At 41.0% G+C, this 144,179-nt stretch overlaps 2 protein-coding genes across 5 annotated transcripts in view; one reads left to right on the forward strand and one right to left on the reverse strand.

Annotated features, from left to right (window-relative positions):
- LRBA (LPS responsive beige-like anchor protein) overlaps positions 1–18,841 on the forward strand; it is a gene marked incomplete at its 5' end in the record, with an annotated part of 423,662 nt that extends 404,821 nt beyond the window's left edge. For all 3 annotated transcript variants that reach the window (XM_084266649.1, XM_084266650.1, XM_084266651.1), the window contains 4 exons: positions 5,814–5,915; positions 7,107–7,321; positions 15,978–16,129; positions 18,417–18,841. In XM_084266649.1, the coding sequence (XP_084122775.1) occupies positions 5,814–5,915; positions 7,107–7,321; positions 15,978–16,129; positions 18,417–18,507 (560 nt within the window). In that variant the 3' untranslated portion in view covers positions 18,508–18,841. The remainder of the gene's footprint in view (positions 1–5,813; positions 5,916–7,106; positions 7,322–15,977; positions 16,130–18,416) is intronic.
- A 6,974-nt stretch (positions 18,842–25,815) lies between these two features.
- On the reverse strand, positions 25,816–115,951 carry DCLK2 (doublecortin like kinase 2). 2 transcript variants are annotated; one of them, XM_084266958.1, is made up of 17 exons: positions 115,106–115,951; positions 102,419–102,753; positions 69,047–69,149; positions 66,448–66,549; positions 65,109–65,159; positions 63,179–63,273; positions 54,754–54,820; positions 53,687–53,795; positions 48,093–48,150; positions 43,724–43,843; positions 41,851–41,997; positions 38,885–39,018; positions 37,528–37,605; positions 34,938–35,034; positions 33,314–33,394; positions 32,065–32,181; positions 25,816–27,314 (listed from the first exon to the last, which is right to left on the reverse strand). In XM_084266958.1, exons 1-17 carry the CDS (start codon positions 115,521–115,523, stop codon positions 27,093–27,095), a joined length of 2,334 nt encoding a protein of 777 aa, XP_084123084.1. In that variant the 5' UTR covers positions 115,524–115,951; the 3' UTR covers positions 25,816–27,092. The 2 variants fall into 2 exon arrangements, with proteins under 2 accessions (XP_084123084.1, XP_084123085.1); XM_084266959.1 differs by lacking the exon at positions 65,109–65,159.
- Positions 115,952–144,179: the final 28,228 nt, after the last annotated feature.

Below are 144,179 nucleotides of genomic sequence, written 5' to 3' on the forward strand. Positions count from 1 at the left end.
CCGATATTTAAGTAGCAGTTTATGAACTTGGGATGGTGCAAATATTAAACTATTAGTGAACACTGACCCTGAATATTCACCTGCAGATACTTTTCCAGGGGCTTCAAAAAGTTCTGTATTCAGTGGGAGGAGTCCTGCTGAATGACTTCCAGGACTTCCAGCAGATGAATCCCCAGGAAGGGCGAACTCGTTCCAGAAAGCTTTGCATTGCACATAGCGTAGGAATTAAAGAGGCTGGGGTTTATTAACTTTTTGAAATCTGAATTGTAATATCCAAATCATGAAAGCCTGTTCAATCTTTTCTCTTCGGTGTGCTTATTTTGGAAGCGTAGTGAACCTGTTCGCTCGACACGGTGTGTAAGAAAAATCTCATATTAGTTCTGAATAAATTTTAGTCACTTGTTGCTGAGTGTGATTGTAGGACAGAGTGTTTGGAGCCTTTCCTGTGTTATATTTGCTGAACTGAATTCTGCAAGGTAAATCTAGAGTGTTTATTTCTTTATAAAAGTAACAGTGCTATAGCATCTTCTGTGTGTTAGCTTTATAGATTTTGCTTCAGGCTTGAAGGATGTGCTGATCAAAGATGTTCCCTTCTCAGAAAATACACACTCAGCGTGTTTTTTGACAAAACAAAACTTGCATCTAGGCATAAGGTTGGACTTTTAGCTGTAAGAAAAAAAAAGTCTGAACAGATGAGAAGTAGTTTGAAGGAATTAGAGGAAATGCTGGTGGAGCGTCACGTGAAGAACTGGACAACAATGAAGTTCCTACATAATATGAAAAGATTACATTGTTACATAAAAATGCATATTTACAAAGGCAAGATTATTCAAAGTGAAGTTTTAGGAGTACTTCAGTGATGCTGTGTGGTAGCGCTTCGGGACGATCCAGCGTCCTTTCTGCACCAGAGGAATGAGTTTGTAACCAGCTGCCTGCTACTTAAACATTCCTTCCGAGTGATCTATAACTAACATTAATACACCGAGTATATATATATAATATGTGACAGTCATCACTTTGATGTAATTAAACTCTGAAACTTGCTAGATAATCAACATAAAAACCTGGAGCAGTTTTCTCGATTTACATACCTTTTGCTGACAGCACTTTTGTCCCAATGTCACATGTTCTGTATGTCCATTTCTACTTCTCAAATTGATTTCATACCTTTTATTGTTTTATTTTTATCATATGAAACAACTTCCAAAATGGTGAAATTTGTAAAATTATTTTTATATTAAAGACTTTCCTTGCATACATAATTCACTTTGGTTGACATATCCTTCTGGGAAAGTACTCCATCACTTATTTTTGCAAGAAGTAGGTGAAAAGATAGTTAGATTAACTGATGCTTCATTTAATTTGGATTTTATCTTGACATAAAATCACATAATTAATTTGCCACTTAAAAGTGCCCTACAGCCTCTACAATCATAGAATAATAATTTAGAAATGACTGTTTGGCAGTCTGTGACTCATCATATTTAACTGTCTTCTCAGCGTAAAACATAAAGAGGAACATGCTCAAATACCTAATATTTTAATGTGTTGCATAATATTATCTTAGCCAGAAATAATAGGATTTCATCCAAATCATATATTTCATCTTGAGATAAGTTTTTTTCAGTCAATCTCAAGTTTGATTTCTTTTTTAAGGATGTATTTTTTCTGTAAGTGAGTTCCTGTGTTGGACTCAGGTCTTACAGCTTAGTACTGAGAATATTGAAAGCATTTGTTGTAGGAATTTACTGATGGATTTAAAATGTCACAATCCTGTTTTGTTTTGTAACATCACCTAAGCTGAAAAAATAGCAGAGAAACACACAGCAATGCAAACCAATTTCTTATTATCCAGTAAGGCATAGCTTCTTCTGGATGTCATTAAGCTAGAAGAAAGTTTTGACTTTGCTGTAATCCCGCTGTTCCTTTTTAAACGTAGTTTCCAAGCGCCTCACATTTTTTCACTGAAATACCGCCTTAAGCTGACATGATATTATGTGCTCTTCTTTTATCTTCTGAAGCTTTAATTTTATTATTTAAAATGTACTTTAGTCACTCAAGGATGAGGGGTATTTTATGCTGTTTTGTGTAGGAAGGCAGCTTTGCAGAAATTCTTTCTTGGAATGCAGGAAAGGTCTTTTGAAACAATTAGGATGGTTACTGAAAAGGTAAAGCATTCTGTCCATTACTGGAAAATAACTTTACATGTGCCTCCTGTGACTTAAATCATTGACCACATTTGTTGCAATGTGTGTGGAGCGTTAAGATTCTTACGGCGTTCAAGTAGCAATCCAGCAATGCGATGAACTAAGGATATTATTATATACCAGGCTGAGAAAAGCACATCTGTAAAACTGTTGTGTCGTGGTTATTAGTGCTAGGATTTGAACTATCTTTAATCTCATTTGACTTGTTCATCTTCCTTAAGGATCTCCATAAAGATGCACTGAATATTCTTTTCAGCCCTTAGTTAGGGTTTGCATCAGTGGTCGTAAACCTGCTTAGCGGACAAAGACTCTTTTCCCTTTGAAGTCACTTCCCCAGCTTTTCAAAAGGTCTGCAAGCTGGTTCCCCTAAAACAATTTAGAAAAGTTTGAAGTGGTGCCCCTTAAACCAGCAACAAAATAAAATTTTCTCTTTGCATTATTGAAAACCATGACAATCTTCTGAAGCAATAACAGTTTAAAAGCTTTTAAAGAAATCTGTTCTGCTCTACGACCAGCTTTTAAGTTGACCCCATTATTTGGAAAATCAGAGGCTTGGAAACCCCTAAATACTTGACATTCTTATAAAAGGAGTCAGCCTGACTTTTCACAGGACTTCTCTTTTACAGTATTTGTTCAAGTCCTAATTTCTTTAAAGATGCTCTTTGGATTTCTTCTGGTTTTCCTTTTTTTTTTTTTTTTTTTTCATTAAAATGTTTCTTTAGAAGGAATGTAATTTAGCCAGCAGCAAAATTTATGAAACACTCCTCCTGCCACCTGTAGATTTATACTCTTACTATATTTGAAGTCAGGTCTAAATTCTAAAAAAGATTCTGAATGCTCCTTATAAGTAATCTGACTTTTTTGTGGACCGTGATAAATACGCATGCCCAGTTTTTCTACTTCTTGTATTAAGAATCTTTTCTCCTACATTTTATGTGTGTAGTTACTGGCAGCCTGTTGTAGGTACAGCCTGCAGTAACGGAGGTGCTGTAAGCACTAAGTTTACTGTAAGGATTTTGTTGATCTGCACCTCCTAATAATTCATTCAGACATTGCTTCTTGTAAGTCTTTCTGACTCCAAACATCTTACATTGATTACCTCCACTGCGGCATTTTACTTTTAAAACTTCTCTGATTTCCAGAGTTTCATTAACATATGTTGTATGAAATTAGATTAATTCCTCGGTGATCTATGCAAGTATGTGTTAAAGGCAATTTCTGAAACCAGAAGAAAGCAATAAACCCCCAAATTTTGCTAACGTAGGCAGTTTATTCAAAAGAAAACAGACTAACAAGAGCTTTTAAATGCACAGAGCTGCCTCCTCTTTTATGGCTTGGGGACAACAGGGAGAAAGAATCAGGTCAGCAAAATTAAAATGGATAATAAGACTGCTATGGTTGCCTCTATGTTTTCCCCTACACCTCAAAATCTGTGGCTTGCCTATGTAGTGTTCATTTATGAATCTTCTAAGCAGCCTGCCCCAAGTTTAAGTGAGGAAAGTTCAACAGAGCAAACTTTCTCTAGGAAAGGTTTGTGAGCGTTGGTAGGATCAGCCACCTGAGAAGTACCTAGAGGTCATTACGTCTGCCCTTATGCTTCTAATTTGGTGGGAGTTTTTCTGGACTGTCTGCCCTATTTCCTGGGTTTGAGTGTGTTTTGCCAAACATTATAGGGAACAAACGCAATAGCTTTTAATGATTAGTTATTAAGAGATTAGGGACAATCCCACACGTTGCTCCAAAGCATTTTTAGATTTAAAATGCCAATAACATATGTGAAGTCTGTGTGTGCGTGTGCACATAGATATTTAGTGCATATGTATATATCTAAGAAGAAACTGATTTGTTTACCTTTCAGGACTTTGTATTGTGGATATAAATTATGGCTTATAACAGTAACTGCAGAATAAATCTGATTTTGAAAGGTCAAATCCTGGATTTGATATTTTTCTCATAGATTATGACTTTTTCTAAAAAGCCATTTGAATGTGGCGGCTACCTGAACACTCTGGGAGGTGTTACAAATGATGGGAGTATAAATGCAATACATGGAGAATAAGCTACCCTTTTTTTTATGCAAGATCTACACTTCTCTTCCACAGACATACATGGGCAGGGTCTGAGATGATATATTTCTATGATCTCCAGGACCAATATTGCTAGTACTGTTGAGTCTCTATGAACAAACTACTGACATTATCCTGGTTTTATCTTTTGCAAAGTAACAACCCCAAGTGTGATTTGAACATTGCTGCCTCAGTAACCAATGGAGTCGATTGGCCCTGGTATTTACTCCATCTCTTTGCAAAACCATCTCCTGGTTTCAAAGTAAAAACCACTTGATTTTTACCACAGCTTAACTGCCTTGTTGGTATCTCACATATCATCATTTACTGTGAAGCAAAATTTTTCCCTGCTGCTTAAAAACTTCCCTAATCCTTTTTGGAACCCCATGATAACAGTGCTCAAGGTACATTCTTTACACTTGAACAGCTTTGTAAAATAGTGTGAATGAATGAACTAATTACATGGTAATACAGAAGTCATATTGTGATTTCCATGAAATGCGAGCACTCTTGAAGAGGGTGATCCAGCACGTGGACTGTGCATGAAGTGACAAAGCTTTAGAGCATTTATTTACCCTTTCTGTGTCTTGACCTGGAGAATAATGTTTGTTTTCCCTTTAAGTGTGCCAGTTGTATAATTTATTTTCTTAACAGTATCCATACATGTTTGATTACAAAGAGAATCTAAAAAAATACACAGTTTGTTCTTGTTGCAGGGAAATGCCTACGGGAAGCAGTGGTAGTTAATGTTGGGTTTGGGTGTTTTGATTTTACAGACTCATCTGAAATTTGTACTGATTATTGTCCACATAATTATATTCCACATCTTGCAAGGAACTAGATGTTGGTCTGAGGTCTCAACACTGTTACTGGATTAAAATAAAATCACTCAATGGATGAAACTTTTGGGCAGCCTGGGCTAGTGGAGGGTGCCCCTTCTCATGGCAGGGGGTTGGAGCTGGCTGATCTTTGGGGTCCTTTCCAACCCAAACCAGTCTGTGATCCTGTGTCTTTGGGCACTTGTAGGTGCCTCCTCTCAGTACATCACAGTGACCCTTACACTTACTTCTGCCTGTTAGAGGAACAGCTAATAATTGTCTTAGACCTTTTCCTCCAGGCAAAAAAAATAGAGATGGAGGGAAGGGAAAATACAAATCCCTGTGCTTCCAACTTCTCCTTGGTTTTACTACACACCTGACTTTTACATTAGAGAATCACAAGCTTGGAAAAGACCGTTAAGATCATCGAGTCCAACCGTTCCTGTCCTGTGCTAAACCATATCCTTAAGTGCCTCATCTACACTTTTTTTTAACCACAGAACACACTAGTGTGTGTTCATAAACGTGCAGGCTGAATTTTTGCTGCTGTACCATACAGCTATGGGCACACAACAACCATATGCAAACAGCAGCATAGAAGTGACTTGTAAGGAACATGAACTCAAAAGGGCAAGGAAACTGAAGATGCTTCAGTGTTGGAAAGCAGTGGTTTTAGGAATAGATTTTAACCAGGGATTGCTTTCGTTGTTTTTCCATTGCAGGTGATTTTGCAACTCCTCGAGCTATTTTGACGGGACATGACTATGAGATCACCTGCGCTACCATTTGTGCTGAACTTGGCCTGGTAATAAGTGGTTCAAAAGGTAAGGTAGCTTTTGTCATTTCTTTCTGTTCCTGAAGCTATGATCTTAGTGCAAAAGGCAGTACAGTCTGAGGTGACAGAATTCATTAACTTTATGGTGCTTTTATTTCTAACCCTTTTTTTTTTAGTTGCTATGGAATTGGAAACCTTTTTTATAAATGTTAAAAGTGAGGATTATTCAGACATTTATGGGAAGAGGCAACCACGTCAGTTTTCCCTGTGAGAGCCTACTGATTACTATTCTTTTTGTTTGTTTATCCAGTGTGTAATTGCATATAGCATACAGTTGTATACTTCTCTTGACTGCCAGGATGGCAGAGAATGTTCATTGTGGACAATGTCTCAGAAACTGAGGCAAAATTAGTTTCAGGAGAGAGAGAATGTGCTTTATTACTTGTTTGATGAAGAGTATATATGAACTAGAAAGTGAAGTTTGTAGTGATTGTGTTCAGGCTCTTTGTGCTTGTCTACAAAGCCTGTAACGTGCCATGCTTGTATTCTCAAAGACCTGCTTTTGGCAGGCAAATGGTAAATGGGGTCAATCCCATGGATATTATTTAGCATTTCCTGTCCACAATTATTTTTAAACTTGTACTTTCTCAGAATTAGGATTTTTCTGCTATAGTGTTTCCAAAGTACATACTCTGAGAAACCTTTTCAAAGCTGAATGTACTCACCACATCTACCTGTGTTCCTTTCTGGTTTATGCATGTGAATGCTTCTGGCATACATGCAGATCAGGTATTTTCCCAAATATTTCCCAAAGCAAATATTTAGTGGATCATGTATGGGTTAATATCTTAATATGAGAATATAAACTTTATGAGTACCTACCTATTCATTACCCTTAGCTCCACATCTTTGTATTTTGTAAGTCTCACTAAGATTCAGTAAGGGTTTTTTTGTGCTCTTAAAATTAACTTACACCAGTTTTGAAAGAAAATCTCCTAGGTCTCGGTGTTTTGCAGGTGCTCTAAAATACCTTAATTCAAAGCCTTTAAGGGATAAGCTGAACATTTTACTCTCTGGCACTCTTAAAGTCCTAGAGTATTTGCTTAAACAGGGTAAAAATCATTATAATCTATTATAATAGTGATTACCTAAGGGGAGGTCGTTATTTATTATTTTTATGTATAATACCTTTAAATAAGGGTGTGAATTGCTAACTAGAAATACTGTTTTGTCTCTTTAGAAGGACCATGTCTCATACATTCTATGAATGGAGATCTACTGAGGACATTAGAAGGTCCGGAAACATTAGAAGGTCCCGAAAACTGTCTGAGACCAAAACTTATTCAAGCTTCAAGAGAAGGCCACTGTGTCATATATTATGAAAATGGCCTCTTCTGTGTTTTCAGTGTGAATGGGAGACTTCAAGCCACCATGGAAACAGATGACAAGATAAAGGTGAGTGTACTCCAATGTCTGCTAAGGACTGTCAGTCCCAGCATCATTAAAAGCTCCTAATGTTGGAGTTGAGTGGAGACTCCTTCTATAGCCAGGTCATAAAAATGTTTGGGGTTTTGGTTTTCCTTTTTTCTTGGTGTGTCTGTCCACATTTCTTCATCTTAGCTTGAGACAGCATGTGTTGTGCTGAGCTTCAGGAAGTTTATAGGCGTATGTCTGTATTTCAGCTCTTTAGCCCCTCGGCATTTGCTGAGCAGGCAGCTAGGTTCTCATCTTTAGCTACAAGACACATGGAGCAGGTCCAAAACTATGCAGGAGGCATTTTAAGCTTAAGTTTTTGTGGAAATTATTTTATGATACAAAATGCAGGTCTTTTGACAGTTCCTATGAAATAGTACCTATGAAGCAGAGCAGAACCTGCCAACTATATTGCAATGAAGCAGAAATGTCAAAAGAATGCTTGCCTTGAATTAAAAGTATTCCCACTTTTTCATGGGAAAGGAAAGGGAAAGAGAAGGGAAAAAATGAACTAGCATTACCATATCTGCTAAAAAGTTACAGAATGCAGCAGAGGTATGAAGCAATGTCACGTTGCTGGGTAAGCTTTCAAGCTATCTGAATTACCTAAAATTGTGGTCTCTATGCTGGGAATCATGGTTTGAGAGGCACAGAATCACAGAATCAGGAAGAGACCTCTGATGATCATCAGGTCCAGCACCCCTGCTCAAGCAGGGCCATGTAAAGCCAGTGGCCCAGCAAGAAGTCCAGATGGCTTTTGAGTGTCTCCAAGGATAGAGATTTTACAGTCCCCTTTGCTAACCTTTGTCAATGCTCAGTCATCCTCACAGTAGTGTTTCCTATATAAAAACTGTTTATTTAACATCAGCAAGATGAGACTGTTGTAAGCATAGAGCAGTATTACAGCAACATATAGCAGATTTTCATACTCTGATGGAAAAGCTCCAGCAACCCAGCTGCTGGGATTTCCAACGTTCTCTTGAATTGAAAACTCTCAAAAATTCAGGTGCTTTGCAAAGTTGTGAGCATTTTTAAATTTCTACCCGTTCTCATCTTGTCTCTATTCATATTGATTCTTAAGATGGAAGGATGGGTCAATATATTTGAAAGAATTTTGGTCTTAGAGTCATAGGATTATCGAGTGGATTGGATTTTTGATTCTTTTGATTGGAAAAGACCTTTCCAGTCATCAAGTCCAACCATTAGCCTACCGCTGTCATGTCCACCACTAAACCATTTCTCACCTGAGTGATCTGTCCTAGGGAGCCTGCTTTGGTAGAGGGGTTGGACCCGATGATCTCTCGAGGTCCCTCCCAACCCCTACAATTCTATGATTCTATGATTATTTACATTATTTTCATTATTTCCATTTTATAATTTACACAGAACAGTGAAGTCTCCTGTGTAGTTCAATGTATTCCACTTAAAACCTTCTAAACTCTGCGGTGTATTATACTCTGTTCCAGCATCTCTATGTTTTCAAACCATCAGATAGTTTTGTGGTGGAATATGCAGAAATAACTCTGCATACGTCTCTCTTCCACAGTGAGAGTGCTGCCTGCAAGGGTGAGAAGGCATTCGATCTTTGGATGCTGTGGCAGCCACAAGTGCAGATTTGAGGCTGGGGAAACGAAGCAGGAATGTGTATATTTCTGTCCTGAGCCATTTTTTTTCCCCAAATTAAAGTAGATTCTTGCTTCAGTTTTCATCTTTCTGCAGTTCTCTGAAATTGCACCTTTGGCTGTCCTTGTACAAACGCTTTTGAGATTTTTTAGCCTACCCTTCATCCCAGTTCCTTCTATAAAGCGAGTATATATCACAGTGTTTTCTCTTTGTACAATAATAATGTTGATGATCTGTCACTTTGGGTTGTGATTATGTTGTCAGCCAGGCCAGCAAATCTGTAAAATATCTAGAAATCCCTTGCTGGCTAAAACAATTTCTGTAGTGTTTCAGTCAGTACCCACAGCTTTAGGAACGTTGCTGGAGGCGATGGAAGTTCTGCTCTCGGAGGGCCAGAATTACAGATGTACAGGGGTTTGGGCTTTAGTTTGTTTTTGGTTTGTTTTCTTTCTCTCCCAGTGGTCCCAGTTGGGCTTTACGCTTAAACAACCAACAGCGTCTCTCCTAGTGCTTCTGCACTATATCATGTTAGAATGCAAGTGGCAACGGCGTGATTAAAGGGGGGGCATTTAAAATGAGCAGTGCCTACCCATGGGCTGTGCTGACAAATGCTTGGTGTTGGGTATTGCTCAAGGAGGATAGGAAGGGGAAGGGAGAGGTCATAAGAATCCCAGACATAGATACAGACTGGGAGAAGAGCTCCTTGAGAGCAGTCCTGCTGAGAAGGACCTGGGTGTCTTGGTGGATGTGAAACTTCACATGAGGCAGCAGTGGCTCCTGCAGCTCGCAAGACTAATGGTATCCTGGGCTCCATCAGAAGAGGGGTGGCAGCAGGGACAGGGAGGGGATTGTCCCTCTCTGCTCTGCCCTCGTGAGGCCCCATCTGCAGTCCTGTGTCCAGAGCTGGGGCCCCCAGCGCAAGAAAAATGTAGAACTGTTGGAGAGGGTTCAGAGGAGCCACAAGGATGATTAGAGGGCTGGAGCACCTCCCCTGTGGAGAGAGGCTGAGGGAGCTGGACTTGTTCAGCCTGGAGAAGAGAAGGCTGTGGGGGGACTTCATTGCAGCCTTCCAGTACCTGAATGGAGCAGAGAAACAGGAGGAGAATCAGCTTTTTTAAAGGGTAGATAATGGCAGGACAAGGGGGATGGATTAAAGCTCAATGAAGGAAAGTTTAGATTGGATATTAGGGGGAAGTTCTTTACAGAGAGAGTGGTGAGGTGCTGGAATGGGCTGCCCAAAGAGGTGGGGGATGCCCCATCCCTGGAGGTGTTGAAGGCCAGGTTGGATGGGGCTCTGGGCAGCCTTGTGTAACTCCAGGCCTTGGTGTCCCTGCCTGTGGCAGGGGGGTTGGACCCCTGTGATCCTTAGGGTCCCTGACAACCCAGACCATTCCATGATTCTATGATTTCATGATAAGCATTGAATCTACAATGAAACATTTCTCTTTCTCATCATAGATTGAATTTTCTATTTTCCTATGTCATTACGGACTGGTATTTCAGAACATTATTGACAAAGCTAGCTGTTTCCAATAGCAGTGTTTGGAACAACATCCTGGTTTTCTTTCCTGAATTCTTATGCTAGAAAACTGCTGGAAAAATTTCAGATGCTCTGGGGAAATTCAGAGTGTAATCAATGCCTTCCACCTGTTTTTGTTTTAAATACTGTATTGCTCAGTGGAGCTTAGGCATATCGCAGTACATCTACCATATAATGTTTAGATATCTTAATGAATAACTTAACTCTAAATAGTCTGCTTGTTCTGAGAAGTAAAGTTATTTTACCCTGAACAAAGACTGTATGCTGTTTCACCCAGAGGAACCAATTTATTTTCCTTTCCTGAGTCTGTTTTGAAATGTGGAAGTGCCCACAAGACTCCTGCTGCTGTAAGCTGGGGCTGTCACAGTGTCAGCTCTGCCTTGTTATAAAGCACTGCCTTTCAAAACAGAAAAAACCCTGAGATGTTAAAAGGGATTTGTGCAAAGTTTTGAGACTTTCCAAGAAAACACAAGTTAGAAAACGCAGCTTTTAGAACATGGCTGAAATTGTGTGCTTTGGGGATTATTTGGGAGCCTAAAGCTCATGTAGTGAGAAAGATTGCTTGCAGAGTTGTTTCGGTTTCTTACCTGGCAGAATCGTAGATAAACTAACACTGGGGAAAAGCAGACCAGTAAAATTGATTCATGTTGTCTTCCATACCAGTTGGAGTAGTTGGGAGTAAAAGCATCCTTTCCTTTGTTAAATCTTGAAGGGCATGTCATGAAACTGAAACGTTGACAGGGTGACCTTTTCCTTCCATTCATTCCTTCGTGTGTGTGTGTGTATATATATTTAGGCAAATGGCAGAGAAATCTATTAATAAAGAATAAAAATAAATAAATCAACATCCTCACGACAAGCCAATGACTTAGTAAAATTGCATAGGTATTAGTAAGGGCTCAAACCCTACCCTTTATTTAATCAAAAGATCACAAAACCCACAGCATTTTAGGTAGTGGAAGAGTTAAAGATTAATGGCTTTAATTTGCCTTTTAATATAGCATTTCTTCAGTAAAAGCCTCAAGTATAAAATTCAAGTGAACCATGACCATAAGGTTAATGGATTTTCATCAGCTGAATTTTATAAGTGTAGCAAATAATTATTTGTCACGGTCTTCATTGCAATTTGAAAATACCCTTAGGAGACAGAGAAGAAAACCACCCCATATTGATTTTTGCTTCTAATGAATAATCTTTTTAATAATTGTATGTGGTACGTTAGATCTCATGACCATCTACTCGGTGCGTGCAAGTTCTGGCTCATTTTCAGTCTTCTCACAGTTTGTTTTCCACCCCATTCTTACTGTGTTTTCTAAGAGCATCTCTAACTGAGTTTTCAAGCTCCTATGGGCTGTGCTTTGGCAGGTGCTTAGCATATTTCTGTAGGCTGGTGGAAACAATTACATAAGCAAGTTGTGATTGGAACCTTTGGGATTTTTGGGGGGGGGAGGGCTGAAGAAGCTTCAGCTCAGAATACTCATCTCTAACCTTATAGTATTCAATTTTCTGGACTTATATATGATTCATTCTGGTCAGTTGGGAGTTGTTGCAGTAAACACAGAATTTATAATATAGAGGCTCTATCTTAATGTAAGTGTTGCACATCATACAGTCCTTAAAGGATATGTTTGGTGTCATACTACAGAGCACAGTGATACGAACCATACAGATGTGCAGTGTGTCTGACTTCAATTATTGCTGTTCATGGAACAGTGTCTTATGTAGACTGTATATTTTGGTTCCTGGGCTTGTCAGCAGTCAGTATAAACACTGTAACGTTGCATGAGTGTAACATTTTGGTGTTTTCCTTTCTCTCATTTTTTGTGGGGTGTGTGTGTGTGTGATGAATTCTGTAAATTAAAACCCAACAACTTCCCTTTTTCCCGAGGAATTTAAAATCACACTGTGTTACAAGTTTCACTTACTGAAAAACTGTAGCAGCAGAGATTGCAAGTGCCAGAAGAATCACAGAATTACACAGTTATAGGGGCTGGAAGGGACCTCCAGAGATCATCAGGTCCAACCCCCTGCCAAAGCAGGGTCCCTAGGACAGGTCACACAGGGCGGTGTCCAGACGGGGCTGGAATCTCTCCAGACAAGGAGACTCCACACCCCTGGGCAGCCTGTCCCAGGGCTCCCTCACTGGGAAGAAGTTCTTCCCCAGATTGGGGTGGAACTTCCCCTGCTCCAACTTGAGGCCATTGGCCCTTGTCCTGTCCCCAAAGACACTGAGAAGTGGCTGCCCATGTCCCCCTGTGTGCCACCCTTCAGCTATTGATCCCCATTGATCAGATCCCCTCTCAGGCTGCTTCTCTCCAGGCTCAACAGGCCCAGCTCACTCAGCCTTTCCCTGCAGGGGAGATGCTCCAGGCCCTTCATCCCCTTCGCAGCCTCTGCTGGACTCTCTCCAGGAGATCCCTGGCTTTTCTGTTCTGGGAGCCCTGAACTGGATACAGTATTCCAGATGGGGCCTGACCAGGGCAGAGTAGAGACTCGCAGACTGTAGCAGGGAGAATGTTTGCAAGATCCTGCCTTCAGTTCTTTCTACCCTTTCTTAAATTTAAATGTTTTATGTGGATTTTTGCTTGTAGACTACCACCTTGAGGCAATTTCCTGGCCTTCCAGCAACACTGCTTTAGTTAAAGTGGATCAATCTTCTTGTAGAGCACGTGTGTTTGGAATTTGGGTCAGGGAGCTGAGATTTATCACTAACCAGTCCTAGTGTGAAGGAACTGTATTTTCTTAAAAAGCTGCCCAAATTTAGCTGTTTCATGAACAGCTAAAGGCATGCAGTAGATGATGCTTAGCATCAGCATTTTAAGCTGAACATCTCTTGCCCAGGGGTGCAGAGTTTTCCCTGCAATCAATCATCCCCTACAGCGAGGTGCACAAAAATGCCAAGAAATGGGATGAAGTGGTCCTGGGTGAGGAAGAGGAAAGACTGATGGGGAAGCAAAGGAGAAAAAAAGAGCAGAAATTAGATTAGAGCCAAGGACAGAATGAAAGAGATGTTTGCAAGAGTGACAGGAACAGAGAAGTAGAGATGGGAATGTAGAAACTGGGAGGAGACAAGAAAAGGTAGAAAGGAGTGAAGGATTAATAGGAATTGGAAGTAGGAGCAATGGACTGAAGGATCAGGTAGGATCAGGAGTTTAATACTGAATAATAGTGCTTCTTGGTATCAAGATTCCTTATTTTTGTTTTTGGCAAGAACAAATCATCCAGCAAACAACTAGCAAAGCTGTTTCTCACCCTTCCACATGCTTAAAGGAAGAGGATGATAGGTTGTTGCTGTGCCAAGTATAGTATATGAAAATGAAAGTAGAGAGAAGAGCAGGGATAAACCAGAAGTCAAGCTGGGGAGAAAATGTCAGAAGAGAGCTGAGAAGAGGCATCTGGAAACAAAATGAAAGTGAGAGTGTAGGAAAAGGTTTGGGCTTACAGGAGTTAATAATAGCCCAAACTGCAGTTTTAAGGATCTTGATCTTGCTGGCAGCTCATGCTGGTGTGATTCTGAATGGCAGAATTCCTTCAACTTTTTAATTTTGGGTTGGTTTTTGTTTTGTTTGGTTTGGTTTTTGGGGTGGTTTTTTTAAACCCTACAAAACTCTTCAGTTTCCCCAGACAGCTGGAGGATGAAGCTATGAAATCTGGGCGTGGTATCCTCTCCTGTTTAAGTTTCTGTTCTGCAAGGCAGCAGGAAAGGGTCTTCCTTTCAGATTGATTTTTGTAGTCTTCAGGAATCCTGTAGTGTAGCAATTGCTAAAATCTAGAGTGAAAAGACACGTGAGATCAAAGTATTGCTGTGAGAGAAGTCAGTGATGTAGTCTTCCAGGGGTTGGTGTTGGGAACTAGTGTTGCTGCGTGTTACCTGAAGGTCTACAGAGTAATGAGGGTGATGGATGAGATCACTGCAGAACTGTTATTCAGGAAACCCCATAATATGAGACCTGTGGGATACTCACTGTAACTAGTAGGATCACTTAAAACAGATAAACCAGAACAGATGAGGAGATTCATGGGCAGCATGTCATAAATAGATACTAAAGGCAGTGGACAGAGTTGATAATTTCTGATATTCCTGATCCAGTCATTGTGAATTCTGGGGAGCAAAGGAGAAGAGAGTCCAGCCTCACAGCTTCTCCTGCTGCCACTCCCAGTGATACAACACTGGCCTAGATGGGTCATGGTCTGTCTGACCTCACAGACTATCACTTGTTTTAGCAGAAGTTCAGTTCCCTTAAACCACGTTTTGGTTTATTTAAACTGGCAAAATCCCTCTTTTAAGAACCATTTTAAGAACTATTTCTCATACTTTGAGTCATCTTAGTATCTGATAATATCATCTTGTAGATTCATGAGGTAACTGAGGAAAGTTGCTGTTCTTCCAGGTACTCAGTCTGTATCATGATTTTCCCAAGAGAACACAAGAAGCATAACAATGGATTGCAGATTCCTATTTCAAGTAGTCTTCACTGTGAAAACCAACGATATCCCATCTTTCCCTGTGATCTGGATCCCAAATAAAGATTTGGGAGTTGGTCTTGATGATCTCTTGAGGTCTTCTCCAACCCCTACAATTCTGTGGTTCTGTGATTTCAAATGTAGATTTGCATAGATTTTTCCATCAATCCCAGTGATGAAATTAAGGTATAAGCCAACGAATCTGTCGTCATGATAGATGCTGAAAGGAATCATAGAACTGTTTCCGTTGGAAAACACCTTTATCAAGTCTTATTAAGAGAGGTGGAACATTATCCACATTAAGAGTGATAAGGAATGGGCTGCCCAGAGTGGATGACCCGTCCCTGGGGGTGTTGAAGGCCAGGTTGGATGGGTCCCTGGGCAACCTTGGTGTAGCTCCAGGCCTAGAGGTTGGTGGCCCTGCCTGTGGCAGGGGGGTTGGAACTCTATGATCCTTGGAGTCCCTTCCAACCCAGACCATTCTATGATTATCTTATTAATCCAGAGCAGGAATCTAAAACCACTGGTCTAAATTCCAGTAATTTGTGTAATGTTTCAGTTCCCTCCATCATCCAGCCTTTTGCCAGAGAGAAAAGAAGGAATAGCTTCTTCTAGACCTGTACTAAAGACTCTTGGGGGAATGTCAGGTACTCTATTTTAATGCCAGTACTGCTGGATCTTGTAAATCTAGCTAATTAGAAGAGTACATTTCTTCAGTTGACCTCAGATCTCTGGAATAAATCACAGGTGAGGTAAAACTTTACTAGTGACGTCTAATGTTTAAAAGAGATTTGTGGTTAATAACATCAATTCTGTTGCTGGGCAGAATAAGGTAATGATAATGTTGCTTCCCAAAAGCTTGTGTTAATACTGAGTCTCCCTAGACATTCAGCTGTCAATACGAAGTGTTTCTGTGAAACTAAAAGAGGGGGAGGATAAAAGGGATAAAGAGGGGAGAAGGGGGATAGAACACGTATTAATCTGACAAACATCCATGTGATTTCTCTTCAGGCAATCCAGCTGAGTCGAGATGGACAGTATCTGCTGACAGGTGGAGACAACGGAGTTGTCATGGTGTGGCAGATGTGGGACCTCAAGCGGCTTTTCGCTTACCCGGGGTGTGATGCTGGAATCCGATCCATGGCCCTGTCATATGACCAAAGGTTAGAGCAAAGTCTTGTCTAGAGACCAGAATTTCAGAGAACTTATAATTTAAATTGCATTTTTGATTTTCTTCTGATTTTAATTTTCCATGGATCACGTATCCTGGTGATTATACTGTGAAGTCTGTGCTTGCCCAAGTTTCTTTCTAACATGTCATATTTAGGGCAGATAATCTCTTTCAGGATTTCAGCTCTTTGGGGAATGAAGAGGGATTCAGGAAATCTTACTTTGGCATGCTTTCAAGATAGGTTGAGTTATTGGCCTGTACCAATGAGCAGTGTGGGTCACGTGGAGGTGGAAGGTTGCACATGTGCTTTTCATGTTGCTGCTTTCCCTTATGATGCAAATCACATGCCTAATTCCAGACCTCTTGTGTTAAAAATGAACCAGTTAAAGTAGTTGCACAATAAGATTCCTTCCACACTCTGCAAATATTAATTTTAATTGCTAGAGAAGTTATTTTACCCACATAAAGAACAACCCTCCTTGATTTGGTCTGCTGAAGGCAATCAGTTAATATTGTTACTGCATTTTTACATCACACTTTCCAACACAGCTGTATTTAAAAGTCCTTCAATGTTGTTTGTTTAGAAGATGGATGTTTAGCATTTCATTTGTACCATTTAGCTTGTGGGCTAGAATTTTGTTTGCTTGGGTGTATTTGCTCAGTGGAGTTCCTGTGTACTTTTCAAGCAGATTTGGCTCCTAAATCCCTTAGGAATGTCTACATTATACATATTGCTGAGGCTCTTAACCTTCCACTTACTGGAGTCATAGAATCACAGTATCATAGAATGTGTAAGGTTGGAAGAGACCCTTAGAGGTCACCTAGTCCAACCCCCCTGCAGTGAGCAGGGCACATCTTCACTAGAGCCCCATCAAGCCTGACCTTGAATGTCTCCAGGGATGGGGCCTCCACCAGCTCTCTGGGCAACCTGTTCCAGTGTCTCACCACCCTTGAATTGAAGAACTTTTTCCTGATATACAATGTAAATCTCCCCTTTGCTAGTTTACAACCATCCAGCCTTGTCCTGTCACTCCATGCCCCCGGGAACAGTTCTTCCACAGCTTTCCTGTAGGCACCTTTCAGGGACTGGAAGGCTGCTCTAAGGTCCTCCTGGAGCCGTCTCTTCTCCAGGCTGAACCAGCCCAACTCTCCCAGCCTGGCTTCACAGCAGAGCTGCTCCAGCCCTTGGGTCGTTTTTGTGGCCTCCTCTGGACCTGCTCCAACAGGTCCATGTCCTTCTTGTGCTGAGGGCTTCAGAGCTGGACCCAGCACTGCAGGTGAGATCTCCCCAAAGCAGAGGGGCAGAATCCCCTCTCTTGATCTGCTGGCCAGACTTTTGATGCAGCCCAGGATGTGATTGGCCTTCTGGGCTGCAGATATGGATTGGTGGCTCAAGTCCATACTGCATGGTTTTACCAGGACTACATTTCTAAAACTTATATTAAATAAACTTGAAAAGATCCAAGTCAGAAAATTCTGTGGACTTCAATCAAACATTCAACTTGCATTTTGCAAAACCAATCAAAATGGTGCCTTTGAAATGAAATCATGTGATACTATCAAAAAGTAACATTTTTTACGATCTCATATTTAGTCTTTGTTTTGAAGGGGAAATTACAGCTTTTTAGTCTGAATTTTTTGTTGGTTAAATTCTGAGGCTTTTTCCCTAAAATGATGGAATTTTATGTGTTCTGATACTTCTAATTGTCATAAAACTTTAGCATGAGACAATAGAAAAGATGATGCAGAAACTCTTGTAATTGTGCACCATGTCAAGGTCACAGCTTCTCAAACAGATCTAAATGATCTCTAGTCATAGGGCAATATCCCACTCCAATATCCTACTCCAACACCCCACTCCAATATCCCTCCAAGAACCCACCAAGCCAAGAAATAATCACAGGAAATCTGAAGCAGCCTTGCCAGACAACGATGCTGGTAAACAATTCTCTTGTCTAACTCACACTTGTAGCTTCAGGCCGACCCATACCAAGGTGTTGCATGGTGTTACGTGTCCCTTGTGATCCATACATCTGTCAGAGGTAGTGCAGATGGCAGTTTTATTTAAATCCAGCTTGCTGGGGGCCTTGGAAGCCCAAGATGGAAGTACCCAAAGCCCAACTTTTCTGGTATGTGGAGCACTTCTAGCTGTCTTCGGTGGAAATTGGTTGTTACCACAGGTTCTCATGCCTATAATTGATGTAACTCTTCGGTGTGTTGGCTCAGATCTGAATGTGTGAGGTGGTTCCCTAACAAATGTGGTCTTATTCTTTCCATAGGTGTATAATGACTGGCATGGCATCTGGAAGCATAGTGGTGTTCTACAACGATTTCAATCGTTGGCACCACGAGTATCAAACCAGATACTGATCTTCACCGAGACCAAGATGAGCACTGACGTAGGCAGCTGTTGTCAGAAGGAAGCTGGACACAGCACACCTCCACAACATTGTTCCTTATAAATAGCTCTATTACATCTGAATGTAACTTAAATTTGCTGGAAGAAGCAACCTATTTTTTAAAGTTAATTGCTATTTTTGTAGACTTTGCTTGACTTTTTTTGGGGAAGGGCAAAGAAGCAGAAAAATGGCTGCTGGGTTCTGTAGTTAAAAAAAAAATCTATATTTTTAGTCATAATGAGAAGTCTATTTTGATCCCTATATGTAAAAGAAACCTAAAGTAAAACCAGTTACAACCCATATTCTAGCTACATTATGAAGAAATGGATTTTTCCATCTGAAGCTTCACCTATAACCTTGAGGAATATATGATTTTTAGCATAATGGAAATGAGTGATGGTGTTTGGGGAACTTTAATCTGCGCTATCTGTACCACACTTTTGTCTTGTACTTTTCCAAATGATTGTACTACATCAGCACTGAAGTTTCTGGGAATCAATGGTAATATTTAAATTATGGTTAATGTAATTTTAAACTTTGCAAATCGTTTCCATCCATGTTTGCTATTCAAGCATGTTTCTAGGCTTAGACAATTAGTTCTTTTGTTTGTTTTGGGTTTTTTTAGTTGTATGTTTTGTGCAGTTAGGAGGGAGGAATTGGGAATGGAGTTTGTGTTACATCAAGTGTGAATCCTTCTAGTTTCTACCTGGCATCTCCTTTGAAGCACACCAAAATGTGGATTGTTCCTCAGAATCAGAAAGCCTGTTTTTGAAGACTTTAAACTCAAATTAGAAGAGGCAGGTTTGGTTTTTCTTTTTTAAGTAGATCCATGTACCAAAGCATACTGCTGCTGCTTGACTGTGAAAGCACCAACATGGGTGTTTGCTGGTGCGCAGCCCCTCTACAGCAGCAGAAGCACTAGACTTGCAGGTGACTCTCTTTTCCTTCCCAGAACTAGCCCCTGCAGTGCTGTAGCACATGCCATATTCCTTTTTCCTATGTATAGCAACAATATCTTTTATATCTTGATATCACCAAACCCGGTCAGATCCTGCCCAGTCATTTTAAATGACCTCCTTTCTTTTAGGAACCTCAAAATAATTTATACTAAGGAACAACAGGTTATTTTGGTGTTGCCCAGATCTACTTTTCTACAAGATTGCTGTGCAGAACTCTGTGAAAATACTTGTGAAAAGAACTGTTCCTGTTTTGTAAGTCTGTGTCGCATTGAAACCCTTCTTTGTATGTTGTGATCTATATGAGTTCCAATTTACATTCCACATCTGTATGGATACATACATTTCTCTAGCTGCCTACTAGAGCAGTTCCTGGTTTTTCTAAGCGTTTACCTACCCTCTCTTTCAGTAAAGATTTTGGAATGAGAAAAATTCAGTTTGAGTGAAGAAATGAAATAAAATTGCATTTGTTAATTGAGAGCTTCAGTGGAGTACTTGCTTCTTGTGATTCCACATGCACACACTGGAGAGGAAAGAGATCTGAAAGGAGGGTGCAGAGAGGTGGGCGATGGTCTCTTCAGCCAGGGGACAGGAGATGGGACGAGGGGGAATGGCCTCAAGCTGTGCCAGGGTAGGGTCAGCTCAGATGGGAGGGAAAAGTTCTTCCCTGGCAGAGTTGTGGGGCTGTGGCACAGGCTGCCCAGGGAGGGGGCTGAGTCCCCACCCCTGGGTGTGTTTAACAGATGGGGAGATGAGGTGCTCAGGGATATGGTTTAGCATGGGACAGGGAACGGTTGGACTCGATGATCTGAAAGGTCTGTTCCAACCTTGTGATTCTGTGAAAGAGAGGCTGTGGCTCAATTTATGGAGTGAATACTAAGTTTTCTGTGCTTTCTAGGGTTTTATACTGATGTTATGGTGGCATTGTCACAGTTTGTGTAGCAGAAGGCTGATGGGATTAAGTGGAAGCTAGAGTTGTCGTGTCTGTGATAAGTGCCCATTTCATACCAAAACTTGTACCTGACACTTCCTTAAGTTCAGCAACATTCAGAGCCTTCTATCAGAGGATTTTTTTGGGGAAAGGGGTAAGCTCTTGAGATGCAGTTTGCTGTTGTCTCCAGCCAGGGGCGGGTTTCCTAGGCCAGGTGGGGGAGGTGAAAAACCCAAAACCAGATGTATTTTGCCAGATGGAAATCCTGGAAGTCTCCTCTTTATAATCTCCTGCTGACTTGGGAAACTGTGATTGTTCAACCAATAGTTTCTGATCTTTGAGCCAACATGTTTCATGAGGAGTTGATTTGGTAGATTGCTTCTTCTAGAAAAGGCACTACTGATTGTGACATGCTTTCCCAAACTGAAAGCATGACCGTATCTGAGTTGTGTCCAGCCGGTGCGTGCCGATGGGCAGCTGCATGATGGTATCAAGCACTCCTCAGGGAAGCAGCAGCAGTACAGCACAGCGTTTTGCACACTGCAAGCACTGCATCCTATCTGTGGAAAAGGACATCATCCCCTTCTGTGGAAAAGGACATCTTCACCTTCTGCTCCGTGAGCAAGTCTTCTCTATTCCGGACTGCTTTCCTGGTGGCTTTGGTGAGTAGGCCATATGCAACCCTCCACCTGGCAGGCCAGGCTTGCACCTACAATCTCAGCTTTTAAGGGAGTATTTATGAACAGCATTTTTTAAACTTGGCAATCCAGGCTGTCTTCTGTTCTGGTAAGGTCAGATGGACATGGTGTTTATGGCAGGTACTCTAGAAAGCAGAGCTGTATGCTTGGGAGAGCCAGGCTGGTCAGCTGCAGTACTGCAGGTTTGGTTTGTAGGAAATACTTGATCCAAGTAGCTTGAAATCCCTTCTGTTCTGTGAAGATTGCTGATGCAAATGCTCTAGGATCTGGCAAGAGATGATGGTGTGATCAGAGTGGTAGTTTCTCTGAAGAAAGTTCACACAGTGAGGTTACTGCAAGCAAAGGTAAATGAAGTGGTGACTCAACCACTTCCCTGGGCAGCCTGTTCCAATGCTCAATAACCCTTACAGTGAAGAAATTTTTTTCATAATACCCAGAAAAAACCTTCATTGGCACAAGTTGAGTCCAGTACTTATTCTATCGCTCTTTACTTGGGAGAAGAGGGAGACACCCACCTGGTTACAATCTCCCTTCAGGTAGTTGTAGAGAGAGATAAGATCTCCCCTCAGCCTCCTCTTCGCCAGGCTAGAGTCCCAGTTCCCTCTGCTGCTCATCAAAAGACTGGCTCTCTAGACCCTCCTCCAGCTTCATTGCCCTTCTCTGGACACACTCCAGGGCCTTGATGTCTTTCCTGCAGTGAAGGGCGCAAAACTGAACCCAGCACTTGAGGTGCAGCCTCACCAATGCCCAACACAAGGGACTGATCACTGCCCTGGTCCTGCTGGCAACACCTCCAGGTCCTTTTCCATTGGGCAGCTCTCAGTCACTCATCCCCAGTCCTGTAGCCCTGTGCGGGGTTGCTGTGACCCAAGGGCAGGACCCAGCACTGAGCCCTGTTGAACCTCACACAGTTGGGCCGTGGCCCATCAATCCAGCTTTTCCAGATCCCTCTGTAGGGTCTTCCTGCCCTCAATCAGATCAACACTCCCACCCAACTTGGTGTCATCTGTGAATTTACTGAGGGTGCACTCGATCCCCTCATCCACATTGGTGATAAAGATGTTAAAAAGAGTATTAATGTCCCAGTACTGAGGAAGAGATCAGGTTAGTCAAGCAGGACCTGCCTTTCATAAACCTGGGCCAGATCACCTGCTTGTCCTGCACGTGCTGTTTGATGACACTCAAGATAATCTGCTCCGTGACCTTCCCCAGAACCGAGGTCACACTGACAGGGCAGGAGTTCCCCCAATCCTCCTTCTGGCTGTTCTGGCAGATACCTGTAGATGTTAATACTACTGTGGGAGAGTGTTGACTGTTTTTTACAACTACTGCCAGAAGTTGGCACAATTTTGGGATTCTCACTGTAATTTTAAAATATCCAAGTGGAATTTCTATTTAGAAACATTGCAGAGAACCTTTGCTGTTGTGGTGCTTTTAATATGTAAGATCAGGCTGCAGAGTTTTAAGGAGCAGTGGAGTTTCTCCAGGTATTTCACATACCCGAACATCAGCAATACAAAAACCTTGACCCATGGTTTTCTTACTGAGCTTGTGTCCTGAAACAAAAAAAAAATTGCTTTAATTTCTTTTAGTAGCAAATTAGAAAGTGGGACTTCTGTGGGAAATGAATTTTATTGCAAACTTAGTCAGGATGAGGTTCACCTTTACTCTGAGGGTGGTGAGGCCCTGGCACAGGGTGCTCAGGGAGGTGATGGCTGCCCCCTCCCCCTCCCTGGAGGTGTTCAAGGCCGGGTTGGATGAGGCCTTGAGCAGCCTGGGGTGGTGAGAGGTGTCCCTGCCCATGGCAGGGGGTTGGAACTTGATGATCTCTGATGTCCCTTCCAACCCAAACCACTGATTCTATGATTCCAACTGCAGTTAGATATATTGAGTAGGAATGGCCTAGGTAACATGAATAGATGGTAACTCTGCCTTTTTATGCACTAAGTTACATGTTCACAGTGCTTTAAGTGTGCTTGTGTTACAGCATCTCTGTTTTGCTTTTTCTTTCTCTTATCCATAATCTGAAGGGACTAAAACCTGATTATACTATTCTTGAGAAACTAGCTTTAAATAAAACCAGAGATGGGCCATGCTGTGGGTGCTGCTTGCAAGCAGTGAGACCTTTCCCATATAGGGTTAGGATGTTTGTGTCACGCTTGGGATGAGTCACTCACTTGGACTGCCCACGCGATACAACATTACATGAAATCCCAAATAGTTTACTTTGATGCAGAACCAACCTAGAATCTTCAGTAAACTAATACAGTTGATGATGCATGTCAGGGTTTATGCTTCATAATTTAAAGCTGCTCTTTAAAATCCCTGGATCAAAAACTGTAGGAAATTTTGTTTAGGTTTGCTGACATTCAACTACATTTAACATAAAGCCCTGAAATTCCAATACAGTCACTCTCAGGAGGAAAAAAAAAAAAAGGTTTAAAACATATGAAATGGGGCCCTGGGCAACTTTGTGTAGATCAAGGTTGGTAGCCTTGTGTGTTGGACCTGTATGATTTTTGGGGTTCCTTCCAACCCATACCATTCTATGGTTCTATGAAACAAAGATTGAAAGAATAAATTCTAACCTTTATTTGTGAAGTGTGGGTTTTTTGGGTTGAGCCTTCGTATTATAAAGAGGCATATTGGTGTAAAGATAAGATTGCGCTCACATTTTACAAGCGTTAAACTTGAGTCTGCCCTTTCTTTAGTCATTTCTTCCCCTTTTTAGCAGGTAGTGTAGTTATTTTTTACTGTTTCCTTTCTATTTTTGCCTTCCTCTAGGAAGTGATGGTTCTACAAATACAGAAGGACCAGATGTTAGTGACTGAACCACGTGTAATACTTACAGGTCTTCATTTGGGGCCCGGAACAGGCTGCTCAGGGAGGTGGTTGAGTCACCACCCCTGGATGTGTTTAAAAAAAAAGGGTAGATGAGGTACTTCTTAGGGATATGGTTTAGCATAGGATGGGAATGGTTGGACTTGATGATCTTAAAGGTCTTTTCCAACCTTGTGATTCTGTGATTATTAAGTGCATTAGTGTTGACCAACATGCCTTTATTTGTATGTTAAACTGTGATCCTTGAGCAGCACAAACATACCACCTCTGCAACCATGGATTTAACATCTGTGGAACTAAATTAAGGCACAGAGTAGTGTTACAGCTTTCCTAAGGTCATACACGGAGTTAGGAACTTGCCAAGCTATCCCACATTTTTATCTGATTATGTTGGCCACAAGATCATCTTTTCCAGCTGTCACTGCTATTTTTAAATAGGTGTTTTGGCACAGTCTGTCGACTGCTCTGGGAATCAAAATACTTGTCAAAGAATGTTTAGATGTTGAGCAGTTGAGTTTAGCTGTTGAGAAGTTGGGGACATGAATTCAGGGTATGTATGTCTTCTTTATTCTCCTCTTCCATGAGACCAATTCTTGAGAACTGGGAGCTGTTGACCAGGCAAATTAGCATCCCCTCTTTTATATATGCATGAGGTCTTGTGGACCGCAATTTGTTAACGATCTCTGCTAATCTATAGCAGGTTTTGGGTCTTTTTTTCCTCTTCAAAAAGTAACTCTCTAGGCCTTGCATAGCTGCATATCCTCCCTCTCAGAAAAACACCCAGAACTCCAGAGTGTTCATCACTATGTTGCTGCTCCCTCTTTATCAATCCCCCAGTGCAGCAGCCTGTCACCGTGTTCTTTGCTGCAGGCTGCCTTTCCTTGCTGGGGGTGGCTGGTTAGCTTCCCCCTCTGACATTACACATCCTTTAGCTTAGGCTAAGGCTTGTTACAGCATTTAGTAGCTGCGTACATAGCTAGCCCTGGCTTCTGTTCTAAAGCCAGTGTTACCATTGTATTTTTGCACTGTACCAAAATATAAATGAACATGATTTTTATACCCTCCAAATATCTTGAACTGACTCCAGTTAAATAGACGACAAAGTTAATTCACACTGACTGGTTATAGCCCAACCTTTTCATCATAGTTGAAGACATATGTTTTCATAGTTTGACTGTGGGGTTTTTTTGGCCAAGATGCTGTATGTCTTTCGACTGTACCATGCCCTTCAGTTACCAGTTTTATGATCTTTAATTGCTTCTTGAAAAAGTAAAACACTCATGTTCAGTCATCTACTATCTATGTCTTCCATAGGAGTCAACAACCTCTAAAAGGAACCGCAGTACGAGTTGGAAGTGACGTCTGGCGACCATCTAGTCCAATCCCCCGATAAAGCAGCATCACCTTGAGAAGGTTGCGCAGGATCATGTCCAGGTGGGTTTTGAACACCTCCAGAGAAGGAGACTCCACAGCCTCTCTGGGCAGCCTGTCCAAGGGCTCTGTCACCCCACACAATGAAGAAGTTTTTCCTTATATTCAGGTGGAAGTCCCTGTGATCCAGTTTGTGTCCCTTGTCCTGTCACTGGGCACTAACAAAAAGATCCTTGAGACACCCACCATTTAGATATTTATAAGCACTGATGAGATCCCCTCTCAGTCTTCTCTTCTCCAGGGTAATAAGCCCCAACTCTCTCAGCCTTTCCTCACAAGAGAGATGTTCCAGTCCTCTCACCATCTCTATAGCTCTGTGCTTGACTCTCTCCAGTAGTCTTTCTTGAACTGGGGAGCCCAGTACTGGACACACTACTTCAGTATGCCACAGAAGCCCTCAGATTAACGTCATGAAATCTTTTTTATTCCTTTTTTTTTGGATTTTTAAACCTGTTCAATCTCTCCAGAGAGAATGAGGAAAAACGAGTTCTTAGAGAAACGAATGACCCTTTTTTTTTAATGAAGAAAGTTTATTGCAGGTTTTTCTTTTACAATTCTAGTAGAAAGTATAGCTAAGAAAGAAAATGACCTATGACCAATTCGTAAGAACGAGCAAAGGAAAAGAATAAGCTGAATACTTACTATATTGAACTAAGCGTTATGGTAAAGGTAAAACCTCATCTATCCGTGACTGCAGATTAAGGATAGCTGCTCCCCAATCCTTGTTTCCAGTGCCTGCACCAGGTGAGTAGGGGGATATAGCACTGACAAACCTGTGATAGTGATTGATGGTAGCTATTTGTAGTGGCTCCTCTATCAGCTTACCCTAGAACTAGGAACTGCTCCACTCATCCTAGTGTAGACACCATGCAGCAGGCTTGCCGTTTGCAGGTCCAAAGTCATTTTATTTTATCTAGTAAGTAGTCTGACCCAGGAGAAAAGTGCAGATGGGACACTTGTGGTTAGGATAGAAAATGGCTGGAAGAAGAAGGCTTCCTCAACTCCAGTCTTCATTACAAGTCAATGTCCAGCACTCGGGTCAACGTCCCAAGCCACTTTTTATTTAAATTCATATTATTCAAACACTACCCTGCAGCCTGCAAGTCAAGTCATGAACTTGATGCAAAAAAAACCCCCTCATCCTTCCCTCTATCATCTCCCATGGTTCCTCCCATCATATTTTACAGTTAGTCCACTAAAAATTGTTTTTGTGAAAATCTGCCTCTTCAAGTTTAGTAGAAACTTGGCTAAAAATAGAAGCATTGGAAGAGAAGGTGAGTATCAGGTTTCTTCCCTTGTCTTCCTCTCCCATGTTTCTGAGACTCACCAGAAGAACAGAACGGGGCCTGCTTAGAGAGGTGAGGCCAGGTAACTGTTCATCATCTCACCCGCCAGCTGCACCGTAAGTTATTCTATTTAGAGCCCAAGGCTGTGCGAAATGCAGTGAATTAAACTTACATGGGTAACTTAAAAATCACCTAAGGTTGCCAGGATCTTTCCCCTACTGCTGTTCTCAAGATGAGAGCACTCGAAGGGCACATCCACTCGCCCATGATTAGAAGATGGGTGTCCCATGCCAGCCTCTGGCTCCCCGTGAGAGGGTGCATGTCAACTGCAAATGAACTGTCACGTGAAACGAAGAGACGCTGTGGTGAGAGCACGGGGTGGGGAGCTTCAGTTGGGTTTGGTTTCATCAGTCCTATGCACCAGGCTGGTCCCCAGAGAACTCGGGAGACCCCGAGGCAGGGACCGTGGGGGATCTGAGTGGCTCAGAAGCAGCAGGGAAGAGGGTCTCAGACCCAGCCACACGAGGATCATCAGCTGCAGCAACGATTGCAGAAATTTTCTCCGTTCCAGCTCTATCAGAGTCCTGACAGCGCTTGCTGCAGAAAATCTGACTCTCTTTATCTAGAGCTGTGTTCTAAAAACAAAACAGAAATAAAACCAAAGGCAAAGATATGAGAAGACTGGTTAAGAGTTAAGCCAATCCACACGACATCAAAGTGCATGCATTAGAACCCAGGGGGGAAGAAAAAAGGAGAAGTAACATCAGAAATCTCATGCAGAATTAATTTTAGAGTTTTGTGGTGCTGACTTTGGAAAAAAACCTTAACTTCCAGGCATGTGTTTGCCATGCTACAAAGTTTAAAGTATTATCTTGCAAGTCTGATGTGGAAAATTAAAGAAAAAAAACAAACCAAAAAAGGATGCAAGGGATCACATGGGACTTTTAGTGAGAAGTCATTGGCAAGGCATTGGCTGTAACACACCACCTGGTATGGCAGTGTGGCTGTTTGTGAAGGTGACGGATGAAACCCAACCATTTTTTCTGTTGGAAAGGGTCTACTTTTCTGCTTCTTGTTGAGGGGAGGCAAATGACCTCACACAAAGCTGAAGGTGGCAAAAATGCATCATTTCTGACCACTGCACTTAAAAATAAGCTTACTGGAGATGGGAGTAGCAGGGTAGGATGAAAACTCAGAACTCGCAGTATCTGGAGTGTGTGGTGTGTCTGCTGAAGCCAACAACCTTGATACCCTCTGAAGGATGCTGTGAGTACTAACCTGTGAGTTTAGTACCGTGTAATAAACCACAATGTCATGTTTAATTGCTAGTGGAGTGTCTGAAGTAACCTGGAGGGAAATGTAGTGGTTCCTGTGCCAAAACCCTATGTTAAAATTGCTGTCTGAGACTTAGAGGGGCAGTGTAATTGGTCTTGTTTCACACTTTGAAGGCTGATGCTGATCATTATCAACCCATATACATCACTATTTACTTTGCAGAAGATCTTCAAGTACCAGTGGCAATGTAGCTTTGAGTTGCTCCAGAGTATTTATGTTCTTGGTAGTAGAACTTACTTACTCTGGTCATGTACAGCTTGGGCTTTCCACAGAAGTGTGACACCTGAGCTGAGGAACAGAGCACAGACACAGATGCCCCCCATTTGTGGCACCCTCATCCATATGTGTAAGCATTATACAACAAAGACTGATATGGGGAATTTCCTATTTTGAGCTAGGATGTGTTAATTGTAGAGTAAGACCAGGTGCTCTGCCTTTTCTTTTAGCAACTTCTTCTTGTGACTGGTTGCTCAGGAGGACTTGCTTTGCTGATGTGACAACTTCTATGTATTCTTCATTCTCTCACTATTCACTAACATACATAGTTTGAGGTACTGAAATAATTTACTGGTAGAGTTGAATGTAGCATGTTTTGCTGTTTGGGGTTTTTTCAGCTGTGGTTTATTGCATCAAAGTCATCAAGGACAGCAACTGACCGAAGCCCCCCATCTCCCAGTCCCTGCCCCCCTGTGCTGTGAGCAGGGGGAGGAAGGGAGTGAAAGGGACAGCAACTGATCCTATAGCTTGGCAGTGAAAACATTTCATTATAGGGTGCCTGAATTCAAAGAGCTGGACTAGTAGCCTTGATTTCTAAAATTGAGGACTTCCCATTCAAGTGACAGGTGATAGGACAAGGGGAAATGGCCTCAAGCTGCACCAGAGCAGGATCAGATCAGATGTTAGGAAAAAAAAAGTGTTCACTGAAAGAGTTGGGCTATGGCACAGGCTGCCCAGGGAGGGGGTTGAGTCACCATCCCTGTGTGTGTTTTACAGATGGGGAGATGAGGTGCTCAGGGATATGGTTTAGTAGAAGACAGGAATGGTTGGACTTCATTATTTTAAAGGTTTTTCCAACCTTGTGATGCTGTGACTTCTAGAATGCTATAGATACAGAATTATATAGCTATATAGATGATGGGTTATTGTGGAGTGTTATTGTTGTAGAATACTGTGGCTGTGCCCTGGGGCAGGGAAGGTAGCACGCAGCCTCATGATCGCCCTCCTCCCTCCCAATCCCTCCCAGGCCAGGCTTCTGCAGACCAAAGTACTGAGTGTAAAAGTTCCCAAAAGAAAAGGTGAAGTATTTTGAATTTAGGGTGGGGTTTTTGTGGTTGGTTGGGGGTTTTTAATCCTGTTATAACGTTAGTCTCCATGCATACACGTAGAAGGAGAAAATTCAATAGCACCCAATTGAATTTGCTGCTGCTAACAACTGACCTCCTGCCAATGGAGCACGCAAGGAAATGACAAACTGAGCTGGCTTTTGAGATTAGCTGTGAGGTGCAGTAGCTCCATCATTACTGAACTAGCTGCTGTGCTGGCAGGGTTGCATTTCCTCTTCTGCTTGCCGGAAAAAGGAGTCGTGAACAAACAGGTTGCTGCTATTTCGGTGGCAGGATAAGGTACTTAAAGGGGAAAGGAAATGCTTTCTGTTCATGCTGACAGTCGTTTCTCTCCTGTTCTGTCCTCACAGCAGCCTCTGAGAGCTGTCAGTCACGCCTTGCACACAGCAATGCCTACCTATGAAATGCAACTTAGGATTCTTTTTTAAGGATTGAAGAGGATTCTTAATTTTACAGTTGCTAAGTATGGATGTTTTATATTAATTAAGGACTGATTACCTTCTGAGTGATTCTGTGATGCCATAAAGGCTAAAGTGACAATTGAAATTACGAGTTTTAAATGGAAAGAATGCTTATTTCAGTGATTTTAGTGGGTTTTTATTTGGGGGTGGGGGGGCTATCTTCACAGGTTTTCCATCTTTATTCTAATTGCTTTTGGATCTTGTAAGGTACCACACATGCAGAAAATTAATCTCAGGGGAATAGACCAAGATAAGTCTGAGGAAGTAAAAAAATAGCTAGTTCTATCCATGTTTGCTCAGAGTATTTCCAATATGCATCACTTAATACAGAAAAGTGTTTAAGCAATTTTCCTGGGTTTTTTTTGTTGCTGTAAAGCTCTTTCCACTTCAGACTGGCTGAGTTATTTCTCCTTTCTTCTTCTTCTTACAAAATGAAGAACATGTATTTTTGTGCAGCAGAAACAAAGCATCGCTTTGGTTAGTACGTACCATTGCCTTGGACCTACTCAGAGGAAAGCAATGCAGGCATTGGGAAAGGAGGAGAAAAGGAAGGAAGCAAGGGACAGAAACTAGACTTACTTTAAGCAGAACTAACACAATTGCAAAAAAAAAAAATTAGATTTACAGAACATTTTTTTAAATTGACAACAACAGCAAAAAAATAAATCAGTAATGAATTAAGAGCAACATGCTTTTAAGGGGGCAGAAAGAGCCTCCAGTGCAAGACCACTGCAGGAGGTATGTGCAGTTCTACTTATCTGCCACATGATGGTATTATCTGCATTGGCCAGATGACAATATTTGAATGAAGTGATGCTAAAAGGGATTCCATTAAATATGCAGGTGGACTGATATAGCAATGCACTGCAACACATGAGAATTACAATACTGTGCTTTTCTGAACCTGAATGTTTTGAAGCAATGAGAGCAAGGGAAGAACTTAACACGGAGATAATGACATTTCAATGCTCTAGATAAATGTGGGCAAGAATAATAAATTGGGGGCTCAACCTTCGTCAGATTACAGGGTTTGAACAAGAAGTTACTTTTCCCTTCAGCAATATTCAGAAATAAATAATTATGCATTTACACCCTTCCATACCTGTTAGGAGGAAATAAGGCAGGAAAAGGGGAAAATTAAGTTTTAACCAGGTGCACTTTCCTGGCTGAAGGAATGTCAGTAGCTAACAGAACCAGAAAAAAACCCCACACCAATAAGAAGCCAGAAGCTGTGTCAGAGCTCTGAGACAGGCTGAAGTGGCATGCAAGTTGGAGAGGGGCTGAGAGTTAGAATTAAAATTGCTCTTATTACATGTAGCGCATTTTATACCAGTTTTCAGCTTCAGGCTTATCCATAGTCTCAACAGTATAAAGAATGAAGCTCTGAAGTCCCTCTCAAACTGTCAAGTCAAACTGTCAAATGAAATGCAGACAACAGCATGAACCTGAAATCCATTTTCTGACTCCTCTCATTTTCATGTTACCACTTTTCCTACACTGAAATCTTTGGCCTATTTAATTCACATAAATGTATTTGGCAAAGCATATAGCATTATTTACATTTACCTCCTCTCAGCTGATTAAAACAAGTCTCTGCTTACTTAAGTGGGCTGGACTTTGAGAATAACTGATACTAATTGGGATGGGTAGGGGTGGAAATCACTGTTATGTTACTCCATTTCTTCTACCATGACTCAGACATCTGCCTCCTGGAAATGCTGTTTATGTAAGTTTAACAGGGTTTCTTTGTATGCTTTGAAGAGTGTTCCCAATTAGGGAACAGAAACAAAACATAGCAGGGGTTAGATAAAGCCAATCTGGTGAGCATTCGATACTATGAAGAATAATGTCTGATATGGAGTCTGGTTTCCCAGCAAGTGCAGCACTGAACAACATTATGCACAAGTACTTGGTTGGGTAGAGGGGCAGAGTCAGCTAACTAGGTGATCAGGCTGCTAAAAAAAAAATAGTTTGAAACATTTTGAATCAGTAATAAACTTTTTTTCTCAACACACAAGTGCTTAGTGTTTGCAGGTCTCTGGAAGCTTGTTTTTACAGCTCAGCTAGCGCACTGCGATGGACTCGGTTGCTCTGAAGCCATGAGGAGACAAATCACACTAGACAAAAATGACTAGAATTAGGGACTACTCTAGCTCTGCTTTTGCTATTCTTGCACCACACATGCTCACTGTTAGGAAAATAGGCAGAATATATTATCAGTGTATAAAAATGTCCATTTCTCTTACCATGATGACAGAAACCCCAGCAGACGTGTTATTTTGCTTGGGTAGGGTGTTATTAAAGTGCTGCTTCAGTTTACCTGTTACTTCAGCTTGCATATTATTCTCCTGGGAAGCATCATCCTGTATAAGAAGAAACACAATATTCAAGTTAGGTATAAGACAAAAGAATGTTTGAATGTAACTGAGTAAGAGAAATTTTCTTCTTCAGGTACTTCCAGGTTTTTAGCTTCAACTAAATGCTTGAAATAATGTTAAAAATAAAAAGCCATGTGACTTTCTTTTTAAAAAAAACCCCAGCTGTTTAAATGGTCCATCATGTCCTAAGTGTGGAAACATTAGACAGTACCATAACTACATCTGAGGAGAGCTGTTATACATAAACACTGCCTTCTCATGTGTGAGGGAACTTCATAGATCATATACAGCCCTTCTTTCAAAATGTGTGGGGAAATAAATGCTGACTGCCTACATATAAGCCTAGTATTTACTAATAATTAACTGATTAGGAGTGGAACACCTTCCACTGAGAGGCTGAGGGAGCTGGGCCTCTTTAGCTTGGAGGAGACTGAGCGGTGACTTTATTAGTTGGGAGTCTTCTTCTCTGGAGACATTCAAACCCACCTGGATGTGTCCCTGTAGGATTTAGTCTGGGTGATCCTGCTCTGGCAGGGGGGTTGGACTGGATGAGCTTTCCAGGTTCCTTCCAACTCCTAACGGTCTGTGATTCTGTGATTCCTAATCAATAAACAATGCTCCCCATTGCCTAGTGCCTATGTTAAACCAGGGATTTCATATGTTAATTTCATTTCTCTTAGGAAGCTTGAAGTGCTTCAAGAAACAGATCATTTTTGAAGTAGAGTTTCAGCAAGGACATGCTGAACAGTGTTTCCACATACACATTTTTGAGATGACTGTTCCCTAGGTTGAATACGACGTAACAAAGATACCCAAGTCACATAGCTGTCCATCCTGTTATGTTTAAGCAGGGTTAGAGCAGCCCTCAGCACCTTCTCATCACAGTTAGCAAGCAATGGCCTCACTCTACTCTTTCAGAGCACAGAAGCTCACAGTGATGTCAGGGCTGAAGGTAACTTCACACTCTTGCTGTCCTCTTTTATGTGGAAACAGGACTGTGGTTCAACAGACAGAAATGGGCATAGAAGTGTAATGCTGCTTCTCAAAACTGCACTTTAATGGTGACATTTGCTTATCTAACATCTAATTAGAGACGAATACAATGTAATTTACTCACTGACACCCAGGGATGGCTTAGGATCTGTGCTGCTGTGTATCGGGCTTCAGCATTCACATGTAACATCAGGCTAATTAACTCCTTGATTTAAAAAAAGGAAGGAAAAACAAAGAAAAAAAAGAGTTTGAAGGATATTACAATGGAAAATATTGTTGCACCAAGTTTTTCTTAGTGAAATTTTCTTTCTACCTGGGTAAAAACACCGCAAGTTACACTAGTACCAGAAACAGTGGAACAAAATATTTGCTCTTTAGTTTTAAGAGTATGCTGCACAGTATATTTGCTACCCACTTCCTTATTGCGTTCATGTTTCACTGAGTCTTTTGAAACCAGATCAAGAGGAAACATTAAAAACATCAGCTATAATGTGATAGCTTCTTCATACCAGTGACCAGAATGAAAGCAAACCTGCGATGGGTGCGATTCTCTCTGGGCAATGTACATGCACATAGTAACAGTCCATAAGGAGCACAAATCAGAGTCAAGAAACTGCATCTAAAATTCAAGAAACTGATGACATTTTCTAAAAACTATGTTCTCTTCTGTGTTGCTCCAACATTTATTATTTAAAATGAGATTTAGCTAATTTAATCATCTAAGGATCACCTAGTATAGGAAAAAGGACACAGAGAAAAATGCTTAATTCTACTAATGATATGGTTCATCCCAAAAGATCTGGTATTTTAGAGGCAGTAGAGAATATGTCTTTAGCTTTATCAAATGCTTTCAAGGGCCTTCTGTTAAGAGTGCCTAGAGACATGATTACCCTGAAGCGGTCATTGATACAAAGCAGTTACTAAAAATCCAAACAATCTTTCTTCGGTTGTTTATTTGCTCAAGTTTCTTCTTCTGCAACTAACAGCTAGTTTACTGATGTAGGTCCTGGTTCTATAAGCCCATTAAGACAAATATGTCCCCCTCCCAAATTAACAACTTCACATACTTGGAGCCAAATCACTCCTTGGAAAAACCTTTTATAGCCTCCAAATTGTCAGTCTTTGTATTCTTATCAAGAGTATTTCAGGGAGACTGTTCATCACTTCAGTTTTGGGAAATGACTTCCTCAAACATCATACCTAATTGAGAGATTTCCCAACTAGCCCGTGTAAGTCAGAAGTGATAGGTCACCTTTAGTACCAAGATGGAGGGTCTTCTTGTTCAGAATGCATGCCTGGAAGAGTGTGAGATGACTGGAGCTTGGGTAATGTTGGCAAAAGCATAAACAGCCACCAGGAAATGCATAAAAACCCCACAACTTCTCCTTGGCTGGTTAACAGATAATCTCCACTTGTTAATTAGAGTCCTCAGATATCATTCAGAGCCTGTTACTGAATTAGCTTGAGAAGCAGGACTTAAAACTGATCAGCATGCGATGTTCACTGATGCAACTGGCATTTTGCTACACTTTTACTCACTCAACAACATAGTGGCCTGCAAAACCCTGAGCTTCCATCAAGTACTGCCAACTAACTAACTAAAAAAGGCTCAGCGGTGGGAAAAGTGGGGAAGAACCGTTCTGAATTCTATGGGTCTATGAATCCGCTCTTCTGCCTTTCCCACAGAGCACAGTCTCTTCAGTGCCTTGGCAGAAACACTGTTTCAAGTTGGAAAACATTATCAGTACCTTTGCTGAATCAGTGATGTTATCCCAGTAGGGAGAAGGAAATTCCAGCTTCCCAATAAGTATCTGATCAAAGAGGTCTTCTTGAAGGTTGTTTTCACTGTAGAAGGAAAAAGAGCATGAGAAAGAAGTCAATTTGTCATGCTAATTTTGAACATGATTTTTTGGGGATGAAACAGAAATGCTGTTCATTCAACTGCTATAAATAATTATTTGGAAGCTCACATGGTGGCACCACTTCTGAGGTGTTTGCCATAGTTACACCATCAGGAGTGATCAGGAAGGAAAAAAACCCTAATGTATTGAGGTGAAAAGTGTATCTTGAGGTGAAATGCCTTCCACTGGAAGAGAGACTCCGATGCCTTCCACTGGAAGCTAACATTCAGACACAGGAAAAGTGCTTGTAAAACCAAGTCACTTGCCAGCCTGGTTCTTGAGGACCTGCTACAGAAAGCAAGTGAGAGGGGATGCGGTGTAGGGAAATGAGCCTCATCTGTTAAACCATCACAACAGGATGACTTTCAAAAGCCAAAGAGGAGATAAAGAAAACACAGGGTACATTCAGTTACAGAGCAATGACAGGCTACTGATAATGACAGGTAAGGCCTTTTGTATTAAAAACGTGGTATCATGAACAATTAGTGATCAATGCAGGGTTTTTTTGGTGTGTTTTTTAAACTTTGTTCATAGCCACTATGAACATCCACCACACCAACTATACTTCTGTAATTTACCTCTTGGGTTGGTTTTGCAATAAATATTTATTAACCTTGTTTAAGACCTGATTCTAATAGCACAGGGCTGGAGAGCTGGGCTGGGAGAAACCAGATGAGGTTCAACAAGAGCAAGTGTAAAGTCTTGCACCTGGGGAGGAACAACCGACTGTATCAGTACAGGCTGGGGGATGACCTGCTGGAAAGGAGCTCTGTGGAGAAGGACCTGGGGGTCCTGGTTGATGACAGGTTGGCTATGAGCCAGCAGTGCGCACTGGTGGCGAAGAGAGCCAATGGGGTCCTGGGATGCATGTCCAGTATGTCCAGCAGGTCGAAGGAAGTGATCCTCCCCCTCTACTCTGCGTTGGTCAGGCCCCACCTGGAGTACTGTGTCCAGTTCTGGGCTCCATGGTATAAAAAAGACAGGGATCTCCTGGAGAGAGTCCAGAGAAGGGCCACGAAGATGATTAGGGGCCTGGAACATCTCCCATATGAGGAAAGGCTGAGTAAGCTGGGTCTGTTCAGCCTGGAGAAAAGAAGGCTTAGGGGAGACCTAATTAGTGTTTATAAATATCTTAGACTTGGGACGCAGGGGGATTTGGCCAGCCCCTTTTCAGTGGTCTGTGGGGACAGGACTAGGGGCAATGGCTGCAAGCTGGAGCATAGGAAGTTCCGCACCAACGTGCGGAAGAACTTTTTCACAGTGAGGGTGACGGAGCAGTGGAATAGGCTGCCCAGGGAGGTGGTTGAGTCTCCTTCTCTGGAGATATTCAAGTCTTGTCTGGATGCCTATCTGTGTAATATGAGATAGGGAGCCTGCTTTGGCAGGGGGGTTGGACCCGATGATCTCTTGAGGTCCCTTCCAACCCCTAAGATTCTGAGATTCTGTGATTCTGTGATTCTGTGATTCTGTGATTCTAATAGCACAGGTATGGGTATCTGTCCTAGAGAACCTGCTTTGGCAGAGAATTTGGACTCAATGATCTCTTGAGGTCCCTTCCAACCCCTACAATTCTGTGAACCTGTGATTCTCCACATCTAACCCCCAAACTCTACTCAAAGCAATTGCCAATGGTTCATATATCTTTCAAAACATGTTCTCAGTTTTAAACATCAACTAATCACATGCAGAAACCAAATACCTAAACTAAATGGTATTTTTTCCATTGACCATTGTTGATACTGTATTCTTTGCAAAATATTCTTATCCAGTCTGGTGCTTTTAAGTTAAAAACTAACTATTTTGCTGTCAAAATGGAGAGGCAGACTGTGCATAAATGACTTATAAGTTAAGGGCATAGTTCTCCTCATTCCTTGGCAAAAGAAAACACATTTCTGAAGCACAAAGCATATCCATTTGATATTTAGAGCTCCGACACAGCGTGATGCTGAGCAGCAAGATCTGCATTTGCAAACTCCACCGCTCGTATGACATCTTATCACAAAGATTAACAAGGTAAAAATGTAAGATAAGCCAATTCTTTCCCCTCAGCTGTGTTTATCTACCTTTAACCTTCACCCTTCCCATTACAAACCAGTAAGCTGCTGTGTCCAAACAGGAACACTAGAGGGCAAAGCATACACGTTCTTGGATTGGAATGGACACCTCAGACAAAAGGAAAGGAAGCTGCCCTCACACCAACACGTCCCTGCACACAGCAGGGCATTGGTTGCTCCCTTTGAAAAATAAGCGAATAAAACTGATCCCAAAACCTGACCAGTGGGACAAGGGGAAAAAATTAAAATTAAAGAATAAAAGATAATAACAAGAATAAAGAACAAAATATATAGAAAATGTGTGATGCCATCTTCAGGGAGGTAAGACTTGCTCAGAAAGAACTTCTTGGCTGTTTTTCCCTTTGCCATACAGGGACACTCACCTGCGAAAAGGTGGGAACCCACAGAGCAGTATGTATGTGATCACACCTGCTGCCCAGATATCCACCTTTAAGCCGTACCTGAGAAAACAAGACTGGGTTACTTGTGCTGGATTAAAGTAATTCCACTCCAACAATCTATTCCATTAATGTGAATATTTATTGTGAAGCTAAATTACTTACAGATGATGTGACAATGTGTTTTGTATCTAAGCCTTATTTTGCTTAGCATCCTTCCAAGTCTTTAATAAACCGTGACGATATAATTTTTAATTGAATCTCCCCCCCCCCCCCACCAAGCCCCAGGGCTCTCCAGGGTACTCTGAATATACTCAGATTCAATTCAGTATCAAGGTTTCCCAACCCAGAACCGCTAATGATGAAAGACAAGGATGTGCTTTTTCAGTTCCCTGTATTGGAGTGACTATCTCTAAGGTTATCATGTGTTGCTAAGCAACAAGAGAGATACCAATTCGCCAGTCTCTTGCTTGAGTAACACAGGGAAAAAGAACCACACCTTTCTTTTAAAGCACAGAAATTAAAACATTGGAGGTCAAAAAGAGGTCTGTTCCCTATCCAATAGATGCAGTTTGCCAAAGACTACAAGGTGCAGATGAAGTGCCCTTTGACGTTTGAGCTTGCTGCACCTTCAAGATATTTCTCCACCTGACAAACACACTGAACAATGCTTGAAACAATACAACAAACCTCCCTCCTTCAGGCAGACCAAGCTCAGAATGGTCACGGCTATGGCAAGAGTCTGCTAGGATGGAATGAAGGTCTAACAGGTCTAAAAGGAAAGGTGACTTGGGAAATTCTACTGGTTTACAGAATTATTTTGTATTTATGCAACCACCTGTAAAACACAGAAATATGGGGGTGTTTAATTAAACCAACAGCTATCAAATAGCACACGCCACCCCAACAAGGTCACTTGAATGAACATAGACCTGCCCTGCAAACAGGGTTAGACTAGGTGACCTCTGGAATCTCTGCCAATATAAATAACTCATTTTGAAGATGAGTGCTGTGTTTTGCTGGGCTGGTTATCCCAGGCAGCTGCCATGACTGGTACAACGGGCTCTGAACAGTGAGGTGAGGCAAGGAACACCAACCAATAAACTCCAGTACACCAGTGTTGGTCCCAAGGAGATTGTAAGGAGGCAAAGGTGAATTCTGGGAGCAGAGCAAGTGAAGAAACTGGCTTCTTTGAGGAACTGAATGCCTGTTCTCTCAAAGGCAGTTTGGGCACAAAAGGATGGAGGCCCATTGATTGCAGAATTCTAGTTCTTACAAGAGTTAAGAGCTACCTGCCAAAACCAACTGGTTACAAGACCTATGTCATAGTCATCATCCTCACCCTGTCTCTGCAATGATTTCTGGAGCCACGTATGTGGGTGTACCACAGACAGTATATAAGGGTCCTTCAACCACAGTCGCCAGACCAAAGTCTCCCAGCTTCAAAGACTTGGTTCCATCTGAATATTCACATACCTGGAATCAGCAAAATAAAACCAGAATGAGGAGAACAGCTACATTTTAAAAATCCTTTAATTTGTTTAGAAAATATTAATCACCACACTGAGAAGGTAGGAAAAAGAGGAAACAGTCACAGCCCTGTAGGGAAAGAACAGAGAAATGGCATGACCATTGATTGGCACAGTGCAGCTGGAGCTAGTGTTCAGTGGAGCTGTCTGCCAGCTATGTAGGTCAGATCACAATATAGCCTCAGGCAACTAGAGGTGGGAAAAGAAAACCCAATCCCAGAATACTGAGAAGTTTTAAATGTATTTTTTTAAAAAAATGTAATGCTGCCATTTGATCAGGACCTTGAGTTTGGAATGGGATTGGCATCCATAATGAGATTTGTTTAACAGTTCTCACTAACTTAGCATAAATCTAAGTTCAGAGGCAAATGTCTCTGCTAAGCTTAGACTAGGCAAGTTCAGCACAGGAGTGAGAAAGCTGACTGCAAGGTGCTTGGTTTCTGTGCAGACCCATATGCACCTTACCAAAAGTTCCAAAAGGAACCTGGCACATCTTGTTCTGAGTCCTTTTTTTGATGAAAAAAAAATGCTTAATTATGGTAGAAAATTGTTAGACAACAGTGATAGCAAGAGCAAATCAAACCAGACCAGCAGCAAAGGAAACAACCCTGGGTAAGAATAAAACCAGGATTAGTTTAAGTAAAATGCTGATGTTAATAGAATCTAGTTTCTAGAATGCAGGACTCAGAAACACCAGAAAGGCTGAATTTATTTGGTTTCCTCAAACAACTGAATACTGCTAAGGCAGCAACACCTTCCTTCATTCCCCTGTGTAATTCATCTCTGTAATGGAAACACGTGTTCTCCTTGATAGAACAGTTTCGTATCTGCTATTACTTTTAGAGTTTACATTATAAAATGCATGACTAATGAAAAGAATGTAGTTCAGACAGATGGATCACCCCGTGCAAAAGAACTAACTACTTTCAATTATAGGTAGCAATTCATGGGAATTATTTGCATTTACATTCAATACCAGTATGTCCTCTTAACATTCATCCACTGTCAATCAGAGTGAATAAGATTTGCATCTGTGGACTAATCTCTTTAGGCTTTCTAGGCAGAAAGGACAATTGGGGCTATTTATAACTGATTCAATCTCTAATGAGAGCTTAAAAGTCCGTTGGAGTGGTTGGGTTTGAAGATGCACTGATAATAAGTGAGAATTCCACCTTTATTTTCTGTCTCTCAAGTGCCATGCTGCTGCAGCTATGTTTTCCTCATAAAGCCTCCCCTTCCTTCCTTTTGCTAAACAATGACATTTATTTTAGGGCTTATTTAAATTGCTAAACACTATCAGTGGAATTAGTGGAGAAAGAGTTGACTATTAATTGGAAAGTGTTTTCAATGTAAAGCCCTTATCCTTGTAATGGTTCAAAATCCAGCCTGGGGTAAGCCCTGGCTCCTACTCTAGATGCAACCTGATCAAACAGGATTGATGAACACCATGGGAGGCTTTCAGAAATGCCTAGCAAGTGTTGACAAAAGCCTCCAGCATTCCTGGTGTAATAATGTAACCAGCAGGAGTAGGGAAGTGAGAGTTCCCTTGTACTCAGCTCTGGTGAAGCCACACCTCGAGTGCTGTGTCCAGTTTTGGGCCTCTCACTACAGGAAGGATGTTGAGATGCTGGAGCGCGTCCAGAGAAGGGCAGCAAAGCTGGTGAAAGGTCTGGAGCACAAGTCCTACACGGAACAGCTGAGGGAACTGGAGCTTTTTAGTCTTGAGAAAAGGAGGCCGAGGGGAGACCTCATCGCTCTCTACAACTCCCTGCAAGGCAGTTGCAGAGATGTTGGGGTCGGTCTCCTCTCTCAGGTGACAAGTGACAGGAGAGGGAATGGCTTGAAATTGCACCAGGGGAGATTTAGGTGGGATATCAGGAAGAATTTCTTTACTGAAAGGGTTGTCAGGCATTGGAATGAGCTGCCCAGGGAGGTGAAGGAGTCACCATCCCTGGAGGGCTTTAAAAGGCATAAAGATGTCCTTAAGGACATGATCTAGAGGTGGACTAGGTAGGGTTAGGTTGTGGTTGGACTCGATCTAAAGCGTCTCTTCCAACCTACAGACCTATGATTCTATGATTCTATGGTGAGAATGGCTCAAGCAGAGGAGACCAAGGCCCCGTTGGTTCAATGCATGACATGTAATATCTAACACCCAATATTCACAAGGTAAGTATAACCTCTGTGTATAAGCAAGCTAGCATGCTGTTCCCATTCTGTGAGCTGTAAGCAGGTCCCAAAAACAGACTTCATGGTAATTGCTTGTCAACACAGTGATTTTATGTCTTGGCTGAAAACAAAAGTAGTCAGTCCCCTAGGACAAAATAGATGTATGTACAGAGTTAATTCATGGCTAGAAACGTGGTAAGTCATCAGAAAGATGTTCCTACTATGACAGTGAAAGAAAAAAAGATTGTTTGCCACAACCATATGACCATTTGAAGAGATGGCACTCAGCCCACCTTCTCCCTCACTTGCAAGCTAAAATAAATAATTCATCGACCTGGCTTTAAAATGCATTGTTTTGTGAGACAATATTCCTGCTTATCTAAGTGGCACCCAATCAAAATGTAAATAAAGATAGGTCTAAGGACAGGTTTGAGCACAGCTTATTTAGGTTATGGTGATTGCTATCTCATGGCAGAAGATTTATTTCATACACACTTATTCTAAATTAATATTCCTGCTGTTCTCTGCTCAGCTCCTTGACATTTATACAAGCATTTGCATTAATGAGCACAAAATAAGAGAAAATATTAGGAAAACAAATGGGACCTACCAGGAGGTTTTCTGGCTTGATGTCTCTGTGCACGATGTTGAGACTGTGAAGGTATTTGAGTGCACTGGCTAGGTTGTAGACCATTGCACTCCCATCTCGCTCTGTATATTTTGTAGAAGAAGTGATAGCATCAAACAGATCACCTCCCTAAATAATGAAAGATAATAGATCACCCTGTGCAAAGTAACTATATTGGCATTTCATTAAAAAAGAAGCTCTGTAAAATCTTTCTTTACAAAAGGCATGCTCAAATGCTTGTTAAAAATCTTTTGGGGAAAGATGCTCTTGTCACCAAGGTACCAGATTGGAATTTTGGCCATTTACATTAAAGTCTCAACTTTACTCCAGGCTTTTGTTGGCTGAGTGTGGGCAAATCACAGCTCTCCTCTGCCTTGATTTCATTTGATCCATCTGCTCACCTTTGATCACTCATTGATATAACATACAGGTAGAGGCATACAGTTTCCCTTTTCTTCATCTTACATGCCAAAAAGCAGCCCTGGTTTTGAGTGAAGCCTTAAGTATTATATATAGTGTGATAATAAAAAGCTTTACATAACAAATATTCAGCAATTGCAATGAACTGCAACTTGGAATTTCTCTAGATATTGCAGAAATATGAAATTAATATAGTTGAAATGGAGAAACTACACAAGCGTGACCTTTTCCAACCTAAATGAGCCTATGATACAGCAAAGCACAGGACCTACAGGTGATTTCCAAATGTCCAGCCTCTGATTACGGATGCCCTATTTCTCATGGAATACATAACAACATGTAAACGAGGTACTGATGTGGCATTTCCAGTTACTGCAACCAATTTTACGTGGGTTTGTCTGTGATGGTTACCCTGGATACATCTGTAGGAGTGGTGTGTCTGAGCTGTGGGTGGCATTCCAAGCATTTCATTACCCATGGAAGAGAAGCAGTGATTCAGGAAACACAGGACAAGATGATGGTGTATTAAAGTATTTTTAAAAAATACAGTTTTAAACCCCAAAAGAGCTTCTACTATATAAAAATAATTTCTAGAAGGGAAGCAATATGGGCAGGCTACAGAAATTATGAATTCAACAACTACAGATTTTCTATAGAGGTTTTGCTGACTGGCAACCATTTTTGAGGGGTCTCTTGAATCTAAAAGTGTTTCAGATAGGAATAAAAAGTGATTATGATACTGATATGTATCTGACACACCAGTCAAACTGATGTGCAGCCTTGTTGTAATGTACAGAACACAGATGAGAGAGTGCATGACTACAGCTTGAAGGAACTCATGTATTTGGAGACAGCAAAATAAACATTTTTTTCTTTCCTCTGTACATGTATGAAAATAGCATCTATTTTCTGGTGAATTGGAAATAAGCTGAGTGAATTTTTAGTATAAGCAAAGCAGGGGAGATTTTTTTTCAGTTTCAATTTTGCTGAACCACTTGAGTTTAAAATATTCATTGTATCTGGAGTCTACTATGAAAAATTAATGAAAGAGAGTTTGTTCCTTTAAAGAAAATTAATAAATAAATAGATTAGTGAAATAAAAGCAGGTGTTCTGTCTGTAAATGTATATTATTATTACCCCTGCATACTGAAAACATGATATAAAAACCACCACCCACTTCTCCCTAGACTGTGCACATAGAAAAATTACCTCAAATCTGCGTAATCATCTAATTGCAACTGAAGAGGCATAAATTCCTTTAATATAACTGATTGACAAGAGTATTTGCATGATTAAAAATGCAGGTTGCCACTGGAATTTCATCTGATTATGTCTTCTAAGACCTTAATGTTCCTAGATACTTCACAGGTTTCACACCAACATAGAGATTTTAAGGGAAAAAAAACAAAACCAAAACACATCCATAGTCTTAACCTTGACCAGCTCCATCACCAGGTAGAGTTCTGCTGGGGTGTCCATTTCCTCTATAAGCATAATGATATTTGGGTGCTTCACTCGGCGCAGAATCGACACTTCATTTTCAATCAAGTGTTCCTGTTCAGGGAAGAGGACAGAAGTCTGTCTGAATATATGTGAAATCCCCAAAGTACTTCCCCTTTGATCCACTGGCCACTGATCACTTGATCAGAGAGCACCCTTTTTGCTGCTTAATTTATATAGTAGAGGATTAGTGGCAGATGCTGGTTTTTAACTTGCATTTTAGCCCAAATGTACTTCACCATCAACCAAATTCAATTTTAAACCTCAGCTTTAAGGCACATAACCAATGGGATAACTCTGAAAAAAAACCCAACCTGGAACACGACAGCGACTCAGCAAGTGCAGATTATACTCTTATGTGGGTATTACAAGGTGAAATTAAGTTCAGAACCCCTTGCCCCCAAGCTAGATCATTGTAACCTGCCACCCCCATCAATAGTTAACATGTTCTTGATCCTCTTCAGCCATCAGCTCTCATTTAGCATAGGTTACTCAAGGACAGATTACCTAGGATTTATTTTCAGGGACTTCATCTCTTTAAAAAGTTGTGGATTATGTGGAAAAATATCATAGCTTCCTTGGTTATAAATTTCAGTTCATTTTATATCTATGTTCAGATTTACAATCTGCAGAGAACTTAGTTGTTGCGAATCCAACAGCTTAACAGCACACAGATTGAGTTTACTTTCCCCTTCCCTATACTTCACAGGCAGTAATGGGTTTCAAGAACAAATTAGTTTCAGCATGTTCTGTTTGCTAGAACATCTTTGCACTCAGTTAACGCTGGAGACCTGTGAAAATTAACATGCCCTTTCATGTGTAGAATGATTTGCATTTTTCTTTATAAACACTGGAATACAGATACTGTATTTAGGTTCACTGCAAAGGAAGTAATGACGCTCCCTTAAAACACTAGTTTCCCTACAGATAACAAATCAGATCACTGGACTTGGAAGGAATTCATGTTCAATGCGCTGATTAGTAGCATGCACTTCATGCATTTGTGAGCAGAGCAGTAGTAGAAGATGTGAACCACTGTGCATAGGCAGTGATTGAAGACCTTACACTACTTCACTTTCTATCTTCAGGGTTATTTACAGATGCACTGTGTTTTTGCCAAAGCTTTAATGTGGCTACATAACTCAGAAACCACATGCCATGTGCACATCTCCTTTCGTGAGAGTACAGTGCGGCACATAGGGGTTAAACAGTCACACCTTTGAAATTCAGTTTGAAAGAGCATCAATTGTCATTCTGAACAAATACATGTCTGCTCCAAGCAAAGTGCTCTGGAGAAAAAAACAAACAAACAAACATGAAGCAATTTTGTTAAATAAAATGCTGAATCTCATCAACAGACAAAAGTGAACAGCCACAGCATACGAAGCCTTATGGATGGAAGCCTGTAAATTCAAAACTTGCATTAAGGGTCCAAGCAACAACTATATTAATATTATTATTATTATTATTATTATTATTATTATTATTATTATTATTATTATTATTATTATTATTATTATTATTATTATAGCTATTTCTACCTAAAGAAAAGATAACATTGAATTTATTACATCCATTAATTACGACTAAGGCACAATAGCGTTACCCATGCTTTCTTCATTTAGCTTGACCAGGTATATGTAATGTTTATTTAAAATAAATTACTAATTTTTTTAAAGTTTCCAAAAAGTTGTTGTGCTACCCCATTTTAATATATGCCCTCAAAATGCTGACTAAACCACAGCTAGTTATTTTCAACCACCACACTGGTTTTGCTAGATTTTGCCATGTAAAAAACCAATAACGCTCAAACTTCTTAGAACATTCTCTTGGATAGTGCAATAGAGATTTCAGGCTACATTTATATGATTTATTTACAGAGAAATTATTGTACAATTAACACTTAAGCCACGTGTGGAAATTACATTAACTCAACTGGATTCATGTCTTAGGACATCCAAGATAAAGTGCAGCGAGCAGCATACACCTCACACACAGTTGGCCAAATGGGTGTTTTTAAGGCAGGGCTTATTTTGGCATGTGAAAGCGAGTGAGGAAGAAGTAATTTGTAGCAAAATTGAGTTGTTTTCCTTGTTGGAATTCATCCTGGACATTTCTGGCACTGACTTAACAGGTATAAACATCTTCCTAACAAGAGTCCTCTGCCTGACATCCACATACATCTGTATGCAGCCATACAAAGGTCCTTTCAAAACAGACAAGCATGCATCTGTGGGGTTGGCTTTTTATTTTACTTGTTTGTGGAAAAGCAGTGAGAACAATAAATAGGGAATATGTCTAAACTCTGCCACATAAAATGGATTGACCATCTCCAGACTATTCCAATTTACGATACCTAAGCAGCTGACCCAAAACCACCATTTAAAGTTGAAAGGTGCACACCCCACAGTGAAACACACTGGGTCACCCTTCCCACTGCCAAGAAATGGCAACATTTTAATACCCAAATGGCAGTTGTAGCACTTTTTTCCTTGTAGTTATATATTTTTAAGATTCCTTTCTTCATCTTCCTTTAAATAATCCTGGAGAATTTGAGATGAAGTGATGGGGAGGTGGGAACACTCATCTCCTAGTACCTAATGCCCAATTTAAAATCTGTGTAGATAAAACCTTTCTAAGGACCTCTACACACAGCAAGTCATCATAGCAGGTAATGTACAGCTCCTTATCATGTAAAGACTCTCATACAGACTTGCTACATCTTTCTTCAAAGTCACACGCAGCATTTGGGCGATCAGAATTACACTCCAGAGCAGTTACTTTATGTAGCTGGCAAAAAGGGTACCTTTGAATTCAAAGCCTGGTTTGGTTGTAAATATACCTCCAGAATCAGTTCAGTGCAATCATTCACATTAAAAAAAAAAAGGTGTTTGCATCACAAAGTCTATCTTTGAAAGAATCACATACTGTTAGGAGTTGGAAGATCAGCTAGTCCAGCCCCCCTGCCAGAGCAGGATCACCCAGACTAAATCCCACAGGAACACATCCAGGTGGGTTTGAATGTCCCCAGAGAAGGAGACTCCCCAGCCTCTCTGGACAGCCTGTCCCAGGGCTCCCTCACCCTCACAGGGAAAAGGTTCCTCCTTATGTTCCCATGGAACCTCCTCTGCTCCAGCTGCACCCACTGCCCCTTGTCCTGTCACTGCCACCCCTGAGCAGAGCCTGGCTCCAGCCTCCTGACTCTCACCCTTTACATATTGATAGACATTGATGAGGTCACCCCTCAGTGTCCTCTTCTCCAAGCTAAAGAGGTCCAGCTCCCTCAGCCTCTCCTCATAAGGAAGGGGTTCCACTCCCTCCACCATCTTGGTGGCCCTGCACTGGGCACTTTCAAGGACTTATATGTCCTTTTTGAGCTGAGAGGCCCAGAACTGGACACAATATTCCAGATTTGGTCTCACCAGGGTAGAGTAAAGGGGGAAATGATGTGTTTCTTACTCTTAGAGAGACTTCAATCCAGAGTTTGATTACTAATTAATACTGTACCCCCAGTGTTCTTTTAGCCAACGCTAAACCTTGGATCCATTTGATCCAGAAGTTCCTCAAGAGTCCTTTTCAAGGTATAGCAAAGCAGTGAAAAGAGAAATATTTTACCTATTGCAACACTTTGTTTACACTCTTGGCTGTAGGTTAGGCTATTTTCCTTCCTTTCTCAAAATCTCCATACTAGGGAGGAAGGTGAAGAAGAGGCCTGACACTCTCAGCTATTTGCTTCCATTATGTGACACGCTGTCCTGCTGAAGAGACAATTTTGGATTTGTGGGTTTTGAAGGGTTTTTTTGAGCTTGGATTGGAAAGTAAGTTCAGGGGACTCTTTTGTTAAGAGATCTTTGTTAAACAAGATGGTGAAACTATGCAAACAGAAAGAAGTGGCTGGGAAAATTTCTTTCCAAATCTACGTTCTGTGTAGAAAAGAAGCATGTCCAGCTATGAAAGGATAAAAATAAGAGGCAGAGAAGGATGGGAATGATATAAATACACACAGGGATGTCAATTCCCTCTCTCATAATTTGCAGATCAAAATCTTTCTAATATATTTTTGGAGACATATTAGCACTTTGTTAGTCCAGTAACACAGACAACAATTTGTTTGTTTTTCACTCTATTATCTAGTAGACTAACACTAGTTTATTATTTGCTTCTTGGATACATTATCATCCTGTTAAACAAATAGTCTGAAAATAATCAGAAAACCCAAACACACCCACCATTTATGACTAATGAGCAGCTGCTAGCACTGGTTCTGCTATTTTGCTTAGACATGCAAACTGTTGTACGCTACCTTTCCACAGCATTTAGCCTTGTCGATGATCTTCAGCGCAAACTCCTTTCCTGTGGATCTGGCAAGGAAGAAATAGGAGAATTAGAAACTGGTCAACAAATTGTGGCATTATCTGCAATAATGCAGATTGCTACAGAATGCCTTGGCCTATGGAGGTTGCTGACAGAAAATTCACAGAACAAGACTTGATTTTGCTGTTTTCTGAGGTACCATGACATTTAAGAGGACAGTTATATAGAAAATAAAAAAGATTACTGTTTTCAGTAGTCAGTCCCACAGAAAGGAGCTCTTGTTTGCCTTTTGTCCCTTTAAGTGATAAAAATCGTTTCCATTTCTCCAGAAGGGGAGAAAATGATAGCAAGTAACAAAAATGAATTATCTTTTTTTTTTCATTAAATGAAGACGACATTACTACTTACATTAAAATTAATTATTAATTAAAAATCACAGGAAAATGCCATGAGACCCTGTTGCTAACACTTTGTGTTGTGTCAGTACCTACAGGCTCCACAATGCATCAGAACACCACTAGCACATATAAGTGATAAACACCAGAGGCAGTTATAAAAGCTGCAGTCAGGAATGTTTTTAAGCTTCCAGGTGAATTTTGACTATACTTTCAGCATTAGGTACAACTAGTCAAAATTTGTACCTCTACAAAAGAAAAAGGAACTGAAAGAGTGTCTCAATTTATCCGTTACAGAAAAAAAATTGCAGCAGAGATTCTCTGCTCTGAAGTGCAGCTGTAGCTGTGAGGTTGTCATAGTTACAACCTGATCTGGTCCTCAGATAGAAGCGTTGTCTAAATGGTGTCTGTGAAATGCCATCCCCTTCTATTACAGGCCCGATGTGAAATACACTATGGCTACAGCGTGATTCAGAATCACAATTTACATGTTACAGAATCACAGAATCACTGGGGTTGGAAGGGACCTCGAGAGCCCATCGGGTTCAACCCCCTGCCAAAGCAGCTCCCCAGCTCATATTGCACAGGTCAGCGTCCAGACGGGGCTGGAATCTCTCCAGAGAAGGAGACTCCACACCCTCTGGGCAGCCTGTCCCAGGGCTCCCTCACCCTCACTGGGTAAAAGTTCTTCCCCAGATTGGGGAGGAACTTCCCCTGCTCCAACTTGCAGCCATTGCCCCTTGTCCTGTCCCCACAGAGCACTGAAAAGGGGCTGGCCATTTCCCCCTGCATCCCATACTTAAGATATTTATAAGCATTAATAAGGTCCCCCCCTTAGTCTTACACCACATTGAGTGCATTATCTGGAAGCCTGCAAACACCTGATCAGGAAAACCTGCTCAGTAAACCTTTGGCACTTACACTAGTGTAGCAAGAGGAGTTAGCGGTCACACAGCCGATTCATCAATCAGCTTCAAATCCCTCTTGCAAATGTCTTTTACTCTAGCACCTAAGGAAACACCCTGGATGTCATGCACATAATCTGTGTGCTGATAGCACCGCCGATCATACAGCAGTATTGTCTGACGGGTTTCTGGTACTCTTCTGTCTAGCTGTCAGCGTCCATCTGTCGACTCACGTATTTAGATACAGACATATAGGCACCCTTTGCAAATGAGGCCATCTTATTCATTTTATAGGACAGCTGGTACAGTAGGATGCTGGCTCCACCGCTAAGGCTTCTAAGCACACCACTATTAGAAATGAAGTATAATGATGAATACGAATGCAAAGACAAGCATTTGGAGTTGGAATTTCCTCTCTTACTATTAGCAACCATTGTTGGGTCTTGAATCTCTCCAGAGAAAGAGACTCCACACCCCCTGGGCATCCTTTCCCAGGGCTCTGTCACCCTCACTTTATAAAAGTTCTTCCACATGTTGGTTCGGAGATTCCTGTGCTCTAACTTGCAGCCATTGCCCCTTGTCCTGTTTAATAACGTTTCAGTAAATAGAAACTAGGTTTTTAAGTTTAGTTTCACCCTTTTTAAAAAATATAATTGGAAGGTTGTTTTTCTGGTCTGGTCCTCTCATTCAAAAATGCACAGGTGACGTTTTGAAACCTAAGTCACTTGGCAACACTCGTTCCATATTCAGTGGAACTTAAAGTGATTTCCAAAATGCACAGTTGATATTCCTGAAACTAATAATTTAGGTTGTCTTATGCTTTTATCCTCTTATCTTTCATGAATGTTGTTGACTCTATAGATAACAAAAGATGTGTGGCCAGTTTCAGGGTACATGGGAAAACACTGTGAAGCATCATTCATTTGGTGCCTGTGCCAAAACTTTGAAAAACCGGGTGGGATTTACCTGTCCCAGTGGGGAAAACACACACTTGGGCATAAGCTGGCAGGGCTGACTGACAGAACTTTAAACTAGAATCATCAGGGGAAGGGGATACCAACAGGATTGCAGTAGGTAAGGCAAGGGTTGGCAAGGCATCGTCTGAGGGTGGCAATGTTAGTAACTTTTACACTTCTGGGAGCACAGGGGGCTCATGAGCATCTCTGAAATGCTTGTACACTAACTCACATAGTCTGAGAAACAAACAGGATGAACTGGAAGCATTGGGCAGCTCCTAGAGCTATGATATCATTGATATTAGTCAGACTTGAGGGAATGAGTCTCATGACTGGAGTGCTGGGATGCAGGGCTACAGGCTGTTCAGCAAGGACAGACAGGGCAGGCAAGGTGGAGATGTTGCACTACATTTAAGGGAGGACTTTGAGTGCACAGCCATTACCGCCAGCAGTGATGTGGTTGACAGACTCTGGGTGAGGATTAGGGGGATGGGTGTCTCCTATTGATGACCCTGTTCGTAGGAAAGAACTTCTTGTCATAGGTACTCAGTGAACCAACTAGGAAAGATGCCCTCCTAGACTTTGGGAATAGAGAAGGACTCGTGGGGGATTTTATGGTGGATGTCATTTGGTGTAATGAGAAAGAACAGCAGCATTGCTATGCTGCACTTAAAGAAAGCAACCTTTAAGCTATTCAGGGAGCTATCACAAGAAGTGTGGCCAGCAGATCGAGAGGGGATTCTGCTCCTCTGCTCTGCTCTGCTGAGACCTCCCAGCAGTGCTGCATCCAGCTCTGGAGCCCTCAACACAAGAAAGACATGGACCTCTTTGAGCAGGTCCAGAGGAGGTCACAAGGATGATCCAAGGGCTGGGGCACTTCTCCTACAGATACACGCTGAGTTGGGCTAGTTCAGCTTGGAGAAGAGAAGGCTCAGGAAAGACCTTATAGCAGCCTTCCAGTACCTGAAGGGGACCCACAAGAAAACTGGGGAGAGGCTGTTTGCAAGAGCATGGAGCGATAGGACAAGGGGCAATGGTTTTAAACGAGAGCAGGGGAGGTTTAGGTTAGAAATTAGGAAGAAGTTCTTTACTATGAGGGTGGTGAGACACCAGAACAAGTTGCTCAGATAGGTGGTGGTGGCCCCATCCTTGGAGATATTCAAGGTCAGGCTTGATGAAGCTCTGAGCAATCTGATCTAGTTAAAGGTGTGTCCTTGCTTCTATGATTCTGTGATTCCACGGTTCTATTTAGCAGTGTACCCCAGGAATCTGATTTTGAGGGTTGAAGAGTCCATGGCTGCTGGTCAGTCTTTGAAGAACCATCTTTTAGAAGCACAGGAACTTCCCACTGTGTCCTAAGTCAAGCAAGCAGGGCAGACCACCAGCTTGGGTGAATGGGGAACTCCTCATGGAGCTAGAGAAAGAAATTGATCTCTGGAAGCAAGGTCAGGCTTCACAGGAAGATTACAGAGCTGTGGTTTGTATACACAGGGAACTGGACATGAAAGGACAAAGCTCAATTAGAGTTGAAACTGCCCAGTGTAGTTTCAGATAACAAAGGCATTTTTAAGTATGCTAATAGCAATAGAAGATGTAAAGCAAACATTGGACCAGTACTTGCTGAAGATAGTCATCTCAGTAACAAAGGAAAAACAGAGGGATTTCATATGGTTTTTTGCTTCAGTTGATAGACCTTGGACTGCCCAGTCCCCAGAGTGACAGGACTACAAGTGTGGGAAGAGTGACTTTCTATTTCTGGACACTGAAATTGTAAGGGACCAGCTGTACCCTCTGAATGTTCACAAGCCTGTGGGGGTCTGCCAATATTATTCTCAGTAATGGAGAAAAACAATCCAGATGCAGTATGAGGAAACAACTCCCTTGAGAAAAAGCAATAATGGCTGCAGAAAGCAGTGAATTGAGATGTTTCCATTCAAAATGATCTTTCTTTTCATTTAAATAAAATCAGCAACTAAGGATCAAATAGCAGAAATGGTTTCTGTAACTTTTATGGGTTTTTACAGATATTTTTTTATTGTGTCCAGCTCTGGTCCCCTCAGCTCAAAAAGGACATAGAACTCCTTGAAAGAGCCCAGCACAGGGACACCAGGATAATGAAGGGAGTGGAACCCCTTCCTTATGAGGAGACGCTGAGGGAGCTGGGCCTCTTTAGCTTGGAGAAGAGGAGACTGAGGGGTGACCTTATTAATGTTGATAAATATCTAAAGGGTGAGAGTCAGGAGGACAGAGCCAGGCTCTGCTCAGGGATGGCAGCGACAGGACAAGGGGCAGCGGGTGCAGCTGGAGCAGAGGAGGTTCCATGGGAACATAAGGAGGAACTTTTTCCCTGTGAGGGTGAGGGAGCCCTGGGACAGGCTGCCCAGAGAGGCTGGGGAGTCTCCTTCTCTGGAGACATTCAAACCCCACCTGGATGTGTTCCTGTGTGATTTAGTCTGGGTGATCCTGCTCTGGAAGGGGTGTTGGACAAGGTGAATTTTCGAGGTCCCTTCCAACTCCCAATGTTCTGTGATTCTGTGACTTTCGCTGAATTTACTCAATATTTGGGTACAAGTTGGAGGTTCCTCATAATATTTAGGAAGCTGACATAACTCTCATATAGATGAAGATAGCAGAAGGTGGATATAAAAAACACAGTGAGAAAGTGACAGTCAAATCATCTGTTATGTTTGCACTAGGAGGAAAGTGTGACACAAAGCTTGTGGAGGAAGAGCAGTCACACAACGCAGGTCTGTAAAGGTATCCTCTCTGCCCCATGGGAAATTGGGCACAAGAACATTTCAGGCTGGAATATGGAAGGGTTGGTTTCAAAAATCTCTGCCTACTCCCCGCACTACCTCACAGAACCAGCAAGCACTAGGGAGTTGGTAGCACAGGTTAATAGCTACCAACTGCACGTCCTTAAGGACATTTTGCCCACAGTACGCTGAAAACTGTGAAAAAACATCTAAGCAGCAGAACTGTTGAGGTGGAGAGGTGGGAGGTGTGTCTCAAAGACTTCAGATGCCACATACAATTTCCTGCCATCCACAACAGTCTGCTGTGTGATGGGTTTCTTGAAGATCTGTGAGGTTTCCTTAAGGGCCTCTGTTAGAAGATGATACCTCCTTTAGTCTTTGGGATAAAAAGCCACGTTCCTCTGCTGCACTCATACACCTTTGCTGGAATAACATGTAGGAAGCCCCATGTGATTTGCTATGCTGAGTTCTCCCAATGTATTTTCTTTGCTTTCATCTCATCACATTTTCTATGAAATCATTCTAATGCACAGCAAAATAAACAGCAGTACCAAAGAGTTTCTTCACTCACCGTTCTACACACTCCTTCACAACAGCAAAATTGCCATCACCAATCACCTTCCCCACTTTGTACTTCTCAAGAATAGTAGATGACCCTGAGCACTTGTTTCCATTCACACCTGCAAAAAAAGCAAGGTCAATAATGCAAGCTGAAGCGTCAGCAGGATGCAATATATCCCCAACGGGTTCCACAGACACCAAAACAGTCACAAGTACCATATAAAATTTCAAAGTAAGCTGTTTTCTTCACAGCTTATTCCCTTGCTTTTATCTCAAATGTAAGGAAGAGCAAGATAAGGCTAATCAGAGGTGTTTGATCTTTTAACATACAAATCAAACATCACTATGTTTTTGCATGGACACATTCTGAAAGTAAAGAATGCGGTTAGAAGTACTCAGTCTAAACATTTTTGGAACTCAAAATACTTTTTCTCAAGTATCTTTTTACATACTTAAGGCAAAAATGCAAATCAGATTCATTTACAATGCATGTAAAAGAACCCGAAGTTTTAGCTGCTGAATTCCTTCAAGTTCCCTTAGCTGCTGCTGAAACATCGAAAATGCAAATAAGGTTGATAGCTGCTTATTTCAGTATTTTTAAATTAAAAAAACCCCTCTAAAATAAATTTTAGAAATAATTATAAAATAACATTGCTTTAAAGAGATAAAGAATGAAAGGTTAAGTTTAGCTAAGTTCAGTTAATGGGCCAGGAGTTCTACCTGAAGCACAACGTGCTATTTTGAGAAAGGCTCCACTTCCAATCCACCCACAAACACATCTGTGGTGGTACGTTGCAGGTCATGCTCAAAATCACCCAAACTCATAGGAGTGATTACCAAAGAGCAGAGTCCACTAGTATACTGCCACTTGACAAATAAAGAACACAATTTATTCCCTAGCTTTCCACTGATGTAGAAAATGCGACGATTTTCCCAAGCTCAGGTTGTCAAGAAGGTATCAAAAATCTCAGAATAAAACATGAATCAGAGTAATCAGAAACCATCTGAAAGTGCTGAACCGACTGTCACCTACAACAAAATTTTTGCAAGGACATTCAGCAATTATTGACATCCTACCTTCGGGACTCTGGAGCGGCTCTGGTACACCGTTCACATTGGAAGAAGATCCACCATGTGGAGGTAACTATGGAAATACATAAGAACCTCTTATTTATTACCAAATCACAAGAAGGAGCCAGACAAAAAAAAGAAAGTGATAAAAATCCCCCAACAAATGAACACCAGTTTACTTTTCTACTCCATCTTATTTTTAATCTTGTTTTCCCACAGTTTGTCACCATTCTAATCCACCACTTTCACTTGCGCCGACTTAAGATTCACCCCGATATTCCTATTGAGATAATTGAACAGATTTCTGTAAAGAGCGAAGAAAATTCCCTCCAGATGCACCCAGTTCACCTCTGAACATTACAGAGGGGATGTTTCCTCCTCAATCCACCCCATACGATCACAAGAATTGAATCCACACGCGTTTTTGTGTAAGCCAGACACAGAATCACAGAATCCCAAGGTTGGAAAAGACCATTAAGATCATCAAGTCCAACCGTCCCTGTCCTGTGCTAAACCATATCCCTGAGCACCTCATCTACCCTTTTTTAAACACACCCAGGGGTGGGGACTCAGCCCCCTCCCTGGGCAGCCTGTGCCACAGCCCCACAAATCTTTCAGGGAAGAACTTTTCCCTCCCATCTGAGCTGACCCTGCCCTGGCACAGCTTGAGGCCATTCCCCCTCGTCCCATCTCCTGTCCCCTGGCTGAATAGACTATCACCCACCTCTCTACAACCTCCCTTCAGGTAGTTGTAAGCAGTCATAAGGTCTCCCCTCAGCCTCCTCTTCTCCGGACTAAACATCCCCAGCTCCCTCAGCCGCTCTGCATGTGATTTGCCCTCCACAGCCATCTCCAGAGAACTTTTCGGTGGCCAGAGCAGCAAGTACGTGCTCTCATCAAACACACCTCTCTGTAACTGGCAGCATCCAAGGTTCCCTAACTGAACTCCATCATTACATGCTCTCTTTAGATTGGCACTGAAGCACGCCTGGAAGATAATGTATGGATGCTTCCACAGCCCTACTAGTTTTCATTGAAAGAGAATTTTGGCACAGGTGGCCGGGTACATCTACAAAAGTCAGATTTGCTTGGTAATCTTGCGGTCTATATTTTGGGTTATGATGGATGTGAAGACTTATGACTTCTACAGGCATTCTGAGTTTCTGAAATGCATCCAGACATAGATCCAGTTTTAGTAACTGTACCACAAATATCTAAATTATTCTGAAGGATGAAGGCTGAAGATGACTATTTTTGCTGCACTACTTAAATTCATCCTGTCACACTGCCCAGGGATACACTCGAGAAACAATTCTTATTTTAGAAAGGGGTGGAGGCATAGTAATGAATGCCATGAATGGGAAAACACACCACTGTTTGATAAGCTACCCATTACAGTTAGGTTAGGCATAGGGATGCTCTGTGAAATTCAAATATATTTTAGATCATTCCCCATCCTCTGTATGACATTCCTTGCTGTTCCATGAAGTTCTACATCTTGTTTTCTTCATGGGCTACTATAGTAGTTCTCACCACTCACCACATAAAGGATTAAAATGCTTCTCTGCCTTAAGCTGGGTGTCTGTTGAAATGGCTTTGCATGACACCAGGAATGCAAATGTGGCATTTTCCGTTTTAGCTGACATTGTCTGGTTACACTGCTGAATATTTTAAATCATTAACACTATTGTCAATGAAAGAACTGAACTGACAGATAGGGATATTGTTTAAAGGCTCATGAAATGCTAATGAATGCTTAAGTTTCTAGTGGCAGCTGAGCTGCCAAATCAGCTAAAGGTACAGTAGCTAGAAGCTGTACAACCTAATTTTGCAGAGCCTCTAAAACAATGATGTTTGCTAGCATTTGGCATAGAAGCAGCATAAAGCAGCAAACCAGTCAGCTACTACTCTGCCCCTTAAAAAAAACCCCAGGTTTTGTTAATGCTGCTATCTTTCTGAGTTATCTGTTTATTTAACAAGGATGAGGAAACAAGGACGAGGAAACAAGGACATTTGGGTTAAATGACACTTGTGCCAAATCATGAGTCAGTCTCTTAACCAGTGGGTCACATTTTCTTCAAGCATGAAGCGGAGATACCAGAACAGATCACTGAAAATTATTAATCATCAGCCAAAAATAATAATCTATTCTGGGTTTTCATTGAGTGACAATACATGGGAATATCCAGTTCACATTCCCAACTTCCTTCATCCTTGTAATCAGCTCGGAACATGACTGGGCACATTCCTTCTTACCACAGTATTTACAGGAAGGAAGCAAACAGGAAAGTAAAGCTAAAGGAAATGTGGAAAGGAAAAAAACCCTAACGCTGCTGTAGTGGCTGAGGTGCTAGAGCAGGTTTAACCTTAGCTCTGCCACTTATTTCCCTTATGGCACTAGACCTGGGGCTGAACCCACTCTACAACAGAGATTGCCTGTGATTTGGGTACTGTAGGTCTCTGTCTCAGCTCCTCAGCAGCAAAATCCGTCATATCTTTTCACTACTATGTCAAAGCCCAGTAGAAATAAACTCTTGAGATGTCTGCAAGGTGCTTGACTAGCCAGAACAGACAGAGAGGAGGTGGGAATAAGCAACATAAAGTGATTTTTATTATTAAAGTAATTTTCAACTCATTTAACTATCCAGTGATGTGTAATATTTAGAGTATCTCGTACTATTGGAATCACAACAGCTGTAGGTATTTTGAAGGCAAAGTAAAGATTTTGGATGATCAGGTAGACTTGACTGGTTCATTCAGGCATTCCTGCAGTAGCAAGAAGAGAAAAGGAGGCATGTTGCACTACACAATGTTACGTTATTTTTTTTACTATCTGAATTATCCAATGTGCCAGACAGGTGCATCCTGCTAGACGATGTGTGTATCAGGATTTTTACTTTGAAGTTGACGATAAGAAATTGAAAGCACACACACAAAAAAAACCCAACCCCAAACACAACCCATAAAAGCCTTTAAACCATCACAGCATCCAAGAGTATGAACTGAAACAGGTATGCAAATGTAAGGTGATGTACAAGTAGCAGGCAGAGGCTGGTTCAAGATTCCCTTAAAATCTAGATCAGAGCATAAGTCAGTGGTTTGGGAATGAAAAGCAGCAGCTTAATAGCCATTTTAATCAAGCTACATCTCCTGATCCAGCAGCAAAGACTTTGAATAAATCCTTTGAGTCAAAAAGCTGCCATATACATCAAAAAATGTAAACATAGCACTTGTATTTAGAATAGAAATGTGGAGGAAGTTATCCCAGATAACCACATATCTGGTAGGATTTCATTTTTTGTCTCTTGAGAGTGTGATGAAGGATCCACAGATATAAATCCACATCCTCCTGAGGTGGACTGCTATCTTAACTGACAAAAGTTTGCACTTGGGATTAGATTAATTGCCCATGACACAAATGTTTGTGGAAACATTTTTGGGTTTTTTTCATACTGTTATGAAATTCCTGAATTCATGGCAGATAAAAAGGATGGTGCCTTCTAGACCACCCACCTAAAGGTTTCCTGTCTGTCCTTCTTGCCTGTCTGGAACGATGGACATTCATCATCAGGTTGCAAGGCACATATGCAGGTCCTGTATAGGTTATCCTGTATGTGCAAGTACCTCTTTGACCCCAGTCAGACCTCCTATGGCTGCTCATCACCTTCACAGTATGTGTAAGATGCACTAAATGTGCTGCCCTTGTCCTCCAGCACAGTGATAGCAAAGCACTGCTAGTAACTCAACCGTACCAAGGACCTACTTGTAATAATACAGTAGCCAATTAGAATGCACTGATTTAGCTAACATTAATTTGAGCCCACATGGTTCAGCACATGAAGTCATGCATTTTCTTGCACTGCTCTGGAAACACCAAAGAACCACATAAAGTTTCACCCTTTTTCTAAGGAGATTTTGAATTGCATCACATTACTTACAGTTTTTAGCCAACCCACGACAGCGGTGAATGGACTTAACACTAAATGCAATACATCAGTTTCCCTACCAGTACAAATTAATCAACTTTTTAATCTATTATATGAATAAGAAAGATTAAAAGCCTGGAGCATCTCCCCTATGGGGAAAGGCTGAGTGAGCTAGGGCTGTTCAGCCTGGAGAGAAGCAGCCTGAGAGGGGATCTGATAGCTGAAGGGTGGGACACAGGGGGACATGGGCAGCCACTTCTCAGTGTCTTTGGGGACAGGACAAGGGCCAATGGCCTCAAGTTGGAGCAGGGGAAGTTCCACCCCTATCTGGGGAAGAACTTCTTCCCGGTGAGGGTGAGGGAGCCCTGGGACAGGCTGCCCAGGGGGTGTGGAGTCTCCTTCTCTGGAGAGATTCCAGCCCCGTCTGGACGCCGACCTGTGCGCCCTGTCCTAGGGACCCTGCTTTGGCAGGGGGTTGGACCCCATGGGCTCTGGAGGTCCCTTCCAACCCCTGCAATTCTGTCATTCTGTGATGCTGAATTGCAAACCCAACAGAGGCAGCAGTTAAACAATTCCTCTACAAACTGCTATTGCACCTGTGTCAGTAGGTTGGATAATTGCATGTAAATATCCTTAACTGCTAACAGAAGCACATGTGTACAAAACTGGAGATTAAAACCTTAATGAATAAAGGCACTAAGCTTTCAAATCACTTAAGCACATGTTTAACTTTAAGTACATTAACATCCTCATTGAAGTAAAAGAGACTATTCAATAGCTTAAAGTTAAGCAAGTATTTAAGTTATTTGTTGGATCAGGTTTTAATGCCCTTTCACTTTGGTCATTTAGTCAATCAATCGAAAAAGTAATATTGGGACAAATTAAAACATAATGCTATTTAGGATAATTGGGATTTTAAGAATGGCCTCAACTGTAACGCATCTTTATTTGTACAGTTTTATTCTCAAATTAAAAAGATGACAAGACTTTGTGGTATTTAATTTCAAAAGTGGACAATAAAACATGTCCAAGTAAGCACAGGGGAGTTATGACACTACTTTTCAAAAATCTCATATATAATCCAGTCTTGGGATGGTTTTATGATAGAAAATGTGGTGAGTAAAAAATGTGCTAATTTTTAAATTGTTATTTTAGTTCTTCTCCAAAGTAAAAAATGTGTGTGTCTGTCTGTCTGTCTATCTATCTATCTATCTATCTATCTATCTATCTATCTATCTACCTACCTATCTACCTATCTATCTAACTATCTATCATTGTTTGGGTTGGAAGGAACCTCAAAGCCCATCTAGAGCCAAACCCCTGTCATGAGCAGGGACACCCTCCACTAGTCCAGGATGCCCAAAGCCCCATCCAACCCATCCTTGAACCCTGCCAGGGATTCAGGGACAGCCACAGCTTCTCTGAGCATCCTGTGCCAGGGCTTCACCACCCAAAAGATGTACTGGAAGAGCTAAGAGTCAGAGCACCCCTAAGAGCATTGCATATCTGGGTATCTATACATAAAATAGAACTTACAGTGCATGCAATTGTGCGCACAGTATACAAATTTGTCACTTTCTAGAATAAAGCCATTTATCAGAGGTTATGGGAAAATTTTGTAGTGTTTATTATCCTTAAGCCCCAGCATGAATTGCTTAATTCAATATAATCTCAGACTGCAGTACGTTTTTTTTAAACACTTCTGAAAGACTTGGATGTTGGACAGCACACTGGCTTACCGCATGTACCGAACAATTAATAGCACAAGGGCACTCCAGTTGGAGGAGCTAAAAAGGACAGAAGAAAAGCCTTCCTCTTAAAAGACAAGCTGTTCACAGGGAGTCTTTCATGCATGGAAATCTCTGTGCCTGACTGCCGTACCGTTTCTCCTTATAAAGTGTCGCAGAAGGAATCTTTGAGGACTGAGAGGAAAAGTGGCATTGGGAGAAGATGATGTAAGACTCGATGCCTGAGACTGAGGAACAATTTGGTGTTGCAACCAGCACCTTTTGAAAGCTGACTGCCTTCATGATGAGTATTATCACTTAAGATCTATGTTGCTCACCAAACTTCAGAAAGGTTGGATGGGTTCTAACCTATAGTTAAATATTTAATCTCACTCTGGATTTCCAAACACCACAGTTATTCAAAGGTAGTTCATGTGCAGCTGCTCCCATGATCTGCTTTTTACAGAAGCAATACATAATTTTTACAGGAAACAGAAAAATCATCCCTAATTTGTTCCTTTTTCCTGCTGTTCCAAGTTTATACAAAACTACTCTTAAAGTGTTGATGTTTCATGCTCTATCAAAAAACCATATATGACTTCTGTACAACAAATAAGTCAAAAATACAGAATTTCCAAAGCCAGAAAACGCAGAAATATACTTTATTCTTTCACTGCCTGCCATGGTATTTATATTTAGACTTTCATGCAACTGTAGTCATGGGACCTTCTTTAGAATCACAGAGCCATTAAGGTTGGAAAAGCCCCCCAAGATCTAGTCCAACCATTCCCCTACCTCCTATAGTACTTACTGCCCTAAGCCAGAGAACTTTTCTGCACAGCGATGCAGTCCTAGCACCAAGGAATTATTGAATAGAGAAAAGCAGTAATCTCAAAATAATAAACTAGTCCCTGCTTTCCCTGTTTTCCTCATTGGACTGGCCAAGTTCAATCCTACAAAAATAACAATAGGTTTCTTAAAACCATGCAGTTTTGCATAAAACCATGCCTCCCCTTTACTGGTTTTAAGTTAATACTTCACCAAAAGAGCCATTACTACTAGAACTTAATCAAGAAACAAGGTTCGCTGTGCAGTGCACTTGATCCATTTGGAATTTATCCTGCAATTCACCAGATAACTTTCCCTGTTTTTAGTCTCAGGAACACAGCTGGGATCCTCCCACTGAACAGTTGCATCCTAGTGGGATAAAACAAGAGGCACTCGCTACTTTTCTAACACATTAGCTCTGAGATGATAAATTTGTTTTTGCCATTTACTTTGGTCATATAGGGATGAATTATTTGACATTAGAGCCCATTAGTATCCAGCATCAATTAAATTCCAAAACACAAAAGGTACAACAGCCTACTTCAGTGAAACAGAGAGTGAAGGGGAGAAAGGACATGTCCACTTTACTGAAAATTGCTTGTTACTTATCAGAATTATCTCTATCTTAACAGAGCTTTAATTGGCTAAAAGCAGACAGGGCAGTGTGGGGGGAAAAAAATGAATCAAATTATCTAGTTTCTAAACTTGTAATTTCATTAAAGAAAGACAAAAGCGCATTTGTTAAATATAGTGCAGAGCAACTGACAGCCTCAAGCCTGATGATTCTGGTGTCCTCTACTGTAAGTTCTATAGCAGAGCTGTCCAGACAAAATTTGAAGACATGCAGTTCTAATTTTCAATGTCAGAACTATTACTGCTCTTGAAAATGCTTTGCTGGGGAAAGGCAAATCTACGTTGCTTTGGACAAAGAGAAGCTATGGGATGGTACAGCTCAGCAACATAAAGGCAGAGATCAACACTAAATTGCTTCAATGAGCTAAATAACTAAAAATATATAGGAATTAAACAAATAAATCAAAATCCTTCCTTAGAATTATCACAGAACCCTGGCAGAAATCAGTGCCATCCACCTCACAAACCAGACAAAGACTTTGTAACAATTAGCGTGTCAACCCCCAAATTGAAATACTATTCAAATCACGTCCTTTAGCCAGTCTTTTAATTGAGAAACCAGTTTTCCACACAATTATGCAGCCTCTTCAATAACTGCTGCGTTCACCAATGGGAACCCTTCCTTGATCAGAATAATCACTGTGAACCATCCAGCATGCTTCCAGAAAGGCTGCAGTTGATGATTTCATAAGGAAATTCTCCTTGAAAGGACAGCTGCACAAATGAGGCTGTAAGATGATGAAATGTGCTCCAGACTGCTCCTTTTATTTTGCTAAGTAAAAGGCACAAGAGCAGCCCCTAAGAACTGTAAATGCTGCCCACTTTTAAGTGGAGAGGAAGAGAATTCTCTTGGTGCAACACAGCTAAAAATCAGGCTGCTCCAGAAGGAACTGCTCACCCGTTTTCAGGCAGGAGATTGCATTAGTGCCATGGATTACAAAGGGTGATTCAGATGACATAGATGAAATTTTGGGCAATGCTACAAGACTGTGAGGTTTTCAAAAGAGGATGCTACATTTGTATAGGCTGAGGGAATATAAATTACTTGGGGGGGTTTCTGCAGTCCACAAAACAGTGAAAAATTTGGGGGGCATCACACTCCACCTTTCCTAAACCAAGTTATATCCTGCCAAACAAAGACAAAATAACACAATCTTACTTCAGATATCTTCTCCAACCCAAAAATCATACCAGCAAGGCTGCCCTGTAGAATTATAACTCTTTTATTCCCCGTTTAGTTTTTCTTCTTCACAATCATCGTAACATATCATTCAACAAATAGCAGAATTTAGGGTTTTTAGTGTTTCTCAGACTTACCTTGAGTCCACGAAAGCTTCCTGGGCTTGTCGGTGAAGAACTGGAGGACTTTGTAGATTTTGGGGTGGATAACTGACTGCTTGGGGTTCCATTAACTGGCCAAAGCAATAAAAGCAAACAAATGAAAGAAAAGATTAATAAATTAAAAATCCATAGCTTGCTTTTGAACATAACATACATCTTTGACAAGTTATCACTCAAGACTGCATACAGAGACCAAAACAGACTCCTCAGCATTCTGGAATAAACTATATGCTTGCAGATCACACAACTGTGCCCTCCCCAAAACTCATGTGGCTGGATATGGGATCAAGATGACATATAAACATTTCATTGTCATTCTAGAGATTAAAAAAGCCTATTCTGTCCTTTGCCAGTGCAAGAGCTCTGGGCAAATTAATACCCACAGTGATTTAAAATGTCACCCTTTACTGTGACATTCTCCTCTGTTAGCTCCTACTTAAAAGAGTTGTCTGTAGATACAGCTTTGCCAACGTCTTCTGAGATCCACTGCATGTGAACTGCTGCACAACTGCAACAACAGTAAAAACTACATCTATAGGGAGTAAAAAAATTTGCATTTAAAGGGAGTCAGCTAAAAGCTATTTCCATCAGCATTACTTTTCTTTTTCTAACTCAAAAAACACACGACCAATCTCTACTCATTGTTGGCACAAACTTGTGCACTGCTTTTGATTTGCTGATTATTTCATGTACCTGCAAAACTTACCTTTCTGATCTATTTTCTAAGGGTTAAGTTCATTTGAGGTTTCTTTCGACAATTATAGCAGCCTGAATATGCAGAAAAAGAACTCTCCTCTGTCCTTCTTTAAGTAGTACATACTAGACTATGGACCTTTAGGATATTAGAATGTTGAAAAATAAAATAAACCCTATGAATACCTTTTAAATTGTTAACATCTAGTATGGTCCAAAGTCTCAACTTATTTGCTAATCAAAATGCGTGTTACTTGTTTTGGAGACACTTTCATTTTGAACTGAAGGTTCAGAGCATCATATATTTACATATTCAGCGGTTTGAACTGGAGGTCTAAAGAGGTTTCTCTGTGGTTTAGAACTTAGGCTGAAATAACACAACAAAACAAAAGGAAGGCAAGAAACTGGGCTGGTTTATCCTAGAGAAGAGAAGGCTGCAGGAGGACCTCATTGCAGCCTTCCCGTCCCTGAAGGGAGCAGAGAATCAGGAGGGGAATCAGCTTGTTCAAGGGCAGAGACTGGCAGGACAAGGGGGATGGAGTGAAGCTGAAGGAGAGAAGGGTTAGATGAGATCTTAGGGGGAAGTTCTTTACAGAGAGAGTGGTGAGGGGCTGGAACGGGCTGCCCAGAGAGGGTGTGGGTGTCTCATCCCTGGAGGTGTTGAAGGCCAGATTGGATGGGGCCCTGAGCAACCTTGTGTAGCTCCAGCCCTGGAGGTTTGTGGCCCTGCCTGTGGCAAAGGGGCTGGACCCCTGTGATCCCTGGGGTCCCTTCCAACCCAGACCAGTCTATGATTCTATGAAACTGCAAATAAAATGAAAGGCTATGATATGTTGCTTTGCACTGCTTTTTTTTTCAGCAATCCATACCCCCACCTTTTTGCACTGGCTGAAATTTTATAATATGCTTTAGAATCCATATAGAAATGCATTGCTCCTCAGAATCCTCCTCTGCTTACAGTCAAATAGTACCTTTACAAATTGAACTTTGACACCATTAGCGGATACCCAACAACTACAAAGCATCAGTTATATTATTTCACTCGAACGATCTACTTCAACAAAAAGCCTACATCCATCGTGTCTCTGGCTCACCAAAAGCAAAACGTGTGTTTCAAGCTTCAAAATACTCACAAATACAGCAAAAAGAATACAGGTAAATGGAGAGGGAGAAGACACACTAGTGATACACAGCCATAATTATAATGGCTCACCTGGGGATTTTGCTGAAGAGTAAGCACTGGAGTAGTGGCCACCCCTCTTTACTGTACTCATATATTTGACACAAAGGAAAAAGACATTAAGGAAAGAAGTTATTAAACAACTCTGAACATGCATGAAAGGAAGAAGGACAAATAAAGGTAAGTACAGACTACATGACAGAAAATGGCAAGTAAATAGAGGGATAAATACCAGACACTTCGGATAAATGTTTCAAATTAATCTAACCAAAGGGGGTGTCCAAGTAGAAATAAGTTAGGAAAAGACAGTGCTGATTTCTAAGTACTTTGTATAAAATTCACTGTTGATAGATATCCCATGTGATCTCACTGGAGTTAACAGGATTGCATGGAATGTAGATCAATTGCAAAACTTGCCCTTCATGCTACATTTTTCTTTGTTCTTACTGTGATCCTTCTTTGAAGCTTTTCAGATAAATATTCAACCTTTATAGACAGATGATAAATATTCCATTTTGAAAGAACCCAAAGACATAAAATTACTTTAACCAGCATCAATTAAACAAAGAAAATACTGATAAGGAAATGAGAATATGGAAAACACTGCAGCTTTCAATACACGTATTTACATATTCAATGGCTTAATTTCAGGATTACTTTTCCAGGTCTGAAGGAAAAAATAATGAAATGTTGTTGTATTTAGAAATTAAATGTGGAGGTAAAAAAAGAAAAAAAAATGCTCCCTTTTATTTATTTGCATAAAAGATTCAATGTTTGGAGCATATGGTGTTCTGCCAGACTGCTGGCAAAACACTATGCGAACCTCTCTTTGAAATTACAGGAAGCACAAGAAGGAAAAAAAATTCTCTGTTAATGGGCAATAACATTCCAGAACATCTCCTAAAATTAGTTGAGACAGCAAAACCCAGTATTTCCAAAAATATTTGGCTACTATAGGAGAAACTTTTCAAATCCAAAGCACTTAAGTGTATAGTCTGGTTCAATGAACGTGAATTTAACCACAGAACCATCCTGTAGTTAATAGTCTTCAAGAAAACCAAGTGCCATGCTGAAAACATATCCCAGGTGTACAACTAGCACAAGTTATTCCAAAGTTTATAAACTGAAACCTTTTGTGGCTGTTAATTAAAAAATTAGAAACCACATTTCTTTTCAGGATTCAAAAATAAACACAAGTTTTATTATAAATTATTATTAAATCTATGAGACAAACTGAAAAAAAACCCCATTTCTTCCCACAGGAAACAAAGCATGGCACTTGTTATCCAGACAGAGCTAACAGGTTTTTTTAATCACATTAATTCTAACTTTCATGTATTTTACACGTTCAGCTCTTTCCTAGAAGTAGTACCTGAGGCAGGTGATTTGCTTCGTCGTGAAGGTCCTGGACTTTTAGACCCAGTATGCCTCATGCCAGATGATCGGGAATAAGAGGACTTCATAACACGGCATTCTACAAAGCAAGCACATGGAACATCGACAACACTTCAGTGTCCACCATTCCTCCCAACACCACTAATGCTATTTATTATCTGGAAAATGAATGTCAGCATTTTCTATACATGTTTGCCCAGCTGAATAAAAGAAATTTGTAAAGCATCTCAGAACTTTAACCTACATACCATAAGCAGACATATTTGAGGTACTGAAATGCTGTAGGGAGGTTGTAGAGAGGTGGGCGATGGTCTCTTCAGCCAGGGGACAGGAGATAGGACAAGGGGAAATGGCCTCAAGCTGCATCAGGGCAGGGTCAGAGCAGATGTTAGGAAAAAATTTTCACTGAAAGAGTTGTTGGGATGTGGAACAGGCTGCCCAGGGATGGGGTTGAGTCACCATCCCTGGATGTGTTTAAAAAAAGGGTAGATGAGGTACTTAGGGATATGGTTTAGCAGAGGGCAGGTACAGTTGGACCTGGTGATCTTAAAGGTATTTTCCAACCTTGGGATTCTGCAATTCTGTATTACATACTGCATGCAATGTTTCTTCATGCCTTGAAGATGGATTATTGCTATAATTCAAGTCTGTCCTTACACACAGCTGAGATAGTAAAGAAGTCAGCTGATGGCAAGGTGGTTTCGGCTAATTCAGTACATCCTGCATGCTGTGCTGGCAGCTCCACACATGGCAACTGCACAGCACACCCCATTTCCCTTCTTTTGCAAGAAACCAATGTTGGGACTAGTTTTTAAAGAGGTGAAGAAAGAAAAAGGCTGAGACAATAGATTACAACCATTTACCTTTAAACAAAGGACAACCTAGATGGGAAAGCAATCGATAGGCATACATGCATTGACATTTTGGAAATGTTTTAATTCCTACAGTTAGCATTCACTGCAAATCACTCCCAATGGAATCACATAAATTTCCCCCCTAATTTTATCCCTGCTATTCATCACTAAGATGTCAATGCCATCAGTGGGATACCACGTCACCGTTAAATATAGAAAGTAGAGCTGCAGGTCCTGCCAATCAGGTCATGTTCCACTCTGTACCTAACCTGCTTTTCTACATTAAGACCTCCAGAGTCGTTAGAGGAAGCAGGGACCACCAAAGCTGAAGAGACAAAGAGGGAAAAAAACCCTCCATCACTGGGTTCTCAGAAAGGAAATGAACCTGATTAGTCTGTGCATGGAGTAATGGGAAAAGCAAACTTGCAGCCTTAAAACCTGCAAGGGAAATTATGAGTGGGATTTGCAGTGTGAGTTAATACAACCATGCTCTTCCATTCCTGCATAAGAGTAGATTCATATCAGCTAAAAGAAAAAAAAGCAGCATATGCTTTTGCTTTCATTTGCCTGACAGCAAGGCAAAAAACCCCTCTTATTCACAACCTGACACTCCCCTCAAATAATCTGGTGATTAGGGCAAATTTTCTCTACTACATATTCACTTTTTTATAAAGGAAAATCAGAGTCATTCTACAGCTCAACCAATACAGATAGAAAAACACTATTTAGTAGGACCTGTAGCAATAGGACAAGGGGTAATGGTTTTAAACAAAAAAAAGGTAGATTTAGACTGGATACAGGGAAGAAATTATTTATGAGGGCAGTGAAACACTGGAACAGGCTGCCCAGAGAAGCTGTAGATGCCCCCGTGCCAGGAAACTTTCAAGGTTGAGTTGAATGGGGCACTGAGCAACATGATCTAGTTGAAGACCCTGCTTGTTGCAGTGGGATTGGACTAAATGGCCTTTAATGGTCCCTTCCAATCCAAACCATTCCATGATTCTATGAACATGGAGAAAGAAACCCAGCATAAATATGATTTGATATTCCAAGCCAATTCTAAAAATCCCTGGTAGAGGAGAGAGCTTTTGCCTTGAATTTACATTATAAATTTTCTCTTTACAGAAAAACAATGATGCTGTACAAGTTAAACTAATGATCTGTCAGTGGCAGGCAGCATGGGCACAAAGTCCCAGTTTTTCTCACCTCCTTCCCCACCTAACACCGCTTACAACTTTACAGTAAAACCAGGCTCAACACTTGGTCTACAGCAGACACAAATGGAATGTGTGTATTGTTTAGCAGGACACTTTGAGACCCAAACCAATGGTGGTTGCATAGGTGATTTTTCAAATATCTCATGAAGACAGTAATGTGGAAACTATCTTATATTCAGCTATGTCAAAAGTGATGTTTTGAACGTATTTTAGAGACATTAGATTCATAATTGAACATTTCAACATTCAATGCTGGTTTTCATATAATTTTAGGGAAAGAAACTGTTTTCCAAGAAAATATATCAAGTTTGTAAGTGCAACCCAACAGATTTACAAAATCCAGATGATGGTTTGGATAATCTTTTCAATCTACAGAAAATATATTTCCCTGTGTATATTTCTGCAAATCACACAACTCTTGAAGATCGAACAGTGGGGTGGTGAGGGAGGGAAGAGTTCTTAAAGAAGTTGACTGTTTCAGTGGGTTTAGGATGTACAGTCTTACCGCTGTGATCCAAGACGAAGTCATCCTGAGCATACCGGTATTTCTCAGGCCCACATGCAATGAAGACATCATCATCTCCAAAGAAGTCCTGCAAGCATGTCACCTTGAAAGCAAAATATATATAAAAAAATAAATAAATGCAGTACTTCCAAATACTAAGCCTTCAGTTAGTGTGCAACAATTAGTAAGCTCATGTTTTCCTTTTCACAGTGACACCATAATGCTCTTTTATAATGACAGAAACACTCCAGTTGTCAACTAGTTCAGCTCTACCAGAAAGTTCAGGAAACCTCAGGGTCAAGAATGCAAAATATGTCTGCCTCACACCTCCAAAACCACCTTCTCTTACATTTAATGCCTGCATTTTTGCCTTTAACTATACATGCATGCTGATGACTTTGACAAGACCAGCTATAAGCATTACTCAACTATCAAAGCTTCTTCTATTCTTACATTCATTGCTTATGGGAAAATATGCCAAGTTTAAATGACTTAATCTACAAATTTTTATTATTTTTTCTTCAAGGCATTTAATTTTCACGTTTTAATGTTCTGTTAAAAAAAAGCCACATAAAATCCACCTTCTATGAAAAATTATTCCACATTCAAGAAGAAGAAACACACAATGTCTTCCATGTTCATTGCAGCTCTCTTCTTAATTGTCCCAGCAATGATGTTACCATGATGGTAGCATGATGGTACAGTGTATTTCAAGAAGAATGTGGATATCAGAAAAATGTTTTAGACATTCTATAAAAACACAAAATCAGAGACACAAAGCCTCCCACAAAATAAAAGGTCTGAAAAAAATCACAGCCCTCCAAAGTCAATCAAAGTCAGCTTGTGAGGGAGTGCCTCCTTTTAAAAATAAAATAAGGCAAAATTGCCACAAGAAATCCCATCAAATTCATTCTTACTCCCTTGTGAGATAAAGAAAGAAAGTGTTTGTAGGTAACGAGCTCTTTTCTAAAAGTAAATAGATTAAAATTTTACTCTATAATTGTTCCCCTGTTCTTTTTAACACTGCACATTGAAATGAGATCTGGGAGTAAGCCCTGTGTAGAGCCTAAGCCAGTTACAACCGTTTGGTAAAGCCATGGCATTAGAGAGGCAAAACTGGAACTGCTTTTAGGGAAATGAGCTGTTTTCCTTCCCAGATATCTGTCAATAGCATTTGCATATTTTCCTCACTGCCCTTATAGTAAACATTGGCAGAGCTACAGGAAGGGGGCTTTAGTGACTGCAGTATTCAGAGAACCACTCGGAATATCAATGACCCTCAGCTCTCCGCAAGAACACCCACTCAGGGCATTCACCAGCAGCGCAGTTGTCATGGCAGCTAACCCAGGGATAACAGGCAGAGCTCCTCACTTCAGCGCCACATGCAGCATCCAGCATTTGGGTCACTGTGTTACACAGCCAAAGGACGCCCAGCCACCACCAAAATCCTGGTATTGTTATCTTAGCACTGACAATCTGCTCTCCTTGCAGAGAAATGCTTTCACCCATTTAACCAAAGAAGCAGTGATAACTAGATTCAAAAGGCCATTCAAATTTAAGAGAAGTTTTGCTAACATGGGACTTACTCTACTTAATAAGAGGCCTCATTATCATATATGATATGACCACAGATTCCAGGAATTCAGGGAGCGACCCAAACCTGCCACTCCAGGCAAAGCTGCAAGAAAGCTTTCACAACACTTCACCCAGTAGTGCTGCTGGATGGGGGAGGGGGGCAGAGACCCACTGCCAGGCACAATTCACACCCAAAGCCCCCAAAACTGCCATCTCAGAATCACAGAATCACACAGAATCTTAAGCTTGGGAAAGAGCTTTAAGATCAAGTCCAACCATTCCTGTCCTGTGCTAAACCATATCCCCGAGCACCTCATCTCCCCGTCTGTTAAACACACCCAGGGGTGGGGACTCAGCCCCCTCCCTGGGCAGCCTGTGCCACAGCCCCACAACTCTTTCAGCAAAGAATTCTTTCCTACCATCTAATCTAACTTTGCTCTGGCACAGCTCCACAAGCTCTGCCTACCCATCACTGCTGTACTCATGCCCCTAGTGCCCTTAAATGAAATATTAAGTGCTGTGGTTTAGCAGATCCTAAAATTGATCTCTCTTTTCTGATTCAAAGTCCTTAACCCATCCAGTCTAACATCTGAGAGCAAGAGAGGAGAGAATGACAGGTCTTGTCACACTCTGGGATATACACAGGGATTTCACTGCATGCAGCATCATCCTTTTGTTGCCTGCAGAGCAATACTACAAAGGAGGGGTCAGATCTATGCATATTATCAGCTGAGGGAAGTATTTTTAAAACCAAGCTCATGAAAATCTTCTGTTTTCCTGAAAGTATGATCTAATAAGTTATTTTTATAGGCTGTTAGTATAATGTCAAAAGAGAGTATCCCAATGTACAAACAGATGCTGAAATAAACACCCTTCATTTCCTACAGAATTAAAATTAATGTATATGCTGCAATTAATGATAACAGGTTTTGGCTCACTTAGTGTGCAAAAAACTCTTAGGCTAGAAAGACGAAATGAATACATTGTTTATGTGGGATTTTGGATGCTGCAGGTCCACTGTGGTCTGACTTGCAAATCACACAATTCTGTTCCAAAAAAACTATCTCTATACTTCGTTCATATAGCAATTTTTACAGCTTTGAGCAGGATTTAATCAGTTCAGAAATTTAGAAAGAAAGAAATGTTGAGCAATTATTTTAGAATTTCATTAGCAGTAGAACTTCTGCATCTGAATAGCATGTAGGTTGTACCAGTAAATTAGGGATCAAAATTTCATTTAGCAAACTAGTGTCTGACAAATGCTGTTTCTCTCTTGACTAAGCGACTATTCTCTTCTTACCCCTTCGTTTTGCTGCACTTGGTGTCAAAGAACTGCTCAGTCCTACAAAATATTTCCTAAAATGCCTTTCAGGGAGAGATGGTGTTAGCAAAGCTGCATGTAAGCGTACCATAGCAAAACCAGGCAAATAAATAGTCATTTAATTGAACAGCAACTCTTGATAGTCCTGGTGCTGTGAGCTTCTATTCCTGGAGTTGAAAAGGTTTAGACACCTTGGAGAGAGGGTAAGCACTGAAATGAGATCTGATTTTCTCTAATGTTGAGAGCTTTTATTAAAATTGTAAGTCATTATTTCATTTTTGAGCTTCAGATCTGGCCAATTCCTAGTTTACATCCAAACAGGCTCTATACAAGTACTGAGAATGCAGGCTTTCTGTCCATGGCCTTGCAGTAAAGCTCAATCAGAACATGTCTCTCCATGGCTTTAATTACCAGAGATACTGTTCTTTTAAAAGAACAAGATGAGCATTATTTCTTTGTCCAGGGGCAAAAGAAAAAAAATAATCTATTTTAAATGTGATGATTTTAAAGGAAGGCATACAGAGAGCTGCCCAAGGAGGATTTCTAGGGTTTATCGTTATAGCCAACAATACAAAAGCTTAAACCAAAGGAGTTTCATGCTGCCTTGAATTTCTTTCCCCTCTTCCCCCAAAAAAGTGAATTATATTTTGAAAAAGCTGTCTTAGGAACACTTCAGAAAACTGCTATCTTGTGAACTCCAGATGTTTCAATTAACACATTTAAAACACGTTCAACCCTATTATTTCTAAATAGAATACCCTTTCCCTAGGCAAACAGTACCTATGTTCTGCTGATAATTCCTCCACCGTCCTTTTACTTGGAACAAAAAGTGATTTACTGGTGCTCCTCTGACAACTCAAGACTCCAATCAGGTTGTCTTGTTGCACTGGTGTTATTCAAAATATCATATAGTCACAGAACTGCAGGGGTTGGAAGGGACCTCCAGAGCCCATGGGGTCCAACTCCCTGCCAAAGCAGGGTCCCTAGGACAGGTCACACAGGGCGGCGTCCAGACGGGGCTGGAATCTCTCCAGAGAAGGAGACTCCACACCCCCTGGGCAGCCTGTCCCAGGGCTCCCTCACCCTCACTGGGAAGAAGTTCTTCCCCACATTGGGGTGGAACTTCCCGGGCTCCAACTTGAGGCCATCACCCCTTGTCCTGTCCCCACAGCCCACTGAGAAGAGGCTGCCCATGTCCTCCTGTGTCCCACCCTTCAGGTATTGATCCCCATTGATCATATCCCCTCTCAGGCTGCTTCTCTCCAGGCTGAACAGCCCCAGCTCACTCAGCCTTTCCTGGCAGGGGAGATGCTCCAGGCCCTTCATCCCCTTTGCAGCCTCCGCTGGACTCTCTCCAGGAGATCCCTGGCTTTTTCATCCCAGGGAGCCCAGCACTGAACACAACACTCCAGGTGGGGCCTGACCAGGGCAGAGCAGAGGGGGAGGATCCCCTCCTTTGACCTGCTGGACACGCTCCTTTTGATGCCCCCCAGGATCCCATTGGTCCTCTTAGCCACCAGGGTACACTACTGGCTCATGGCCACCCTCCATCCAACAGGAAATATGTCATTATACACAGCACATTACCTCACATTTGGATAGGACTGGACTGGACCTGTACTCAGCTTTTTAAAAATACTTCTAATGGCTTAGAATTACAAGCAGGGACACAGAGGAATTGGGAAAAGCAAAAGAAGATGTGTGAGAAGTTTCACAATAAATATAACTGGAAGTCCACATCACATTTTCTATTTTTAGCTGTGTCACCCACAGCATTATTGTCTGTCTGTTTTAACAGAATCCCTTCACTCACATTCTCACCATAGGCTACATGTAAGTGACTCTGGCATCACTTGCATCTTGATGTTAAATGATCAAGAGTCTAGATCATCCAGTGATTCAAGAAGTGAACTGCTTTGTTGCATAAAAAGCAGAGTTTTCTTATAAAAATCCCCCCATCAATTAAGGAAACCTTGGGATGCTGAACTGATGTCATCTTTGGAAAAACACAAAGCCCTTTCTAACAGAGGTACACATTACTAAGTGGGCATTATGTTACAGAAGTGATATGACTAATGGCAGTTTGCAAGACTAATAATAATAATAATAGCTCTTCAAAATCACACAGCAGGAAATGAAAAGAAAATGTGGTTTACAAGCAGGAAAAAACCAACACAAACTTAAAGGAATGGGTAAAAATGCAAGACAATAGGTGAAAATGGGGTGTTGAAAGGCAAGAAACACCCATCTGAAAAATCAATTTCCTGATCCCCTGCTGTCTGCTAGTCTTAATGTCACTTACACCCATCCTATTTACCTTCTAAAATAGGTTTGTATTTCTGTGCTGGGTTAGGCTGGGGTAGAGTTAACTTTCTTCCTAGTAGCCAGTATGGGGCTCTGTTTTGGACTTCTGCTGGTAACAGCGTTGATAACAGAGGGGTGTTTTCATTACTGCTGAGTGGTGCTTACACAGAGCCAAGGGCTTTGCTACTTCTCACCCCACCCCACCAGTGAGCAGGCTGGGGGTGTGCAAGGAGTTAGGAGGGGACAGGGCTGGGACAGCTGACCCTAACTGAACAAAAGGATATTCCATACCTTATGACATCATTCTCAGCGTGTAAAGCTGGGGGAAGAAGAAGGACGAGAGGGATATTTGGAGTGTTGCCATTTGTTTTCCTGAGTAACCGCTACATGTGATGGAGCCCTGTTGTCCCAGGGATAGCAACACCTGCCTGCCCATGGGGAGTGGGAAATTAATTCCTTGCCTTCCTTCGCTTGCACACATCACTCCTCTTTACCTATTCAACTGTCTTTATCTCAACCCATGAGGTTTCTCCCTTTTATTCTTTAAATCTTTCTCCCATCCTGCTCTGGGGGTAGGGAGCAAGTTGCCAGCTGGGGCTAAACCAGACACTGTTTCTGACAAATATTTATGACCAAAGAAGTTTGCTCTTTCCAAATATAAGAACTTCTTCAGTCAGATCAAGGCACTGGATGAGAACATACAAATTGTGATCCATTATCATCACAGAGGCTTGGAAATGTATTCACACCCAACCCTACTGCCACCTCTGAATCTAACAAGCAGAAGACACATTGCCTCCAAAAGAAAGATTTATAATGATGGATCTTTCATAGAGAGAATTCCATGGGTGTTTAATAGTTACCCTTTACAATTAAAAAAAAAATAATAAACTAGATAAAAGAACCTTTATCCACAAGAAATTTGTCCTGCAACCTCCAGAGGAAAAAAGTTACTAAAATAAATTTGACAGACTAACACCACAGAGGTTTTATAAACACCTGAAGAGTTACTAATCAATTCTATTCCTCTCGAGTCTTTCACACTAAAGAGAGTTCTGTAACCATGTATCAACACCCTCCAGCCAGGAGGAGCCACTGTATTCCAGCTCTATAAATACACTTCACACTAAATGTAGATGGAAAGGCTGTAAAGACAAATAGTTTGGCTCAATTTGGTATGGCTGATTCAATTTAAGTAAGCAGCAACAGGGCTGTGCAGTTTAAGTCTGAGACACCACACCCTGAGTCTGGGGAAAGCTGCCCTGGATGACAAATTCTCTCCATCAGCTGAAAAAAGGAGCTAAACCATCAAAACTGGAAAAGATACGCCAGATTATTTCTATTTCTTTGACAATGGAAGAAATATTTTTATCTAGTGACTTCAAGAAAACAGGATATAGTGTAACTATTTTAACAGGGAAGCACATAATCTAGGAGGCAAAAGGAAAACTAGGAGAGCTGGCATGCACAGAAACAGCTGGACTTGCATGTGTGTGCTCAGCTCAGCAGTAGAGACAGGCATCTGAGGCTGAAATTCTTACACACACACAGTGGGTTTTTTCATCAACTGCTGAATAATTTGTTAAAGGTCAATGCCACAAACCTTGATATAACCTCTCTGCGACCCCCTTCAGCGTGAGGGGTCTCCACGTTTCTGCTGGGAAACACTATTGCACTTTGACTGGGACAGACCTGACAGCTCTGCCTGTGCTGTCCTGCTGGTTTTGCCTTTGCCCCTCGCATCAATCTTGATTTCCCAGTAAGCAAAAGTCAAATATTTGTCTATTTTGCCAGTTGGGTCTTAATTGTAAACATCATTTTTGTTTCCCCTTTTCAAATGAAGCTGACACTGCTGCTTTGCCTTCACCATCACACAGCTGCACTGCAAATCTTGCAGTGTTTGTGAGGCTCTCAAGGTTACACCTTAAGGGTTTAATGCATGTCCTAAAGTGCAAAGCACGAGGAGAGCAGCAACAGGTCAGTGGTTTGTTTTCTATTTCTGTTCCATTGCTAACAAGGACAGAATTAACTTTCAAAAGGAAGAGTTTCCTCTGGGCAGCCTCAGGAACTCAGAGAGGAAGGTGAAAGGGGCATCCCCACCCTTTCCCACTGGGTACCGTGATATTAATACAATTTTCTTTCCTCTGAACTTCTCTTTGGTCTCTGCACTTCCACAAAGCAACTTGATCAAGTGAAACAGACTATATATGTTTAACCAATTCCCTTAATTTCTTACTTAGCCATCAATAGACTTCACAACTGAAACCAAAACCAGCAAAAAAGAGGCTCACTCGTAGCTTAAGGCAGCTGCGTGCCTGGTTCTCCTGAGTCACACTTCCTGACACATCTTCAGTAAACAGCAACAGACTAGCCAGATGGGTAGCCAGGATATAGCCAGGAAGGAGAAATACAGATGAAAGTCAAATCAATGAGACCCTGACAAGCCCTTTCAAATGAATAAACAACTGCCAGTATTTTTTTTTTTTAAATTAACAATCCATTCATTTGCTAAAAATGACAGAAAGTGTCAGGTGCAACGCTGGTAAGTGATTTGGAAGTAGGGGACACTGCAACTGCTCAAGAGCCAGGTGAGGATGGAGGCCCTCAAAAACAGCAACAAAACCCACTCCAGTATCAGATCCATGGGAAACCTGGAAAATCGGGTGAAGATGGTACAACTCCTCCTGGCACAGGGAAGCAGCCCTTGACACTTGTAAAACTGCTCTTCCTCGCCCGGTTACATTCTCTGCCACAGCTCTACTACAGAATCTCTCTGGGAATTCCCAAACTAAACAAAGTTACACCACACCAAACGAAGGGTAAGCAAAGCCTGGAAGAGCTAAAATGCTACAAAGACTGGCCACATCTCCCCTAAACAGCTATAGAGTAGGCTGGGGAGTCCTAACACTTGAGGTCCATGAGCTTGGTAGACTCTGGGCTCCTACTGGCTGCAGCTGTGAGGACTATGCAATGCATCACAGTGATGTCCTCAATGGCCAGCTTCCATAAGGTCATTAGCAGACCAGGACTGCTTTGTTCTCTGAAAATAATTGGAATTGGGTCAAATACCTCTTAAATTTCTGAGGCCTAAATGCACAATTACTTTGTCTGCAACTAAAATATGAAATCTAGTAAACAGAGATCAGATCATGGAGAAAGAATGCAGAAGTATCGACCGTGTCACAAAACTAAAAAGTTAATTCCTGGATCTCCTGTTACACAGCTGTGCATCTTCCCAGCAAATTTACTTCAGATTTTAAAGCCTGTGATTTTCCTTTAAATTAATCTCCAATATTACTAGACAAACTAAAGAAAATTTTAAAATGTAGGGGTTCTTTTGTTTCTTTGCAATTTACTCAGAGGCTCCAATACCTTTCCAACAGTCTCAATCCATTCGTGGAGACACGCTGATGATCCTTTTTCTACATAGCCAAGTCAATTTCTCTACAGCTCACCTGTTTTTTTGATCTCACTCCTTATAAGAAGTCCCTTTTCAACATGTGCAGTTGGTTAGCTCTGGGCTTGAGAGCAGTTTCACAGAATCACAAAGTTGGAAAAGACCTTTATGATCATTGAGTCCAACCATTCCTATCCTATGCTAAACCATATCTCCAAGTACCTCATCTACCCTTTTTTAAGCACATGCAGTTTTGCTGCAGTCAATGAAGTTACTCTCTTTCATCAAGCTATGTACAACCACAGCTTCTGAAAGGTCTAAGGGCCTCCCTAGCTCTGCTGGGCACTGTGATAAATCTACAGAATAAATGTGATTTTTAGGTCAGAACTTCCACATGACGCTGTCTGATTTACCACTAGAGGTTTGACATCTGGCACCCTTTTGTCTTTACCTTCAAATGTATTATGTTTAGTAAACCATGAGAGAAGAACAAAACTGGGAGGGGTGGCTGCCACCCCAGAGGGCTGTGCTGCCATCCAGCAAGACTCAGACAGGCTGGAGAGTTGGGCAGGGAGAAGTTTAATGAGATATAACAAGGGCAAGTGGAGGGTCTCCTATCTGGGGAAGAACAACCACAGGTACCAGTAGAGGTTGGAGACCGGACTGTTGGAGAGCAGCATAGGTGAAAGGGACCTGCAGGTCCTGGGGGAAAGCAGGATGACCACAAGCCAGCAATGTGCCCTTGTGGCTAAGAAGGCCAATGGCATCCCGGGGAGTATTAGAAGGGCTGTGGTTAGTAGGTCAAGAGAAGTCCTTCTTCCACTCTACTCTGCCCTGCTGAGACCCTATCTGGAATATTGTGTCCAGTTCTGGGCCCCTCAGTTCCAGAAGGACATAGAACTCCTCAAAAGAGCCAGGTGCAGGGCCACCAAGATGATGAAGGGAGTGGAACACCTTCCTCATGAGGAGACGCTTAAGGAACTGTGCCTCTTTAGCTTGGAGAAGAGGACACCAAGGAGTGACATTATTAATTTTATAAATATGTAAAGGGTGAGTGTCAGGAGGATGGAGCCAGACTCTGCTCAGGGATGTCCAAGGACAGGACAAGAGGCAAACGGTGCTAGCTATAGCAGAGGAATTTCCATGGGAATATAAGGAGAAATTTTTCCAGCATGAGGGTGAGGGAGCCCTGGGACAGGCTGTCCAGAGAGGCTGTGGAGTCTCCTTCTCTGGAGACATTCAAACCCTGCCTGGATGTGTTCCTGTGTGATTTAGTCTGGGTGATCCTGCTCTGTCAGGGGGGTTGGACTAGGTGATCTTTCAAGGCCCCTTCCAACCCCAAACATTCTGTGATTCTGTGAACTAAATAAAAAACCCCAAAAAACTAAATAAAAAATGTAAAAAAAATTAAATGTTGAATTTGCCTGCCCTGGGTAAAGGCAGCTTTTTAAACTGCTTAGGAAAAAAGAAATAACAACAAAAAAATTTGAAACAAAGACTGTAATGAGAATCATTCTTCTAGGCTAACTTCCTAAATTACAATTTAATCAATGACTGTGTCACATTATTACAGTCACCATTAAAAAAATGAACCTCCTTTCACTGATACTCCGTGATGAGGAACAGCAGTGAAAAAGGAGGAGACGTCCCAGAGGGAATCTAAAGAGTAAGAGAGAAAACAGCAATGTTAAATCTTTGCCTGCTGCCTTGTAAACAGAAAAGGTCTGGCAGGAAGCCCAGGGAACGCCTAATACAGTATGACGATGCAGAAAGGCTGTGTAAACCGGCTGTTCAGGTCACTGTAGAGCTATTGGGGACGGACAACGGAATAGAGCCCGTGCCACATTTTAGTTGCATGTCCATTTTGAGCAGGTTTTTTTGCCTGCATTTTCTAACCCTTCAAATTTTAATTCAGAAAACAAACACACATGCAAACAGAAGCTTTTATCTGTGTGTGTTTCAAATAGGTCATCCTCACTGTGATGGAAATGCCAGTAAGTAAAATAAGCTGTAGAAATTCACTCCAGTTAAAGTGAGTTCCTACATGTTTCTGTTTCTCAAAGCATCCCTGTACTTTAGGACTTTCTGGGAAGGTCTATTCACCAGTTTTTCCAAAGGGCAAAACTGATCTTTTTTTTAAATGCAAAATCATATTTCAAGCATTGCATCATGTGCAGTGATTTCAGTATCAGATAATTATAGTTGAAAAGACCTGTAATTCTGGAAAAGTTGAACCATTTTGCATCACGCCATACAACTTCCCTGGCTCTGTAACACAAAATACCCCAGGAAAACCCTTCCCACTGTATGATCCACAACTTCCACGAGTGTCAATCTTCTCACTGAATTATACAGTGAAATTCAATGTCACGCTTCTCAAGTTCAAGAGTTGCACAAAGAACGAACAGCCTTACTAAACAAGGAATAAGTGCAAATTGCAAACAGATAATTAACAAATGCAGCTCATGATATGATCATAAACCAGTGTGGCTGAAGAGAATGAAACCCAACAGTAGTTTCAGTTACAAGACAGGGTTTATAGCTTTATTCATAGATGCATTAATCACAGCAGCTCAAAAGTCAGCATAACAGATTCTTTCCTTAAGTGGCATAACTGGGAAGCCTAATACAGAACCAAAAATAGCACCTGACTTCACACAGCTAACCTTCCATCTCACCACTGTGTAGCTACTCTAAAAATAAAAGCCACTTGTATTATGAAAGGACAGTAAAAGAAAATGTGTACATAAAAGGACAGACAGCTGGCTCATCCAATTCAGTAAAATCTTACGGATTTAATGACCACCTGCACAAATGCAGTTAAAATATAAGCTACACCATTTTTTTTCTCCCCATAAAATTACCTCTTTTGAACTACTATAGAAGTCAGAGCCCTTAGCTAATAAACCTACTTGGAAAAGGATGGTATTCACGGAATATGGAGAGCTTTAAAAAGTGAAATCATATGGCCAAATATTCAATGTGCTTTCATTTCTCTGATTGTTTAAATCAGAAGAGCTGCTGGAGCTTGCAGCAATAACCTACTGCAGTCCATCCAAGGTTTCCACTGTTCATAGGCAGAAAGAATTTCCTGGAAAGGTTACAGAAGCTGCAGTTCTTTAAAGGAGAACTGTTTTTCTATAGGCAAATAAGAAATGCAAACACAGAATTTGTGGCCAGGGCAGAAAGAATAAAAGGCAGAAACCTGGAAAGGCCCTTTTGATGGTGGCTACGTAGAAATTTTCCTGAATCTTTAAACTTTAACTGGAAGCTTTAGTCTTACACTGGCACAAGTTGCCCAGAGAGGTTGTAGATGCCCCATCCCTGGAAACATTCAAGGTCAGGTTGGATGCAGCTCTGAGCAACCAGATCTAGACGAAGATGTTCCTCCTCTTTGCAGGGGGCTAGGACTAGATGGCATTTAAAGGTCCCTTCCAACCCAGACTATTCCACGATTCCACAGTTTTCCTACCACTTGAATTGTTCATGCAGTAGCTGCTAAAATCAGGTTTCTGCTCAAATTCTATTAAAATAAATCAAATTAAGTAACTCCAAGATTCAAAATATTAGTTGAAACGCATGACTCACTGTAACTTAATGTTGTTACGTAGTGATATCAAAATCTACTGTTTTCTGAGTTCCCATTCCAGGGTTTCAACCTTGCAGTTGTTCAAAGCTGTCTCTCACCACACTACAACAGGAGTGGAAATGGTTTAGGTATCCTGTAAGTTCAGGTAGGTCTCTCTTCATATGTACACTCAGTATCACAAGAAGTGTTGGAAAAACCCATTGATGTCCTTACAGACCAGTTCACATGTATTTTAAGTTTTGGTCATCCAACATTTTTAACCCTTCCTCAGCATTCTATGTGTTCCACTACTATAGCAACTGTGCTTCCAACTAACCTGGCAGGTCTATTTTTATAGTATCAGCCTATAGGTTTTGCAATGCTAATTACTTGTCATACCTTCAGACTGCTCGTAGACCTTTCCAAGGCATTTGATTCCTGAAATTCCCTCATCACCTAACTGCAAACTGAAAACACAGAAACAAAATTAAGCTTATGGATGCTCTTTATTCACCTTTCACTGTTCTCCTGTGTGGTTTAGTCTAGGTGATGCTGCTCTGGCAGGGGGGGTTGGACTAGATGATCTTTGGAGGTCCCTTCCAACTCCCAATGTTCTGTGGTTCTGTGATTTCAAACAACGGCATTTCACAGATAAAGTAACAGAAAGTCAGTGTAAAAACAGTACCTATAAATACTGTGAAGGTATTTGGGTCTCAACAAATTAGCTTCCATGCTTAATCTTTTGCCTGTCTTGAGCTACTGACGTCTGTAAAGCTCATATGCAACATCTGGAACAGTTATGCTGGGGTAGGGACATTAAGTAAAAAAAATGAGGATATAACTGAGCAATCAAAAGATTAGATTCTCAGAAATGCCAGAAAAATTACAGTAATTCAGGAAACAGAGACTAGTTTGTAACTGGCTGCCCGAGATCTGATTCAATTCCATTAGCTCCTAATTTCAACCAACGTTATTTCTAAGCCCGTTGCTACTGCTCCTGAATTGCTTTACTGTGCAGATGAACAGCTGTAAAACACATTTGAAGATTTAGAAACATCTCTGGTTTCATGTTCAGACAACAAATGGATTATGAAGACAGCAGGAAAGTAACCTTTTTAGGCACTGAAAAAAGAATAGATGTACCAATACAGCTAGAAAAGAAGTCTTCCCAGAAAAACAAAGGTGTCTTTACCAGTTTCTCCTTAGAAACAAAACCTAACAGTCCCACCCCTGTTTCTTCCTTCATGACTGAAAATGCCAGTTCTTCCTTTGCACAAACATCCACAAGTTTCCAAAAAACACCCCCCAAAAACCCAAACCAAAATGGACAGCCACCCCAGAAGCACAGATTAAAACCAACCCTGACCCCCAAAAGAGGTGCTAAGCCCCATTTCTCAGTCGCTTAACTTTTGTAACTTACCTGCTGTAAGGCTTGGGTGAAGAGTTTTAGATATCCTATTTTAAAACCCCACTGGACTGCTCTTTTTTTGCTATAAGCAGCTTGGAACTTGATTCTTAAGCAGAGGATTTTAGGTGATGATCACTTTTGAACTAATGGCAGACTCGGTTTGTTGGGTGGAGGTTTTGTTGGGTGCTTGGGGATTTTTTTTGGTGGCTTTTTTAGATAAAGTGTGAGTAAATTAGATGATGAAAAACATGCACAGAGGTTCATAATTCAGCAATAAACTACTAAGTATTAAAAATCCTAAAGTGATCAGGATGACTGCTTTTGCTGAGCCAGAACATCAGTGATGCTGCTGATTGGAAGCATCTGGTAATGTTATATTGTTTTGTGGGCTTTTGTATCAATTATGTGCTAGGTGCTTTCTGAATGCATGAGAAAGATCATCCAGTTTTGAATTAATTAGTTCAGAATTCACTATGGGTACCCAGAAATAAATTTTTCAGAAAGCAGGAATGTCATAGCTGGCTCCTGAAGATCCATTTCCAGATCACTGGTTTTTCTAAGTATTTTTTTTTTAAAAATACATTCCAGGTCTCCTTCTCTAAGATACTGAACTATGAAGTGTAAAACAGAGCAAACGCAATCTTCAAACCATAACATCAACCAGGGTGAAACTCAAAACTGAAGGCCAGTCTCAGAAGGCTCTGCTACCCTCAGAACACAATGCTGGCACTTCAGAGGAATTTTTTTGCTTTCATCCACTTAAATGTGGCAGTACTTGAATCAGTACTTTCTTCCAAACTCCCACCACTCGTTCAAGACTAAATAGAAACCATATTTATTCCTGTAATACAAACCTCTTCTGACTTTCAAATTCTATAAATGCAACTTTAGCATGACATAAATTTTATTCACATAATGGAAAGCCCAATGCAAAATTTAGATTCGTATAATCTTGAGATTTTGGCTGACCAAATATTCTCAGTGGTTTAGCTTAATTCCAAAATTTTATTCCTGATAACTGCTGCTAAACTGTCTCCCAATTTTGGGTTTTTCCCATAATAAAGTCAGAGTTCACTAAATACATTATTTTATCCAAGGGCTTTGGGTTTGTTTTGGTGTTGTTTTTTTAATCAAATACTAGTTCTTCCTCTATATAAAACTACTAAAAAGCATTAATACATTACTGATATCCAATTAAATACAAAGAGAAAAGTGAATTTGGATACATCTGGTAATTTCAAGTTGTTGATGTTTTGCTTTTCTGCTTTGTTTTTCTTTTTTAAAATCATCCAGCACTTCATCGTACTTTGTCTTCACAACATTTGAGATCTCACATATCAAACCTCATTCTTTTCATGGCATTGATCATAGCGGGGTGCAAATGGAGCAGTAGAATCCCTTCACATTCCTAATCACATTGCATACACAGCTAGCCAGCATGGAAATCACTAGTCTCCTATTTCTTGTTAAATTAACAAACAACAAGCAAAACCCAGTCTGCTTCAAGCTGAAACTAAGACCAAGCCATGGAACAAGAAGCAAGAGTTATATATGGAGATGACAGAATTCTTTTCTTATTAATCACATCACAGCAAGAGGAGTTAGGAGATAGTTTTGTGCCTGCTAGTGACACTGTGTAATATTAATAATACTGCTTCACTGTTCTGTTGTGGGTTTTTTTTCCCATTTAATTAGCTTCTTGTAGCATCCATCATACTGTTTTCAAATTTGATGAAAGACTTTTTTTTAAACTTAAACTGCAAATATAGATAAAAATGTAAACTACATTACAGTTTACCACAAAGCTGGGAACAGCTGAGGGTTCCCAGTTGTACTATACACACAGCTGGCGACATGGGGATCACCTCTGATGATAGAGAGGATGCTCCCTGCATTCCTGATCCTAAGCTAGTCTGGGGCAGCTAAGAATAGCAAACATAGCCCCAACAGGTGAATCACCATGTTATTCTGCAGAGAACCAGAGGCTACTGTAGCTGCGACTACTACGAGATGCCAGCCCCTCCGGCATCTCTCACGATGTTGCCATCACAGCTCCCAACAAGTGGAATTAAGGTCCATCTCCATCTAAGCCAGATGCCTTTGCTCTATGCTCTATATTTCAGTTTAAAGAGAATGGTGTCAAGATGTTCAATCTGGCTCAGACAGTACCTATTGTTGCAGCTGATGGAAATGTCTGTGCAAATAATTCTGGGATCCTTGGACTGCATGTTAATTTGTAAAAAAGGAATTCCCTCCTCCTCCTTTTCCTAAAAAACAAAGCAATGTCCTCATCAAGAATATGGAGACATAAGATGGCATAAAGAGCTGAAAAGTGCACTTAAAGTAAGTTTTTAATTTATTCTGGAAAAAAAAGAAAAATAATGTTGAGGGTGGAGATGACAGTACTTACATCTGCATGTAATTTCTAAACTTGACTGCTAATAATGTACTCCACCTCATGCAGACAAGCTCAGGGTACATTTAATCTAGCCAAACTCCATACTAACAGTAGTAACACTCCAGCCTAGAACTTTGCAAAAGGCAGTTTGCTATCCTGTGTATGGACACTGAACAACTGAGGCCTGGGCTGCTGCCAGTTCTCTGCTCAACTTAAAACCATGATGCAATTGGAGCTATTTACTGTCAATAGATCCTTCTGGAAGTGAAAGGTATTATAAACTCACCCAGTTAGTTGTGTGTCTCTGAAGAAGCAGATGTATAAAAATAATAATAATAATTAAAAAAAAAATTCTTATTTGACTAATACTTTGCAGATACCTTGTGTCAGAAACACCTGCATTTGTGTCATTCTCTTCCTCCTTTTACAAGAATCTTATATTCTCCAAGAGCAGAAAACATTTTTTCAGGTGTGATTTCTGATATTCTCTGCAAACACTGAAATATCACCACAGTCTTCAGCTAATATAGATCATAAAAGGGGCTTAAAGAAAAGAGTGTCAGGCTATATTCATTTAATCTCACAAGTCAGTTATACTAACAGATTCACCCCACACCTCCCACTCATGCAGTTCCTCCCATTGAAATAATTTCTGTCCATAGTGAAGTCCTGGTTAGAATTTTGACCACTCTTCCACCTGTTTACATCAGTATTAGCCTTAATCCATTTAGTCACTATTCCTAAAGCAGGAGTACAGGCCTGGCAAGTGCTCCTTCATTATGAGGTTACTGGTGTCCTTATTTCTACGCTCAAGGTCTACGGCTTCTGCAGATATTCCCCAGTGCTTAAAGAGCTTCCTAAGCAGCTTCTGGGAACATATGTTGTTTTTACTAGCTCTGGGTAGAGTTTCACTACGTGTGCCAAGAAGATCTCTGCAGGGCCCTGTCAGTGATCAACTGATTTAGTGTTCAAAATTAGAACCCAAGCCCATCTACTTCTGGCAGATTCGCTACGGAAGTCTTAATTCTTATCTGGATTCTGCATATCCAATCATAGTTACTTGATTTTATTTACCCTGACGTTTTATCTACTGGCACATTAAAACAGGCTGGCAGGACAGTGCACTCTGTAGAGCACATTAAAACAGGCTGGCAGGTACCTGTCTGACCTGCAAAGTCTTCCCCAAACAAATAGCTTGCTTAGAAACTGCCTTAAAGAAAATGCATAGAGATAGGATTTGTATTGCTACAAACCATCTATTTAACAGCAACATCAGTCTTTTTTTAATTCAGTGGAAAGTCTGCGTGATAACACAGCTCCCAAAACAAGAGCAGCCTGCTAAAATGTTTTCTAGGAAGTACACACTGGATCAGTGGATTTTATTTCCCCCCCCTCAGCCTCCTCAGAAATGGTTCCAGTAGGGAATTTAAAATTATTGGTTATTACTTTACTATTCCTAATTAGCTTTTAAAACCCATCTGTTTTCTATGAACACCATGTTGAAACTGCTGCTCAGAATACCGTACGGAAAAGTTAACTGCAGGGATCCATGGTTCATGCTGCGTCTGCTAAGTCCTCCATAGATGGAATCCTGACAGACTTTTCCTTTGTGGAAAGGGGACTAGAGCAATATTTTTTGGTATAAACCTCTTAGCTTACCAGTCTAAAAGAATCACTTGAAACTGCTACACAAATATTTACATTCAATATGTCCCAGTTACCTAATGGTACCTTTAAAGGAGCAAGAACTATTTATAAACACGGAGCAACTCAGCCATCCTGAAATCTGTTTATAGGCAAGGATTGAACACAGCTCTCTGTAGAGCTGTACTGAAGTCTGAAACTGATTTTTATGATTCCTCCACTGCATTTAAGACCCAGATCAAACAAAGCACAACAGTTCAGAGCCTGCAAGTGAGCAACAGTGAGATTTGCTGGATCTGTGCTGATTTTTTTACATGCAGATCCCAGAAATATTTATGTATTGCCCTTTGCATCAGCCAGTTACTACTGCAAGAAGTATACACAGGGAATTAAAAGGCAGTGAGACTCAGCAAGATCAGAAAAGCTGTAAAATTTGGTAATATAAGTTATGAAAATCACACTATTTAAAAATACATGTTTCCTCTCCCTCCAATCTTATATTAGAGATGGGAAGAGCAAAATCTTGAAACATTTTTATAAAGGTATTTTAGGGCTTTTTAGCAAGTATGTAAATTAGAAAAGCAAATCATTAATTTTAATGTCTCACAGGCAATATATGCATATGCATCTTCTCTCAGTCTCTAACTATGCCATCTTCCCGGCCACGCATTTTAGAAGTTATTCAAGTCCTTTGCCAGCTCAGAGATTGCACAGTAAATACTGACTTTTCCCTGTTGAAATTTTAAAATTTCACAGACATTTCTGTTTTTAAAATTAAGACTTTTACTTCAGTCAAGTCTACTTCAGTCATGTGGACTAAAACAAAAGCCACGTTTATTGTGTGTCTTTGTAAACTCCTTATATGCAAGGCAAATGAATGCAGAAATCTATGTGGATTTATTACCAACAACAAAATGATGTGGCAGATGCTGCATCAGCTTTTTCTAAACCTGTCAGGTGATGTTCTTTTAAAGAAACACTGCAAAAGTGCATTTCATTTACTTCATGATGGCCTCTCCGATCTCTTAATTCTAGGATACACAATTACTCATGCTTTACTAACATTAGGCTATGACAAATTCAGCCAAAAGAAAAGTAAAACTTTAGCAAAGCGACTTGGGTTTGATTTTAAAAAATACTCTTCATTTGGCAAAATTCCTAAAAAAAACCCAACTCTTCATTTCACTGAATTCCCTCCCTGCATAGTGAGAATTTACTTACCTAATTAGAGTGGTTTGAATCTTCATTATTCCATCACTTAAAACCCAAGAAGTATTTTTCATCGAGTTGCAAGATTCCTTATTCTTTCGATATGGTGTTTTAAATAATTTTTACAGCCACAGCCAAAAATTTATTGTGCTTTTCTGACTGATTTGCCATTAAAAGATTTTATAATCACTCAATACTGTCATAACAAAAACAACAATAAAGATCCCTATTGATATCACTGGGTTACAATATCCTTTTTAAACTAAAATCCATTCCACATTGGAGGAAAGATCGCAGCAGGGAGAAAATCCAAGTGAAAATTCACATTCCAGTGTTTTCCTATGATTTAGAAAGAGCCCATAGTATGACTCTCAATAAGCTCATGAATTAAATAATAAAAATAATAATGAAAAAATGGTTGAATTTGCTGTTGTTTTAAGGATACAAATTCAGAAAACAATTCTATTTGTGTATTTTACAAACCAAAGTCAAGCACGTACACGGTAAAGAATGCTCCTGCTTAAAGTCACTTTTTCTCACTGAAACCTGGTTGTACACTACTAGAATAAGAGCTTCCTTGTTAATACTCCATTCTATAGAAAACCTGCACTTCCTAGTAAATGACTTTCATAGAATAAGACAAAATTACAATTCGCTGCCTGCCAACTGAGGACAGTTTACAGGTAAGTCACTCTCACAAACAGGCAGGTGTCATACACGCAAGATCTAGCCCTTAGCTAAAAATAAAAACTTTTCAAGTACTCTAGTCAGATTAAAAGTGACTCACAGTAAGAGGGAGGATGAATCATCTAAAACATTTTGAGATTAATTGCGTATGGATATATAAAACTCTGAGGAAAAAAAGGTGGTCACATGAAACCTCTAACTCCAGGCTCATCCCTAATAAAGTCAAATTACACAAGAGATATTAATATTTATTTCTCATGTCACACGTGACAAGGACTTTTCAGTTCATTCCCAAGTCAGTTTTGAACTTCACATAACCCTTTTTTTTCCACAAAACAAAAGAGGAAGTGTTATAATTCTTAGTTTAAGCACCAGTGTACTAACTAGGATACATAGTTGGGTCTTCAAGTGAGAATATTGGATGCTAGCTTTCCTCCTCTATCCTTTCCCAATATTTACAGCATCAAAGCATTTTTGTTCAGAGCAGTAAGAATTGCACCAATATGTCCTGTTGCCAGAAAAATTTTGGGAAAAGGAAAAGATTCCATTTAAAAGATGGATCCACTTCTATCTATCAGGGAAACAAGCCAGGAGACAGGAATATTTTTTCCTCTACTGAACATGTGGCTTCCATAGAATTTCAGCAATGAACTGTGCTACAGATGGAGGGAAAAAAAACCCAGAACACAAACCACATTAGAAGATTTGGAATTCATTTTTGATATGAAATGAATAAGCTGCAAACCCAAGAGCAGTGAAATATGGGGGAGTCGTACATAGCAGGAATACCCAAAACCAATTCTCACACTTTTTCCTGGTGATAACGTCCAATTAGGTATGTCAGTCCAAAAACAAGAACAAATTTCTTTCAGCAAAGGAAATCTGGCTTTTGAACTACAAGAGTATTCATAAGACAAATAATAACAAATAAGAAATCCACGGTCTATATCAACAGCCACTCTGATACTAAAACTGCAGGAAATGCTGTTTGTGTATGAAAACAAAGGACAAAATACAGAGCCTTTGCAAATCAGATTTCACCATTTTTTCATCTTCCTCTTAGACTTCACCAGCTTACAATACTGATTTCACTGTACTTATGCTCCAAGTAAAAATTTATCAAGTAATATACATTACAAATACTTCAAGTATATATGAACATAAATATTACAAATATGTTCTAATACATAAGTTTTGAAATATTAATCTTCTGTGCCAGAGCTTGCATGAGTACCTGCAGAAGACAGACAGATTTCCCTGCTGAACCCCTCTGCTCCAAGGAAGTGTAGAGAATATTTTTCCCTTCAATTTCTCTTAAATAACTGGCCTATTTCCCCAAAAAAATATCTAAAATGGAACCCCTTAACTAGATGAATTGGAGGTTAGAGGGAAGAAGGGCAAAGGCAAACATGCCAAACCTACTAGCCCAAAATTCTAACTTGCCATTTAGCTTACAAGTTATGTTCTATTCTTTTTGCTTTCTTCTGAAACATACTAGTTTAAAATAAATATGAACAAAACAAATATTTAATAACATTGCAAACACTGCATATTTTCACAAAAGGAAAATATTATTGTTGACATTGTAAAAAAGAAAAGTGTTGCAAGAACAACGAATCTACTGCGAAAGCACTGAGTATCACCCCTTCATATGCAAAGACTACTAACTTCAAGCCACAATCATGGTCACTGTTCCATTTAAGATCTGGGAAGCTCTTTGTGTTTTGAAGTTGGCTCATGTTGCTATTACTTCAATATTGGGGTGCATTAAAAGGAGCGTGGCAAGCAGGTCAAAGGAGGTTATTCTCCCCCTCTACTCTGCCCTGGTCAGGCCCCACCTGGAGTATTGTGTCCAGTTCTGGGCTCCCTGGTATAAAAAAGACAGGGATCTCCTGGAGAGAGTCCAGTAGAGGGCTACGAAGATGATTAAGGGCCTGGAGCATCTCCCCTATGAGGAAAGGCTGAGTGAGCTGGGGCTGTTCAGCCTGGAGAAAAGAAACCTAAGAGGGGATCTGATCAATGATTATCAATATCTGAAGTGTGGGCCAGCCTCTTCTCAGTGGGCTGTGGGGACAGGACAAGGGGCGATGGCTCAAGTTGAAGCACAGGAAGTTCTGCACCAAACCGGGGAAGAACTTCTTCCCAGTGAGGGTGAGGGAGCCCTGGGACAGGCTGCACAGAGGGGTGTGGAGTCTCCTTTTCTGGAGATATTCAGGAGCCATCTGGACACTGACCTGTGCAACCTGTCCTACGGAACTTGCTTTGGCAGGGGGGTTGGACTCAATCTCTGGAGGTCTCTTCCAACCCCTATGATTTCTTGAATCTGTGAATTTTGCTACTTTCCCTTCAGAGTCTTCAGACTACTGTGTTTAAAGGATCATTGCAAATTAATCAGCTAGCAATATTTTAAGCATTAAAGATGACTATCCCCTTTGCTTTCTCTGACAAACTGTTTCATGTTTCCTGCCATTGTCATGGTTTAGCCCAGTTGGCAGCTACAACAGCCACACAGCCGTTCGCTCGCTCTCCTCCTCCAGTAGGATGAGGTAGAGAATCCAAAAGGGAAACAAAAAAACAAACCCCAAAACCAAAAAGAAAGACCCATGGATTGAGATAAAGAAAGTTTAACAGGACAGAAAAGGAAGATAATAATACTACAAAAAACAAGTCGTGAACAGCACAATTTCCCAGCACCTGAAGCCAATACTCAGCTAGTTCCCAAGCTGTGCTGCCTCCCAGCCAACCCCCAGCTCTATACCGGGCATGAAGTCAGATGGTATGGAGTATCCTTTTGATCAGCTTGGCTGTGTCCCCTCCCAGCTTCTTGGGAGCACTCCACCTTCTCCTTGGCAGGACAGTATGTGAAGCTGAGAAGTCCTTGACTGCTTGGCAATAACTATAAACATCAGTGTGTTATCAATGCTATTCTCATCCTGAATCCAAACCATGGTACTATGCCAGCTGCTAGGAAGAAAATTAACTCCATTCCTGCCAAAACAAGGACAGCCATTAATTATCAAAGAGAATGCAATTTTTCTTAATAACAGAAACGAATCTAGAAGAAAAGTTCACATTTTAAGATTTCATAGACTTAAGACACACTGGCAATCTGGTTACAGCCAACCACGAAGCAGCTTCTGTAACAGATCGACCAATCTGAAAGACAAATCTTAAAACTAGAAAGGCCGTTTATAGACCGACCCTGTTATGAACAGGAATGGAGAAAATTCAGCCTTAAGACACTTTTGTATGTGGTTGGTACACAGCTTTATGCTGTGAAGGTGTAACAGGTTTCTTTGAGAAAAGTTTGTGTGTTTAAATGTGATAAAGAAGAACTGTTTCTGAAGTACCACACGATAATTAAATCAAGGGAAAAAAATATTCCAAGATCTCAAAGCAATGAGGAACCTGTGACACAAATCCTAATCTGGCATATGACAGCTGCAGAATGAACTCAAAAGATTTTTACCAGACTAATTATCTGTTAATGGCCAGGCTCAGCGGGGACACAGCAAATTCCCAAGGTTTAGTTTCCAAGCCATGTGACTCAATCTTTAGCATGGCAGATGGCAGACAATGACTGCATACCGCTCTTTTATTCCAAGAGCTACACACACCATTTCTGTAACCCAGCACCAAAATTATTGTAATCATACATCAACAATGATATGACCTTACCACTGGTGACACCACTATTTCTGTAGTGATTGTTTCCCACACTGTGCCGCATGTCATTTAATATTAGGTGCTGTCAGCTCTTGGTGTGCGCAGAGGAAAATTGAAAACCCAGTAGGATTTATCCTCTCTATAGACCCACAAAGACTCCAGCAAGTTGGATTGTCACTTTTAGCAAGGCACACGCATGTGCTTTTGGCTAAAATATCAGCAATTTCCTTTTTCAGTTGCCACACTCTGATTTAAAAGCATTGACCTCAAATCAAGGTCTGATTTTACATTGATTTTGAGAAATACTCTTATTTTACCATTCCACTTCACCAACCTGTTAGTTTGCTTGCAGTGGGTATTACATATCTAAACCTTATCTCACCGAAAAAGATTGAATTCACACCCAGTGGACCCCGGCCATTACATTCTCAGTTACACCACACCCCCAAGACAGAGTTATGTATCCTTGTGGGGATATTTTTATCTGCATTCTATTTTATCTGTACTATATTTTAGGTTATCAACCTCCAGAAATTAAGAATAATATACAGGGAGTCCTCTGTCTGCCTCCATCCCCCACCAAATTCTAAAGACCTTTGTTCCAGGGCTAAACTGTGGCTGTGACCTTTATTTTTTGCATATGCAACAAAGCCGAAGAGCTGTCTCCGCATTATTGTTCACTGCCAATTTAAGACATTCTTTGGAGATGACTCACTAGATGTTCAATGTTCTGCTGCTTTTTTAATACTATTTCTGCAGCACCTGTTACTTTTAAACAAAACCCTTGCTATTTTGCATTTTCTTTTTGATAATTGGTCCGGTGATGTGGTTCTCTGACAACTGGGATAAAAATTGTGAATACATTCTAAGGTAAATCCTAAATCACACATTATTTCCCTGTGGCCTTCACACTACTGCAGGCAATGAAAATGCTTTGGAAAGTGTTCCATGACAAGATTTGTAGCTGGAAAAATCTCTCTGTATTTTCATATTTAGGGTATTTTTCAGCTATCTGCATCTATGACAGGGCACAGTTAATTTCAGGTTAGTTGCAGACAACCCTTCCTTCCATAAATAACGTTAGATGGGAATATTTCTATATCCATGACAGAGGCCAAAATTACCTCCTCTGCCTGAGTAGACTATTTCCTCCTTTCTTCTAGCAATAAATAACCGTGGCTTCCAGTTCTGAGCGTACTGACTGAAAGTCTGAACAAAATTATCACGTCCATGGATGAATTAATTTCCTGTCATACAGGCTTCCTCCAGATTAGGGCCACTTTGTTTTCCTTGGACTTCTAAGATTTGTATCTCACTCTGTCTAGCCAGACAGCATTCTACGCATGTTCTCTGAAACAATACTCGCCTCTAGTACAAGCCCAACTTGGCCTAAATCCCTTTTCATACCAAATATTAGAAGATGTTTGCTTACACTGAAATAAGACTTACTCTACCTGTAAGCCCTGATGAACGAATTCTCTCTGGTATGCCTGTGTGTACACGTGCACATTTTAATGTTCAGATTTTTGCTGTTTTATCTATAGCTCAACAGCTTTTCCAAAGTTGTAGATAGACTTTAGTTACAGAAAACACTGAAAAACAAACAAAAAAATGTTTTAGGAGACCTCAGAGACTGTTAGAGCCCATTTATCTGCTCCAACAAAACCCACCTCTTTGTTAATCTTAATTTTACAGTGACTAGTGACCACTGATTTCCATTAGATCTGATTAACTTTAAGCCTATTAATTCTTTTCCTATGCACAGGGAAGACACAGAATTTATTTTCCTTTCCTCTGTTGATAGTTGGTTTTGTTTGTTCATCCACTGAAAACTTCATGGTCTTTCTCTAGTCTAAACAATTCCATTTCTTTCATTCTTTCTTCATAGAATATTGTTTTCTTGATTCTTTTTACTCTTCTCTGGATTTTCCATAATAAACCTGTCTCTTGCTGATGTCACTGCATGGAGTGAAGCACATACATCAGAAACCTGATGACTGACCACACCTTCCATGTAGATGTTCGCTTTCCTGTCCTGTGCACCACCACTGACACCATTAACTCACCTTTAGGTGTGATCATTTACCATTTCAAGCAGAACTACCAGCCATTTCTATCTGCATAGTTGATAACCAGTAAGGCTCAGATTACTCAACTTGCTTTATCCTAAGGTATTTCTGCAGTTTGTCAAGATAATCCTAATTTTCTATTGTCAGAATTCCCTGTAGCTCATCTGTTTGGTGTGTTCTTTGAATTTATTAAGCATGTCCTCCATTCCACCCTCCAGGTCATTTACAGTGACTAGCACAGACACCCATCCATTGAACCCCACTCAATGTAAAATTCCAGTTGCAATGAATCATCAATAATCATTCAGAACAAGAGTATTATAGAATCATAGGGTGTGCTAGATTGGAAAGTATCTGTAAAGGTCATCTAGTCCAACCTCTCTGCACTAAGCAAGGACATCATCACTAGATCATATCGCGTAGAGACCCACCAAGTCAGACTTTGAATATCTCCAGGGATGGGGCCTCCACCACCTCTCTGGGCATCCTGTTCCAGTGATCTACCACACTCATATTGAAGAGTATTTTCCTAATATCCAACATAAACTACCTTTCTCTTGTTTAAAACCATCACCACTTGTCCTAGTGCTACGTACCCTTGTGACATGTATTACAATTGTCCATCCAGTGAGTAGCATATTTTTTCTAGATGATGCTCCCTTGGCCAACTCATGTGAAAAGACAGTGTCACATAGCTTGTTTCAGATACAAGTAGCCACAGTAGTTTTCTTCCCCTTCTCTCTCTCTCTCATCATTTCATAACTCTTCATTGTTGAAAAACCACCAACAAAAAACACACACCCTAAACCCTACATCATACATTCTGATGAAGCATTTTGTGTCCTGAGCTCAACTCAAATGAGCAGAGTCCCTCAACAGACAGGTGCTTGGTGACAGCCCTTCACACCTATAACACACATAAAGGTGGCTGTACCAAATAACATGGAATTTTTGAACTTCCAAGCAATAAAGGTATTCCACAGATACGTAGTTACTTGTGAAAGGGGAAAAATGATCCAGCCAACCATCACCAAGTGATTCACTGCAATTTTTTTCAACATAAGTCTCTGAGTGAAGTTTACTTAGCTCAGTCTCATCCAATGAACATCAGCTATAGGATGATTAGACTATTCTAGGACCCCTCTATACAGTTTTTCAGAGTTTCACTATGCCTTGGAAAGTAACCATTAGTTCTTCCACATTAGTTTTGTCCATCTGGTGAATGAAAAACATCACTCTTGAGAACTTGTCCTGGAGGCAGCAGGATGACCATGAGCCAGCAATGTGCCCTCCTGGCTAAGAAGGCCAATGGCATCCTGGGGTGTATTAGAAGGTGGTGGTTAGTAGGTCAAGAGAGGTCCTTCTCCCCTTCTACTCTGCTCTGCTGAGACCCCATCTGGAATATTGTGTCCAGTTCTGGGCCCCTCAGTTCAGGAAGGACATAGAACTCCTTGGAAGAGCCCAGCAAGGGGTCATCAAGATGATGAAGGGAGTGGAACCTATTCCTTATGAAGAGAGGCTGAGGGAGCTGGGCCTCTTTAGCCTGGTGAAGAGGAGACTGAGGGGTGACCTTATTCATGGTTATAAATATGTAAAGGGTGAGAGCCAGGATGACAGAGCCAGGCTCTTCTCAGGGATGACCAGCAATAGGAAAAGGGACAACGGGTGGAAGCTGGAGCAGAGGAAGTTCCATGGGAATGAAACTTTCCCTGTGAGGGCGAGGGAGCCCTGGGACAGGCTGCCCAGAGAGGTTGGGGAGTCTCCTTCTCTGGAGACATTCAAGTACAGCTGGATGTGTTCCTGTGGGTTTGGTCTGGGTGATCCTGCTCTGGCAGGGGGGTTGAACTAGCTGATCTTTTGAGATCCCTTCCAACTCCCAACATTCTGTGATTCTGTGATCCAACATATCTACTCTTTCAGTAGCTATATTATCAATTATATCCATAGCATCAACTCATCCATTTGCTGCAATTTGTTCAGCAAATTTAAAATTCTTTTCTAAAAGTTGACTCTACCTCTTCTGACCCTCAGCCTTTAAGCGTCCATCATTACCACTCAAAGTCTTGAAGCTAGGCAAGGAAAGATTCCTTGCCCCCAGCTGCCACTGACATTCCTCTAGAACGACATATAAGCCTTTTTATGAGTTGCAAGGAATACAAGGGCTTAGAGGTTGGGTTTTTTCCCCTCATACTTGCAGGTTAATGCAACGTTTCAGCTTAATGTGCTGTTTTAATTCCAGCAGAATTGGAATTGCACAATATTTGAAGCTTTTATGTTCTTGCAAAACTGCCTGTAGCAGAAATCCAAATCTGTGCCACTTCCAATACACTTGTGAATGTGCCTACACTAGCCTGAGACCCAAGACAAAGACTTCCTTTGGTTTCAGCAGTGTATTACACATAATGCCTGATAACATCAAAGCAAGATTCCATTATGGGTTTTTTTTTCTCAGCCTGCAAGAGATATCAGTGATGTCACAATACAATTAAATGCCACTTAAAAAAAAAAAAATACAATTAACTGCTGGTGTCTGGTTCCTTAAAATAAAGTCTACAGCCAATGAATTAAATACCAAGTAGCCTTTCCACTGTCCTTAGGTAGGAAAGAATTGAACTAAAGATAAATATCTGCTAAAATTACTCAGTTAACTGCAATAAAATTTATTTTTAAAAAATCTCTTCCAAGAATGAATTGGCACCAAAAATTGGAACAGTGAGAAAACCAAAATTCCTGTGTTCCAAAACTTGTCCCAGGACTAAACAGTCAGGTCTCACTGAGGTTAAGATTCTAGTAAAATCACTATACTAATGGAGATTTTCAACTTTGAATGGCAGAAGCCTGTATGCCAAAAGATCAGAAACTAGAATATGGGGAATATTGGTTGTACTAATAAACGAGACCTCTCTTGCTCACCCCTGGGTTTTGTTTCTGCTGTCTATGATGGGTAAGTTAATAGCTTCAGTTGGTCTCTTTTGTATTCCTGGTACAAAGCAAATATCAAACATAGAATCTATCATCTCCACTAAGAACTTTCAAATCTGTCACTAGAAAAGAAAATACTACCAAGAGAGCATTAGGAGTCTGATGAACACTTCCAAATGTGGTAGCTGTTTTTCCAGTTACCCATTCATTTTTAATGAACACACCTTAGGAAAAACTTTGTTAAGAGAAAAGTAGGAAGATTTTTGTTTCAGAGATAGCCACCAATCTACCCATGGCCCATGAAAAATGTCTTTAAAGTAAAGCTTATCTGTGGTATGCCCTCACTATTTTGGGAGTGGAGTCTTTTTCAATCCTGTTATGGATATTAATCCATGAAGCTGCAACATAATACAAGCTTAAAAAGTTATGATCTTCCTGGAATGAGAATTTAATTCTCTTTTGTGTGTCAAACAATACGTGCTTCAGAGTTCTGTATGGCTTTTTCCAAGCTTCTCACAGGAAATTCCTCTCACACACACACCCCCATATATAATATATCCTATGAAACAATCAGTGCAGGTAATTTACCATTAAGTTGCTACCCTACACTTCACAATGACTGAAGCTTGTTTAGCAAGATAGAGATGCTCCATTCTCTGCCAAGATAATGAAAGGTTAACTTCCCAGCTAGAGGAGTTTCAGTCTGGCTGTCCTTGCCTCTCAGTAGGGTAGTGATAAATTCCAGCAGCAAATAGAAAGGAAAAAAATTGCAGCCAAGTAAGGAAAACACTTTGGTCAAGTAAATACACTGGGCAAGCATCAACGTCAGAAGCACAAAGACTGGACTAGCAGGAGCCTGCATTGCAGAGTCAAAGCCTAGTTGCTTTTCCAGGAGTGTTTTTCCTCCCACAGAACCTCCCACAAAAAGGAGGTAAAAAGTTGGTTGCTCAAGAGCTTAAAAGTGAAAAGTCAGCCTTGCATCAGTGTAATTTTAAAAAGTATTCTGTACTTGAGGTTACAAAGCACCAATATTCTAAGTTAGAGCATCCATACTGAAATTGAAAAGGAAAACTTGTAAAAATTAAAAGCTGAATAATTTTCTGCCTTCATATACAATAATCAAGGAAAATATCCCAGAAGGATGTTATTCTCTGTGTTTCTATTATCAACATGATGTTGCTACTATCAAGATTAATGAAGTCAGAAGAGTAAATAAGAACTATTTTGAGGACATCCTCAAAAATGCTGGAAAAGCGTTTTTCATGGATCACTGGTCTCATGGGGTTTTTTTACTACATTAAATAGTTCTATTGGAAAATAAATTACCCCATAAGTTAACAGAACAACACATTCCCTAATAAAACAAATGCAAATTCTATACAGGCATGTTTTAAGCACTTGAATTTCAGTATCAATTCTCTATTAAACAGAAAACACAACCTAACCACTCCCAAACCCCACAAAAATTGTCTATTTCCTCAGAGATAAAAATATGAAGAAGCAGGGAAAATTAAAAAAAAAAAAAGCAAAACCCTGAGAAACACAAGAGCTCCATTTACAGGAACATAACCATTTACAAAATGCCTCTTCTTCTTTTTTTAATGGTTGCCTTTCAAGCTGTGCCAACACTACAATGAACATAAAAGATCTGCTTCCCAAGCAGATTTAGAAGAATAAGCAATTACTGCATTAGAGAAAATAGGCTCAGAAATTTCCACGGATTGGCAGCAAAGGGACTCGTCGTTTGCCAAACCCCTGTTGTGGTTTAACTGGGCGGGCAGCTAACACAACCATGCAGTCATTTGCTCACAGCACTCATCCCCCCTCACCCCCACAGTGGGATAGGGGAGAGAATCTGGGGGGAAAGAAGGGAAAAAAATAAAATTAAAACTCATGGGTTGAGATATAGGCAGTTTAATAAGAGAGAAAAGGAAGAGAATAATAACAATAATATCATATACACAACAAGTGATGCATAACACATTTGCTTCACCAGCCACTGACCAATGCCCAGCTAGGTCCCAAGACATTGTCACACCCCCAGCCAGCTTCCCCCAGTGACATACTGAGCATGGTGCCAGTTTGGGTCAATTGTCCTGGCCATGTCCCCTCCCAGCTTCTTGTGCACCCCCAGCCTCCTTGCTGGAAGGGCAGTAAGAGAAGCTGAAAAGTCCTTGTCCTAGAGTAAACATGGTCCAGCAACAAACAACAGCAGAGTGTTATCAACATGATTCTCATCCTAAGTCCAAACCACAGTACTATACCAGCTACTAGGTAAAAGTTTACTCTACCCTAGCTGAAATCAGGACATCTCGTTATGTCCTTGGACATCAACCTCTACATACACCAGCAACGTAACAAACAGAACAAAGGAAAAAAAAATCCCTATTGCCTATAACTGGCATCAGCCCTTCAGTTTGAGAAAAAGAAGCAAACAAAGAAAATCTAGGGAGTCTCTATCTTCCTAGATAAGCAGGAAGAGGATTTTATCAGGGGGTTTAAAGCCACAGGTCTTCCATGCAGGGCACGATATCCCATTACAACTTAAATCACAATTACAATAAGGTTGAGCAAGCAAAGGCTCCTTTCCAAAGTCTGTGGACAAGCAAAGGGGAAGGGAGGTCTCCACATTAGTGCACTACTACTGCTGAAACAGCTTCTACTGAGAGGCAGTTGATAAAAGGGATTAGCAGTGAAAACAAGGGGTTACCCAATCCTGCTTGAGAACACAAATATCCGCAGTCCATGTTGGATTGTTGATTTTATCACAGAAAGGCAAGAAGGAGGAACTACAGCAATTAGAAATCTTAAACTTATTTTGGAGCATTACCAATGACTGTTCCTCCTCATCCTTTGGTCTGAAGACAGCCACCGCCCACCATAGGTGACAGCAACGTGCAAGAAACATATGTGAGATCGATCATTAATTAATTCTACTGATTCCTGATAAACTGCTGCATCTTCCACATAGGTGCAGACCAGCGAGTTTCTACACTACTGACAGTGTAATAGAAGAGGTGACTCTGAACCAAGACTCCTAGTTTTGGCAGTTTCCTTTCATGACTCCTCCCGTCTACTTGCTTGAGAAGACCAGAATCAACTTATCTGAGACAGTAACAGAAGACTTCATGGGCAAAAGAGACTAATTACTGTATAAACTCAAAGCTATTTTATTATAAATTAAATATGACTAAATTACATTTTGGATGTTCCTAGAAAGGATTCTCTCTTAACCAGTCTCGTTAACAAATCTCATTAAAAATCAAACCTAGTAGCAATACCACAGAGCACATTATAATGCCACCAAATACTGAAAATCAAGAGTCTTAGCGATGTGTTTGCCTCGCTGTATTTAATATCGAAGTAGTGCTTTTCAAGTTCTTAATTATAAGAAGTGAATCCACAGCACACAGAACACCACCAGACAAAGAGACCTCATAGTGAGACAATGTGAGTAACTGCACTTGTTCTGCAGTGCATCTGCTAGCAACTTTCAACACAAAAATGTGCTTTTTCAGTACTCTCTAGGAGTAAAGGATCACATCACACTGAATATCTCCTTCTCTGGAGATGAATTCAAGCCCCATCTGGATGCCTATCTGTGTAATCTGTCCTAAGGAAGGAGTTCCTCAGGGGTTGGTACTGGGACCTGAATTATTCCGTATATTCACTGATGACTTGGATGACGGAATAGAGTGCACAGTCAGCAAGTTTGGTGACAACACAAAGCTGGGAGGGGTAGATGACACCCCAGAGGGCTGTGCTGCCATTCAGCAAGACTCAGACAGGTTGGAGAGTTGGGTGGGAAGAAGTTTAATGAGATTTAACAAGGGCAAGTGGAGGGTCTGGCATCTGGGGAAGAACAACCCCAGGTACCAGTATAGGTTGGGGACTGGCTTGTTGGAGAGCAGCGTAGGTGAGACGGACCTGGAGGTCCTGGGGAACAGCAGGATGACCATGAGCCAGCAATGTGCACTCATGGGCAAGAGGGCCAATGGCATCCTGGGGTGTATTAGAAGGGCTGTGGTTAGTAGGTCAAGAGAGGTCCTTCTCCCCTTCTACTTTGCTCTGCTGAGACCTCACCTGGAATATTGTGTCCAGTTCTGGGCCCCTCAGTTCAGGAAGGACATTGAACTCCTGAAAAGAGACCAGCACAGGACCGTGGAGATGATGAAGGGAGTGGAACCCCTTCCTTATGAGAAAAGGCTGAGGGAGCTGGGCCTCTTTAGCCTGGAGAAGAGAAGACTGAGGGGTGACTTTATTAATGTTTATAAATATGTAAAGGGTGAGAGTCCAGAGGGTGGAGCCAGGCTCTTCTCAGTGATGGCCAGAGATAGGACAAGGGTCAATAGGTGGAAGATGGAGCAGAGGAAGTTCATGTGAATGTAAGGAGAAACTTTTCCACCATAAGGGTGAGGGAGCCCTGTGACGGGCTGCCCAGAGAGGTTGGGGAGTCTCCTTCTCTAGAGACATTCAAACCCGCCTGGATGTGTTCCTGTGGGATTTAGTCTGGGTGATCCTGCTTTGGCAAGGGGGTTAGACTAGATGATCTCTCAAGATCCCTTCTAACTCAACATTCTGAGATTCCTTTCTATTTTTGAGTGAGAAGACCTACCAAATTATTAGTAGTGTGTCTTTGCAGAAGTAAAACTAAAGGCCAAACCAAAGTTGCAAAGATATGACCTCCCTTACAGAATTATTAATTTCAGATTAAATTCTTGACCTTAGATCATGTCAGTTCCTACTTCCAGAAAGGCATTTCAGTCCTTTTGCTACTGAAACAACAATACATGGAAATGAAATGAAAGGAGGCACCAATATTTTGTATACCTGTCAGCACTGAAAATATAACTCTGCTTCTGAAAACATGTATTTTAACAAGTTTGCTTTCAAATGTTTCAAATAAAATATCACTTAATCAACAGGCAGTTCTTTTAGCAATGCAGGGAGCATACAAAAATGTTTTAACTTTTATTTTTGCTACTTAAATGTAAAGTGGTCAATTTCTGATGCATTCTCTACAATTTTAATTTTTTCTATATATTCACATTTTAATATGAATTTTTAAAGTTGCCATTTATTAAACCATCCTTTCACCAGAAGCAGGTGAAAGCATATACAATAACAAGAATTAGAGTTACAAAAACAAAGAATCTTAGATTAACTCATAAGTATTAGACAGTCACAGCAATTGATTGTCCTACCTGCTTTCCATCCAGTGTACAAAGTCTCTTCACTACACCCGAATCTAACTTAATGGCTTCTGTGATGTCAGTCAAGACCTGTTCGAAGGAGTGAGCAGTCTTCTTATTCAGCAGAATCCTCACAGCTTTCCGCGGTTTTACTCCACTTCTAATAACAGTCACTAACTTGGGTTTAATGAAATCTTTACTTTCCTTCACTTCACTCTTTGTGGATGTCAAAGATGTCAAGGATCGACTGGACCCAGTCCTTATGTTCACACACCAGTTCGGATTGACATTCTTGGTGTAATCAACCTTGCGGTATGGTTCATTGGATGCACATACATAACTTTCACCTGAAAAGAGGATGACATTTTTATAATTTAAGAGGTTTTGCAGACACTTTTTTGTTAATTAAAGAAAAATAAAGACAGATTCTTCAGGAGTCATCTTCCTGTACTACATGTGCAAGCCATTTTAAATGGAGGACTGTAAAGGATGAGAGCTTTGCACCCAAACAATACTCTCAGAATGGCTTCAGCAGGTTTCAAAAGACCTCTGGCTAAGAAATAAAAAAACCCCAACAAAAAACCCACCCCAAAAAAACCCAAACAGGTAAAGGGTAACGAGGAGGTTGAAAATTATATCCCATTTCTTTTGGATTGTAAATTCCGACTGCAGTAATTTTGCAAGTGCTTTAATTACTTGAGCTCGTAACACATGACATTAAGAGCATTCTCCTACAGCAAACATGCACATCCTTCCCTACACATTCCTCAAGTACATCCTTCAACATGGGTACACACATACCTATGTTTACTAATGAATTTTTTTAAAAGGAGTAAGTTTTAACAGAACAAAATTCAAGCACCTCAAGACCTCCTGCTGTGAAGGACACATTAATTTACCAGAAGTTAGTGCCTTTCTGCCAGGGATATGCTGTTGAAATGCATTCACTTCTGCATCTTTTTAGACCAATAAACACCTGTTGAGGCCAAAAATGAAACTGAGACTACAGGAATATGAAATTATTTGAATTCATTTGTATTTCTTTCCTAATTCAAAGCCTACACTGCTGATATCTCTTAAAGTCATGAAAGGGAGGGCAGAGCACAAAAAAATGTTATCACAGGCTAGTAATACACACCTTTCCATTAACTAATTGAAGCGGCACCAGCCATGGTGCAGACCTAAGGAATTTGTTATTTTTTCTCCATTCCTTGATAGTCTAGAGACTAACTGTGTTTCTTTTAGAAGAGGCCAATTTTCACATACACAGACTTTCTCGAAGAGGCAGATTATTACCAGAAGGATGAAAAGGAAGCAATTCCATACTGACAGAGCACACCATTCCTCCAGGCAGAAGAGCTACCTATAACTTAAAAAGCTTAGCCTGTTCCAGGATTAAACCTAAATGCTCAAGGTCACTGGTGGAACAAACCAAACCCACCTCCTATAGAGACAGCAAGAGAAGTAAAGAGTACACATACATGTATTGGACAGGACTGTAAAAGTTACAAGATCAAAGCTTTTAAACAATACTTTTACTTTCTAAACTCTGGTTTGGAGACCTGATTTAACTTAGAAGTTGTTTGGCTTACACTAAAAACTAGATAATAAACTAATTTCAACCTCCTGAAGAATGACTGAGATCTGAAAGACTTTTTTCTGTTTCTTTTCCCGTAACAATTACACTGCTTTCTAATTTATCTTGTATTCACACCTTCTTGAAAATTTAGTTGCTTTGTTTAAAAGAAAACAGTTAAGTTAATGATATGAGAATGATTTTGTTTGGGAATGTCTGTCAACCAGTTGTGCCCCCCTCCCCCCAAACACCAGTAGGACTGTTCTCCACTGAGGTACAAAGAACCAATGCGGTGTCAGGTTTTAAGGATGCCACTGCCTTGCCTGTCAATCTTCTTTTTCACCCATCCCCATCATTACTCCTCATATTCACAAAGTGGTGCACAAAACAGAAACCCAGAGAGACAAAACGAGACCCCTCTTCTTTCCCCAAAGAACGAGCAAAGAATAATGAGCTGTTTTCACCCCATAAACTCCTTGAATGGGATTTCCACATAGAATCACAGAATCACAGAATTATCAAGGTTGGAAAAGACCTAAAAGATCATCTAGTCCAACCATTCACCTATTACTACTAGCTCCCACTAAACCATGTCCCTCAATACAACATCTAGTCTTTCCTTGAACACCCCCAGGGTCGGTGACTCCACCACCTCCCTGGGCAGTGCATTCCAGTGCCTGACTACCCTTTCAGAGAAGTAGTACTAGCACTAATCTACAGGTAGGGAAGAAACACAGTTTAGAAAGAACTGCCATGGCCTAGAAGCTTACCCTGCCTCAGAACTTTACACTAAATTGCAACAAGTCTCCAAGCAATCTGATTTAATTAGAGCTCCTTTGATCAAGATGCTGGATGAGATGACCTCAGAAGGTGCCTTCCAAACAAATTTATCCTACAATTCAAAATAGGTGAACAATTCTATTAAAACAGCTCTTTTCAGACATCTTTCACTCAACTATCTTGTTACTGTGAAATAGCATGAGATTGTCAAGTTTTCTTACAGCAGCTCAGATGCAACACAAAGTAAAGCTTCCTCCTCTACATCCTCTAATACCAGGATTCAAAGGATTACGCTTATTTTCTGAACAATTTCTAATAAGCCACGAAGTTGTGTCTCTCTAAACACAATGTTGCCAAATAAGAAGCATCTCCAAGAAGCTGGTAGTTCTAATTCTTACCAATAGTTTTACTATTGTTATAACTGGATCATTTTGTTACTGTCTCATCTAGTGTGCGATGCAGAACCCTGGTGTGATTTAACCACAGCCAGTACACACAGCTGTTTGCTCACTCCTTCCCAATGGGATGTGGGAGAGAAAATCAGAAGGGTAAAAGTGAGAAGCCTCATGAGTTGAGGTAAAGACAGTTTAAGAGGTAACGCAAGATAAGGAACTCATTCTCCACTTCCCATGGGCAGGCAGGTATTCAGCCATCCCCAGGACAACAGGGCCCCATCACGCCTAACGGTTGCTTGGGAAGATAAATGCTCTGATTCCAAACATTTCCCTTTACCCCTTCTTCTTCCTACTGCTTTACATGCTGAGAAGGACATGATATGGTATGGAACATCCCTTTGGTCAGTTGGGGTCAGCTGTCCCAGCAGTGCCCCCTCCCAACCACTTGTGCACCACCAGCCTGCTCATTAGTGGGGCAATGGAGAGGCAGAAAAGGCTTTGACTCTTTCAAAGCACTGCTCAGCAGTAACAAAAACATGCCTCTATAATCGACACAGTTTTCAGCATACATCCAAAACACAGCCACATACTAGGTACTATGAAGAGAGTTAACTTTATCCCAGCCAAATCCAGCACAGACCCTTAGGATAAGGTTTTTTATGATTATATGTTCAACTGTTTACGGATGCACCTAGCAAGTGACTTTGGGTTTTGTGTATGAGTGTTGGTTATGAATGTTATTTATTTCCTCCTACAAAATATGAACAGAAGGTAATTTAGTCAGTATTCAGGGTAAATAGTAGGCATTCTATTTCAGAAAGTCCCTGACTACTTACTTTGAAGTTTATTGATCTGCATAAGTGGTAATGTTTAATCATCCTCTGATAATAATTTATATATAAATAAACCTGACAGAATATTATGGAAGAGAATACATTTCTGAATATACTGAGCGCCCCTAGAATCACAAAGATTTTAAATAAGCTTCAGTACCTGAAGTCATCTATCACTTCAGAACAATCTCTTCTGTAGAACCTGTCCAGCTGTGTGCTAAAGAGTTAAATAAATGGTAGCAATCGGCACTACAAGGCACCTCAAAACTCACCATCATTGAGCGTGTCCAGAATTACCCTCCTAAAATACAAACCAACGCACTTCCTAGAGCATTAAAAAAACCCAAATGCATCCAAGACAATTCAAAGTTATACCTCAGGGCTGAAGTTTAAACTGACAAAGTTCAAGAAAAACACCTGAAAATTAAGGCTCTTCAGAAACAATCTTTCCAACTTGAAATAAAATAATTGCTGCACATAAAGAAGTACAGGTAGAAAACAAAAGGTCCCTTTGTTAGATTTATCAGAGTCCATAGGGTATGCAGGCTTTGTCTTTTAAAGACATGTATCCTAACAGTCTCTTCTTTATACTGCCTTGGAATGTGATACACTATCAGAGCTGCACTACAACACCCTCTGGGACAGCAGAAATCGTCCCACTATCAAATCAGCAGTGTAACCCTTTGCCTTCTACCTGTTCCTTTGCATTAATGAAGAATGTATTGGTCATCTGAATAGTTTGTAATATATATTAACTACAGATTTCTTATTATTTCTTTTCCTTTAAGCAGAGGTCTTAGTTTTCTTTATCTGATGAAAAAATTAGGAAGCCCTTTCAACTTGAAACAACATAATACCTTAAAAAAATTAAATTTCAAATAACTTGCTTAAGTTGAAGAATTAACTATTTTAGTCTTAAAGAAACCAAAAAAGAATTGAGCAAAACTGATCGGAAAATTCCCTATAACTGGCAGGTGTGGGGATGACTGATAACTTGAGACCTGTAGTGTATTACAGATTGTTTAGTGGTTTTAATTCCATACCTGCTTTCTTATACCAATCATATAAACTAAAGTTAGCAACACAGGTTGTACAGGGAAAACAGATTTTGCTACTACACCTACTACACCTGTGAGGCAGGCACATATGGCATGATGAGAGCAAGGACTGTAAGTGAGAAAACACATGCACTGACTGACGAGCTTAGTTCATCACTGAAAAGACAGAAGGATAAAATGTTTACTCTCAAAATTACTTTGTAAACCTCCAATGATTTTTCCACAGCCAGGGCTTCACCCACAGTTTCTAAGTTTTATTGAGAACCTTGCAAAATATATAAAAACCCAATCTGATAGAAATAATTAGGTAATTAGGAAACCAGTTGCTGCTTTCTGCATAAAGAATGATTGTCTAGGAATGAGTTAAGCATTGATTTCTTTGGTTTAACAGGATATACAACTGGTTATTCAACAGAAGAAAATATTTACAGAAAAGAAAAACAGTGAGCAGGGGTAATGTAACTCACACCTACAGAGTTCACTGTAGGAAATTCTCTGTGGAATGGTGTATTTACAAAGGACACCTGAGAAAACACCATGCAGATTGTTATTTTTGCCATCCTCCAAAGTAGAAAATGTGTTTATGTATCATAGAATCACAGACTGGTTTGGGTTGGAAAGGACCTCAAAGCCCATCTAATCCCAACTCCCCTGCCATGGGCAGGGACACGCTCCACCAGTCCAAGGTGCCCAAAGCCCTGTCCAACCTGGCCTTGAGCCCTGCCAGGGATCCAGGGGCAGCCACTGCTTCCCTGGGCACCCTGTGCCAGGGCCTCATGGCCCTCACAGGGAAAAGTTTCTTTCTTGTATCTAATCTAAATCTCCCCTCCATCATCTTAAGGCAATTCCCCCTTGTCCTATCCCTTCATGCCCTTGCAAACAGTCCCTCTGTAGCTTTTCTGTAGCCCCTTCAGTTACTGGAAGGGGCTCTAAGGCCTCCCTGGGATGCTTATGTCTGGCTGTTTCACTACCTGCCTTGAATGAGACCTTTCATGTGTCTACCCTAAATACATACCTAAAGTCATCTGAATGATTAAGAAAATATTGTCTAAGACTTCAGTGACATTGTGATCAAACTGTAGCTGATCATATATCAGCCATTCATATATCTACCAGCCCCAGAAAGTTGACAACTCCACACACAGACATAAACAATACTTCAAATATTTACACTGCTGACTTGATACGGTCAGTTTTAGGTTGGAATGCCTATTTCCATTTATTGTCTTGAAATATTTCAAAGCTTATGCATACTAGCCTTAACTGGCACTTTGTTACAGCAGTTGCATTACTGGAAATAAACACCATGTCTTTAGCTTACAACACTAAGTTTTAGTCAGAAGTTAGTCACTGACATTACACTAAGATTTGCAGGCAAAGAAGTAAATTATAGACTAACGAAGACCTATTAAGCAATACTTTCTTCTTTTTTTATTCAGAAAAGTAATCCAAGAATTACAGACGTTGGTTACAGCTGGGAGTCTGAACCCAGCCCAACTATTCTACAGCAGAAAGCTTATCCAGGCTGCAGAGCAGTTTTGGCAGAAAACCTCCTTGTAAGTTGGCATTACAATTTCAACAAAGCATATGTGCCATCCATCCCACACTTTGTGACAGTACCCAGAGCAAACTATGCTTCAATTCTTCAACAAAGAAATCCTGCTACCACCAAAAATTTCTCCAACGGGGCATATGCTCATGTAAAAGGAACAAAATCTGCTGGTATTTCTGGTCACAGTATAATCCACAAAGGGAGTAAGCTTATTTCTGCTTCTGTCTGTCTTATTAACATTAAAGAGACCCAAGAAGACATGAAACATTGCCTTTTAACTAGGAAACATTACCTGCCTCTGAATAATTTACCTGCACTGCACTAATAACCAGGTGCAGTACCCATGAAACGAGACCTGTGTGTGTATAGAGTCAAGGCATGCTTTAGGATTCCAGTTTCTGAGAGCTAACAGCCTAAAACACAACACTTTCCATTCCCTCATGACAGTAAAATACAGGTGATGAACACAGAGAATGCATGAAAGAGAAAACAAGAGTACATTGTGCAATCTGACTGATAAAGGGCCACAATCAGTTGCCTAAACACTGGCTTGCTTATTTAAAAACTCACATACAAAGGTTTTCTTTTGATACCTGTTTCTTCAACACCATTACTCACAGGAAACACACGGAGCTCACCTTTTAAGATGTAAATACAGAGTTAAAGAGAGTAAGGTACATGTGAACTCTCCAGTCTAGCCAGGGAATTTGTTATTTGTTATAGACGGTAAAGGAACAATGTATCTTTATTTCTGCATCAACCACAACTGTCCATCACTTGCAACTATGTGTACTTCTGAGGAAACACTGGGCTTTTAACAAGTAACCTAGAAACACTCAAGTTTTGTCGTCCTTTACCACAGACAACAACTAAACAAAGACTTGAAGACATTTCATTTTCCTTAGCATTATGTGAAAAAGCAACACTGTGGCTTTGCCATGTAGTGAGTAAGGTAAGGAACAAATTAAGTGTACAACACACAAATAACCCGAGTCGGGTTATTTGAAACAAAAATTACCTGAATAACATTTTCTGGCTTGTTTTTTTCTCAGTGCATTAACAAGCACTAACTGCTGTCTCTTGAGAGTCCCGTACAGCGTGCTTTAAATGACACGCTGCAGAACAGAGAATGGGACAGCTGACACGGGCGAAACGATCCCTACAGAAAGAAAACTATCCCTGTGTTTTTTAAATGTGTGTGCTCCTGTGAGGCACACAGGACTGAGCAGGGTTCTAGGTACATTTCATCTATCCATCTCACATTCCTCAGCTTTGTTTGGTGGAACTCCTTAGTTTCACGGGTGCCAAAAGCTGCTTATTCAGTAGCACAGTAGCTGTTAGGGCTACTAACCTTTTTTACTCTAGGACTTAGAGAGCACCCTTTTTGTGTTCTGCAACACAGAGCTGAGCAGATTTCCAGAACAATGTATTTACAGCATGTACAAAAGGGCTGATCTAAAAATAAAACAACCCCTTTTATGAAGGATTAGGTTATTTAGATCTCTCCTTCCTTCCTTTCTTTCACAGAACTTCCTTCCTTATCAGTTTCTTACAATTCCTTCACTTTCACATCACCTCCAATAATCCTGTATGAGTCACAGTCTTCCCTCATCAAGAGCATTTAAGTTTCCCATGCACTTTTTAAAAGCTGGGATGACAACCAGGATTTTAGCAGATGACCAACTGCTCCAAATTCTCTTGACTTTATTTAGTCAGGAGGTTCAGATGACAACTTCCTACAAGCTTCCACAGAATCACAGAGCAGTTGAGTTTGGAAAGGACCTCTGGAGGTCATCTGGTCCAACTGACTGCTCAGGCAGGGTAAAAGCTTTCAGAAGACTGTATGACCGCCTGGTATGAATCCTACCTATATACCATGTATCTCCTCCACAGTAAGTAACTCCTACAGGTAAATTACACTTCTCCCATCCCTGAAATAGGAAATGCACAGTGGTGGAACTATGTTCTTTTGTTTGGATGGGAGGTTAACTAACAATTACACCCATATTTCACATCCACACCCCATTGGTCCAAGACTGTCCAACTTCAGGGTTTTGACCATGTATTTGGAAGCATATGCTCCCCAGGAAAGTGGTCACAGCACCGAGTTTGAATGATGTCAAGAAGGGTCTGGATGATGTCCCTTCCATCTCAGGAGATTCTGTGATTCTATGATTTTAATTATTTTTTAATCTTTCTTTTATCTTCCCTTTTTACCCCTCTTTGTTAAACCTGCTACATTTGCCTCTTTCTAAAGCATGACAGCTCTTGGCTTCAGCACAGGAAAGGTAATCATACCTCTTGGAAGAAGCAAAAAGACAATCTGCTTACTTGGTGTTACCATCTGCTTGCCCTGACAAGAGAAAAGTTACTCTTGACCTAACATAACAGTGTTCATTGGCAAGAATCACAAGTACTTAAGCAGGATTAAATGTAATATGCAGTAACAATAACAATATTTGGATTGTTCAATACCCTGTTTCAAAAACATTCTTTTACTATGTATTAGTGTGTGTCAGAGCTCATTTCTTCATAGCAGATACTGTCCTGTGCTACATGTCCTAAGGGCTGCCCTGCTCAAAACCTTCCCATCTCCTGCCCAAAGTCTTCTCTACAAGTGCCTGTTGACTGCCTGCACAACTGCAGACAAAACTAGTGGGTTTTTTTAATGGACTGTATTAATTGAGCGTTGTACTTGAAAGAACAAAGTCTCTTAGCAATGCTTCTACCTGGGGAAGTAGAAAAAAATCCCTATCACATGCCAAATCACCATAAATTTCCTTCCCAGGAATAGTCTCCACTTTGTTTCCTCTCCCAAAACCCAACGCCTCCCAACTTTTCAGCAGACCTTAATAGAGTTTTCCATGTCTTTCACTACCAAAACAATGAAAGCACAGTATAGTGAGACAGAGCCTGACTGACATCAGTGTAAAACACAAACCTCAGCACCGAGGAACTGCACAGTTCTTACTATTACCATTGTGTCGTGGTTTAGGAAGCTTATAGTTTTATAGAAAATGGAAGGATTTAGACAAATATTATTATAAGAATAATGAAACTATTTTATTATTGCTGTTGAAGGGAAAACATAAAATTACACATGGAATCTGATATTCAAAAATAAAAAGCATTGTAATGTTTGATAGTAAAGTTGAAAGAATGAAAACTGTAAGTGATAATATTCCCAACCCCCATCTCATCTCTGGATTTGTCTGCTCAAACAAGATCAGGAACAGACAATAAAATTCTTCACTCCTCCCATTCTAAGAAAACCATCATACTCCTGAGCCATAATGTTCCCTAATCTACAAGGGCTGAGACTATAAATGATATCTGCCTGAGGCTGGTCCAGCAGAGCATGCTTTTTAGATTGTCATACCCAGTTAAGAAAAGCAATATGCTTGAAATGGGGCTTGTCATTTTTTTGACATAATAAACATCATCTAACAAATGTGATCAGGTCAAATTTTAACAGACTTAACTCATAACAATATTTGTGTAATATTTGATATCTCCAGTATGCCTGTGTGTTAGCTATTTTCCTCTTAAAATGATAAATGGTCAAACAGATTGTCAAATACAGGCAAACCCCAAGAAGCATTAATCAATTCAGCTAGTTTGGACTATTATGATACAGAATTACATACTGGCAGCTTTTATAGCCTGGGCAGATATTAACCTGATCAGCAGCAAATAAGCCTCAAAGAGCTTGCCGGCACTGGGGCACATCAATGTCCAAGAGCTACACACACAGGCTCGAGTTGGGGGAGGTTTAATGCGGGCTTGGCAAGGTGGCTGAGCATTCACCTTCTGCTCATATCCACAGAGCTGCCTCTGCTGGACCAGAACTGCTGCGATTCCACGTACCAGTTCAACAAGGCTAACGATTCGCAGACTACTCAATCATGTATTGCATCAAGAAGCCATGTTCAGTCTGGTGTTTAGCACTTTTATTTTCTATTCCTTTCTGAAAATTAAAAAGCACACCACACCATTCAACACCACTTCTGGTGCCACTGCAGTTCAAGACTTGGCATATCACCAGTGTTCAAGTGTCTATTCTAGAGCAGAAATTCAAGCTTGCTGTGCTGGAACTACAAGAAATAAAGAAAATAATAAACAAATCAGATCATCTTCCAGCATCTCAAGAGCAAAACATCTGTCAATCATCTTCCAGCATCTCAAGAGCAAAACATCTGTCAAAGAACTCACATAATTTCAAGGAATGATGGATTCACTACTCGTTTGCTTTCTTTCCACCCGTGTATACTCTTTCTTTTCTCTGCATGGTGATCAGACACTCAAAGTTTTTGACATACTAAGTGGGGAACAAACTAATGCAATTATGATCCTACAGGATTTTAATAAGATTCCTAAGAGTTGTACTGGTCAAGGATAGATGAGAAAATAATTTGGACTCTCTTTTTTTCTCACCCTTTTACTGAGAAAGCATGAAGTGGCATTTCAGTTGTGACATTTGTTTTGCTTTATTCTTCCAGGGAAGAGCAATGACAAAGGTCAGTCTTTCCATGAGTATTTAAAGAGACAGGAAGTTAAGTGTTTGCTTTCAGTTGTAACTGAAATAGTGTTTTCTAAGAGTGCATACTGCATTTATACAGTTGTCCAGCAAGTAACTTTGTTTTAAGCCATAAAAGCTTAAGATCATACTTCCTGCAGTTTCAAAAGTCATCCCAAGTTATCATTGTTCCACTTTTGCTTCATGTCCTCTCCCTACCATACCCACTCCAGCATTGTCTATTTTTTTTCCACTGAATCACGGAAAAGTTTTTGGTTATTTCCACATTTATGACCACTGAGTTGGCATCTCTCTCTGCAGTCATTTCACATTTCCTCTGCTTTGACTGTGAAACAGCCTTTTGATAGATCATAAGAGGGGGAAGTCCTCAGGCAGCGTGTTACTATTATAAAGTGCACTTTCACACATATCTTCTTTGAGTGAGATTCCCTTGATGCAGCAACTGCTGTTGCCTCTCCCTTCCTCTTGCATGTTCTGGAGTGTCTGACTCCTAACTCCCAGTGCCTGTACTGATGGATTACATAAAGCTCTTTGGGTTCCCTTTCTCATCAAATTCTCCAGGTGTGATTCAGCATTGCTTTGAAAAGGAAAGTTTCCAAATCAAAGCTTAAAGGATACACAGATGAAAACCTAAAAAGGAGAAGGTACTAGAAGACCTACAAATGGTACTTCCGCATGAATGCAAATCACAGGAATCACAGGATCATAGGGGTTGGAATGGCCCTCCAGAGATCATCGGGTCCAACCCCCTGCCAAAACAGGGTCCCCAGCTCATATTGCACAGATAGGCATCCAGACAGGTCTTGAATCTCTCCAGGGAAGGAGACTCCACCACCTCCCTGGGCAGCCTATTCCAGTGCTCTGTCACCTTCACTGTGTAAAAGTTCTTCCGCATGTTGGTGCGGAACTTCCTGTGCTCCAAGTCAGCTACACCTCACATATAGGCACTGAGTAGAAGACTGCAGTGGTTGATGTATTAGATACCCAAAGGGAACCATCAAGAGTAAACTGACTATGAACTTCACAGTCTGCACAACATAGCCAATGGATTTGAAATGCTGCTTCATGTAATGCTGAGTTTAAACTGTATTTTGAAATATGATGAGAGAACATGGGAGAAGTTTGCTCCTGGTTCTGGTAATTATCATTTCCTACAAACAAGAGGCATATGTTTTGTTCAGAAAAAAGTACTTAGGGCCCCACTTTGATAAGTCACCAAGCACTGCTCTGCTCAGATTTGCAAGGTCCACATAACCTTAGCAGCTAAGTCCCATTATCAAACGCTGCTTAGGGACAGTTCTGAAAAGCATTTTATTCTATAAAAGGCTTCTGGAAGTCATACAAGGTAGCCCATCCCCTTTGTGATCATAGACACCGACCACATTTGAAAATGGGACTTTACACCAGTTTGCTTTAATAAGTGTCAAGGTATAAATCTCCCTTTTCACAGCACAGGGACTTTCTCTCAGAAAGCTTAAGCCATTGTGAGGCATCAATGACAGTGTAGGAATTGTTAGAGAACTACATCCTGTCATTTCCCACTCTCTTAACAATTGATGACGACTGCAAGGTAGCCAAGAACTGGACTATGGGTCTTGTAGATGCAAAGCGCACCTGCTGCTTACCTACCCTTAGAGTGAGACCCACACATGCAGGCAGCACCTGTCTGGGTGATGGGAGAAGCAGATGGTCCACACTGGGGAAACAAGGCCTGCAAGGAATACTGCAGTGGGTAACCCCATCCCGCTTGTCCTGGGGGGCTCCCTGGCTGCCAATTTCCAGCGAAGTAGCTTTTTGGCTTTGATGAGGATGGCGAGAGGAAAACCCACTCTGAGGAGAACCTGCAGCCTTACACCAGACCCCACACCACCTCTTACCCAAACTCGACATGCCAGGGCAGAACAACCCACACAGCCTGCACCCTGCTCGCCCTGGGGCCCAATGAAACACACCCCCCCCTCCCCTCACCTTCCACCAGTTCGTCCAGGCTGGTCAGCTTCTTGCTGCCATCGATGGTGTAGATGGTGCGGACACCCTGGGGCAGGTTCACGTTGTCGGAGAGGGACCGGGTGAGCTCGACGAGGAGGGCATCGAAAGAGCGGAAGCGGTCGTTGGAGATGGCATACACCAAGCCCTTGAAGTACCTGTCCCCGTTGCGGTAGAAGCGGGCTTTCCGGGCTTTCTTCTCCGAGCTGAGCGCCTGCAGGGTCCGCGTCCGGTAGAGGCTGCAGTGAGCGCTGTGCGCCGGGCTGGGGATCAGCCCGTTGCCCCGCGGCCCCGCGCCCCCGCCGCCGGAGCCGGTACCGCCGCGGCGCGGCCCGGCGCGCTGCTGCCTCTTGTCCCGCTCATCGAAGTGTTCCAGCTCGATGCTCCGGTTGCACGCCATGAGGGGAGCTGCCTGCCTGCCCGCCCTCCCAGCTCTGCCGGGACCCGGGCCGGTTACGCACCGCTAAGCCCGTCCCCCGCGCTCGCAAGGGCTCCGGTCGCCTAATTCAGCATCGCTCCCGGCCTCCCTCGCCGGGAGGACTACGGATAACCCTGGTGCCCAGCCTGCCCCGCAATCGCAGCTCCAGCTGCTGCTAGCTCCGCCGTTACCCGCTGCTTCGCCCACAGCCGCGCACAAAAGCATCCCTCATGCCTCAGCTCGGCGCCTCCCGGCTACAGGCAATGCTGGGGAGGGAGGCTCGGGGGAACCCCGCAGCCGCGCCCCCGCGCTGTGCCCATGCGGGCTCTCACAATGCGGAGGACGCCGTGCGCGCAGGTTCCCTCCTCAGCCTCTTCTCTGCTGGCTCCGCCGGAGAGAGGGGGTGGGGATGGAGCGCCTATTTCGCCAGCTCACGGTCGGCTCCGGATGTGGTCCCGGCCCGGAGGCACCGGGATCCCTGAGATGCTGACGACCCACCAGTCAGCGCAGGGAGCGGCGCAACCTCCCCGGTCCTCGGCGGGCAAGGGCGCTGCTGGTGCCCGCCTCTGAAAGAAAACAACCGCAGCGGATTCGGCCCGGCCGCCCGCGGCGAAGCGGGAGGCGGGCGGGGCCGCTGTGCGGGCGGGAGCGAGGAGGGGCGGAGGCGGCGCCATCTCGGCTCAAGGCGGGCGCGGCGGTGCCGCTGTCCCCAAAGGCGGCGGGGACGGGCCTCGGGTGGGAGGAGGGCTGCGGTGGGGACGGGGACGGCTTCTCGGCGGGGCTCGGGTGATGATGGGAAAGGGGATCCTCCAGGAAAGGAGCGTGATTTTGGGGAAGCGGCTTCCCCAGAGGGGCGCTGACAGGACCGGTCTGTGGACCCACCGCCCATCAGGCGCAGCAGCGGAGCTGTCTGCTGTCCCTCTCCCGGCCTTGTTTTGGCTCAGTTACTAGGTTAGAAGGCTAAAAATGTCTCCAGGGCGCCTTCCTATGTGTCCTTCTCCCTAAAATACTTCCTCAGGATGTACGAATAAGTACACATCCCTACCATTTCACTGTGAGAGCCGCCGGCACTGAGCTTCCCACCCTCTCTGAGGAACCAAAGAAGCTCAACTCCCGTTCCCACAGTCCTAACCCCCTAAATGTGCTTTAGCTCAGGATTCATGGCTTCCCCAGGTAGCTTCTCGATGTCAATTTCACTTCTGGTAGAAACGGCCAATAGGTGCATTGAAATAGATGTAATTTCATCTTCTTTTCAACAACCACAGAGTATATTTTCTTGGCATAATGAGTACATAAAAAATGTGAGAGGTATTTACAACTAGGTGCAGGTTTTCACCTTTTTTTTTAAGGTCTCTTGCTTTGAGAGAGTCCAGCTGTGTTGCATCATTACAGCTGGTCACAGTTTCTGCTCATTTGTCCTGGGTCCATAAGAACCTTCCCCCATCCCTTACCTTGCTACTTATTCAGTTGGTGGTACTCTAGGTTGATCTGCTGCAGTGTAAGTATATTTACCATGGCAGGAGCTTTTCTATATGGAAGCTAAGTAGCTAACTGAAAGGTACGTGTGGGAGAGGATAGGTTTGTGCAAGTCCTCTTCGTGCCTAGGATTGAGTGTGTTTTTCAGTAAAGGTGTTCCATACAGCCTAGAAGATATGTTTTTCTCCATATTTGTACATATTGAAAGATGGAAGTGATTTGGCTAAGAAGACTTTTGGATATGTGGGACTGGGTCCAGAGGAGGTAGCAAAGATGATCAGAGGGCTGGAGCAGCATTCCTGTGAGGCAAGGGTGAGAGAGTTGAGGTTATTCAACCTGGAGAAGAGAAGGCCCTGAGGAGACCTTAGTGCCCCTTCTGGTACCTGTAGAGGCTACAGAAGAGATGGAGAGGGGCTGTTTGCAAAGGTATAGAGTAACAGGATGAGGGGGAATTGCCTTAAGCTGAAGGAGAGGAGATCTAGATATGAGGAAGAAACTCTTTCCTGTGAGGGTGGTGAGGCTCTGGTACAACTTTTCCAGAGAAGCAGTGGCTGCCCCTGGATCCCTGGCAGGGCTCAAGGCCGGGTTGGATGGGGCTTTGGGCACCCTGGGCTGGTGGTGGCTGTCTCTGCCCATGGCAGGGGGGTAGGAATTAGGTGGGCTTTGAGGTCCCTTCCAACTCAAACCACTCTGATTTTCCTGCGTTTGGTTTTGTATTTCAGCAGTCTCTGAAAATAGTTTGTAACACTTTCTATGGGTTATTTCTCACTTTTTGTATTTTGAAATACCAATGCAGTCAATCGGTCCCTCTCCATAATTTCTGGGTTTATTACAAAGTAGATTAAACATATAGACACAACATTTCTAAAGACATTACATGGAAATCATCTATGCCTTTCCCTGTTTCTTGAAGTGCCAACTTCTGGGATACCTTAAAAACTTCCCTAGCAAAAGGAAGTGACAAACCATGGAGATTATCTCTGGTGATAAAATCAACAGATGGAACTGATCAAGGCAGGAATTTTATTACAGCTAGGGTGTGAATACACCTGCTAAGATGAGACATGCAGGTCTTGCCTTGGAAGCAGGACCTAGAAGCCACAAAACAGCAAGGAACAGCTTTCTAGACTGGTTTTGATAGGTAGTTTCTAGTCTTGTTTTCAGGCAGTTGCACAAGTGAAGTTCAAACATACCTGTATAACTTCTCTCCAAAGTGAACTGGTCTCAACTGGGAGGCAGTATTGTTTGAGTGGTGCAGTGTTGTGTGAGCATGTCTAGTCTTTGCAGAACAAGTCAAATTACTTAGTTTACACCTCATTTGGTGGTTATTTGGACTAACCTTTTCCAATTAACTCAGAAGCAGACGGCAAAACCTTAGGGGATCACAAAGAATCACAAGGTTGGAAAAGACCTTTAAAATCATCAAGCCCAACTGTTCCTGTCCTATGTTAAACCATATCCCTTAGTACCTCATCTACCCCTTTTTTTTTAAACACATCAAGGGACGGTGACTCAACCCCTTCCCTGGGCAGCCTGTTCCAATGCCTGACAACTCTTTCAGTGAAAAATATTTTCCTAATGTCTGACCCTGCCCTGGCACAGCTTGAGGCCATTCCCCCTCGTCCCATCTCCTGTCCCCTGGCTGAAGAGACCATCGCCCACCTCTCTGCACCCTCCTGGCAGATCAGTGGAGGTGGGGAGAAGGTCTCCCCTCAGGCTCCTCTTCTCCAGGCTGAACACCCCCAGGTCCCTCAGCCGCTCCTCAGAGGATTTGCCCTCCAGCCCCTTCCCCAGCCTGGTTGCCCTTCTCTGGACACGCTCAAGGACCTCAGTGTCCTTTTTATGGTGAGGAGCCCAGAACTGGACACTTGAGCTGTGGCCTCACCAATGCCAAGTACAGGGGCAGAGTCACCTCCTGGTGACCTGCTGGCCACACTATTTCTGACACAAGCCAGGATGCCATTGGCCTTCCTGGCCACCTGGATACACTGCTGACTCATATTCAGTTGGCAGTCAACCAACACCCCCAGGTCCTTCTCTGCGAGGCAGCTGTCCAGCCACTCTTCCCCAAGCCTGTAGCGCTGCACAGGGTTATTATGTCCCATGTGCAGGACTCTGCACTTGGCATTGTTAAACCTCACCCCATCGGAAGCTTGATCTCCTCCTTGTACACACCTTCTACCTCCCACCAGCTTTTAACTACTGCCAACTATCCACTGCATAGTGCTCAACTATGTGTGTGTAAAGGAATCATGCAGGCTAATGTGAGAATTCAGTGTCAGGGTAGATCTTTTATTGATTTGAAGTTGTGTTGCTGGGTGATAGGTTAAGTCGTGCAGAACCTGCTCTCATTTCTGAACTCTAGCTAGAGATTGGATGAGATAAAAGGAATTTTGCCCAACCCCTACTATAACACAAAACTACTATGGAATTCTCACACCTTAGACTACTAAAGTTCTCTCTCCTCCTCAAAAGGAATCCGCACTGCAGAGTTTTTGGTGTATGTGCAGCCACATAAAGGGTTTTATAGAGCATGTGAAGATGAAAATGACTTTTTGCCTGTAAAACTGAACTGCTTCTATATTAAGAGGCTATTTACAGAGAGGTTATGATTAGGCCTGCATGTGTAACTGCTAGAGAAATTCCTGGTGACACCTCAAACATGTTCCTACAACTTGTGCCCTTCCTTTTTTTTTTGTTCTCTTCAGATGCTGTTTATAGTTTTAATAAGCTCTGTAAGCCCCTATTGGGAATGGTGCTCAGTGTTTCTATTTGTATGCATGCTTTGTCTTCTCCTTGCCACCTTTTTCCCCCCTAGAGAGTTATCTGTAGTCAGAGATGTTTTAGAAGACTTTCAAAGATGAAGACTAGAATCCCAAAACAACCCCATATGCTCCTGAACTATATTTGCTGTTACACATGAGAGAGTGAGTATGCTTAATGTGCAGTTCTATATGAAACTGAACTATGCAATGCCATTATCTTCTTCCCACTTTATCTTTTCAAATAGGTCGATAAATTAGCAGTTCACCCAGCAGCAAGCAATGTTACATGTATATATGATACTTTGCTTATTAATCTAAATCTCCTGCCACCATACGAATGTGATTATCATTCATTCTTTGGGATATTCTTTTTCTGTAAATATACATTTCCTATTTGAAAAAAAAAAGAACTCCCAGTTTTCATGCCCATTTAATTAATCAGTTCTCCCTCCTGTCTTTGTTCTTATTCTTCTGCTTTATTGTGGTTGGCATAATGAATTTTTGGTTTAAATCTCTTCCTGCATCTAGAAGACCTCCTAAATGGTTTGGTTTTTGGTTTTGTTTCAGCCCATTTGGGGTTTTTTTGTTTGTTTTTTTTGTGTAACAAGAAACTCCTTGAAGAAAAAGAAACCCTGAAAAGAATCCAAGAAAACTTCACCATCAGACACAGTGTCTCTTCTGCTACCTGAACTGATTGGAATCCATGGAATTCAAGTTAGTCAGGACTTTTAATGGACTGATAAGCAAAATTCAGTTCAGGATCAAAGTTTACAGTGGTTAGTTTTAGAAGGATATTTATGTATCTGGTAAAATCTACATTAAGCTCATTGATTTCACCCTGAAAATGATAATATGTGATGTTGCTAAAAAAAAACCACAAATAACTTAGGATCTCTTATCTCAAGTCTTATTATGTGAAAATATTCTTTCAATACTTCTGTACCAAAATGTTTACTTGTAGCACCAAAGATAACAAATTTGAGTATTTAAACGGTGAAATGTTATTTGTAATGACTTGTTTTCAAGCAAGAATGTTAAAATGCTTTAAAAATATTCCTCCAATAAAAATATTCCTACAATAAAAGTCCCTGTGAGTCCCCTGTGTCCTACTTCATAGAATCATAAAATGTGAAACCAAAAATTTAAGCAACTTGTCCAAGCAAGAGAAGTCAGACTGGAACCAACAACCTTGTCTTCAATTGTACTCTTTTCACCCACTCAAGAGTTTCTCCATGAATCCTGTGTAGAATCTAGTATTGCTTTCTAATTGATGGATGTGAGTATATACAACTACACAGAAACAAAACCATACAATGATATATATCAGCATAAGTGGCATAAGAAAGATGCTGTAGCCCTCAGTGAGGAATATTCTCCTTATGCTGGATGTTCTTGTCACATTAACGCTTGTTGATTGGTGAGAATGTGAGTCTGAGGCTCACTGAGGATTGAATTATCTTAGTACATCTTAATGTTTCATAGAGAAATGTCTGAATACAATATCTGTGATAAGCCATTGTAAATGTGTATTAAGACCTCAGAATTATTCACCTGTTTCAGTAGATTAGATGAAACACTATACAGAGGTTCAGTTACTTTTTAAAGGACTTTGTATACTTCCCAAAAGATTCCTTTATCCTCCAATTTAAGACTATTTTATCTGAGCATCCATTTAAGAGTTCTGAAAGTACCAAAAACCATATGAACAAAAGCTTTATGAAACCAATGCTGAACCACAAAAACGTAGAGATAAAAGGATCCTCAAGGTATTTTCTATTTCAATTTGCTGTACCAAGGAAGACTCAAATATACCAAAACCACTCCCACCAAGGTTCGTGTTTTAAAGCTTCTTCATACATGAGATTCCATACCAGCCAGTAGTTGGCTCAAATGAATGCTTTTGTTAATACCCAAGTTCTTTTCTTCCAGATTTGTATCTTCACATAGAACTTCTCTAGAACTTTGCTTGTATTCAACAAAATCTCCCCCTTTTCTTCCTCCCCCCCCCCCCCCCTTTTGCTATCCTTATTGTGGTGATGGATGAGAGGAGTGGGGTGCTACCTCCACCCAGGGCAGCATGAATGAAGTTGTAAAATATTCTCAAAAATCTTCTCAAAAGAAGTAAATAGTTCACACAAACCTAGTATTTGCGATAGAGCCAATGTCTCAGCAGAGCTAGGATACCCTCCCAACAGGCTTCTCCTGAAGCCAACTGGATCTCAGTCTTTTTGCACTCCAGTATAAATCAGTTCCTAGTTATCACTGATTGCTCAGTGACATGAGATTATGACCCTCTCCCATTCAAATTTGGACAGAGGTTGTTGTATTAAAAAGTTGAGTATGTATGGCTATGATACAAGGAAATCCTTAACTCCCAGTGCCTTTACTGGTGGAGGTGCAGCAGGGGAAGGGTGTGAGGAATGCTCCCCACACACACACCTAAGAGGGAAAACAACTCATGAGGAACTGACTGAAATCCCCAGTCCCTGCCCCTCCCTGTGCCACAATGGGAGGGGGGAAGAAGGGAGCAAAATCATGACTGAAGTGAAGTCTGTGAAGAAGGGAGGGGTGGGGGAAGTGCTTTAAGATCTGGTCGCACTTCTCATTACCCAACTCTGGTGTCACTGGGCATGTAGTGCAGTGTAATAAAGTAGATGTTTTCTTTCTTTTATTTTGTGTTGAGTATGTTTTGCTGGTAATGCTAATTGTGGAATGATCTCTCCCTGTCCTTATCTCGACTCCTGAGCCTCTCAATATCTATTTTCTCCCCTGTCCAACTGAAAAGGGGAGTGATAGACTGACTCTGGTGGGCATTTGGCCTCCAGCCAGAGCTAAACCACCACAATGAATATGAGGAGTAATGATGGGGGTGAATAAAAAGGAAGAATTACAGGCAAGGCAGTGGCATCCATTAAACCTCACACCACATCGTTAGCCAGGGCTAAACCGCCACAGCATATGAGAGCAATTCTGGCTATCCAATACCACTGTAACTGGATAAAAATAGAAATAAATTATTAATTTTATGGAAGAGTGCGGTGTTTGTTAACAGATTATATATTCTGTAGCATTTGAGAAGTTTAATTTCTACAGGAAAATTATTGCACTGGTTGCAGTTGGTATATCTGGTATAATTTGCACTAGTATTACACTTACTAATCTGACAATTCAGCTTCTGTAATTCTAAAAAAATATTACAGACATTTTGCATATGGGAGTCAAAAAGACTGATATGTTTTCTATGAACTAACCGTATGTTAAACATTCTATGATTAGTACCTCTGCATAAATTTATCTGTGAAAAACAATAAAATGGATAATTTTAAGGGGGGAAAAAGGATTTACAGACAAAGAAATGCCTGATTTACTCATTTTTTTTCCTAGCCTATTTACAAGAAGTCATTAAGGTTTTAAAAACCTATCTATTACCTTTTAACCCTATTATCATTTTTGTATAACAATTAGTAATTTTAATTTCACCTGTTGCTGCTTCAGTACAAGACATTGTCCTGGTTCTGGCCAGGCCAGATTCAACCTCCCCAAGCAGCCAGCCCAGGTGCGCTGAGTTACCTGGGATTGTTTTCCACACCACCTGACATCACTCCCCTATAAAAGGGGGCTGGTTGGGGAGGGGCACTCCTTAGTGCCTCCAGGGCAGCCAGAGCGTAGTGTGATGCTGGATCAGTCCTTGCATTATGCAGCACTCTGTAATCATCAGGTCAGTAAGTTTCTCTGTGTATCACTGCGTGTGAGTGTAATTGGCTGATACTGTTCTCATCACAGTGCTTTTTGTCAGTAAACTCTCTTTATCCCAACCCATGGAAGCTCTGGATCTTTCTTCTCTGGAAGTGGGCATGCCACATGTGGTGCTGAGCCACTGGTTGAGGCTAAACCTCCACAGACATCAAAATTTGGTATTTTCAGTAGAAACGGTGTTTGCTGGACAGTTGCTAGGATTAAGCCTAGAGAAGAGAAGGCTGTAGGGGGACCTCATTGTAGCCTTTCAGTACCTGAAGAGAGCAGAGAAACAGGAGGGGAATCAACCTTTTGGAAAGGTAGATGTTGGCAAGACAAGGGGGAATAGATTGAAGCTAGAGGAAGGAAGGTTTAAATTAGATCTTATGGGGAAGTTTTTTACAGAGAGAGTGGTGAGGGGCTGGAACAGGCTGCCTAGAGAGGTTGTAGATGCCCTGTCCCTAGTGGTGTTCAAGGCCAGGTTGGATGGGGCCCTGGGCAACCTTGTGTAGCTCCAGGGCTGGAGGTTGGTGGCCCTGCCTGTGGGGGTTGGAGCTTTGTGATCCTTGGGGTATTTTCCAATGAAGGCCAGTCTGTGATTCTATGATTTCATCTATTGCTTTACTTAAAAGTATGATTAGTCACAGAGCCTTAAAAATAGGAAAAATGTTGGATCTTAAAAAAAACCCACCCAAAAAACCAATAAATGAAGCATTTTGAGAACAAAGCCATTGCACAAGGGAGCTATGTGCCATCAATTCTTTTAGGCCAATGAAGAATCAGGCAATAGCAGAACTGCAGCAAAGAAGACTAGTAATATTTTTTCCCAGTTGATTTATTCCACTTTCACAAGTGACTTCACTGGCTTCAGGGGTATTTTCATCCAAGGAGTTATTTTTTTGTGAAAAGGAGAGCATATAAATGATGTTTTTTGATAATGTCACCAAGTTGGAAGATGAGGTAACACTTTGCATCTAACACAGCTGTTAGAAAAAGGACAAGTTTTTATACGTGCTCTTTCACATCCAAAAAAGAAACATTGTACTTAATGTAATTTGGAAACAATTTTTCTCTAAACAAAGTTAAGTAATTATGTTAATCAAATATGAGATCAGAGTAGACATATTAGCAAGAGAAAAGGTAGCAAGTTTACTATTGCTACTTGTGATACAGAGTAAAACAGGTGATTATTGCCTATGGGAGATAGAGGCCTAACAAGGGACTGCCTATAAGAAAAGCTTCTAATATAAAAGAAAATCCTAACATTCATTGAATCTATGGATTGTAATACCTAGTAAAAATAGGAATTTTACTTCTTAGGCCTTGTTTCTGGAGGAATCTTGTAACTCTCTTAAGATTTGGAAAGCATAGTTAATGCAGTAGAGAATAATTTACAGAAATGTCTTGAGGACTGGAGAAGTGGGATGAAATGTAGAAGTACAAATGTGCAGTTGTGTATTTAGGAATCAATTTCTTCTGTGAGTTGGAGTCTCAGCCCTTGGAAACAATAGAAGAAAAGAAAGAGGGGAATGAATCCTCAAAATGCTGCTCAAAGCTGCAAGAAAAGCAAGTTTTCTCTTTACCTGATGACTATTAGGTATTTAATGAAAAAAAGTGGAACCTCTTTGTGAATGAGTAATGGCTGGCTGTAACCTTTAGTCATATAAAGAGGAGTTAAATTTGAGTTCTTTGTGGTGAAGAAGTTAAGTTACTATTGTGGGTATGTATTGCTATGTCTAAGGTGAGCATGGTCATATCTGTGGGAGTGTATCTTGTTTTAGAAGTCTGTGTATGGGTCTTATCCTTGCTAATACTGAATTGTGGAAGTCGTGGTGCTGTTCCCATTAACAGACTTTATAAAATATCAGAGCCTTTTCTTGTTTTGTGCTGTACCAGTGCGGTGAGGGACATGATCAAAAGGTTTGCAGAAACTGCTGGTGATAAGCTTACAGCAATATTTGGAGGTCTGTCACCTAGACAGCTACTGAGTGAGCCTGAGTTGTTTTCACTCTTTTGTGCTAATGTCTGTTCTGTGCATATCACTAGAGTCTGCCTTCAGTTTAGAGGCCTAGTAACTTTTGTTAGAGGATTCTTGCATCTAAAAATAAGCGGTGATTTAGAGCTGAGGGACCGAACCAAATCTTGGTTTTATGGGTTTGTGTGATTGCTTTAGTAATGGAGGCGTGAATATTTTTGTGTGTTTTGCCACATTTAGTGGAGAATCATAGAATCACAGAATGGTTTGGGTTGGAAGGTGCCTCAGTGATCATCTAGTTCCACCACTAGACCAGGCTTCCCCATCTAACCTGGCCTTGAACACTACCCAGGGGAGGGCAGCCACAGTTTCTCTGGGTACCCTGTGCCAGCGCCTCCTCACCCTCATGGTGAAGAATTTCTTCCTAATATCTAGTTTGTGTCAGCTCTCCCTCAGGTTACACCCATTCCCCTTGTCCTATCACTCCAAGCCTTTGCAAACAGCCCCTCCCCAACTTTCTTGTGGGCCTCCCCTTAGGTACTGGAAGGCTGCTATAATGATGTGCTGCAGTTTTCTTCCTAATTATAGGCAAAGGTTTTATTTAACTTCAGCAAAATTATTTTGCCTGTTTGTAGGCATAATGCAAAATGAAATTCAGTCAGTGGGGTCAACTCCTGCACAGAAAAGAGCAAGCAGTCATTTGGCTTTCATTGGATAAGGATCTTGCTTTAACTTTGGAAAGGAAATCAGATACAGTTTGGTGAAATATTCCTTTAATCTTCACATGCTCTTTCTGTATCAGTCACGGTTTAGCTCACATGTTTCAGGACTCTTTGTATCTTTGACAAGAAATCTATACATTTGACTGCTTGCTGCCAGCAAAACCATTTACATTAGCAGCAGAATGATGCCTCTCAACTTCTACAGCTAGCATGGTCAAAGCTTGAGCTGGAATCTTGCCAAATTGAACTTTTGGCCTTAATAAAATAATAAAGTGCTGCTTTGGGGCTTAATTATTGGTGGTGATGTTGTGAATTTCTTCTCTACAGATGACTTAGATTGATACTATTGCTACCTCATGACTTCTTTTACTGTTTCTTTTAGGATCACTCATCTTGACAGGTCTGGGAGGAGGAAAAGAACCTGATTTATCAATAAATAAAGAGGTAAGTGGAGGGAATTTGCTGAGTTTCTTGGGCCCTGGTAGTGTGTATGGTCTAGAAAGTGAACTACTTGCTGCAAAACCAGTTGTGTTTCTTCCAGAAGAGTAGTGGTCTGTGCTGTTTTGCAAAGAGCTGAAAATAATATATAATTACTTTAATAGAGACCATAAAGTGCAGCCAACCTTTTCCTGAGGAGGCAAAACTTTAAGCTGAATAATTTCAAGGTCAGTTGTGAATCAATTAGAAATAACTCTCAGTCATGCTTCTAGCTGGAGGGCACAGAGATCATGAGAAGCTAGCTGCTGACAAAAGAACAAGTATGGCTATAGGCTGTGTATATATGTATAGGCATACATACAAAGTAACCTTGGGCTATGGCAGAGGCCTGAGTTTGGAATGGAAGTAATTATTTTTAATTTTCTTTAAGAAAAGACAGATTTTTAGGTGGTAATTCTAAATCAATTACTGGAGAGTCAAAGGAGTCTGAATCCTATTTTCATTACGAACTTCAGATCATAGAAGTGGGAGATTTTAAATATAAAGTTTTGGTGCTGTAGGAGTGCCTGAAATGCTTAGCCCATTGTCATTATGGAAAGAACAAATAAAGAAGGGTAAAACTCAGTGCCATATGTACACTGGAAGGACTTAGCTCTAACTCATAGAGTCTAAAGGTCATATCTCAAAAAGGTATGCATGAAATGGCAATTCATTGACTTCAAAAACTGTCCCTTGTGTTTGTAGATCAGGAACCAAAATACAAACAAGAAACACAAGTCACAAATGTTGCAATAAATTCTCCTGAAGAGGGTTTTCTCCTTACCATTAGATTCTTATTTTTTCTTTTGTCCCAAATTCAAGTGTTCTCTAGTCATTCCCATGTTCCTCCCCTGCCACGTACAGAACATATCAGATGTCCAGAGTGCAGGGAAAACAAACAGCGTTCGTTGCTGCTCAGTTTTTTTCTGTTGTATATATGCACACACACAGGTGTTCTATGTCTCTTAATGGTCTAACAGTCCCATATCTAGGCTATTTCATACAAGTTAGTGGTGAATAAAAAGTTAGTGGTTAGGTGGTGAGCAAAATCTATGGAAAAGTACTTTCTAATACCCTCTACTCTCTTCTAGTAGAGAACTCTTATGAAATATGATAGCTATTACAGGTTTTGATTAAAAAAAAATAAGAAGTGGGTTTTTTTTGTTGGTATATATTTAGTTTCAGCATGTGTACTACTTTACAGAACAGAAAACTGTTACACCTGGAAACTAGCAGTTAGCCAGAGCAGATAACAGGGAATTAGGCTATTAATCTGCTTAACAAGGACATATGCCAAAGTAGTTTAAATTGTGCTAGTTTGTAATTCTATTCTTATATAAGAGGAATTCAAGTAGCAAGACATGCAGGAGGTAAAAAAAGAGTATAAGCATACTAGTTTGTTCAAAGTCCAAATCCAAGTGCAGTGGCTGTCCTATTTCAGTGTGTCAGCCGTTAATATATAGGCATGTGGTCTAACATGAGCTGGGTTTCCACCAGCTGGGATGATAGTTACTTGCTTGGTGTGCAAGCCTATGTATTTCAACAGAGATTCCATCTGGTTTTCTGTTCCTTTGTCTGATTATTTACTGGCAAATTAGTAATGATATTCTGGTGTTCTGCTATGAAAATACTTCTAGCTTGATTTTTTTTAAATTTTTTTTTAAAAACTGAACACTTGTTTCCCACTGACATTTTTAATTTGTTTTGGATAGCTGGAAAACAACTCTCCCCTGGACATGCTAAAACCTCTGTCACTCTTGTTCTTGTTTACTGTAGAGCAGGAAATTCTCAGAGGCAGTAACCTCTGAAATTGTAGGCCAGTATTGTTTGACCTTGGAACACCTGTTGCAAGAACATGCTGTGGATTAAACTAGGGGGTTAATATTTAGTTTTTAAAGTATTTCATATGTGAAAAATGCTGTTGATAAAAGGTCACAATCTTGTTCTTGCTTGATTGATACTTTATTTTTTTATTACTCTTTTTTTTACCTACCCGGGAAGATTTTTAAACTGGGGGGGGAAAAGTGGTGGCACCAACTCTGCATTAGGCTGAAGACAGGTAGATAGGTAATGAAAGAAGCACAGTGGTGATAGTTTCACAACAGCACAAATACTCTCTGATAGTTCCTTTCTTTTCAGATAAAATATAATTTAATCTGGACAGTGAAAATCTGTGTAGCTAAGTGAAAACATGACTGCATTCCCTGTGGGTGTTCTGTGTAAGTTTAATACTGTTAGAATGAGCAACAACCTCAAGGTGAATGAAAACTAAGGGTGTTTGAGGAGTCTATGCTTTCGTTGACAGCCTACATTGTTTTGTCTTCATTCCAACAGCTACATCAAACTAGTACATGCATTGTAACACAAGCACAGTCATCCCATTATTGTGTTGCATAGGAATACACAGGGTGGTATTTGGTTACTACGATTTATCACCAGTCTGAATTATGCTGTTGAGTGTGACTTGAATAGTTAGCCAGCCAGCTAGAAGGGGTAAACCAGCCAGTTTAGCAGCCCTTATATTACTTTTTGCATTAGAGATGAAGTTATAGAATCATGATTACCTATCAGGAAGTATATGCTGCATAAGGTACCTGGCTACTGCACATATACTCATGGGAAAAATTCCTGCCTTCAGCCTCACATGCTCATTAACATAGAATCATGGAATGTGTTAGGTTGGAAGGGACTTTTAAAGGCCATCCAGTCCAACCCCCTGCTGTGAGCAGGGACATCTTCACTAGATCAGGTCGCTCAGAGCCCCATCAAGCCTGACCTTGAATGTCGCCAGGGATGGGGCCTCCACCACCTCTCTGGGCAACCTGTGCCAGAGATCCACCACCCTCATACTGAAAATTTTCTTTTCCTTATATCCAACCTAAATCTCCCCTTTGCTAGTTGAAAGCTCCTTGTCCTGTTGCTCCATGCCCTCAGGAACAGTTCTTCCCCAGCTTTCTTATAGGCACCTTTCAGGGAGTGAAAAGCTGCTATATTTTTAATTATTATTATTTAGAAGATTTGGAGGCCATTCAAAGAAGATTCAACCCCAAACTACCTTCCCCCCCCCCCCTTTTTTTTTTTACAGGCTCTCAGTTGTTAGCCTTTAAAAATCATGATTAGGGCATTTTAAATACTCAGCTAGTTGGTGAACGGTGAGGCTTTTGTCTGAGCAGGAGTAAAATACCATCTTCTGACAGGTGTATATACAAGTCAGGGAAAAACGGGTCGTGCTGGAAATGGGTTTGGTGAAATTATTCTGCATGATGGAAGCACTGCCATCTCGTGGATAATTCGAGGATATGAAGAATTGTTATTTGTTTCAGAAATGTGAGGTTTGTATTTCTGTGGGTTAATATTTGCAGGAAGACAATTTTGGTATTGTTATAAGCAGGGAACAAGTGGGAAAAGGAGATGATTTCCAAATGCATGTTGGTTCTTTAGCTAATCACGTGTTTGTATCTTGTTGCACAGCTTTGTTGATTCTTCCTTTCTTGTTGCTTTTCTTAAATTACAGAATGTATTTGCTACATAGTGATTAACAGTAACAAAAAGAGGAAACCTGAATCTCATTTTCTGGACTTCAGTTCTTTAACAGAAAAAAATCACAAACAACCCCCTCCTGGCAAAACACAACAAACAAACCCCCTTATTGTCTTAAAGATTCCTCTCAGAACAGATTGCTCGACTGTTGTATCTTTGTACATCTGTCACTGAGGAGTACTGTGTGACCTATTGCTGTCATGCTGGTCTTTAGTCTTGGTGAGGATTAGGCTGATTCACAACAAATTATCAGACATTTAAATGAGAGCAGGGAAGGGTTGCAAGAAGAACTGGTTGCACAACTGTAGAAATCTCTAGCTCACAAATTTGGTTTATCTAGCTTTATTTCAGGCTGTGTGCTGTTACATACTGAAAATAAATAGGTGTTTTGTGTTGCACTTGTATATCTCTGTTGATGCAAAAAAACCCTATCAACTAAAACAAACAAAAAGCGTGGGGAAAGACTGTTTGGGGATGTAGACATCAACATAACTCAAACTTGATTAATTTAGATCTGTTTCTTTGTGCAACTTAGAAAAAAATATTCGGAAGATGTCAAGTGACTTCTTGCTGCCTTACTACTATTGCACAAGTATGCTGGTTTTAGCTGAGAACAATGAGCTATGAGGTGCTCTCCAAGCATATCATAGAATAGTTTGGGTTGGAAGGGACCTTTAAAGGTCACTTAGTCCAACTCCCCCTCTCTGCAAAAAGCAGGGATATCTTCAACTAAATTAGGTGTGTCTGTATATATATATCTCTCAAAGGATGTATAGTACCCAAAGAATTTACCCTTAGAGGAAGCTGAGCAGAAGGAGGGAAGAAGAAAGGGCACCTTATCTCTCCTTTAGAAATGCGAATTAGTACAGCAATATAAGGTGTTGAGTCTCCTAGAGCTGGAACTCGTATCTCCTTTTTCCTAGGCCCCTTTCATCTTCAGTGTTAGGTTTTGTGAACTGTTTACAATGGCAGCAAACCAAGAGGAAAATAAATGAGCCTGTCCTTATTTAGAAAACATATCACATACAGCAATTTAAGCAAACAGCTGGATTGAAATAGTAGTTAAGCATTGCTAGGAGCAAAACTGGCTAGTGATTTGCACCACTGAGGGAGAGGGCTGTGTGTCAAGATGAAGCTCTCCGTGAGAGGACTGAAAAGTGGTATGAAGTCTTTAGGGTATGGCTACTTCATAGTTAGAAGCTGAAGAATGTGGTGATGTTTCTGCAGTATTTTATAAATACTGTATACATGAATATAATGACAACAACAAATACTTTGACACTGGATGGTAAAATGAGAAGAATGGGGGCAATAAGCTTTGAGCCTCTTGAGTATTAATACTGTACTGTGGGTGTCTGGTACCTCAGGGAGTTTCTGTTGAACATATCAGAATCCTTAGTTGGAAGCCAGACAGGAAAACAAAACAAAATGCTTGCGGTGAACTTTCTGAAGAGCAGAATAGAGTAAGGTAGAAATAATAATTAAAAAGAAAATTTCTAATTAAACATGATTCTCTTTTGAAAAAATCTCCCCCAAATCCAAACAAAAACCCAACTCCCCCCAACCACCCACCCCCCGCCAGGAACAACAAAAAGCAACACTCCCCCCAAACCCCACCCTAGCATGTGTCATTGCATTAAATTTTGATCAGAATTTTTGAAGGCAAAGCTTGCAGCTCAACCCAATGTAGTCACTTGAGTCAACCCAGTACTGAATGACTGCAGTAGATGTTCTGGGTATGTCCTATGTTCAGTACGTCTGTTTGGTCTTTCCAGAGCAAATAGTTCAGGGAAAGGTGCCCTCATTTGACTGAGTATCCACAGAGTGAGATTTCATAGCTACTACAGACAACTTGTTTCCACAATGCTGCTTTTCTGTTAATCTATGCATGTGGATTAACTGGAAGAATAAAAGAATTGAAAGCAGATCTGAAATTCAGTTAAAAGAAAAAACACCAAAACAACCCAACCCCAAAAACCCCAGCCTTTCTCTGACTGCTGAAGCTAACAAACATTCAGACTCACCCTTGCATGCTATTGCTCCCTGGGCTGCTTATTCTCTGATGGGAAGCAGAGGGCAAATAAGTATGTAAAAAGGAAGTGCACAAAGGATGTTAATAAATGGTCTCTCAAATGAGACCCTGGGGCAGCAGCACAAGGTAGCTGCTTCTGCAAAGGAGCCAGAGGTATGTTACTGGAGACATTTCCCTGTGTGCCTGGTTCCTCTTCTCAAAGGAAGTAGAACTTGTGTGTGTGTTTTTTAAAAAAAAACAAACATACAAAGGCTCTGACAGACAGGTTCTGTCAGCTTTAAGTCTGGTGCTTTAGACTGCCACTTCCCCATCTGCCTTTGTCTCTACAGAAGGTTACTTCTCTCAGCTCTTCAGCTCCCTCTGTTCCTTACCAAGGTACTAGCTGTGGCTTTGTGTTTGCTTGTGAATGGATCCACTGCAGCAGACTCCTAGCTATGACATTTGAATGGTTTCACAGATTTGCTGCTCTTGATTGTTATGGGGGAATAGCTTTTCATAGAGGGGAAGAGTGTAGGTGATGGTAAGTATTTAACCTGGAGTGCCGTGTCCAGCTCTGGGGGCCCCAGTACAGGAAAGACTTTGAGCTGTTGGAGCAAATCCAGAGGAGGGCCATGAAGGAGATTGGGGGCTGGAGCACCTCTCAGGCTGGGACAATTGGGCTTGCTCAGCCTGGAGAAGAGAAGGTTCTGAGTGGGCTGTAATTAGGGTCTCCCTAATTAAAAGAGTCTGACAGGAAAGTGGGAGGGGGACTGTTCATCAGGGAGTACAGTGACAGGACAAGGGGCAATGGCTTCAAGCTGAAAGAGGGCAGGGTTAGATTAGACATTAGGAAGAAATGCTTTACTATGAGGGTGGTTGTAAGGCCCTGGCACAAGGTGCCCAGAGAGGTTGTGGAAGTCCCTTGAAAAGGGGAGATTAAGGTTGAGTATTAGGAAAAGGCTCTTCACTATGAGGGTGGTAGATCACCGGAACAGGTTTCCCAGAGACATGGTGGAGGCCTCATCCCTGGAGATACTCAACGTCAGGCTTGATGGGACTCTGAGTGACCTGATCTAGTGAAGATGTCCCTGCTCACTGCATGGGGGTTGGACTAGATGGCCTTTGAAGGTCCCTTCCAACCTTAAACATTCTATGACTCTATCCCTAGAAATGTTTACGTCCAGGTTGGATGAGGCTTTGGGCAACCTGGTCTAGTGGAGGGTGTCCCTTCCCATGGCAGGGGGGATGGAACTAGATGATCTTTGAGGTCCCTTCCAGCCCAAAGCATTCTATGATGTAAGACAAAGAACTTGATGACCTGGAATTGACCTTCAGCTGTAAATGAGGAAGTGCTCCACAGATCCTAAACTTCCTTTTCGTCTCATCAAAAGTGGGTTTTGTAGTTTAGTTTTGTAGCTAAATAGTTTATTGAACCTCTAAGAGGAAAATAAATCTGGAAGAAACAAGCAGAAAAAAGGTGAAATAGAAAGGTTTAAAAGAGCAAAGGAAGAATTAGAGAAATTATGACCTGGATCCTAGCTAATGGTACTGTAGTTAGCATACAAAAATGACAATTTACATTAGCTTTTCTAAAAATACATTTGGGAGAAGGTCAAAATTAAAATAATTAACTTCTAAAATTTATTTGCAAGGATTTAAGAATCTCTTGCAAATGTTGCAGAGAAAGCAGCCACAGAACAAGAATGTTGATGCTAGAGCATGGTCAGCAAAACCCTTGGCATTAGACAAATCAGAAGATGTGTTATCCTTGCTAAAAGTCAAATGAGATAATTATGAAAACACAGCTACATCAACAAAAATCAGGAGGACTTGCAAGATAACTGGTCAGAGTTGTATTGTGGGGTTTCTTTTCTAAACAAAAAAAGGTCATAACTTTCCAGAGCTGTAGTAAAACATCTTACTCAGAGCAATGTGATATCAAAGAGGCACTGGTATCAGCCACATTGAATACTGACCTGCAAAGTATTAGTTGAACTAAAGAAAAAAATATTGAATATTTATAATGCTGATAGTTGCCTAAAAAGGTGTTCAGCTCTTTTCAACTCTTTCAGCCTAGCTACCTGCTACAATATCATCTGCCTCTTGAAGTATATCCATGGTATCCTGCTTCCCAACTAGTATTTTCTGAGCTTTAAAGAAGCGAACCTCTTTATGACAGAATGTTGATGGGCATCCAAACAAAACTGCAGCACAGAAGAGATCTCCCCCTTTCAGTGCTAGTGGAGAAAGTTAGAATTATTATATGAAATTGGTATTTTAAAACTAGATTGGTGGTCTTTATTGCTTGACATATCTTCTTCTTTACAAAGAAGACAGTTAGTGAAGTCAAGGGGTGCTTTTTCCTTGAGGATAGCTGGGTGCTCTGTGCTGTGGTTGGAAATTGTCATGTGCTCCAGCACTTATTTTAAAGCTTGTGAGGGTATTTGTCATGGTTTAACCCCAGCTGGTAATTCAGCACCACGCAGCCACTCACTCATCCCTCTTCCCACAGTGGGATGGGAAGGAGAATGGGGAAAAAAAAACCCACCCCAAAACTAAATTAATGAGTTGAGATAAAGGCAAGTTAATGGAATAACAAAGGAAGCTAATATTGCTTCCAACTGTTTCCAAGCAGCAATCCTGCCTCCTGTCTCACTTCCGCTGTTATATATGGAACATGCTGTTATGCGGTATGGAGCATCCCTTTGGCTGGTCTGGGTCAGCTCTCCTGGCTGTGCTCCCAGCTGCTTCTGCACCTGGCTGGGCCTGGGAAGCCGAAAAGACCTTGACTTAGTGTGGACACTGCAACTACCCAGCAACAACTGAAAACATGAGTGTGCCATCAATATTGTTTTCATACTAAATCCAAAACACAACACTGTACCAGCTACTAAAAAGAAAATTAACTCTATCCATGTCAAAACTGGGACAATATTTAGTTGTTATTCCACAGACATTCTGATGCTCAAATGCTCAGGACCAGATTTTGCTGTTTAAAATTCTATGTCCTGCTAGGTTTCTGATTAAGCACTGACTTTGTGCAGAGCCTAGCAATATGTTGTATCTGGGGTTTGAAGTCTGCATAGTGATTTGTGTGTTCAGGCTGGAGAACTGTGAGATACAAAGCAAATTAGAATCATAGAATGCTACTAGATTGGAAGAGATGTCTGGAGGTCATTTTGTCCAACCTCCTGTTAAAAGCAGGACCAGCTTCAAAGTTAGATCCAACTTTGTCAACATCATGCAGCAGAGAATTACACAGCCAGTATTAGAGTTCTGACATTCCTTTGATGTAAAGCTGCTAAACAAGTCACCAGAAACTGTTTCACATCCTCCATCTGTGAAGCAGAGATAATTCTTGCATAAATACCTGTAAAGTATTTTGATCTCTCTGGGTGAAATAAAAGCTTTAGAAAGGTTCAGTTCAGTATTAGGGTTTTGGGGTTTTTATTTCTCCTGTTCTTGAAGTTGTGGAGGAAGCGAAAAATAAATCATCGGTATTGATGGGGATTATGAGTACTGCTGATATCCTTTCATTGAGTAAATGGGTCAGACTTGCCTTTTGTAGTATTGTTGCTATTCAGAGGTGGAATTGCTCTGTTTGCTGTTTAACCACTTAGGGGAGATGCTGTGTTTGTGACAGCAAAAGTTCCCACAAGCTTCTATTTCTGTTGGTTTCATGAAACTATTCACATCAGGGAGAGCAGAAATATGATCTCATGACATTATTTCTCTCAGCTGAAACAAAAAGGTCGTATTCTATCCGTGCTGATTTTAGCCTTCTCCCTGAATGCTGATGAATAAGTAAGGAGACTTGAATAGTGCATGTTAGTGACAATGGTTGAACAGGCAGCTAAATCCAAACAAGAGTCCCAGTGCTGAAAGCAGCGCTGCACGTACTGCCAGGGCAAAAGGTTACAGTTTTCTGGCTTTCTATAGGGCTGCTAACACAGGTTTTAAATCTCTTCCATGTAGCAATTAATTCTCAAAACGCTATCTGAAAGCCCTTCTTAGCCCTCAGTCCTCTTAGAAAGGTGAAGAAATCCACACAATGTAATTTGCCTAAGATCATCATGTCAGACAATGACAAAAATAGAGAGATATCGTTATACCCTCTGCCTCCTTCTACCTTGCATTTCACCCTTTTACTAGAGTAGATTGGCAGAGCAAGGCCAGGGCAGGCACATCAACTAGCACAGAATGATGGGGACTGGGTATGAAATACAGGGATTGTGGCAGATGGGAGGGATTTTGAATAGCAGTCAGGGCAAAGGATGCCAGAAGGATTAACGAGGGAACACCTTTAATATCTGCTCCTCACCTTTTCAGTTTTCTCAGCACCAGTTTTGGCTGTGACAAATCAGAGTTCTGAAAGATAGTTTAAACTTCCTTTCAGGATTTTTCAATTTTCTTCTCCCTGCCCCTGAGCTATTTGTCTTCTGCCTTGTTATTTTTGTTCTTTCTGGTATCTGCAATATTTCCTAATTTGTATTCTTCTGGTAATTTTAATTGTTATACTGTTTTATTTCCATGCCAACTCATTAATGGCAAAACATGTAGAATATGTCACATTTGCAAAGAAAAAGTTAGGTTTATGCTTCCTGTAATTAGGCAAATATTTAAGTGTAGATCTAATGCTTGCATTTCCTGATACACCTCCTCAGCTCAACAAACAGAAGTTTTGTTGATATTCTTTATATTTCTTTTCATCAATTGACTTTCAAAAGGTTAAACAGTTCAGGCAAATCCACAACAGGCATGGTCATTAGTCTCTTTTTCCCTCCTGGTCTGGATTTTTGTTTTCTGATAACAATCGTGCACATGTGAATTGAAACCCTAAAAGATTCAAGTAAATAATTTTCAAAACCTCTATTTCCTATTGCCCCCTGCCCCCTTTTTAAAGGTGTGTTTAAGGTAATGATTAGGTACAATTTTTAACTTACGATATTTCTAGATTGTGGCTTGCTCACCTCCTGCACAGGAAACAGTTCAGTTCCATGATTTGGCCAGTAAGTAGAGATGAATTTACTGACAATCACAAGATTTTTTTGGTGTGTGTTTCTTAAAATGATACCATATTTGCTTTTATTTTTTCCTATAGCTTGATATCTCTGGAGGCATGCATGCCTTGAAAAAGAAATACCTCTCTCCTGAGTTCAGAAGTTCTGAGGTACATATGGTCATGTTTAAAAGCACTCTCTTCCCTGCAATCAATACAATGCATTACATGTATCTACCACTTGATGACTTGCCAGTTCTGTTCTCAACTTGCCTCACAGAAGACACGTTTTTATAAAGCAGTGCTATATCTCAACCATTTGATGTGCCTCATTAATTTCAGCAGCCTCCTCATTTATTAAAAGTCCTTCGTTGTCTCTAGTTTTATTCTTTTCATGATTTGTTATAACCCATCCAATTTTCTCTGGACTGATTTGACTGCACTAATTCATTCTGCATTTTGGCTGCCCTTCTCTCTGCTGCAGGAACACACTCTGTGTATTTGTATTCTGATGCTTCCATTACTCAATTTTCTTCTAGTCTTAGATTCACGATCCCTCCCTGATTGCTTCCTTTTCCTGGAATTCTTTTCCAGAAATGTTTCTGTACAGTTAATAATATCCCTGCTTGCAAAGGAGTGTTCACAAAACGTTCCATTCAATTTTTGTCAACCTTAAGTGAGAAATTAGAGAAATGGCAATTTTTGGACAAGTCAGTGATTCCAAATGGCTATTACTCCAAGTAGAGGTTACTCTAGCCAGTCTGCACGGAGGTTACTGATGTCACTGTTTTGTGCTTAAAACTCAAAAGAAAGAGAGATAGTAGTATTTGACTGTCTGTTAGTCATGTCTATTAAATAGGTCTACAATTGTATATTGTTTTTCCCTTGAAATGCATTCCAGTGTATTTCCCATTTGTAATAATATCTCGCTGCTTTTTGCACCAGGTGTTAAATTGGGTGAAGCTTGCACTGCCTGCTACTGAAGAGCTTTAATATTACATGCTGCTGAAATGTAGAGGGTGTTAACAGGGCAGCTGGACAGGTACTCTACTGCAAGTGCTCACCCCTGGGGAGGACGAAAGGTCAAGAATCTATTGCAGTCCTTTCATGTGTTTCATACTTTAGGAGAGCTCTTTACATTCAACCCGGGTCTTCGCAGGAGCTCTTCAGACCAAGGCTCCCTGCCTATGGGGAGAATTAGTTTTTCCTTTGGATGAGCTGTCTGTGCTGTGCTAACAATTGAAGCTGGAAACAGCTTGGTCCCAATTGATCCTAAAACCTAGCAGGAGATGCATGTTGTCTTCTACTGAATTAACAGAGCAACCATTCAGCATCAGACACTTATTGCCAAGCTTCTATCAACTGAACTGTTGAATTTCTCTAGTATTCTTATAGCAAATTTCTTCCACATTTTTCTTCCTTCCTCCTTCATCTACGTTGTCTCCTTTATAGTTTTCCTCATCTGTTTGTTACAGGTTGTAGTACTATGGTCTGGCAAGCAGGGATGATAAATTTTTAGAGCCACAGGAAAAGTTGAGTGCTTGGCTGCAGAACCATTTATAAAGCAACTTGTTGCAAGATCCTACTGAAGTTCATCTACATAGCATTAGTGTTTGTCCTGGTTGGGCACTTGGATCACATTACAAACCACTCTATTAGTCTCCTAGATTTTGTTTATATCCATCTTCCTTTTTACTTTCTGAGGGGATTGTGCTTGATGGGAAAGGCCTTGGATTTAGGGTTTAGGACACAGTGATGACAAATAGCAACTTGAAATGTTCACACATTTTCTTCTTTTTTTCTTTTCCCCAAATAATGATTTTTTTTGCATGTTTGAAGAGTGATACAAATTCTGTACAAACAAGCAGAACAGATGAAAAATTAAGCTTTTTAGGTTCTACCCATATAAACCATGTTTAAGCCTAAGCTTCCTTTTTATTGTGGTTTGCCCCTGAGTGGCAGCTGAGCACCATGCAGCTGCTGGCTCGCTCCTTCTGGCAGGATGTGGGAAATAATTGGGAGAGTAAAAGTGAAAAAACTCATGGGTTGAGATAAAGACAGTTTAATAGGTAAAGAAAAGTTGTGCATGCAAGCAAAACAAGACAAGGAATTCATTCCCCACTTCCCATGGGCTGGCAGGTGTTCAGCCATCTCCAGGAAAGCAGGGTTCCATCACATGTAATGGTTACTTGGGAAGACAAATGCCATCATTCTGGCCACTGCCATGCCCCCTCCCCATCCTTCTTCTCCCCCAAGCCCTATGTAAACTGAGCATGATGTCATAGAGTATGGCATATGCCTTTGGTCAGTGGGGTCAGCTGTCTTGGCTGTGTCCTCTCCCAGCTCCTTGTATAACCCCAGTCTAATTGCTGGTGGGGCAAGATGTAGAAAAGGCCTAGGCTCTTTGCAAGCACTGTTCAACAATAACAAATCCATCTCTACAATACCCACAGTTTCCAACACAAATCCAAAGCTATGTTTTGTGCTAGCTACTATGAAGAAAATTAACTCTCAGCTGGGACCATGACACTGATTTAATTTCACAAAAATTCCAATTATATGGGATGCTTTCAGCACCAATGTACTAGTTAAAGGAATGTGTTTTAGCATCTCTGCCACATAAACAGTTTGCTTTTTCTTTATTGTGTCTGGAACTTGGCAGGCAAAAGGACATAGTTGTAAGTAAATATCCCAGGAAAGGGGATTTGGTTGTGTGTTAAGTGTTGAAGAGCAGAGTTTGCTCTGCATCTTTCAGCTATTACCAGAGGATAAAAGAACAGGAAAGATGGAACTGTGAGATGCTTTGCCCTAGGGAGTCCTTTCTAAACAGGTTCAACTTACATTCCTAGCATTTCTACAGGGAAGAGCTCACTGCCTCTAAAATGACTTAATTCTGAAAAGGCTCGTGTTGCTGTCTTACAATGTTATGTTGATGAGTGGGACTCTAGGAATAGGTGCCTGGAGTAAAGAGCTGGTTTGGCTCACTTAACCATGGGCATTCAAATTAGGGAGACACCTGTAAAATCCTAAACTTACAAATTAGGCTCCAAATTTGATACAAAAAAAATGCAATTGCATTGTGTTATGTAACTATCACTTAGAAATGCCTTTGAATCAGAGAAGGTGGCAAATGTGTTCCCCATTTTTAAAAGGGGACTTTGGACAAGATGTGGAAAAGTCCTAGCTGGTGAGCCTGATGTCTGAAAGGGCAGTGAAGCTGTAGAAAGAGTATTCAGAAGGAGCTACTGTGCCTTCTATGAGGGACAGGCATGTCTCTCAACTCTGCTGTAGTTCCCTGAAGAAATCACTGTCCTGTGCTTGACAAAGGTGATCTAATTGATGTTGACTTTAGAAGGACTTCAGAAACCCCCCCCATGGAGAAACCAGACTGCCATAGGAGAAAAGGAAAGGTCTTTGCATAGATTAGTAACAGTTGAAAAGATAGGAAACAGAAGGTAGAAACAAATGTTCAGTTTTCTCAGCATAGGATTTTCACTGAGATCTGCATTAAGACCCATGTCATTCAATGTAAACAATCTAGGAAGAAAAGTAGAGAGGGAGGTGACAACGTTTGCTGATGGTGTTAAGCTGTGCAGAGCAGTGAAAAAGAATACTTACTGCAAAGAGGGAAGGTCTCATGGTATTGAGTGACTACATGGCAGATTAAATTCACTGTGGAGAAAGGTAAAGCTACAGATATTAAAAAATATATATAAATTCTTAACATTATATATGTGATAAAGAGTTACCAGTCAGGAAATACATACTAAATTATGAGATTTTTATGAAAATGTGAGCACAGTGCTCTGTGGTGATTAAAAAAAAGCAGCATGGTCTTATGAATGATAAAGATGGAATAGAGAAAAAAACAAAGACTTAACTTCCCTGATATCAGAAGTTGATAGGAAGAGAAACAAGGAGGTTACAGAATGACTTCCATGTGAGATGTGACTACAGACCTAATGACTTTATAGTCTGTAGAAGTCTGCTGCTGGGGAGTATAATGGGATCTATAAAAATGATGACTGACACTGAAAGAACGGATAGGGTCCAAGTGATAATCCTCTTTTCTGGTCTGGGAAAAACAAGCATCAAAAAGAGCTATCAGGAGGTTAAAGAAACACAAACAAACAAAAAATGCGTTCACATAGTGTGCATTCAAACTGTGGAGTTTGTTGCTGGGGGATGTTGCATGTGCCAAAAATTTTGTGCGGGTTCAGAGTTGTGAAGAAAACCCATCTAAGTTTATGGAACACAATGACAGGACTTCCAGCTGATGAAGTTAATTTCCCAAGTCACAGACCACTGGAAACTGGAGCATTGGGGTACAACACTGTATGTTTGCTCCGTTCTTATGTGCTCTTCCCTAAGCATCTACTATTTTACCAGTGCTGGGGAGAATAAACGGGCTATTTTTATGTTCTGAGATATCAAAGATTGCAGAGTAATTTTTGCAAGCTGCTAATTTGTGTTTGTACAGTATATAACTAGCTAGAACCTAAGCAAGCCCTTCTGTGTAAACTAGCATTTGGTGACATTAAGATAGAGAAACACACAGATGCTATATTGTGGGACATGGACAAACAAGAACATGACACAGTAAGATGCAGAAGACATGTCAGAATGGAGAGGCTGTGACTTAAGGTTGAATTCCGGGGTGTTCTCTGAGGTCTTGTTCTCTGTGAAAAGTATCTTACTGTGTCACCAGGGAGTTGCTCAAGCTAAAATTAAGTTCAGAGGTGTTATGTAATTCTTTTGCCAGTGGAGTTTTCTATTTCAGGTGACAACTTTAAGCGTTATGATTGCTGAATGGGATGAAATGTGGGGATTTGCTGGTAATCAGAGCTGGGAAGCACAAAATCATTGAGAAGCGCACTCCTGCAGAAAGTGTAGGCCATGGCACAGCAGAACAAAAAATACAAGTGCCCCCTGCTAGCACCTAGATGGTTTGGAGGATGTGCAGGCTTTGCTTCTGTGTGATAAGAAGCTACAAACGTTCTTCCGGGGGGGGAATAAGTTGTTCTACAGAGAGTTTGAATCTGTTTGACCACTCTTGGGAAGATGGTTTTTGCTGTGGAATTTATGTGGTATTAATCATAATATTGTCATTATTATATTACTTTTAATGTTTTGGATGTGGAAATTTTCCTGGAGTTTTAAATAAAACTCTACAGGTAGGACAAAGGTGGGTGAAGTTGTCCTAGGTGATAATGGAAGCATCTTCTTCAACCTTTTGGCTGGCTGGGGCCTTTCTAATGTCTGAAGTTGGTTTTCTTCTGCCAGTTTTCCTGGTCTGGGCAGGTAGTGTGATAGACAAGTTGCCCTTTTAAAGTTGTTTGCATCTTGGGGATCATAAAGGGACTTTTGAGACGACTTGAATAGCTGTTTTTCTTCTGATGCACGTTTATTTCCCTTGGGAAATGTTCATTCCTTCCCTTAGGTGTCACTATTTATCGCTGCTAGGCTTCCACCGGCTCTGTATTTGGCTGAATGGCACAGTTTTGCTCTCTACTTCAGGCGTCTTGGCAAGTGTAGTGTGTATAGCCTGCTCTGCCAGTCTGTGCTGCCTCACATACTTGTCTCCCTCCTACATCAGAGAATAGCAGTGACAGCCTGTGTAAGGCTGTTACCAGAGATCTATATTAGTGCAATGTTATAAAAGATACCAGCCAGTAATTTCTCAGTGTGGGTTATGTCTTAAAATGAGGTTAATAGTTGTATATACTTATTTTCTTTAAAAAGTGTGCTACTGCTTGTAATCATGAAATTTCTCAGCTAATTTGCGTGCCCTTTCATGCTTTAATTTTTTCTCTTTAGTTTTACTTCAGAAAGGTTTATATTCTGATGAATTTTTACCTTTCTTTCATATTGTTACTTTTATTAAGAGAAAAAAAAAAGGTTTAGGTATGTTAGTGGTGGGGAAAATATTGCTGACAGCACTTACCATTTACCTAGGAATTAATTCCTATTTCAAACCATGTCTCTGATGGCTTGGGTTGTCATACTGACTTCAAAGCAAGCCTGTTAGTTTCTTCCTGCTTCATGTGACAACTATATACTCTGGCATCCAACTCTAAGACTTGTAGTATTGCCAAAGAGAGAGGTATTTTACCTGCCATGATCCATCTATTCCTACAATTAGTATCTAACACTGTCACACGAGGAACATTTGGTTATTTACAGTTACATTCTCACTCATCACAATAAAAGTTGGACTCCTTCACAGGAGCTCCGTGAGCAACAAAGGTGGCAAGCTCTGTCTACCACCATGTCCTCAGGAGCTGGCTTGCTTTGGTAGACACTTGAACAATTCTTAGGGAGATATGCAACTCCCATGAGGTGCTGAATCCTTACTGGGTTGGTATGGCCCAAGCTCTGATGACCAGCATCACCCATTCTCATGGGTGCTGTTGGCTCTCTACAGTTCATGAAGTGGTGGGGAGGTTTCCTCTAGTTTCTTGCAGTTTCCATAGCAGACATCTTGTTACTGAATTTATTCTTGCAGAAGCCTTTATTATTCTGACAGGAAGAACAGAAATTTAATAGTTGCAGCAGTCAGACTACTGTACATAAGTAATTAAAAATATTGAATGTTTACAGCCTTATATAAAAATATAACTGGAAAAAAAGCTGGGCAAAGAAGAAAAAGCAAATCAGTTGTAAAGGTCTTATGTGATTGGTTTGGATTTTGGTTTATTTGTTTTATGAAGTGAAGGTATTAAAGACAATTTCAGCAAGGGTGAAGTCTTTTGTTTTTAATCCAGGAGTGACCCAGCATTGTGGGGGGAAAAAGTAGACCAGACTGGCTAGAGGATTACCCAGGGAAAACTCTGATATTTTTAACCATGCAAATAGCTAGTCATCTGTTTTGAAATAAAGAGGATTACTTTTGCTTGATAGCTCTGTGTTGTGTTTTTACTGTGCCCGGAGTATGAACC

Source organism: Gallinula chloropus, assembly GCF_964237585.1.
Source record: "Gallinula chloropus genome assembly, chromosome: 7".
Lineage (NCBI taxonomy): Eukaryota > Metazoa > Chordata > Aves > Gruiformes > Rallidae > Gallinula > Gallinula chloropus.

What these genes read in the sequence shown, in the direction of transcription:
- DCLK2 (XM_084266958.1), bottom strand. Translation starts at nt 115,523, where the DNA reads ATGGCGTGCAACCGGAGCATCGAGCTGGAACACTTCGATGAGCGGGAC. An exon ending in GAAGCTTTCGTGGACTCAAG is followed by an intron (nt 54,821 to 63,178) that starts GTAAGTCTGAGA and finishes GTATTTCCATAG; the next exon opens with TTACCTCCACATGGTGGATC. An exon ending in GAAATCATTGCAGAGACAGG is followed by an intron (nt 37,606 to 38,884) that starts GTGAGGATGATG and finishes TTGTTTTCTCAG; the next exon opens with GTACGGCTTAAAGGTGGATA.